At 45.7% G+C, this 144179-nt stretch overlaps 1 protein-coding gene across 2 annotated transcripts; it reads left to right on the top strand.

Annotated features, from left to right (window-relative positions):
* The first annotated feature begins 34600 nt into the window (after nt 1–34600).
* Nucleotides 34601–140313, top strand: SLC25A42 (solute carrier family 25 member 42). 2 transcript variants are annotated; one of them, XM_077475466.1, is made up of 9 exons: nt 34601–34743; nt 68896–69023; nt 86492–86603; nt 88868–88893; nt 97055–97221; nt 105298–105414; nt 116832–116983; nt 135480–135801; nt 137346–140313. In XM_077475466.1, exons 2-9 carry the CDS (start codon nt 68937–68939, stop codon nt 137401–137403), a joined length of 1041 nt encoding a protein of 346 aa, XP_077331592.1. In that variant the 5' UTR covers nt 34601–34743; nt 68896–68936; the 3' UTR covers nt 137404–140313. The 2 variants fall into 2 exon arrangements, with proteins under 2 accessions (XP_077331592.1, XP_077331593.1); XM_077475467.1 differs by having other exon boundaries at nt 135480–140313.
* The last annotated feature ends 3866 nt before the right edge of the window (nt 140314–144179 follow it).

The raw sequence follows: 144179 nt of genomic DNA, 5'->3' as shown, positions 1-144179 counted from the left end.
CAGCCAGTCAATTAGCCCAGGGTTTTTACTCGCACGTATTTGTGGTTCCAAAACCCTCAGGCAGATTTTGTTTAATAATAAATCTGAGAGCACTAAACCGTTACTTACTTCAGAAGAGGTTCAGGGTGGAAAGTATTTACTCAGTAAGAAAACATCTTCAGGCAGGAGTTTTTATGGTCACTCTGGACCTGAATGACGCATATTTACATGTACCCTTTGCTCCCGAGTATCAGAGATACCTACGTTTCGCAGTCCACATACAGCAGAGAGTAGAACACTGGCAGTTCAGAGTTCTTCCCTTTGGGCTGGCGGCAAGCCCAAGGTTATTCACAAAGGTGATGGCCAAGGTCGTAGCATATCTACACCTACAGGGCATAAGGTTAATACCCTACCTAGACGACTTGCTGATCTACAGTGTGGATCAGAAGCAAGCAGTGTTAGACAGAGACATCGTGTTAGAGGTTCTGGAAACCTTGGGCTGGTTGGTCAGCCGGGAGAAGTCCTTACTGACACCTTCTCAGTCCAAACTATACCTAGGCTACCTGTTAGATTCACAGGCACAGAGGGTGTTCTTACCAGCGGAAAAGGTAGTGAAGGTCCAGAATGCGGTTGTCACCCTTCTCGAAAGAAGAGAAGCCTCTCTGAGATATATAATGAGACTGCTGGGCCTCATGACGGCCTGCATACCGGCAGTAACCTGATTTGGTGAAAGGTCGCCCCTGGGCCCAGGTAAACCCATTAGTCTTGACCACGGACTCCAGCGCTTGGGGCTGGGGGGTTCATCTGGTAGACCAGTATGCCCAAGGGTCTTGGAACCACAGCCAAGCCAGGGAATCCTCCAATTTCAGGGAGCTCCTGGCAGTAGGCAAGGCCCTAGACTATTTCCAACAGTAGCTGCAGGACAGAGAGGTTCAGGTCCTCTCGGACAACCAGGTCACGGTGGCATACTTAAATCACCAAGGAGGAACAAGGTCTGGCAAACTGAGGGGGTTAGCGCAGCAAATCCTTGGGGAAGCAGAAAGGAAGGTCCTTTCACTGTCACCTTTCATATAAAAGGCTCACTCAATCTACAGGCAGATTTCTTAAGCAGACAGCCCATCCTTCAGGGGAATGGGGATTGAGCAAAGAAATCTTCTTCCTGGTTTGCAGACATTTCGGCAAGCCAGAAATAGATTTATTCGCTTCCCGGAGGAATGCGAAGGTCAGCAGATTTTTCTCCCTTTACAAGGATCAAGAAGCAAAAGGGATAGACGCTCTTGTACAGGTGTGGAATTTCAGGCTGGCTTATGCCTTTCCCCCACTGGTACTCCTTCCCAGAGTCCTACAGAAGTTAACCTAATCAAGGACAGACCTGGTGCTAATAGCACCCTGGTGGCTCAAGAGGGTTTGGTTTCCCACCATTCAGAGTCTCTCGGTAGCTCCCCCGTTGCATCTGCCGGTGCAACGAGACCTGCTCAGTCAGGGTCCAGTCTTTCACCCTGACCTGGGACGTCTCTCTCTGACAGCATGGCTATTGAGAGGGAAATACTCCATGACAGGGGCTGTTCGGAGAGAGTGATAGACACTCTTCTCCTCAGTAGGAAAGGCGTCACCAGAAAAATTTATGCAAAAGTCTGGAAAGTTTTCTCCCATTGGCTGCAGTCTAAGGAGGGGGTTCTCCAGATGATACCTACCATCCTAGACTTTCTTCAAGAGGGGGTGGACCAGGGTTTTTCAGTCAGCACCCTCAAAGTCCAGGTGGCAGCCCTGTCCGTGTTTTTTGATAGGAAGCTAGGACAGGAGCCGCTGATAAAAAGATTTTTGTTGGCCAGGGAAAGGGTAGTTCCAGTTAGGTTGGTCAGTTGCCCTCCATGGGACCTGTCCTTGGTATTAGATGCCCTAACAAAGGGGGCCTTTTGAGCCAGTGGCTCAAATTTCTGTTAAACTTTTATCATTTAAGTTGGCCTTCCTTCTGGCTATCACTACAGCCAGAAGGGTGGGTGATATACAGGCTCTTTCGATTAAAGAGCCGTTTTTTGCGCATCCTAGAGGATAGGGTAATCCTCACTCAGGATCCTCTTTATTGGCCAAAGGTGGCTTCGTTATTTCACAGAACACTGGAGATTATTCTCCCGTCTTTTTGCCAGAATCCCAAGAATAAGGAAGAGGAAAGGTTCCATTTCTTAGATGTCAGGCGTTGTCTCCTAGTCTATTTGGAAAGAGTGAAAGACTTTAGGAGATCCAGTCACTTATTGATCACCTTCTCAGGGAAGAGAAAGGGTCTACAAGCTTCTAAGACAACGATACCTAGATGGGTTAGACAAACCATATCTATTGCTTATAGGCAGGCAGGTAAACCAGTACCAACCCGCCTTAAGGCGCATTCAACCAGATCCCTGGCGACCTCCTGGATAGAAAGGGCAGGCGCCTCAATCGACCAGATCTGCAGAGCAGTAACATGGACGAGCCATAGAACTTTTCTGAGGCACTACAGAGTGGAGCTGTTGTCCCCTCAGGATTTGGCAGGAAGGTCCTACAAGCGGTTGTCCCGCCCTAAAAGTAGGCCTGAACTTCTTGCTTATCCTCTCAGGTGTGCCGTCTTGGAAGATGACTGGAAAAAATGACCAGTTACACTTACCGGTAACGTCTTTTCTAGGAAATCTTCCAGGACGGCAGGCCTACTTCCCTACCCTTGTTTTATTGGTGTGGTATATTGATTCCTCACAGAATGTTCCCTCTGACACCGGTGTGGGCTTTTCTTTACCATAACTGAGGGTCTGAGGGAGGGGTGTGGACTTTTAAACTTGTTGTTGATTGTGTTTCCTGTCAGGTGGACCAGTCATCTCTCAGGTGTGCCGTCCTGGAAGATTTCCTAGAAAAGACGTTACCGGTAAGTGTAACTGGTCATTTTTCAATCTTCTGTGCAACCAAAAAACACCAAGGATTGTGACCACCACCACACCAAAAGCCAAGCGATTTCATGCCCATAGTCAATCTCCACAGCACCTCCTCAGATCATGATCACAGTAGGCTCCCTTATTGAATCAAACAGGATGGGACCATCAACAGCAGCACATGAAGCAAAAAGGCAGTACTCGGGATCCCAAGGAAATGGAAAGAAGACTCACCATATCATAATTCCGTATAAGAAATTTAATAAAAGTAAAGAAATACACTTACATAGAAAGCAGTAATAACACCCATAAAAAATGCCGGCCGGCTTGCAATCGGCCGTCCAACCTACGCTGTATCGCGATGACGTCAGCACGTCTGCCACCCGACGTACGTTTCGGCGTAAAAAGACTTATTTGTGTTTCAGATTTCTGTCAGTGGGCTTCTGATACAGGTTGGAATGATGCATTCCGTCTTAGCCTGTCGAAGACGAACTTGCTCGAGTGGGTAATCCCCAGTTCCCACAATAGCCTAATTTGTCTTGCTATTCAGCTTGATCGTAGATTTAGGGAAAGTAGAACAGAAAGAGCTGGCAGGACCAGAACTACTTGGACATTACTACAAGCACCATTAGTCCCTGCACCTTGTCCATCTATCTCTACGCCTGACGAAGGAGTACGCATTCTCCAAACCCAAAGCACTTAATGAACACAGTTTGAAGCAGGGACAGTCTGCAAATCACTAGCTACTAGGTGCACAAAGGTCCTTTTAAGGACTGGTATAGGTGTACAGTATATAGGGTTGTTCACGTATAATATACTTTCTTTCAAATATCAAAAGCATATTATAGTGCACTGCACTGCTGTGCTGCTGACCGATTCTGCAGCTGTCGTTTCTCAGTGTAGGGAGGGACAGTTTGGTGTTTGGATCAGGGACAGTCTGCAATTCACTAGCTACTAACTAGCTACTATTAGGTCCACAAAGGTCCTTTTAAGGACTGGTATAGGTGTACTATTTGGTGTGCAGTATATAGGGGTGTAATACACGTATAAAATACTTGCAAATATAGAAAGCATAGTATAGTGCATTTCCACTGTGCAGCATTGTGACTGCTGAGCGGTTCTGCAGCGATACTACAAAGAGTAGCAAACGCAATTTAAAAAAAAAGTATTATAACTGATGTGATAGACCAGTGGCCCCCCAAAACGACCGATTTGAAGCAGGGTGTTAAATACCTTCTTCCACATACATACTGCACTTCTGTAGAGACTTTTGTCACAGGGTCATTTAAAAAATGACAGGCAGAGGAAGAGGCAGGCCCTTCCACAGGGGTGGTAGGGGTAGGGCAGGAGCAACAGGCTTGAGCCAAAGTGGGAAATTGCAGAAGGTGCGTTCGATTACGTCAAAGGACGCACCAAACTTGGTTGAGTGGCTCACGTAGCCTTAATCTTCTGTACCCTCCTCATCCACTCGATCTGCACCCTCTTCTTCACTCTCTGCTGCGTGCACCCCCAAAGACACTACCTCCAACACCACCACCACCACCATATACCCTCCGCTTGAGTCACAGGAATTATTTTCCGATCCATCACAAGACATTGCCGATGCGCAGCCACTCTTGGCATTGGATCAGGAAGAGGAGGTAGCAACAACCGCCACTCAGCAGTCTGACGACAGTACCCAGATCAGCCCAAGAAGGAGGTTGGTCCCCGGTGTTGCTGCCTACTCCGAGATCTCTAATTATAGCAGTGGGGAAGGTAAAGTCGATGATGACGTGTCTAGTGATGCCACGTGGGTGCCCACAAGAGAGGAAGAGGAGGGGAGTTCAGAGGGACATGTGAACCAGCAGATAGGGAGGAGAAGCAGGCGGAACTTAGATTGCACAGGAGGGACAAAGCAGACTGCTAATGTATCAGGAGCGAGGCATCAACCATACGGTCACATCTGACGCTCCCAGGATGCCGGCACGTGGCTCCGCAGTGTGGGCTTTTTTTAACGTGTCCGCTGCTGACAATAGTGTTGCCATCTGCAATCTTTGCAGTCAACTCATAATTCGCGGTAAGCCCAACACTCACCTAGGGATGACCGCCTTAAGAAGGCACATGAGCTGCCATCACCGAGCCCAGTGGGAGCAACGGAACCCACAAAGCCACACTCCAGGCTCTCACTGTCTAGCCTCGTCTTCTACTGCTCCTTCTCCTCTCTCCTCACAATTGTCCTCCACTCCACCTTCCATCATGCCATCCTCATGTTTTTCTGGAAAAAGGCAGGCTTCCGTGGGCCAAATGTTCGAGCGTAAAAAAAAATGATAACCCTCTTGCCCAGCAGTTGACGGCTGGCTTGTCAGAACTGATAGCCCGCCAACTACTGCCATATAAACTGGTGGACTTGGAGGCCTTTTGAAAATTTGTGGCCATTGGAACACCACAATGGAAGGTCCCAGGAAGGAAGTATTTCTCACAGAAGGGCATCCCAGAGCTATATGGCCATGTTCAGCGGCTAGTTAATGCACCTCTGGCACACAGTGTCGGTGCCAAGATATAGACACGTGGTCTAGCAAGCACGGGCAGGGAAGGTATATAACTTTTACTGCCCACTGGGTGAACCTTCTGACGGCTGCCAAGCATGTAACCCGTGGCACCCGTGTAGATCTGGTTTTACCACAATGGATTACATGCAGGCCTGGCTCTTCTTCTCCTCCTCCTACTCCATCCTCCTCCCTCTCCTCCTCGGCTGACTCCTCCTTTTCCGCTGCTGGCGCCTCTTCCGCTGCCCAAGCTCCCCAGAACTTATTCGATATGCCAGGTGAGACGTTGCCATGCTGTGTTGCATCTGTTGTGCCTGGAAGCCAAAAGCCCCACTGGCCCTCCACTCCTTTCAGCTTTGCGTTCACAGGCAGATCAGTGGCTAACACCGCTCAATTTGACAGTTGGTAAAGTGGTGTGTGACAACGGTGCCAATCTGCTTAGCCCATTGAAACAGGGCAAAATTACACATGTGCCATGCATGGCACACGTCTTAAACGTGGTCGTGCAGCGATTCGTTGTCAAATACCCTGGGGTCCAGGACATCTTGCGGCAGGCAAGGAAAATCTTGGCCCATTTCAGAAGATCTTACACGGCCATGGCTCGCCTTGCTGACATTCAGCGGTGACACAATCTGCCGGTCAGACGTCTTATTTGCAATTGACGGACGCAATGGAACTCAACCATCTATATGCTTGATAGGCTGCTCCAGCAGAAACGTGCAGTTAACGACTACCTGTACAAACTCTGTGGCAGAACAGGTTCTGGGAGCTTGTTTTTTTTTCACCGTGCCAGTGGCTGCTCATGCGCAATGCATGCTGACTTCTGCGGCCATTTGATGAGATCACCAAACTGGTCAGTCGCAGCCATGGCACCATCAGTGACATTGTACCTTATGCCTTCTTTATGGAGCGTGCATTGCGTCGTGTCATTGATCAAGCCGTGGAAGAGCAGGAGCAGGAAGATGAGGAAGTCGCAATGCTGGTTGAATTCCCAGGGGGTCTACTCTATCTGAGACAAGTCAACAACAGGAGTCTGAAGAGGAGTCAGAGGAGGATGGTGCCGGGGCGGATAAGGAGGAGCAAGAGGAGCATGCTTTAAACCTTTCTGGGATGCCTGTTGTTGTCCATGTATGGGGAGAGGAGAAATAGGAGGATGACATTATCCTGGATGATGAGCAGGAGCCAGGCCACCACACTGTTTCCAGTTTAGTGCAAATGGGCGGCCTTCATGCTCCAGTGGTTTACCAGGGACCCCCGTATAAAAAGCATAAAGGTCAAGGACCAGTACTGGGTGGCAACGTACATAGACCCCTGGTACAAACACAAAATGGCGGAAATGTTACCACCGTCACAGAGGGCTGTCAGAATGTAGCACTTACAGGCCTTGCTTCGAGAAATTCTGCATTCTGGTGCACCATGCTGCAATTGCTGATGCCGATAGAGACTGGCTCAGTCTCTATCGTGGTGCTGGTTTCAGACAGTGAGGGAGATAGCAGTGGAGAAGCCAATCAGCAGGCAGTGCCAGCACCATGGCTGAGGATCAGCACTGAACTGGCATCTCCCGACAACCGCAGTGGAGCCCTGCATAGGTGGGGGTCGGGCAGAGGGAGGGGCTCAAGCACAGGTTGGCACATTGGGACACTGGCACAGGACTGCGCTGCCCTGACTGTGGCACTGATCATCTCCTGCACCCCCTTCATAGCCTGCCCTGACCTTGCCTCTACTCCATGTCCTTCATGCGCTCCTGAATTGTCAAAATTTCACAGATAAAAAAAGAATGCTTGTCGTTGTCGATCCCAGATTCACTTAATACTTTTGTTATGTCAGTGTCCATGTTGTGGGACTATGTGTGCACAGCTAGTAAGTATTTTGTGGCTGAAAATATGACCTGGAGGTTTTAAGGTTCGCCTGCCATTAAAGTCAATGGGGTCCGTGTTCGCGAAACGTCCCGTCGGAAGTTCGTCCATCACTACTTACCATGAATTCATGGAGGTTTTTGATAAACAGAAAGCGGATATCCTGCCACTCCATTGCCCATATGACTGACCAATTGAACTTTTGCCAGGCACTGTAATACCTTTCGGCGCATCTTTCCTCTTTCTGAACTGGAACTTGAAGCATTATGCCATTATATTGATGAAAATCTGGAGAAAGACTTCATCCCGCCTTCCACCTGCTCCATGGGCGCTGTAATTTTTTTTGTAAAAAAAAAAAAAGATCACACTCTGCGTCCCTGTGTTGATTACCAAAATTAAATGAAATCACCATCAAGAACAGATATCCTTTACCCCTGGTTCCTGTTTCAACGCTTTAGGGCAGCCACTGTATTTACAAAGCTGGACTTAGGAGGCGCATACAATGTAGTGCGGATCCACGAAGGTGACGAATAGAAGAAAGCCCTTCACACTAGATTTGGACACTACGAATACCTAACTATGCTCTTTGGGTTGTGCAATGCTCCAGCAACATTCCAGCATTTTGCAATAACATTTTCAGAGACTTTCTTGACCTGTTTATGATTGTATATGTTGATGACATCCTTTTTTTTTTTTCCAACTTCCTTCAAAGTACATCGTGAACGTGTTGAAAAAAAAAAAAACGACTAAGAGACCATGGATTGTATGCAAAGGCCGAGAAGTGCAAATTCGAAAAAGAAACAATCCAAGTTTTGGGACTTATTTTCACTTCAGGGATCTCCATGGATCCCCAGAAGGTCAAATATATCCTCAAATGGCCCACTCCAACAGACAGGAAGAGCATGCAAAGGTTCATAGGATTTGCCAACTTTTACCGCAAGTTCATTAAAAATTTCCCTGCTATCATCTCTCCTGTTAACGAGCTGACAAAGCAGAATAACCGTTTTCAGTGGACACCTGCAGCACAAGCGACATTCGACCAGTTAAAAACTCTGTTTACCACAGCACACTTGTAACATCCAGATCCTGCATCACCATATGTCCTTGAGGTGGATGCTTCAGAGAATGCTGTGTGTGCCATCCTGTCACAGCATCGGGGGGTGAAGTCTGTTACATCCCAACACCTTCTTTTCTAGGAAGCTCAGTCAATTATGACGTGGAAGACTGGGAGCTACTGGCCATAAAGACAGCCCTAGTAGAATGGCGTTGCTTGTTGGAAGGGGCAGCTCACCCTATTTTGACCTTTTTTGAGAATTCAGAATATCGAGTACCTCAGACAGCCAAACGATTAAGACCTCATCAAGCCAGGTGGGCACTATTTTTTTTCCCCCCATTTTTCCTTCCATATCACTTACAGATCGGATTCCAGGAATGGAAAGCCTGATGTGCTATCTCGTATGTACACAGAGGAGGAAGAACATCACAGAGCAGACACAATCCTGCCGGCCCAAATTTTTCTGCTACTACAGGTAGACCTGATTATCCAGCTTAAACAGGCATCCAAGAGGGATCTTCTACCACCGGGTGTTTTGTTTTCAGGAACAAGAGGGGTTATTCCTGCACATCAAAAGGTGTTTGTACCCCCTTGTCTGTGTCCCAAGATCCTCAGCCTGTGCCATGATCATCCCTTGGCAGGGCATTTTGAAGTAACTTATAACATTCCTTTTGGTGGCCAGGTTTAAGGTCTGACTGCAAAGATTATGTTGGTACTTGTGGAGTCTGCATCTGAAATAAGAATGACAAAATCAAATCTTGGGGTCTGTTAAGGCCTTTACCTATCCCCAAGAGACCCTGTGAGATGATAAATATGGAATTCATTGTTAAGCTCCCGCCATCTGAAAGATTCACTACCATCTTTGTGATTGTTGACAGCTTAACAAAGATGGCCCATTTCATCCCTATGTTGGAGACCCCCTCAGCAATGGAGACCACTTGTACCTTCATCAGAGAAGTGGTTAGGCTCCACAGGGTACCCAGCAGCATCACTTCAGAATGAGGAGTACAATTTACTTCCAGATTCTGGAAAGATCTTTGCAGGTCACTAAAAATCTAAACTTGTTTTTCTTCAGCCTATCACCCACAGACAAATGGCCAAACAAAACGAAAAAAACAGACTCTGGATCAATATCTCTGATGATTCTCATCCTTTGCTCAAGATGACTGGGCATCACTCCTACCCCTGGCAGAATTTGCATATAATGATGCAGTTCACTCTGCTACAGGACAAGCCCCATTTTTTGCAAATTATAGGTACTTTCCAGTCTTTTTACCCAACATCTTGCCTGATTCCTCAGTTCCCGCAGTCCAGGAGAGAATAACATTTCTGCAGTCAAACAACAAGGTGTTGCAAGAAGCCATTTCCAAACCACAACAGGACAATAAAAAATAAAATTGACAGCAAAAGAAGGAGATTTGAGACTTGAAATGGGAGACAAGGTTTGGTTATCTACTGCCAATCTAAAATTGTCATGTCCGTACAAGAAGCTGTGACCTAGATATATCAGTCCATTTTCTGTTTAAAGACAAATCAATCCAGCAGCCTATGAATTTTCACTCCCAGAGACATACAAGATTCACCCTGTCTTTCACGTGTCCTTTCTAAAGGCCGCAAGTCTAGACCCATTCCCTGGTCATGAGTCAGGTCCACCAGCACCTGCGATAGTTGACAGCAAAGAGGAATACGGAGTTCAAGACAATTGTGGATTGTAGGAAAAGAAGGGACAGTATTCAATTAAATGGAAATGCTATGGACCAGAAGACACAACTCTTAGGAACCAGTAACCAATCTTCATGCCAAAAGACTGAAACGGGCATTCTTCCAGGCTCACCCTGAAAGGATGTTACAAATAGGCATCCGGTGGTTGCCCATTGAGGGGGGCAATTTAAGAGAAGTCCAGTAAACATATGCGCATTGGTGCGCATGCGCAAGCACTCTAGCTTGTGCATAAGAAGAAATATGTATTGGTGCATGCAAGAATGCACACCTATGTGCACGTACTGGCGCCAGGCGGCCTATTTAAACTCAGCAATGACATGAACACATTGCTGTGTGGTGTTTCAGCTTTTTCCTGGTTACCTGTGTCCTGATCTGTTTCCTGCCTACCTGTGCTTGACTTGGCTTTACCTGAACCCTTCTCTGGACTTCTGCCTACCTACCTGTGACCCCAGCCTGTGTTTGACTCTGCTCGTGTCTCATGCTCCTGTACCTTGCCTGCCCAATTGTGTACCGAACCTGGCTTGTATCCTGTTCTTGCTTCAGTCTCCCGTTCCTGTACTTGCACTGCCCAGCTGTTGATGACTCCCTGGCTTATGTTCTGGTTATGCTTCTGCCTACTGATCAAGCATCACGGAGTTCCCATGTCCAGTGCCTGTCTGGCAATCTACAGTCACCCGAGTACCCGCGTTCCTGTCCCAGTCCATCAGAGTACCCGAGTTCCTGTCCCAGTCCATCAGAGTACCCGAGTTCCTATCCCAGTCCATCAGAGTACCCGTAATCCTGTCCCAGTCCATCAGAGTACCCAAGTTCATGTCCCAGTCCATCAGAGTACCCGAATTCCTGTCCCAGTCCATCAGAGTACCCGAGTACCTGTCCCAGTCCATCAGAGTACCCGAGTACCTGTCCCAGTCCATCAGAGTACCCGAGTTCCTGTCCCAGTCCATCAGAGTACCCGAGTACCTGTCCCAGTCCATCAGAGTACCCGAGTTCCTGTCCCAGTCCATCAGAGTACCCGAGTTCCTGTCCCAGTCCATCAGAGTACCCGAGTTCCTGTCCCAGTCCATCAGAGTACCCGAATTCCTGTCCCATTCCATCAGAGTACCCAAGTACCTGTCCCAGTCCATCAGAGTACCCAAGTACCTATCCCAGTCCATCTGAGTACCTGTCGTAGTCCATCTGAGTACCTGTCGCAGTACCCGAATACCAGTCACCAGTAGTGATGGACGAACTTCCGACGGGACGTTTCGCGAACGCGGACCGCGAACGCGGCCGATAGTTCACGAACTGGAACGTTCGCGGCGGGCCCCATTGACTTCAATGGGAGGCGAACTTCGCAAACCTACAGGTCAAATTTGCAGCCACAAAATAATTAATAGCTGTGCAAACATAGTCCCACCACATGGCCAATGACATAACACATGTATGAGGTGAATCTGGGATCGACAACTACAAGCATTCTTTTTTTATATGGGAAATTGTTGTGACAATTCAGGACTGTGGAGCGCATGAAGGCAATGGAGGAGAGGGAAGGTCAGGGACCAGGGTAGGCAAAGAAGAGGGTGCAGGAGATGATCACCAGCAGCGTGACATACAGCAATGACACCTGCACCGTGATATACAGCACTGACAGCAGCACCGTGATAGAGAGCACTGACATCAGCAGCGTGACATAAAGCACTAACACCAGCACCGTGATATACATCACTGACAGCAGCACCGTGATAGAGAGCACTGACATCAGCAGCGTGACATAAAACACTAACACCAGCACCGTGAAATGCAGCACTGACAGCAGCACTGTGATAGAGAGCACTGACATCAGCAGCGTGACATACAGCAATGACACCTGCACCGTGATAGAGTCATCTGACAACAGCACCGTGATAGAGAGCACTGACATCAGCAGCGTGACATAAAGCACTAACACCAGCACCGTGATATACAGCACTGACAGCAGCACCGTGATAGAGAGTACTGACATCAGCACCATGATATACAGCACTGACACCTGCACCGTAAGCAGCCCCAGGAGGAAGTCAGCATAGCACAGGGATGGTGGGAGCCCCTCATAATGAGCATAGCACAGGGATGGTGGGAGCCCCTCATAATGAGCATAGCACAGGGATGGTGGGAGCTCCTCATAATAAGCAGCCCCAGGAGGATGTCAGCATAGCACAGGGATGGTGGGAGCCCCTCATAATAAGCAGCCCCAGGAGGATGTCAGCATAGCACAGGGATGGTGGGAGCCCCTCATAATAAGCAGCCCCAGGAGGAAGTCATTACAGCACAGGGATGGTGGGAGCCTCTCATAATAAGCAGCCCCAGGAGGAAGTCAGCACAGCACAGGGATGGTGGGAGCCCCTCATAATGAGCATAGCACAGGGATGGTGGGAGCACCTCAAAATATGCACAGCAGAGGTACAGCCCCAGGAGGAAGTCAGCACAGCACAGGGATGGTGGGAGCCCCTCATAATATGCACAGCAGAGGTACAGCCCCAGGAGGATGTCAGAGGTCAGCAGTAGTGCACCTCAACCCTATGTATTGTGGACCTATACCAGTCCTTATAGAATAGCAGACTGTACCTCACTCAACCCTATGTACTGTAGTACCCTATACCTTACCAGTCCTTATAAGGACCTTTGTGGAACAAGTATGTTGTGTGTGAGTGATTAGCAGGCTGTACGTCAGTCCCTATACCGATGAAGGACTGCTGCAGTATAGGGCAGCGGTCAGCAGTAGTGCACCTCAACCCTATGTATTGTGGACCTATACCAGTCCTTATAGAATGGCAGACTGTACCTCACTCAACCCTATGTACTGTAGCACCCTAGACAGTTACCAGTCCTTATAAGGACCTTTGTGGAACAAGTAGGTTGTGTGTGAGTGATTAGCAGACTGTACGTCAGTCCCTATACCGATGAAGGACTGCTGCAGTATAGGGCAGCGGTCAGCAGTAGTGCACCTCAACCCTATGTATTGTGGACCTATACCAGTCCTTATAGAATGGCAGACTGTATCTCACTCAACCCTATGTACTATAGCACCCTACACCAGGTTATTACCAGTTCTTATAAGGAGCTTTGTGGAACAAGTAGGTTGTGAATGATTAGCAGACTGCAGCAGAAAGGGCAGCAGTCAAGTATAATATTCTTTCTATATTTGGAAGAAAGAATATTATACGTGTACAAGCCTATTACCATACCACTGATACCAGTCCTGAAAAGAACCTTTGTGGACCTAATATAGTAACAGCTACTGATTAAACTGACCCTCACTGCCTCACACACTGCTTCCTGCCTGTCCCTATATAAACTGACAAAACAGAGGCTACTGGAGCAATAACTGGAATAGCACTTTTGTGGACCTGATAGTAACAGCTAATGACTAAACTGACTGTCCCTACAGCAGACACACCGTCCTGTCCCTTTCTCTAAACTGACAAAAGACACTCAGGCTGCTGCAATAATCAGTAGCACAGCAAACCTATATCCTGAACTGTGAACTACATCTAACACCTATGGAATAGTTTTGATGGTTCAGCGTCACACAACACCTAACAAATATGGCACCACATCCCTGAAAGTTTGAAACATGAATCAAAAGACAGAAAGGGAAGTTAGGGATTTTAGCGGTGCAAACACCTATACCAGTCCTGAAAAGAACTTTTGTGTACCAAATAACTAGCGATTTGGGTCACTGCAATCTCTCCCTGCTCCACACAGCAACCTCTCCCTATAGTGACAGAAGAAAGAATGTAAAATAGCCGCCGGATCGGGTCTATTTATAAGTTAGGGGGAATGTCCAAGTGTCCATGTGCTGTAATGTCTCAATTGGCTGTCCTGTACCCCATGATGGATGTGTCATCATAGGTCAAAGTTCTTTTACACAGTAAACACGGAAGTCCGCCGGGCGAACGGCGCCAATAGTCCGCCGAACCGCGAACAGCCGAAATTCCCCGCAAAACGACCGCTGGGCGAACCGTTCGGCCATCACTAGTCACCAGGCCATCAGAGTACCTGAGTACCTGTCAACAGGCCATCAGAGTACCCAAGTACCTATCTGCAGCCCATCAGAGTACCCAAGTACCTATTTGCAGCCCATGCCTCATAGAATATATGTTGGGGTGTTTGCTTTCCAAAATGGGGTCATTTTGTGGGTAATTCCACTGTCCTGGTGCCCCAGGACCTTCAAAAGTGTGATAGGTAGGAATGAAATGAGGTGTAATTTATGCTTGTAGAACGCCTGAAGGTACTACTTCAATGTTGGGCCTCTCTATGTGGCCAGGCTGTGTAAAAGTCTCACACATGTGGTATCGCCATACTTGGGAAGAGTAGCAGAATGTGTTTTGGGGTGTAAATTTTGCTATATACATGCTATGTGTTAAAAATATCTTATAGATGGACAACTTTTTTGTAAAAAAAAAAAAAAATGCGTTTTCATTTATTTTCCAAATTTTCCAAAAACTTCTGGAAAAAAAATGAACCGTTCAAAAGACTCATGCCCCATAGATTATACGTTGGGGTGTTTGCTTTACAAAATGGGGTAATTTTGTGGTCAATTCCATTGTCCTGGTGCTCCAGGGCCTTCAAAAGTGTAATAGGTGGTTGTGAAATTAGATGTGTAGTTTTTGCTCGTAGAACGCCTGAAGGTACTACTTCAATGTTGGTGCTCTGTATGTGGCCAGGCTGTGTAAAAGTCTCACACATGTGGTATCTCCATACTCGGGAAGAGTAGCAGAATGTATTTTGGGGTGTAATGTGTTGTATGCATATGCTGTGTGTGACAAATAACCTGATAATATGACAATTTTGTAAAAAAAATAAAAAAATCGTAATTTTGCAAAGAATTGTGGGAAAAAATTACAACTTAAAAAACTCACCATGCTACTTACTTAATTCTTTGGAATCCCTACTTTCTAAAAAAGGGGTAATTTGGGGGGTATTTGTACTTTCCTGACTTGTGGTGACTTACAACACGACTTTAAGTCGCCCCAGGCCAGGCGACTTTTGCCCTGGCCAATCAGAGAATGAGCTCTCAAGGGGGAACTCCACGCCAAATTAAAAAAAAAACGGCATGGGTTCCCCCTCCGAGAGCATACCAGGCCCTTAGGTCTGGTATGGATTTTAAGGGGAACCCCCTACGCCAAAAAAATAGCGTGGGGTCCCCCCAGATCCATTCCAGACCCTTATCCGAGCATGCTACCCTGCCGGCCAGGAAAGGGGGTGGGGACGAGCGAGCGCCCCCCCCCCCTGAGCTGTACCAGGCCGTGTGCCCTCAACATGGGGGGTGCCTTGGGGAAGGGGGGCTACGCGGCCCCCCCACCCCAAAGCACCTTGTCCCCATGTTGATGAGGACAAGGGCCTCTTCCCGACAACCCTGGCCGTTGGTTGTCGGGGTCTACAGGCGGTGGGCTTATTGGAATCCGAGAGCCCCCTTTAATAAGGGGGCCCCCGGATCCCGGCCCCCCACCCTATGTGAATGAGTATGGGGTACAATGTACCCCTACCCATTCACCTGTGGAAAAAAAATGTAAAAAAACACAACACACAACACACAAGGGTTAAAATAGTTTATTGCACAGCTCCGGGGGTCTTCTCACCGGACTCCTCCGCTATCTTCTGCTAGCTCTTTTACTAGCGGAGGAGCCCAGCTTTCTTCTTCGCCGCCACCCTCTTCTTCCGACTTCGGGGGTCTTGTCCCCCCTCTTCGGTTCTTCTTGCCGGGCCACCGCGCCTTCTTCTAGCTCTTTTACTGGCGGTGGCCCGGTCTTCTGTCGCCACTGCCGCTGTCTTCTGTTCTCTTATTCTCTTCAGGAGCTGTTGCCTCGTCGCTATCTCTGCTCACAATGACAGGGATGGCGGCGTGCGGCGACTTATATAGGGACATCCCGGATGATGTCCCCACCCATTATGATATCACAGTCCCAGATGATGCTGGGACTGTGACATCATAATGGGCGGGGACATCATCCGGTGATGTCCCTATATAAGTCGCCGCACGCCGCGTGTCCTGTCATTGGGACCGGTGACAGCGACAAGGCAACATCTCCAGAAGAGAAGAGAAGAACAGAAGACAGTGGGGTGACAGAAGACCGCGGTGGCCCAGCAAGAAGAACCGAAGAGGGGGACAAGACCCCCGAAGTCGGAAGAAGAGGGCGGCGGCGACGAAGAAGAAAACTGAGCTCCTCCGCTAGTAAAAGAGCTATCAAAAGAGCAGAAGATAGCAGAGGAGTCCGGCGAGAAGACCCCCAGAGCTGTGCAATAAACTATTTTAACCCTTGTGTGTTGTGTTTTTTTTGTACATTTTTTCACAGGTGAATGGGTAGGGGTACATTGGGTGGCGGGCCAGTATCAGGGGGCCCCCTTATTAAAGGGGGCTCACAGATTCTGATAAGCCCCCCACCCGGAGACCCTGACAACCAACTGCCAGGGTTGTTGGGAAGAGGCCCTTGTCCTCATCAACATGGGGACAAGGTGCTTTGGGGTGGGGGGGCAGCGTGCCCCCCCTTCCCCAAGGCACCCCCCATGTTGAGGGCACATGGCCTGGTATGGCTCAGGAGGGGGGGCGCTCGCTCGTCCCCACCCCCTTTCCTGGGCCGGCCGGGTAGGGTGCTCGGATAAGTGTCTGGTATGGATCTTTGGGGGACCCCCACGCCATTTTTTCGGCGTGGGGGGTTCTCCTTCAAATCCATACCAGACCTAAGGGCCTGGTATGCTCTCGGAGGGGGAACCCACGCCAAATTTTTTAAATAAATTTGGCGTGGAGTTCCCTTTTAAGCTGATAATTTTGTGAGAATTGCCTCCATATAGACGGAGATCCGACTTGGAAATCAAATGGGTACCAGTCGCCTACAAGTCAGATTGAAGTAGTACAGGAACCTTTTCTGAAGTCTGAGCGACTTCAGTAGTGTGCATTAAGACAGCTCTCATTCACATTGATTTCTACATGTTGTGTGACCTGAGGCGACTTGGGGCGACTTGAAGTTGGATCTGAGTTGCCCCTGTGTGAATGGACCCTTAGTGTCTCAAAAAATGAGATACACCTGATGTACGGAAGGCCTGATCAGATGTGATCAATTTTCAGTGATTGGCACCATAGTTTGTAGACTCTATAACTTTCACAAAGACCAAATAATATACACTAATGTGGGTTATTTTTACCAAAGATATGTAGCAGTATAATTTTTGGCCAAAATGTAATTAGCAAAATTTTATGACATAAACAAAGAAAAAAGCATTTTTTCACAACATTTATGTTTTTTTTTTAAATTTATAGCACAAAAAATAATAAAAACACTAGTTATTAAATACCACCAAAAGAAAGCTCTATTTGTGTGGAAAAAAGGACGCAAGTTTCATATGGGTACAGTGTTCCATTACTGAGTAATTGTAATTGAAACTGTGAGAGCGCTGAAAGCTGAAAATTGGTCTGGACAGGAAGAGGGTGTAAGTGCACTGTATTGAGGTGGTTAATGAAAGCAACACAGAGAGATTAGTGATTATTAGTGATGGCCGAACGGTTCGCCCGGCGGTCGTTTCGCGGCGAATTTCCGACATTCGCGGTCCGCACGTTCGAACGCCTTTTTCCGTCGTTCGCCGCGGCGGACTTACGTGTTTAATGTATACAAGAACTTTAACCTTTGGTGACACGTTTATCATGTGATACAGGACAGCCAATTGAGACATGACAGCACATGGACACTTGTACATTCCCCCTAACCTATAAATACACCCGATCCGGTGGCCATTTTACATTCTTTCTTCTGTTACGATAGGGACAGGTTCCTGTGTGGAGTAGGGAGAGATAAACCACTAGCTATTTGGTACACAAAAGTTCTTTTCAGGACTGGTATAGGTGTTAGGTGTTGATAGGTTTGCTGTGCTGCTGATTCTTGCAGCAGCCTGAGTGTCTTTTGTTAGTTTAGAGAAAGGGAAAGGACGGTGTATGCTACAGGGACAGCCAGATTAGTCTTTCATCATCATCATCATCATCATCATCATTAGCTGTTACTATCAAGGTCCACAAAAGAGCTGTTCCAGTAACCACTAATCGTTCTCTTTTTTTGCCAATTTGTATAGGGACAGGAAGGAAGCAGTGTTGTCAGGCAGTGAGGGTAATTTTAAAGACTTGCTGTTATTATTAGTTCCACAAAGGTTCTTTTCAGGACTGGTATCAGTGGTACAGTAATAGGCTTGTACATGTATAATATTCTTTCTTCCAAATATAGAAAGGATATTATACTTGACTGCTGCCCTTCTGCTGCAGTCTGCTAAACATTCACAACTCACTTGTTCCACAAAAGTTCTTATAAGGACTGGTAACTTGGTATAGGGTGCTACGGTACATAGGCTTGAGTGCGGTACAGTCTGCTGTTCTGTAAGGACCGCTATCGGTCCACAATAGATAGGGTTGACGTGCACCACTGCTGACCGCTGCCCTATACTGCAGCAGTCCTTCAGCGGTATAGGGACTGACGTACAGTCTGCTAATCACTAACACACAACCTGCTTGTTCCACAAAAGTTCTTATAAGGACTGGTAACTTGGTATAGGGTGCTACGGTACATAGGCTTGAGTGCGGTACAGTCTGCTGTTCTGTAAGGACCGCTATCGGTCCACAATAGATAGGGTTGACGTGCACCACTGCTGACCGCTGCCCTATACTGCAGCAGTCCTTCAGCGGTATAGGGACTGACGTACAGTCTGCTAAACACTAATACACAACCTGCTTGGTCCACAAAAGTTCTTATAAGGACTGGTAACTTGGTATAGGGTGCTACGGTACATAGGCTTGAGTGCGGTACAGTCTGCTGTTCTGTAAGGACCGCTATCGGTCCACAATAGATAGGGTTGACGTGCACCACTGCTGACCGCTGCCCTATACTGCAGCAGTCCTTCAGCGGTATAGGGACTGACGTACAGTCTGCTAAACACTAATACACAACCTGCTTGGTCCACAAAAGTTCTTATAAGGACTGGTAACTTGGTATAGGGTGCTACGGTACATAGGCTTGAGTGCGGTACAGTCTGCTGTTCTGTAAGGACCGCTATCGGTCCACAATAGATAGGGTTGACGTGCACCACTGCTGACCGCTCACCTATACTGCAGCAGTCCTTCAGCGGTATAGGGACTGACGTACAGTCTGCTAATCACTAACACACAACCTGCTTGTTCCACAAAAGTTCTTATAAGGACTGGTAACTTGGTATAGGGTGCTACGGTACATAGGCTTGAGTGCGGTACAGTCTGCTGTTCTGTAAGGACCGCTATCGGTCCACAATAGATAGGGTTGACGTGCACCACTGCTGACCGCTGCCCTATACTGCAGCAGTCCTTCAGCGGTATAGGGACTGACGTACAGTCTGCTAAACACTAATACACAACCTGCTTGGTCCACAAAAGTTCTTATAAGGACTGGTAACTTGGTATAGGGTGCTACGGTACATAGGCTTGAGTGCGGTACAGTCTGCTGTTCTGTAAGGACCGCTATAGGTCCACAATAGATAGGGTTGACGTGCACCACTGCTGACCGCTCACCTATACTGCAGCAGTCCTTCAGCGGTATAGGGACTGACGTACAGTCTGCTAATCACTAACACACAACCTGCTTGTTCCACAAAAGTTCTTATAAGGACTGGTAACTTGGTATAGGGTGCTACGGTACATAGGCTTGAGTGCGGTACAGTCTGCTGTTCTGTAAGGACCGCTATCGGTCCACAATAGATAGGGTTGACGTGCACCACTGCTGACCGCTGCCCTATACTGCAGCAGTCCTTCAGCGGTATAGGGACTGACGTACAGTCTGCTAATCACTAACACACAACCTGCTTGTTCCACAAAAGTTCTTATAAGGACTGGTAACTTGGTATAGGGTGCTACGGTACATAGGCTTGAGTGCGGTACAGTCTGCTGTTCTGTAAGGACCGCTATCGGTCCACAATAGATAGGGTTGACGTGCACCACTGCTGACCGCTGCCCTATACTGCAGCAGTCCTTCAGCGGTATAGGGACTGACGTACAGTCTGCTAAACACTAATACACAACCTGCTTGGTCCACAAAAGTTCTTATAAGGACTGGTAACTTGGTATAGGGTGCTACGGTACATAGGCTTGAGTGCGGTACAGTCTGCTGTTCTGTAAGGACCGCTATCGGTCCACAATAGATAGGGTTGACGTGCACCACTGCTGACCGCTGCCCTATACTGCAGCAGTCCTTCAGCGGTATAGGGACTGACGTACAGTCTGCTAATCACTAACACACAACCTGCTTGTTCCACAAAAGTTCTTATAAGGACTGGTAACTTGGTATAGGGTGCTACGGTACATAGGCTTGAGTGCGGTACAGTCTGCTGTTCTGTAAGGACCGCTATCGGTCCACAATAGATAGGGTTGACGTGCACCACTGCTGACCGCTGCCCTATACTGCAGCAGTCCTTCAGCGGTATAGGGACTGACGTACAGTCTGCTAAACACTAATACACAACCTGCTTGGTCCACAAAAGTTCTTATAAGGACTGGTAACTTGGTATAGGGTGCTACGGTACATAGGCTTGAGTGCGGTACAGTCTGCTGTTCTGTAAGGACCGCTATAGGTCCACAATAGATAGGGTTGACGTGCACCACTGCTGACCGCTCACCTATACTGCAGCAGTCCTTCAGCGGTATAGGGACTGACGTACAGTCTGCTAATCACTAACACACAACCTGCTTGTTCCACAAAAGTTCTTATAAGGACTGGTAACTTGGTATAGGGTGCTACGGTACATAGGCTTGAGTGCGGTACAGTCTGCTGTTCTGTAAGGACCGCTATCGGTCCACAATAGATAGGGTTGACGTGCACCACTGCTGACCGCTCACCTATACTGCAGCAGTCCTTCAGCGGTATAGGGACTGACGTACAGTCTGCTAATCACTAACACACAACCTGCTTGTTCCACAAAAGTTCTTATAAGGACTGGTAACTTGGTATAGGGTGCTACGGTACATAGGCTTGAGTGCGGTACAGTCTGCTGTTCTGTAAGGACCGCTATCGGTCCACAATAGATAGGGTTGACGTGCACCACTGCTGACCGCTGCCCTATACTGCAGCAGTCCTTCAGCGGTATAGGGACTGACGTACAGTCTGCTAAACACTAATACACAACCTGCTTGGTCCACAAAAGTTCTTACAAGGACTGGTAACTTGGTATAGGGTGCTACGGTACATAGGCTTGAGTGCGGTACAGTCTGCTGTTCTGTAAGGACCGCTATCGGTCCACAATAGATAGGGTGGACGTGCACCACTGCTGACCGCTCACCTATACTGCAGCAGTCCTTCAGCGGTATAGGGACTGACGTACAGTCTGCTAATCACTAACACACAACCTGCTTGTTCCACAAAAGTTCTTATAAGGACTGGTAACTTGGTATAGGGTGCTACGGTACATAGGCTTGAGTGCGGTACAGTCTGCTGTTCTGTAAGGACCGCTATCGGTCCACAATAGATAGGGTTGACGTGCACCACTGCTGACCGCTGCCCTATACTGCAGCAGTCCTTCAGCGGTATAGGGACTGACGTACAGTCTGCTAATCACTAACACACAACCTGCTTGTTCCACAAAAGTTCTTATAAGGACTGGTAACTTGGTATAGGGTGCTACGGTACATAGGCTTGAGTGCGGTACAGTCTGCTGTTCTGTAAGGACCGCTATAGGTCCACAATAGATAGGGTTGACGTGCACCACTGCTGACCGCTCACCTATACTGCAGCAGTCCTTCAGCGGTATAGGGACTAAGAGTTTTGTCACAGGGTCATTTAAAAAATGACATGCAGAGGAAGAGGCAGGCCCTTCCGCAGGGGTGGTAGGGGTAGGGCAGGAGCAACAGGCTTGAGCCAAAGTGGGAAGTTGCAGAAGGTGCGTTCAATTACTTTAAAGGATGCACCAGACTTGGTTGAGTGGCTCGCTCAGCCTTACTCTTCTGCACCCTCCTCATCCTCTCGATCTGCACCCTCTTCTTCACTCTCTGCTATGTGCACCCCCAAAGACACTACCACCAACAACACGACCACCACCACCACCACCACATACCTTCCGCTTGAGTCACTGGAATTATTTTCCGATCCATATCAAGAGGACATTTCTGATGCGCAGCCACTCTTGGTATTGGATCAGGAAGAGGAGGTAGCAACAAGCGCTACTCAGCAGTCTGACGCCAGTACCCAGATCAGCCCAAGGAGGAGGTTGGTCCCCGGTGTTGCTGCCTACTCCGAGATCTCTACTTATAGCGGTGGGGAAGGTGACGTTGATGATGACGTGTCTAGTGATGTCACGTGGGTGCCCACAAGAGAGGAAGAGGAGGGGAGTTCAGAGGGAGATATGGACCAGCAGATAGGGAGGAGAAGCAGCAATGACTTACATTGCACAGCAGGGACAAAGCAGACTGCAAATGTATCAGGAGCGAGTCATCGACCATGTACGGTCACATCTGGCGCTCCCAGGACACCGGCACATGGCTCCGCAGTGTGGGCTTTTTTTAACGTGTCCGCTGCTGACAATAGCGTTGCCATCTGCAATCTTTGCAGTCAACGCGTTAGTCGCGGTAAGCCCAATACTCACCTAGGGACGACCGCCTTAAGAAGGCACATGAGCAGCCATCACCGAGCCCAGTGGGAGCAACGGAACACACAAAGCCACACTGCAGGCTCTCACCGTCCAGCCTCGTCTTCTACTTCTCCTTCTCCTCTCTCCTCACAATTGTCCTCCACTCCACCTTCCATCACGCCAAGCTCACATTTTTCTGCAAAAAGGCAGGCTTCCGTGGGCCTAATGTTTGAGCGTAAAAAAATGATGATGCCGGATAACCCTCTTGCCCAACGGTTGGCGGCTGGCTTGTCAGAACTCATAGCCCGCCAACTACTGCCATATAAACTGGTGGACTCGGAGGCCTTTCGCAAATTTGTGGCCATTGGAACACCACAATGGAAGGTCCCAGGAAGGAAGTATTTCTCAGAGAAGGGCATCCCAGAGCTATATGGCCATGTTCAGCGGCAAGTGAATGTATCTCTGGCACACAGTGTCGGTGCCAAGATACATCTGACCACAGACACGTGGTCTAGCAAACACGGGCAGGGAAGGTATATCAGTTTTACTGCCCACTGGGTGAACCTTCTGACGGCCGTCAAGCATGTAACCCGTGGCACCCGTGTAGATTTGGTTTTACCGCCACGGATTGCATGCAGGCCTGACTCTTCTTCTCCTCCTCCTACTCCATCCTCCTCCCTCTCCTCCTCAGCTGCCTCCTCCTTTTCCGCTGCTAGCGTCTCTTCCACTGCACCGCCCAAGCTCCCCAGAACCTATTCCACATGCCAGGTGAGACGTTGCCATGCCGTGCTGCGTCTGTTGTGCCTGGAAGCAAAGAGCCACACTGGCCCGGCACTCCTTTCAGCTTTGCGTTCACAGGCAGATGAGTGGCTAACACCGCTCAATTTGACAGTTGGTAAAGTGGTGTGTGACAACGGTGCCAATCTGCTTAGCGCATTGAAACAGGGCAAAATCACGCACGTGCCGTGCATGGCACACGTCTTAAACTTGGTCGTGCAGCGATTCCTTGTCAAATACCCTGGGGTCCAGGACATCTTGCGGCAGGCAAGGAAAATCTCGGCCCATTTCAGAAGATCTTACACGGCCATGGCTCGCCTTGCTGACATTCAGCGGCGACACCATCTGCCGGTCAGACGTCTTATTTGCGATTGCCCGACGCGATGGAACTCAACCTTCTATATGCTTGATAGGCTGCTCCAGCAGAAACGTGCAGTTAACGTCTACCTGTATGAACTCTGCGAAAGAAACGGTTCTGGGGAGCTGGGTTTTTTTTCACCGCGCCAGTGGCTGCTCATGCGCGACACATGCAGACTTCTGCGGCCATTTGAGGAGATCACCAAACTGGTCAGTCGCAGCCATGGCGCCATCAGTGACATGGTACCTTATGCCTTCTTTCTGGAGCGTGCATTGCGTCGTGTCATTGATCAGGCTGTGGAGGAGCAGGAGCGGGAAGATGAGGAAGTCGCAATGCTGGATGAATTCCCAGGGGGGGCTACTCTATCTGAGACAAGTCAACAACAGGAGTCTGATGAGGAGTCAGAGGAGGATGGTGCCGGGGCGGATGAGCAGGAGCAAGAAGAGCATGCTTTAAACCTTTCTGGGATCCCTGTTGTGCGTGGATGGGGAGAGGAGAATGAAGAGGACGACATTATCCTGGATGATGAGCAGGAGCCAGGCCACCACACCGCTTCCACTTTAGTGCAAATGGGGGCCTTCATGCTCCAGTGTTTTAATAGGGACCCCCGTATAAAAAGCATGAGGGTCAAGGACCAGTACTGGGTGGCAACGTACTTAGACCCCCGGTACAAACACAAAATGGCGGAAATGTTACCGCCGTCGCAGAGGGCTGTCAGAATGCAGCACTTCCAGGCCTTGCTTCGAGAAATGCTGCATTCTGCTTTTGCGTGCGCTGGCAGAGGAGCAATTCCCACTCCCAGAGAAGGATTTGCGGGTACCAATCCAACAGCGCCTGCAAGAAGAGGCCGGTTTGAAGATGTGTTGGTGACTTCGGATATGAGGTCATTCTTTCAGCCGACCCATCGACAGGTGTCATCCGGATCCAGCATCAGGGAACGCCTAGACCGTCAGGTGTCCGACTACATTGGGTTAACGGCCGATGTGGACGCTCTGAGGAGTGATGAACCCCTAGACTACTGGGTGGGCAGGCTTGACCTCTGGCCAGAGCTTGCCCAATTTGCAATCGAACTGTTGGCTTGCCCCTCATCCAGTGTCCTGTCCGAAAGGACGTTCAGCGCAGCAGGGGGGATTGTGACCGATAAGCGTACTCGCCTAGCTCACCACAGTGTTAACTACCTCACATTTCTAAAAATGAATGAGGCATGGATCTCGGAGGAATTCAACACATGTGACCAGTAGACCATGTATATGTCTATAAACTATTTTTTTAATCAAGCACACAGACCTTCTTAATTCATTTGGCTCACTTCCTTGACCCAAAAAAGCACACCGTACTATATGCCCCTACCCTCCTCTTTGAAGAGGTTGAGCGGTGTCATATTTCTACTGGGGCTGCTTATGATATCCCTGTGCTGTGCTGACTTCCTCCTGGGGGTTCTTATTATGAAGGGATCACACTATCCCTGTGCTGTGCTGACTTCCTCCTGGGGGTTCTTATTATGAGGGGATCACACCATCCCTGTGCTGTGCTGACTTCCTCCTGGGGCTGCTTACGGTGCTGCTGTCAGTGCTGTATGTCACGGTGCTGCTGTCAGCGCTGTATGTCACGGTGCTGCTGTCAGCGCTGTATGTCACGGTGCTGCTGTCAGCGCTGTATGTCACGGTGCTGCTGTCAGCGCTGTATGTCACGGTGCTGCTGTCAGCGCTGTATGTCACGGTGCTGCTGTCAGCGCTGTATGTCACGGTGCTGCTGTCAGCGCTGTATGTCACGGTGCTGCTGTCAGTGCTCTGTATTACGGTGCTGCTGTCAGATGCCTCTATCACGGTGCATGTGTCATTCCGGTATGTCACGCTGCTGGTGATCATCTCCTGCACCCTCTTCTTTGCCTACCCTGGTCCCTGACCTTCCCTCTCCTCCATTGCCTTCATTAGCTCCATAGTCCTGAATTGTTAGAACAATTTCCCAAATAAAATAAAAATGCTTGTAGTTATCGATCCCAAATTCACCTCATACATGTATTATGTCATTGTCCAGATGGTGGGACTACGTTTTACCCCCTAATAATTACCACGTGGCCGCAAATTCGACATGAAGGTTTGCAAAGTTCGCCTCCCATTGAAGTCAATGGGGCCCGCGGCGAACGTTCTGTTTCGCGAACGTTTGGGTCCGTTCGCATTTCGCGTTCGCGAAACGTCCCGTCGGAAGTTCGTCCATCACTAGTGATTATAAATTCCCCCGCTGCCTCACCAATCATCCCTGAGTGTCCGGGTATGGAACTAGGCATAGGAAGCATTTGCAGAAGTACAAGAGAATGCATTAAGGTGAAAAACGGCGAGGGTTTACAACCCCTTTAGGCTATTTTTCAACGAAGAATAGGCAAAAATGTCACTCTCTAGATCATAGTTGCCAACATTGTAAAAAAAAAAATTTGGGACACTTTTTTGGCAGTAGGCAGAGTTGTATTATAATTAGGGGGTGGGGCATGCGGTTATAGGTGTGGCATATAAAAAGGTGAAAATGTGGTGCGCGAAGCGGAAAAATATGGGTGGGGTTTATGTAAAATAGTGGGCGTGGCTTACATGGGGGCATGGCTCAAAGGGGTGTGGTTAGAGTCTGAGGTGAATGCGGGGGGAGAGGGAAAGGAGGGGGGGAGGGAAAGGAGAGACAGCAGCCCCCCGATCCTACACCACAATAGCAATATGTGTTTGCCAGAGTTTGACAATCAGCAGATAAAGATGCTCCAAATACCTGGTGTTAGCGCTTCCATCATCCCGGCGCCATGATTGTTATGGTGTCAGTTTGATTGAAGCGCATTATTTCTATTATTACATTGTAATATGAAATGAAATCATTCAACTCACCATAATGCTGAATCAGTGGGAGCCATGAGCGCCTCACTAGCCACGTTGCCTGCCACCAGATGCTATCAGGTGTCCCAAGTGGAGTCTGTCCTTACATCAGGTGCCCCATCAGAGGTACCTTCCTCACATCTGTGTCCATCAGCGGAGCCCCTCCTTACATCTGGTGCCCCTCTGACATCCAGACTGGCCCCCCCACATCTCCAGACTGGCCCCCACATCTCCAGACCGGCCTCCACAGACCGGCCCCCACATCCACAGACCGGCCCCCACATCCACAGACCGGCCCCCACATCCACAGACCGGCCCCCACATCCCCAGACTGGCCCAGACATCCACAGACTGGCCCTGACATCCACAAACTGGCACCCACATACACAGACTGGCCCGAGATACTCACTGCACGGACTCCCCCGACAGGACATATAATCTCCTGGCCTCCAAGCGGCAGCCGTCGTTGTCGCACTGACTTTGAACTGTGGGGCTGCCCACTGCTCTTCACACACACTGGCAGCAGGGGTGGGCGGCACCACAGGTTCTCTATTGAAGACCAGCTTCTGGTCTTCTTAAAAATGGCGGCTGGCGGAGACATTGTCTCCACCGGCCGCGGCCCTCTAGCGTCCGGCGGCAAAAAACGGGAAATTCAAATTCCCAGGACAAACCGAATTTCCCGAGACATTTCCCGGGACAAAATTAATTTGGGACAAATGTCCTAATCCCGGGAATGTCCCGGGAAATTCGGGACAATTGGCAACTATGCTAGATGTGCTAAGCTGGTAGAGACATACCCAGCTGTAATTGCAGTGAAAGGTGGTTCTACAAAGTATTGACTCAGGGGGGCTGAATACAAATGCATGCCACACTTTTCACTTTATTTATTTGTGAAAAATTTTGAAAACCATTTATCATTTTCCTTCTACTTCACAATTATGTGCAACTTTGTGTTGGTCTATCAAATAAAATTCCAATAAAATACATTTAGGGTCCTTTCACACGGGGCGGATCAGTTCTGATCCGCCCCGTGGATGTCCGTTTGCTCAGCGGGGATCACTCCGCCGATCCCCGCTGAGCAGGGAGATGACAGCTCCGTCTCTGCACACTGCGCAGGGACGGACCTGTCACAGCGCCGCTCTCCCCTATGGGAGATCGGATGACGACGGACCGCAGTGCCCGTCGTCACCCGATCCGATCCGCAGACGGATGGAAAAATAGCTTTTTCCTCCGTTACACTTTTTCGGATCGGAGCGGGTCGGATGTCAGCGGACATGTCACCGCTGACATCCGACGCTCCATAGACCTCTATGGAGCACCCGTTCAGGTCCGCCTGAAAAACTGACAGGCGGGCCTGAACGGGACGTCAGTGTGAAAGAGGCCTTAGGTTTTTGGTTATAACATGACAAAATGTGGAAAATTTCAAAGAGTATGATTACTTTTTCAAGGCACTGTAAAATGCAAGCAAAGGGCTGCATCCCACCCGTGAGCTGCAGTTTAAGGACCTCTGTTTTAAAATATTAGGTTCTCCTAATGCCTACATGGCAACATTCTAGTGATAACGTTCTGTCCCTATCCTCACCTATAGGACCAGTTAAATTTTAAATATGTCATAATAAACCCCCACAGCATTCTCTTTTTTGTCCTTAACACCTTCTGCCTGCAGACAGGTGTATGCATGTTCCTTACTTACCAACTGGTTTGATGTCCACACGGATTCAGCCTCTCCAAGCACAGTCCTACAGTTTAGGTTGCCAAAAACACCAATAAGGTGGAAAGCCCCCTTCCGAGGGTCCTGTGAGGTTGTTACTAACTAGAAAAAAATTCTATGTGGAGGTATGTTTCTTACGCACCGACCCCCCCCCCCCTTTTTTTTTTTTTTCCTGTATGGCAGCTTTGTCTCTATCCTTTTTTTTCTCAAGACTTTTATTTTTCACTTTTTGCCCCCATTGCTGCCCTTTTTTTTGGCAGCCCGAGACTCTATTTATTAACTTTTTGGTTGAGGACCGTTTCCTGCCTAGAGCAACTGGCTTACGATGAGGAACACTTGACTTCCTCAGAGGAGATGCCTGAACTGTAGGACTGGGTTCACACTGACAACTAATGCAGCTGACAGCAGGGGGGGCCGGTGTGTCCCTGTTCTCCATTTCAGGGATGAATCGGGCCCGAATTTCTTCCTGAATTCGGACCTGAAACGGAGCCAAAGATGCAGAGGACTTCTGTGCAATTCGCACCGCAGCCGCATTGGAGATAGGTGAACTTTCATCCGATCTCCCCATAGAGGACAGCGGGGCTCTGACAGGTCCATCTCTGCATGGTGAGTGGAGATGGACCTGTCATCTGCCTGCTCAGCGGGGATCAACGGATTGATCCCTGCTGAGCTAGCAGAGTCCGCTGGGCGGACCACCCATGCGAAAGTACCCTTAGGCTGCATTCACACTGATGAATAGGGTCGGTGCAAATAGTAGCGACATGGGTCAGAGGTTCCTGCATGCAGCTCTCAAGGGCTAGATGTGGCTGTCGGCCCCGTTTTATTATAATGACATGTAGCTGCATCTGTTTGTGGCAATTGCCTGCGGTGATCGGTGCTGGATGCACATGCTTTTCCAACGTTTTTTCTTTTTTTAATAGACCTCAAAGAATTGTCAAACTGAAAATATTCGGGGGTGGTAAAACAGATGGCTGAGCAGAGGTTTTACATCCCTCTGGCCACATAAAATCTAAACAGCAGCCAGAGTGGGCCTGATCACATGCAGCAGCCGAGATGCTTTATGTCATGACTGGGACAAATTTAACCTGATGTGGAGTTAACAGACCACACTGCCATTTAACCTTGCTATTCAAGTCAATAGGGCCATGCTGCAATAACAAGCTAAAAGCTTGGCTTGTGGTTGAGGTGCATTATATCCATTATATAAGGATTGCCCTCTTAGGCTTGATTCATACAAATGTGTTTTTTGATGCAATTAGCAGAAATACAGGGACATTTTTTAGCATGGGTTCCTATGGAACATGTTCACATTAACCACTTGCTGACCGGCGCACGCCGATGTACGTCGGCAGCATGTCACGGACAGTCAAATGGGTGTATATGTAGACCCTTTAAATTTGCCGCTGGCGGCGCACGCCCGGCTCGGGGCCTCCGTGAGTCAGATTGCGGGTCCCGCAGACTCGATCGCCGTGGGGATACCAGCGATCGTCTCACAGGGAGGAAGAACGGGGAGATGCTAATGTTAACAAGCATATCCCCATTTTGCCTAGTGACCGTGTCGCTGATCTCTGCTCCCTGTGACGTGTCACACACAGCTACGCCCCCCCCCCCCCCACAGTTAGAAACACACGCCAGGACACACTTAACCCCTACACTGACACCTAGTGGTTAACCCCTTCACTTCCAGTGTCATTTACACAGGAATTAGTGCATTTGTATAGCACTGATTGCTGTTTAAATGACAATGGTCCCAAAAATGTGTCAAAAATGTCCGATGTGTCCGCCTATAATCTCACAGTCATAAAAATCGCTGATCGCCGCCATTACTAGTAAAAAAAAAAATTATTATAAAAATGCCATAAAACTATCCTCTTTTTTGTAAACACTATAACCAATCAATACACGCTTATTGCGATTTTTTTTTTTTTTTACCAAAAATATGTAGAAGAATACTTATCAGCCTAAACTGAGGAAAAAAATTTTTTTTTCATATATTTTTGGGGGATATTTATTATAGCAAAATGTGAGAAATAATGCGTTTTTTTCAAAATTGTCGCTCATTCTTTGTTTATAGCGCAAAAAATAAAAACTGCAGGGGTGATCAAATACCACCAAAAGAAAGTTCTATTTGTGGGGAAAAAAGGGCATCAATTTTGTTTGGGAGCCACGTCTCACGACCGCGCAATTGTCAGTTAAAGCGACGCAGTGCCAAATCGCAAAAAGTGGTCTGGTCTTTGACCAGCAAAATGGCATTTTGCTTTTTCAACACACGCTTTTGTTCTATTAAAGTCTATGGAACCAAAAAACAGAAAAAAGTCCCTGGCCCTTTCCATAAAATGCACAGATGTGAACTATATCCATAGGAAACCATAAACCATGTTAAATGGGCTGTAGTGTGTTTCTGCAAAACTGAAAATTCACAAAAAAATGCATAGGTGTAAACCAGGCCTCAGTGTCATTTTTTTCTGTTGCTCCCTTCCTCGGCTATCAGAATGAATCACTTCTGGCAAGTTTTCCTGACACAGATAGAAAAATGGAGACTAGGGAAGGACCCTCCAGTTGATTGACAACCTCAGCTCTGTTCCTTTGTGAAGGGTGTGTGTCCCTTCCCATTAATGAGCTCTCAGAGCTCTCCTCGCTGAGCTCTGCAGAGTGTAACTTCAGCTCTCTGCCCCTCTTTTTCTGAACCCCAAAACAAGGTTATAAACTCTGGAGATATACACCACCGCTCAAAGTCAGGTCCTGGGAACTCAGCAAATGACATCACAGCGAAAGAACTTGAAGCGTTTCGCACTAAGGCTAGTGCTTACTCATAGCTGGTACACAGCTATGAGTAAGCACTAGTCTTAGTGCAAAACGCGTCAGCTGTTAGCATCTTTTGCTGTGATGTCATTTGCTGTGTCCTAAATATTATTTGAATAAAGCATCGTTTTAGCTTTGGAGTGCGGTCGTCCAGAGTTCTGTCATTATCCACATTATAAACTCTGGATTTTGAATGGATATAGAGAAGAGAATTCTGCAGATACACAGATACAACTTATGCAGGGTTTGTTTCATCTCTGTGTATCACCTGAGGCTTCGCACTTCACTGGAAGGCAGGGACGGCCTGTCCATTAGACCCCCCCATCAATGCGTCCGGCCAGCATGCAGGACGCCGGATGCGTGGATTCCAATGGGGGAGGGGGGGCATATTTTTGAAACACGTGATTAGAGCCAGAGGCTCTAATAGGCTTCAAAAAAGGGTGTGAACCAAGCCAACCGTTGTGTGACAATAGCAAATGAATATTTGCTACAGTGGGGATCGAAAGTTTGGGCACCCCAGGTAAAAATGTGTATTAACCACTTCAATACAGGGCACTTAAACACCTTCCTGCCCAGAACAATTTTGAGCTTTCAGCGCTGTCGCACTTTGAATGACAATTGCGCGGTTATGCTACACTGTACCCAAATGAAATTTTTATCATTTTTTTCTCACAAATAGAGCTTTCTTTTGGTGGTATTTGATCACCTCTACGGTTTTTATTGTTTGCGCTACAAATAAAAAAATACTGAAAATTTTGAAAAAAAAATGTTTTTTTTTTGTTTCAGTTTCAAAACTTTGTAAATAAGTACGTTTTCTCCTTCACTGATGGGCACTGATGGGGCTACACTGATGGGCACTGATAAGGCGGCACTGATGGGCACCAATGATGTGGCATCAATGAAGTGGCACTGATGAGGTGGCATTGATGGACACTGATATGTGGCACTGATAGGCGGCACTGATGGGCGACACGGATGGACACTGATAGGTGGCACAAATTGGCACTGATAGCTGGCACGGATTGGCATGGATGGGCGGCACAGATGGGCATGGATAGGCGGCACAGATGGGCATGGATAGGCGGCACAGATGGGCATAGATAGGCGGCACAGATGGGCATGGGTGGGCACTGATAGGCGGCACAGGTGGGCACTGATAGGCGGCACAGGTGGGCACTGATAGGCGGCACAGGTGGGCACTCATAGACGGCATTGGTGTTATACTGTACTAATGGATGCCAATCAGTGCCAAACAATAATGCATGCCAATCAGTGATGCCCATTGTGGGCACTGATTGGCATCCATTATGGGCACTGATTGGCATCCATTGTGCTGACTGGCATCCCTGGTGGTCTAGGGAGGATTACCTTTTCCCTGGTGGTCTGGTGGCGTCCCTGGTGGTCCAGTGTGGGCATCCTCGGGGGGGGGGGGCTCTGCTGATAATCAATCGATCAGCACAGACCCCCCCTGTCAGAGGAGCAGCCGATCGGCTCTCCTCTACTCGCGTCTGACAGACGCGAGTGAGGAAAAGCCGATCACCGGCTCTTCCCATTTACACTGTGATCAGCCGTGATTGGACACGGCTGATCATGTGGTAAAGAGTCTCCGTATGAGACTCTTTACCGAGATCGTAGTTGCCGGGTGTCAGACTGACACCCCGCAACAACGATCGCCGCGATGCGCGCCCCCGGGGGACGCGCAGCGGCTCATAATCCTGATCACGTCATATGACGTCCGATCAGGATTATGAAACCACTTTGCCACCGTCAATTGCCTATAGGGCGGGCGGCAAGTGGTTAATGTGCATAACGAAGCCAAGGAAAGATGGAAAAATATCCAAATGGCATCAAACTATTTTCAGTTTTCTAGACAACTGCTTAGAAGAACCCATGGTGCTGATTGTTGGGGCAAGGTCAGATGAGTCTGGCCATTTAAAACCTTTGAGATTGACATCATCTGGTCTTCCCAGACGATGATTGAGAACAATCCATGACACTGGCAGGTCTCAGCTTTGCAAAGGGGGCAGTGCATGCTATAAATTCTGCAGGGTGCCAAAACTTTTGCAGACGCCATTTTTTTGTTTTCTGTAATTTTGAAAGTGTAAACGATGGAAATAAAATCTAACTTTTTTGGACATATTATAAGAATGTCTAATCTGTAATTTGATGCCATTTGGATATTTTTCCATCTTTCCTTGGCTTTGTTATGCACATTAAGGCTGGGTTCACACTGCTGCGGGGGGAGATCCGGATGTGATTCGCACCGCAAATCACATCCGATCTCCGTAGCGATGCGAGTACAGCCATACAGATAGTATGGCTGAATTCGCAGCGCTCCCGCAGCAAACTCGCACGGGACCCTTTTTTTGGTCCGCAACAGAATCGGATCGCATGGTGGTTCACACCATGCGATCCAATTCCTGTGCGAGTCGGCAGATCGCACTGCGATATGCGGACGGACCTGGGGGTGTCATTAACATAACATTGACACTCCCAGCCGTCCGCATAGGGCAGTGTGAACTGCCGGCGGGAGGTGTGCGATGCGGGAAAACGCCGCGGATTCGCGGCGTTCCCGCATCGCAGCGGTGTGAACCCGGCCTAATACACATTTTTACCTGGGGTGCCCAAACTTTCGATCCCCACTGTATATTTACACTGATTCTCCCCCTGGGCCAATCAGGAAGCGTGTCTGAGACCCGTTTCCTGATTGGCCAAAAGGAGAAGCGTCCTGATTGGCTCCTGAGGAGGAGGGAGGAGATGGAAGCCACCGTAATGCCCATGGAGAAGAGCAGGGGAAGGGAGAGCTGGCTGTGATGCCCTCCGTCCGGGTGAAGTGCTGCCCAGCATAGATGGGGTAAATGCTCCGGACCCGACCGGGTGGGGTCTGGCTGTGGGTGCACTGTTTGCCACCCCCCAAAAAAAAAATTGCCACCAACCGCCACTGATAGAAGGGTTTACAAAAACTTTAAGTGCAAAGTAGAAGGTTGGATAGACAGAGATGAGTTTGGAGGATACCAGAGCTTTCAGGGCAACCAGAAGGAACACACTATAAGAAAAAGACAGGGTTACATTTCACATTGACGTGAGCTTTAATGAAATGGGGGAAAGGTCAGCACTACTTGCACAGTAAAGTATCAAGTGTCATGCTAAGGAAAGCTCTGTACAAAGTTACAGCTCTTCCATTCCTATGGCCCTATTATCGGAATGTACAGGCCTCACGTGCTCTCCACGCACATGTCTACGCTTGTACACACACACAGCTAAAACCCCGCCCACTCTTGTCACCTTTCACCCTGTTTCCAACACCCTCCGTCCACCCTTCCCCCCCACATCCCCCAAAACACCAGCCGCATGGGACTCATTGCTCCGCCTTCTCTCCACACAATTGGTCTATCTCCTTATCAATCGCTTTCCTCGGTCCTGCCTCTCAAAGTCCCCGCCCAGCTTTACGCTTCGTTGCTTCTGATTGGCTTGCAGCCTGTCCTCTCTTTCTCTGCCTGGTTGTTCGCCGAGTTTCGTCGCTGGGCAACACCTGGAAGGGCGTGGCTTGGGCGGTAACGCAGTCAATGGTACGGTGGCCTGGAGTAGGAGCATTTTTTTGGGGGAACGGGTAACTGGAGTCCTGTCAGAGGTGAGTGTGCCACTCGTTGTGGTAAACGGCTGTGCAGTCCGCATGTCCTGTGTGGGGGGAATTGTCATGTGTCCCTCTGCTGGCTTTATTTATGTCAGCTGTGAGGAGAATCCTTAGGAATATAATCCTACTACTTGCCTTACAACCCACATGGCGGCCACTGCACTCTACAGGTGTCACCTGCTATGTATGTAGAGGAATGGGTCACACTGGGCTGGGTGGGATCACATGCTGCATGCTTGGGGCAGTGACAGGATCATAGAACAAACACTCATGAGTCATGCAGAAAAGTCTATAACACGTTTTCTTTTTCTTAGTTGGGAGAGCGTTAGAACCCCTGGCAGGCTTTTATTGCTGCAGAGAATCACCTCTATTTTTGTCCTGGCGACCATTGCTGTCACTGGAACAAGATCAAGGTTTCCTGTTCACTGGACTTCTAAAATCATTCTAAGGCCCCTTTCACACTTGTCACAGGCAGCCACTTTTAAGTCGTGAAAGGGGCCTAAATGTTTGCTGCAGTTTTTCTTTTAACCGCAAAACATGTTCTACTTACCTGCACTGTGTAATGATTTTGCATAGAGCAGCCCTGATCTTCTTCTTCTTCTCTCTTTTTTTTGGGGTCCCCTGATGGTGCTCTTTATTTCCCTCCCCTTGCTGAGTGCCCCCAATAGCAAGCCTCTTCCTATGGGGGCACTCAACACTGGACATTGCCCATTCGCACACCTTGGCCCCTCCCTTAGATTCCATTCACACTAAAAATAGCACCTGAAAAGCGCCTTTCAAGCTACCCCAGTGTGAAATCCGGAGTGCTTTCACACTGAGGCGGGGCGCTTGCAGGAAAAAAAGTCCCGCAAGCAGAATCTTTGGTGCGGTAGCGGTGTATACATTGCTTCTACACTGCCCCCTGCCCATTGGAATGAATAAGCAGCGCTGCTGAAGTGCCTGCAAAGCGCTTCGGCAGCACACAACACGGGTGCTTTTAAACCTTTATTCGGCCACTAGTGGGGGGTGAAAAGCGCCACTAACACCCGCACCGCCCCAGTGTGAAAGGGCTTTTTCGCTCTCCTTATTGGCTCACTGGCTGTGATTGACAGCAGCAGGAGCTAATGAGAAAGATGGATGCTGTCACTGAATCGAGATGGGGATCAGTAAGTGGGGGGGAGCTGCACCAAGAAGGGTGTTTTATTTTTATACCATAATCCATAGACTACATTAGGCCTGGTTTACACCTATGCGATTTCCAGGGCATTTTTAGTTTTGCAGAAAAACCCTACAGTCCACTTAACCTCCCTGGCGGTATGATTCATTCTGGTTTTAGGTGCTGAAAGCGGTACAATTATTTTGCATGGAAATTTGGCGTTTTATATTGTAGTCCTGTAATTCTTAGGAATAACGCTCTTAAATCTGTTCAAACCAGAGTCTAGCAGACATCCCGGGTATGATAAAGTTTATAATATAATAAAGAATAATAAAAATTATTCAATAATGTAATCAAATCCTAAAACACTGAAATTTGCTCATTTGCAGAATTGTCGCTGTCATTAGATTTAGTGTTTGATGACAAATTTCCCCACAAATCGCTATCGCTCAATTCTGCAAGTGATTAAAATTTATTATCGCTGTTTTCTAGTTGGTCTAAAATTACTTTTGACATAAAGGGACACTTATTGGTTGCTATGGGCAATCTCCAAATTCCAGGCAGAAAAAACAGTATTTATAATATAAAAGTGCATGCAGGGCACTGCACAGACCACTAGGGACAAAGGGGGTGTGTAATTTTTTGTGTTTTTGTTTTGTGTGTTTTAACTTTTTTGAATTTGGCGCTGATCTCCGCTACCGTGCATCATAACGTCGCAGGGAATGGAGCTCGGCGATCCCGAGTCAGGCCCCCCCCCCCCCCAGGCCGATACGTCCCTCATATTGTGTCCCAGCGCCGCCATCCTCACTAAGAGAAACAGGCAGTGGAGCCTTCTGGCTTTACTGTTCGTTTCCTACTGCGCATGTCACACGTCGCTTTGTGAATGGCCCCGTACATGTCCCAGAAGGCAACGGGGCAGCTCACCGAAGAGGAGGAAGGGCCGCGGAATAGGAAGGGGCAGATTAGGAAGACTGCCTAGCAACAGGGGTTTCTGTTAAAGCCTCATACACATGATCGGACTTTGTACAAACTTTCCCATGGATTTTGTACTAAGGGCGTCGGCCCTGAACTTGTTAAGCATACACACTGCAGGACTTTTTCAGCCAACTTTCACCAAATCACGTGGTTTTTCTGCTCTTTACCGCCACCTTTGGTCAACTTCTGTATTGTTGTCTGATCTTTTGCATTGGTTCTGAGCATGTGTGTTTGTACTTTGTACAAAAGTCCTATGGTTTTCTGTACACACGATCAGACTTTGCTCAATCGGACTTTTGTTGCCAGAAAGTTTGTCCGTTCGCATAGCCAACAAAAGTCCTATGAAAACCGAAAAAGTTTGTCCGATGGATCGTACACACGGTCGGATGTTGCTCCAAAACAGCTAATTGGCATGTTTGTTGTCAAAAAGTCTGATCGTGTGTACGGGCCTTTAGTTAATTTTTTTTTAAGAATATTAATGCTATATTTTATTTTTAAGGCGGCCCTCCGCTTTAACATTATTTCCTGTTCACATCTGTGCATTTTATGGAAAGGGTCAGGGACTTTTTTTTTTTTTTTTTGCGTTTCTGGTTCCGTAGACTTCAATGGAACCACAGTAGAAATGCATCAAAAACGCAATGATTGCATTTATGTTTTTGCTGTTTTCTCCCACAAGGCAACAGACACCTCCCAAAAACACGAAACACATAAAAAACGCATTTAAAAAGGTGCTCAGATTGCAGCGGGAAAATGCATCAACTGCATAGCTGTGAACCAGGCCTATGTTTAAAAACTTTTTGCCTTTTAGAACCATTTTACTAGCACATTATGAAATCCTCACCTTGGAACAAAGCAATCCAGTGCTCTAAAGTCACCACTGAGAGGGCTGACATGTTCCCCTGTCATTCTTCCGGGTTTGCGAGCTCTGGCGATGTGATTGGCCAGAGCTGCGATGATGTCACTCCCTCATATGCATGCAGGAGCCCTCAGTTTTGTCACAAAGCTTAGGTTCCACCAAGGTATGACAGACCTTCAGAGCGTATGCGCCAGTGATGTCACTGGCTGCATGCAGGGTGAATATCTCCTAAACGGTCTACGCTTAGGAGATATTCATTTTACCTACAGGTAAGCTTTACTATAGGCTTACCTGTAGATAAAAATGACCAAGCGGGGTTTACTGCTACTTTAAACCTCAATGCATGAGGCTCTGGGGGGGTTATTTATTAAAGGCACATTTATTGTACACTGTAAGTTCACTTGGATGTGCAGTTGCTGTAGATCCAAGGGCTAGAGCTGAAATGAGGGGAATCTCTGCTGATTTCTATCATCCAATCATGTACGAGAAAAAATGCTCTTTTCTATTCTCCTTGCATGTCCCCCTCGAATCTACAGTGACTTTACTTCCAAGTGCACAGTGGATTTTCTTTTAGTAAATAACCCCCTCTGGCACTTAGGTGCAGGTGGAGGACACAGTTGTTCCTTTCAGCCTACTGACAACAGTGTTTAAAGCTAAGGTGACCATGCAGAGAAAAAAATGCATTTATTATTTTTTCCACAGCAGTCTGCAGAGCATTACACCCACGATCAGTGGATGGCAGGTGCAATGTCAGGCTCTTGCAGACACTTTCTTCAACTCTCTTCCTATATCTCCATTTTCTGTTAGCTGGAGGAAGTCTCAGTGGACTGCGAGTGTGCTGATTGGTGCTGTTGCAGTGGCAGATGGGACTTTATAGTTTATTCATTGACAGATGCCTGTGAATAAATGATGTGGGTGTGCAGGCAGAACCCTGCACAGCGCCACTGATTTTTAAATGTGACAGCAGCTGTGGGGGAGAGGAACCCCCACCCACTGTCATGAGGGGGAGGTAACTCTCTGAAGCATGTTACCTTCTACATACAGGCGTGTAACATGTTCCTAAAAGTAAACTTGGTCTTTAAAGTCTGTGAGAGACTGAAATCTTCTACAGCTAAGCGGCACAAACGTTTGAATGCCAGGAACACAGATTGTGCATTCTGGCAGTTGTCCCTGGGCACATACTGCCCTAAACATTAGTCCAACACGGTGCATCCAGCACCTGAATGCCCAGATCTCATTTATTGGGGCTAAATGCCCAATGTGCACAGGGCCTTAAATGTCAATCTTCTTCTAATGGGCATAACTCTACTGTTGACAGTTGTCCAAGGCTCATCATACACATTAGTCTGGTTGTACAATATTATAGAAACTGAGCATAGGCACACAATAGGAGGCCAAACCTGATCAATTGATTCCCTTTGTATCCAGTCAGGTAGGCCCTATACTACATAGTTGTTGATAGATCTAAAGGAGATTGTACAATCAGATTTGTTTTATTTTATGGTGGGCTATAGCAGGGGTTGACAAATTTGCTTGGAATCTAGGAGCCAGCTAAAAAAGTTAGGAGCCGGGTCCGTGACGGCGATCTGGACCTGTCCCTGGCCTGACATGGAGACGAGTGAGGGGAAGATAGCCCCAAGCCCCTCACCTGTCTCCAAGTCATTGCCCATAGCTCTTAGAGGGACATTTTATTTATTTTTTTCAAATGACAAATTTTTTTTAAATTGCATTTTAGTGTAAATATGAGATGTGAGGTCTCTCTGACCCCAGATCTCATATACAAGAGGACCTGTCATGCTTTTTTCTATTACAAGGGATTTTTACATTCCTTGTAATAGGAATAAAAATGACACACATTTTTTTTTTTTTTTTTTAAAGAACAGTGAAAAAAAGAAAAATTAATAGTTAAAAAAAAAAATAAAAATATTTTAAACGCGCCCTGTCCTGCCAAGCTTGCGTGCAGAAGCGAACGCATATATGAAAGCGGTGTTCAAATCACACATGTGAGGTATCGCTGCGATCGGTAGAGTGAGAGCAATAATTCTAGCCCCAGACCTCCTCTGTAACTTAAAAAGTGCAACCTGTAGAATTTTTTAAACGTCGCCTATGGAGATTTTAAAGGGTAAAAGTTTGTCGCCATTCCATGAGCGGGCGCAATTTTGAAGCCTGACATGTTTGGTATCGATTTACTCGACGCAACATTATCTTTCACAATATTAAAAAAAAATTGGGCTAACTTTACTGTTGTCTTATTTTTTTTTTTTTTATTAAATACATTTTTCCCAAAAAAGTGCGCTTGTAAGTCCGCTGTGCAAATACGGTGTGACAGACAGTATTGCAACGACCACCATTTTATTCTTTAGGGTGTTAGAATAAAATATATATATAATTTTTAGGGGTTCTGAGTAAAGGGAAGGAAGATAGGCTGGCAGGCAGGGAAAATTAGCATTGCATCCATTAGCATTGCTGGTTGTAATTCCAACGGCCACCACAAGAGGGCGCCAGATTCCAGAAGGAACCATAGGATCGTAGAAGGCCTCAAAGCCGGGGGCTAAATTACCGGCCGCCGGCGGCGCGGCCCGACGCGATCACGCCGGGGGGGTCCGCGGAGACAGCATACCCCCAGCTGTGCTGCCCCAGGCGCCAGTTCGCTAATTCTAGTCGCAAATGCGACTTGGCGCCCGGGTTTTGTCGAGCCCTGGGCTATAGGGTGGTGACCCTACACTATATATAATCTGTACAATTTTCTTTAGATCTGCCACCAACTATGTAGTCTAAAGGCCTACCCGATTCATATCAATGAAATGCATTGTTTAGATTTGTCATCCAATTACAAAGTTTTGGTAAGTCTGAAGGAGATTGTACAGTCTACAATCTGATTGCGGTACAAGCTTATATTACAAGCTGACAGTACAATTTCTGTGCAATTAACTTTAGATTTACCAAAACTATGTAATATGCGCACCTACCTAAACTAGAACTGGACGTGTTAAGTCAGTAATGTGGAAATGATCAGCTGCAGGGAGACACCGGGCAATACTAATGATTAGTTCTTTTCCCTCTGCCTGCCTTTTTTTAGACACAATTTTCAGAGATTAAAAAGCTTTAAAACTCCTTCAGATCAATTGAAGTTGTCCTTAAGGGTATTATCTGATTCCTAAATAAGATTTTAGGATTAGGTGAATCGGTGCAAGTTGTCAGGGTTAGGCAATACTGGAATACAATTGTTTAATACTAATTGCAGAATCAAGTTTTCTAATCCCAGTGATGTGATTGTGGTGTGTTCTAGAGCGACTACATTTTTTCCTACTCGCAGTGTTAATTCCGTGTGATAGTTTTTTTTTTTTTTTCTGTTTTTATTGGCATTCTTTTCAGACAAGTATGTGGCAAAATATCCTGGAGCCCCACCTGCAGCGAGTATTCTATATCTCACAATCATTTGGTTAAACTAGATTTCATTACGTTGTACTGGCCTTTCCTTTCCTTAATTGATACTTCGCTTAGATATCTGTTGTACTTTGACACTTAAATATCTTTTCATTGAATTTAAAGAATGTTACCCGAACATGTGAAAGGGGATTTTTTCAGGTGCAAAAAGTCCATATACATAGACCACAATGATCTTACATTAAAAAAAAAAAAACGTTATAAAAACAAATTTAAAACCAACAACATAATTTTCTTGTAGTCATGATGCCAGTACAGTGGTTTCCACTCAACATGTTTCACCAGAAATATGGCTTCTTCAGGAGGTTCATGAAGCACTGTACAAAGTGTTGCTCTAACTAAATAGAAAAAATTACATTGTAAATGCAATTACATACATTCAAATATTTAACCAAATACATAGACATTCTTTTTAAGACAGACCTATAATATTTACAAAAAAAAAACAACACATATTTTAATAGATATTTACAAAAAAAAAAGTGTTCCTGGGAACACTGCTCGTCACCGACGCTGGTAAACGGCCATTGGCTGGCTGTGATCCTTTCACAGCCGATCACTAAATGTAAACAAACCGCGGTAACGAGATGTTACCGGGTTCTCCTCCTCACACACCGATCGTGTGTGAGGAGGAGATTGCAGTAACATCTCATTACCGCTTACAGTACGTACCTGTCGCAGCCCATCAGAGTACCTGTCACCAGGCCAACAGAGTTCCCGAGTACCTATTTGCAGCCCATGCCTCATAGAATATATACGTTGGGGTGTTTGCTTTCCAAAATGTGTGACCTTCAAAAGTGTGATAGGTAGGAATGAAATGAGGTGTCATTTTTGCTCATAGAACGCCGGAAGGTACTACTTCAATGTTCGGCCTCTGTATGTGGCCAGGCTGTGTAAAAGTTCTACACATGTGGTATTGCCATACTCGGGAGGAGTAGCAGAATGTGTTTTGGGGTGTCATTTTTGCTGTATACGTGCTATGTGTTAATAATATCTTAAAAATAAATTGACAACTTTGTGTAAAAAAAATAAAAAAAATTAATAAATAAAAAAGCGTTTTCATTTTTTTCCCAAAAACTTCTGGGAAAAAATGAACCGTTCAAAAGACTCATTATACCTCACAGATTATACGTTGGGGTGTTGGCTTTCCAAAATGGGGTCATTTTATGGGCAATTCCAAGCTGAAAATTTGGTCTGGTCAGGAAGGGGGTGTAAGTGCACTGTATTGAGGTGGTTAAAGTGGTTGTATACTCATTTTTTTTTTTTTATTTTACTTTTACCTACAGGAAAGCCTATAGTAAGGCTTACCTGTAGGTAAAAAAAATATCTCCTAAACCTGTACGGTTTAGGAGATATTCCCCTCGGTATGCGCCGCTGACTGCAGCGGCGCATGCACACAAGGGGATTCTCGACTGAATGTCCGGCAGTGGCCGTACCCGGCCGGGATGAAATCTCCTGCGCTGTGAGTGGCCGGAGCCGCGATACCCGGAAGAAACGCAGAGGGAGCATGTCAGCTCCTTCGGCGTGGATCGGGCCAGATGTCGGGGCCTCGTTCTAAGGTAAGTATTTCATAATGAGCTAGTATGCAGTGCATACTAGCTCATTATGCCTTTTGCTTTGCAGGTGGTAAAAAAATAAATAAAAATTTAGCGGGTTTACTACCGCTTTAATGCATTGGAGTTTCTCACCATGCATGCACAGAATACTATAAGATCAAAAAGACAACATTTGGAGGAGCCGTTCCACTAAGGATTATCAGTCACAGAGGGAGCACGCAGATTCTGTGTGTGTGTGTGTGTGTGTGTGTGTGTGTGTGTGTGTGTGTATATATATATATATATATATATATATATATCTATATCTATGAGTTGGGGTTCAGGGGACATTTTATACTACATGCGCTATAATGTACAGACACCCATGGGTGTGCCCCTATACCCAGAGGGACAATGCCACATTAAGTACCCCTGTATGATGTATGGTGGGTATTTAAAGTGGTTGTAAACCCATGAACAAAACAAACAGAAAAACCTGCAAGACAAAGGCATGATGGGCTAGTATGCATTGAAGCCCCCGCAGTGGTCCTCGTTCACCACTCCAGCTGGTGCATTGCTCCCGGAGTTACTTCCGGGCATCGCGGGCTCCGACGCTGTGATTGGCTGGAGCCGCGATGACGTCACTCCCGCAAATGTGCATGGGAGCCGCCGGTAACAGCACAGTCTCACTGTAGCAACGGCACTTAGGTTGACACCGGCACATGCAGATACAGGGGATGATATCTCCTGAACCATGCAGGTTTAGGAGATATCCAAGGTAGCTACAGGTAAGCCTTATTATAGGCTTTCCTGTAGTAAAAAATGGTTGTAAAGGGTTTATAACCACTTTAATGTGGCATTGTCCCTCTGGTTATAGGGGCATACCCATGGGTGTCTGAACATTTATAGTGTATGACCCCATTAGGGATAAAGTGTCCCCTGAACCCCAACTCATGATGTATAGATTTGTGACATTTACTATACAGTTGATATAAATATAAGTCTACACACCCCAGTTTCTGTGATGTAAAAAATTAGACAAAGATAAATAATTTCAGAACGTTTCCCACCTTTTTAATGTGACCTGTAAACTGTGCAACTCAATTGAAAAACTGAAATCTTTTTTGGGGGGGCGGCGGCTGTAAAACTAAAATATTGTAGTTGCATAATGCGAATTTCTGGCGTTCAGAAAAAAGCCCATTGACTTCACTGCTCATTAAAGCTAAAAAACTTCCATGTGTGCATGGACACATATGCTAACATAGAGTGGAGTTTATGGGCTTTAAAAAAAAAAAAAAAACGCCCAAACTCCAATAAACTGCAGTTCATGAGTTCCAGTGTGCATGGAGCCTTAGTCAAGGTAAAGGGAATTATGAACAGTTCCAAATACCAGTCAATATTGGCACAAAACCTTCAGACTTCTGCTAGAAAGCTGAAAATGAAGAGGAACGTCATCTTTCGGCATGAAAACGACCCAACGCATACATCCAAATCAACAAAGGAATGTATTCACCAGAAGAACATTAAAGCGGGGTTCCACCCTAAAGTGGAACTTCCGCTGATCAGAACCCCCCCCCCCCCCCCTCCGGTGTCACAATTGGCACCTTTTCAGGGGGGTGGAGATACCTGTCAAAGACAGGTATTTACACCCACTTCCGGGCATAGACTCCCGTGGGAGTCTATGCCTCTTCCTGTCCTGCCGCGCTGTCTGCTGGGACACACACGGGTCCCAGAGACGGCGCGGACAATTCCTATTGCGCTGCGTGACATGCGCAGTAGGGAACCGGGAAGTGAAGCCGATTCGCTTCACTTCCTGATTCCCTCACCTAGAATGGTGGCGGCAGCAGACGAGAGCCAAGCGATCGATCGGTCTCGGCTGCCGGCATCACTTGATCCCCGGGACAGGTGAGTGTCCATTTATTAAAAGTCAGCAGCTGTAGTATTTATAGCTGCTGGCTTTTAATATTTTTTTTTGTAGGTGGAATCCCTCTTTAAACTTTTGGAATGGCCCAGCCAGAGCTCAGACCTGAATCCATTTGGAAATCTGTGTAGTGATCTGAAGAGGGCTGTGCACAGGAGATGTCCTCACAATCTGACAGATTTGGAGTGTTTTTGCAAAGAAGAGTGGGACAATATTGCCAAGTCAAGATGTGCCATGCTGATAGACTCATACCCAAAAAGACTTTAGTGTTGTAATAAACTCAAAAGGTGCTTCAACAAAGTATTAGTTTACATTTCAATGTTTTTTTTTTTTTAATTAAAGTATATGAAGATACAAATAACATCATAAGGCATCAGCAATTAGGTAGGTATATACAGAACAAGTCAGATATGCCCTAAATAATACATCTAACATTTTATGTGTAAGATTGTAAAGAAAACAAGATGACAAAATAGCAGTGTGTCTCTATCTCTCTATCCGTATTTATCGGCGTATAACACGCACACCAAGTTTAGGAGGGAAATTTAAGGTAAGAAAACTTGCATTTAAATGCCCATCAATGCAGCCTTGTCAGTGTCATTTGCAGCCTGTCCGTCACTGCAGCCTCGTGCATCGTTGTCCCCTCAGTGATGTCGGCTTTTATTTTTAAAAATGGCGCCACCGAGATGTCCTGTGTATCTCGGCGGCGCCCGGTAGTTCTCGGCGGCTTTCGGCCGCTCTCTGCCCTTCTCGGCTGTTTTCGGCAGCCGAAAGCCCCAAGAAGGGCTGAAGGCAGCTGAAAGCCGCCCAGAGCCCAAATATTGATCAGAAATCGTGGAGGATCGGCGTATAACACGCACCCGCGATTTTTCCCCTGATTTTAAGGGGAAAAAGTGTGTGTTATACACCGATTTTAAATATGGTATGTGTGTGTGTATACAGTGCCTTGCGAAAGTATTCGGCCCCCTTGAACTTTTCAACCTTTTGCCACATTTCAGGCTTCAAACATAAAGATATAAAATCTTAATTTTTTGTGAAGAATCACCAACAAGTGGGACACAATTGTGAAGTAGAACGAAATCTATTGGATAATTTAAACTTTTTTAGCAAATAAAAAACTGAAAAGTGGTGCGTGCAAAATTATTCGGCCCCTTTACTTTCAGTGCAGCAAACTCACTCCAGAAGTTCAGCGAGGATCTCTGAATGATCAAATGTTGTCCTAAATGACTGATGGTGATAAATAGAATCCACCTGTGTGTAATCAAGTCTCTGTATAAATGCACCTGCTCTGTGATAGTCTCAGGGTTCTGTTGAAAGTGCAGAGAGCATCATGAAGACCAAGGAACACACCAGGCAGGTCCGTAATACTGTTGTGGAGAAGTTTAAAGCCGGATTTGGATACAAAAGGATTTCCCAAGCTTTAAACATCCCAAGGAGCACTGTGCAAGCCATCATTTCCCTAATCGTCTTTCAGGACAGCCACTATGAGAGATAGACTTCTCCTCTTCCTCTGGAAACACTGCGCCAGCCCATAAATTCTTACTTCCCCTGCCGGACCTCAGTTATTAGTGTTTCCTCCGGCGGGGAGACACTGTGCAAGGAACCAGGCCGATCAGTTGGGGAGGCTGTGGCCGTTTTGTCGTTAAAGAACCCGGTTGAAAGAAGCATGGGCTTCGTTTGGAGAAAGCTGGGTTCAAACCGTTCGAAACCAACGTCCGCGTGTCGGGCGGGTCGAACGGTTTACTTACCTCACCAGGTACTGCCACCCCTTCTGAGTCGAGCGCGTCTACAGGGACGCAGCTGGCAAGCCGTTCGGAAGATTTCCCTGAACAAGGGTACAGTCCGCCCCTTTTTTTCTTTGAACCGAGCGGGCCGAATGACGGGCAACGTCGTATCCGGCGGAAACGAAGGCTTGACCTCAAACGATCAACTTCCGGTTCCGGGTCGTGGAGCTGATAGGAGGGCCGGGCACAAGCTGGAGATGAGTTCGGAACGCGCACAGGCAGCGTGGAACTCTGTAGTAAGCAGCCACCTGCAGTCATGTCGGAAGCTGAGGCTCAAACAACAGACTCTATCTCCAGCATTCCTAAGGTAAGAGCACCCTGGGAGGGGTACTCTCTATCTAGGATCCCCCCACCCCAATGTATGGTTCTATCATGGGGGGGGGGCAGACCCCCTGGGTGGCCAGGGGGGAGGGGAGGCTCAGATTCCTTCTTTTAAAAAAGGGTCTAGTGCACTCCCAGGGTTGTATCCCGAGCTTTGGATTGACTTTGTCTTTTTCTGTTTTTTCTTTTTTCCTTTTTTTTTTAGAAAGCTACGGAAAAAAATAGGTCTACGCATAGCTCTAAAAAGAAGTGTGCCTCCTGTAGGGGATTTTAGGGGAATCTTGGACCAAAGTGTTGTGCAAAGGCTGTATTGACTCCCTCGTTAGGGAAAGGGAATCTGAACAGGAGTCAGGACTAGCAGCTTCAGTCAAAGAGCTCTCATCCACCTTCTCTTCTTTTAGGTCCCTTTTTGAAAAATTTCAGCTTCCCACGGGTCCATCTCCCCAGGATACAACCCCACCTCTAGCACAGAGTTCTGCTCCGGTCCAACCTGCTAGTACAGGGGGGACAGAGGTTGCAGGCCCTTCAGGGACAGGTAGGGAACTTCCAGACAGTTCCTCTTCCGATTCCCAGGAGGGCTCCGAGGGGGAGGACCAGGACGGGTTCAGGAAAGCCTCCAGATATAAATTATCCCTTGATGAGGTAGAGGACCTCTTAAAGGCAATTTATGCAACCCTCGGTATCCAGACGGATAAAAAGCCCCTAACCCTGCATGACCAAATGTATTCAGGTTTGGGGGAGCCAAAAAGAAGGGTGTTTCCAGTGCACGAAGTTCTAATGGAAACAGTTAAAAAGGAGTGGCAGGATCCGGAGAGAAAACCCTTTTTATCCAGATCCCTCAAAAGAAGGTTCCCATTTTCAGAGGACCCGGCATGCCTTTGGAATAAAAATCCCAAATTGGATGCCGCTTTCTCCCAGGTCTCCAGACACACAGATTTGGCGTTTGAAGACATGGGGGCCTTGGCAGATGTCATGGACAAAAGGATTGACTCTCTGCTTAAAAAAACGTGGGACTCGGCTATGGGCAATCTAAATCCTGAAATGGCAGTTACAGTTGTGGCTCGCAATTTAGAGCACTGGCTCTCACAGATCCAACAACATATTGAGGCAGGCACAGATAAGGAAACCATTCTGTCATCCTTCCCTACTATGCTGCGAGGGATCACTTACATAGCAGATGCCTCTGCTGAGTCTGTCCGCATGTCAGGTAGAACGGCGGCTCTAGCCAATTCGGCCAGAAGGGCCCTCTGGTTAAAAACATGGCCAGGGGATAATGCCTCCAAGATAAAGCTATGTGGGATACCCCTGACGGGGGACCTCCTTTTTGGCCCAGGGCTAGAGACTGTTCTAGACCGGACAGCGGACAGGAAAAAATCTTTTCCTCTTAAACGGAAAACCCCCGTACAAACTAAAGGGGTTTCGTCCGCAAGGGCGTAGGGAAACCTCTAAACCAGAGGGGAAAAAGAAAACCTGGCCCCAAAAAGGCAGGGGCAGAGGAGGGGTGATTTTTCGCCCTCCTGTCCAGCCCCGTAAAACCCAGTGACATTCCAGCTACAGTGGGAGGAAGACTGGGGGCCTTTCTACCACAGTGGGAGACAATATCCCCCAATCAATTTATTTTAGGGGTAATAAGAAGGGGGTACCTCTTGGAATTCTTAAGACCACCCCCTCAAAGGCTCCTTGTCACGCATCTACCCAGGTGCATGGTAAAGGCCGAGGCCTTGCTAGAAGCTCTGAGGGAATTGGAGAATCAGGATGTTATTCTCAGGGTCCCAAAAGCAGAAGAGGGAAGGGGGTTTTATTCTCATATCTTCGTAGTGAAAAAACCCTCAGGGAAGTTCAGGTTGATTCTGAACTTAAAGCCCCTGAATGCTTCAGTGACATACAAAAGATTCCGCATGGAATCGATCTTTTCAGTAAAGGCTCTTCTGCCCCGCAACTGTTTCATGGTATCTCTGGACCTAAGGGACGCGTATTTACACATCCCTATAGCGGAAGCCTCGCAGAGTTTTCTACGCCTTGCCATAGATTTAGGGGGAGAAACAGTACACTTTCAGTTTCAGGCCCTGCCATTCGGGCTATCCTCTGCACCCCGCATTTTTACCAAGGTCCTGGCAGAAGCCATGGCCTTTCTTCGGCTCCAGGGGATATGTATAATAGCCTACCTGGACGACCTGCTTTTATTTGCAGCATCCCCAACACAGTTGGTCAAGGATCTCGATCTAACCAAAGGGGTCCTTACAGACCTGGGGTGGCTTCTGAACTTGGAAAAGTCCAGCCTGATCCCCTCACAACAGATCTCCTATCTAGGTTTCCTGTTGGACTCAACACTGTTGAGAGTTTTTCTACCAAAAGAAAAGGTACAAAAGCTGGACAGAGCGGTGGCCTCTCTTCAGAGCAACCAGCTGGTTTCCATAAGGGTTCTGATGTCAGTATTGGGTCTCCTTACATCTACCTTCCCAGCAGTGCAGTGGGCAGGGCTACATTTTCGTCCCCTACAGACCTTCATCCTAGGGGTGTGGGACCACAGTCAGGAGGCTCTAGACACCCTAGTACATATTCCTCACCAGGTAAAGAGATCCCTCTGGTGGTGGAGGAAAATGACGAATCTGTCGCAGGGGCATCTGTGGCTCATCCCGGTTTCTCGGGTAGTGACCACAGATGCAAGTGGAAAAGGTTGGGGGGCACATTTGGGTTCCCTTCTAGCCCAGGGCACTTGGGAGGACGGCGAGTTGACTCGATCGTCCAACTGGAAAGAATTAAGGGCAGTGGGACTAGCCCTCAGATTCTTCAAAAAAGAGCTCCGGGGTCACCACATTCAGGTGCGGTCGGACAACTCTTCCGTAGTGGCCTATTTAAACAAGCAGGGTGGCACGAGAAGCGGAACCCTGTTGTCTTTAGCGACAGAGATCCTGTCCTGGGCCGAAACCTACACCCTTTCGCTCTCAGCAGTTTTCCTGAGGGGAGAGAAAAACGTGGTAGCAGACTTTCTCAGCCGAAAGAGGCTGAGGGAGGGCGATTGGGTTCTCAACCAGGAGGTCTTCTTCAATCTCATAATAAAGAGATGGGGGTCTCCAGAGGTGGACCTGTTCGTGTCCAAAAACAATGCAAAAACCCCCTGTTTTTTCTCCCTAAAAAGGGGAGAAGGAGCCTTAGGTGTGGACGCCTTGAACCAGAATTGGTACTTCAGAACTTGCTATGCCTTCCCACCTCCAGCGTTGTTGCCAGCAGTTCTGAGAAAGTTTCAGATGGAAAGCACATCTCTGATTCTGGTGGCTCCACATTGGCCCAAGAGAGCATGGTTCTCAATGCTAAAGCAGTTGGCGGTAGAACCTCCCCTACTCTTGCCCCCTTGGGACGATCTCCTCTCTCAGGGGCCAGTCCTCTGCCCACAGGTACGCCAGTGGAAGTTAGCGGCCTGGCTACTGAGGAGGGTTTATTAAAATCTAAAGGATTTTCAGAGAGACTAGTTTCTACCCTCCTGGACAGTAGGAAGAAGGAAACTCGCCAGATCTATGAAAAGGTCTGGTTGCGTTTCAACAAGTGGTGCGCAGAGAGCTCTTTCCCAGTACGGAGCTCCTCCGCAGTTTTGGAATTTTTACAATGTGGGGCAGATAAAGGCTTATCCATTAGTACCCTTAGGGGTCAAGTATCAGCCCTCAGTGTTTATTTAGAAGATCATTTGGCTGCCAACCCATGGGTAGTCAGGTTCTTTAGGGCCCTGTCCAGACAGAGACCGGTCCAGGGTCTGTCCTTTCCCAGATGGGATTTATCTTTAGTTTTACAGAGCTTAACTGGACCCCCCTTTGAGCCTTTAAAGGAGTGTTTTCTGAGAGAGCTTACTCTGAAGACAGTGTTTCTGGTAGCAGTAACAACTGCCAGGAGGGTCAGTGAGATGGAGGCCTTATCAGTCAGGGCTCCCTTTTGCGTTATTTTTCCGGATCGGATAGTTTTAAAGACCGATCCAGCCTTTTTGCCGAAAGTGGCATCCAGCTTTCATAGAAGCCAGGAAATTGTTTTGCCCTCTTTTTGTCCCAATCCCTCCGGTGAGAAGGAACTAAGATTTCATTATTTGGATGTTAGGAGATGTATCCTACACTATCTGGAACTGACCAAGACATTCAGAAGGTCAGATTCCTTATTTGTTTTGTTTTCCGGGGCCAGAAAAGGTTGTAAAGCGTCCCGGCGCACTATTGCTAGGTGGCTCAGAGTAGCCATCGAGCAGGCTTATTCAGTTGCAGGGAAAGAAATCCCAGTGGCTATTAAAGCACACTCCACTAGAGCTATGGCAGCCTCCCAGGCAGAAAGAGCGGGAGCAACGCCAGAGCAGATTTGCAGAGCTGCAACATGGTCCAGCTATTCCACTTTCGTAAAACACTACAGAGTGGATCTGGTGTCGGCAGGTGAGCAGACCTTTGGGCGAAAGGTTTTGCAAGCTGTAGTCCCACCCTAACTGGTAAGTGCTCGCTTATCCTCTCATAGTGGCTGTCCTGAAAGACGATTAGGGAAAATTAGAGTTACGCTTACCGGTAACGTCTTTTCCAGTAGTCTTTCAGGACAGCCCTAGTTCCCACCCGAAAATTGGGGGGAGTCTTACAAAAGACCAGAGCGCAGCAAGATAATGGTATTTGATAAATATGTTATTAATGTGTTCTTGTGTCTCCCCAGCTGGCCGGAGGTATTCTCGATATAAACTGAGGTCCGGCAGGGGAAGTAAGAATTTATGGGCTGGCGCAGTGTTTCCAGAGGAAGAGGAGGAGTCTATCTCTCATAGTGGCTGTCCTGAAAGACTACTGGAAAAGACGTTACCGGTAAGCGTAACTCTAATTTTTGAAATGGAAGGAGTATTAGACCACTGCAAATCTACCAAGACCTGGCCGTCCCTCTAAACTTACAGTTCAGACAAGGAGAAGACTGATCAGAGATGCAGCCAAGAGGTCCATGATCACTCTGGATGAACTGCAGAGAACTACAGCTGAGGTGGGAGAGTCTGTCCATAGGACAACAATCAGTCGTACACTGCACAAATCTGGCCTTTATGGAAGAGTGGCAAGAAGAAAGCCATTTCTCAAAGATATCCATAAAGTCTAGTCTAAAGTTTGCCACAAGCCACCTGGGAGACACACCAAACATGTGGAAGAAGGTGCTCTGGTCAGATGAAACCAAAATCGAACTTTTTGCCCACAATGCAAAATGATATGTTTGGTGTAAAAGCAACACAGCTCATCACCCTCAACACACCATCCCCACTGTCAAACATGGTGGTGGCAGCATCATGGTTTGGGCCTGCTTTTCTTCAGCAGGGACAGGGAAGATGGTTAAAATTGAGGGGAAGATGGATGCAGCCAAATACAGGACCATTCTGGATGAAAACCTGTTGGAGTCTGCAAAAGACCTGAAACTGGGACGGAGATTTATCTTCCAACAAGACAATGATCCCAAACATACAAAGGAATGGTTCACAAATAAACGTATCCAGGTGTTAGAATGGCCAAGTCAAAGTCCAGACCTGAATCCAATCGAGAATCTGTGGAAAGAGCTGAAAACTGCTGTTCACAAATGCTCTCCATCCAACCTCACTGAGCTTGAGCTGTTTTGCAAGGAAGAATGGGCAAGAATTTCAGTCTCTCGATGTGCAAAACTGATAGAGACATACCCCAAGCGACTTGCAGCTGTAATCGCAGCAAAAGGTGGCTCTACAAAGTAATAACGCAAGGGGACCGAATAATTTTGCACGCCCCACTTTTAATTTTTTTATTAGTTAAAAAAGTTTCAAAAATCCAATAGATTTCGTTCCACTTCACAATTGTGTCCCACTTGTTGGTGATTCTTCACAAAAAAATAAAAATTTTATATCTTTATGTTTGAAGCCTGAAATGTGGCAAAAGGTTGAAAAGTTCAAGGGGGCCGAATACTTTCGCAAGGCACTGTGTACACACACACACACACACACACACACACACACACGTGTATGTATATATATATCACACACACTAGATTTTCTCTCAGGCTCCTGAATGGGCGTGCTCCCTTTGTGAAGCTCTTTAGCGGAACGGCTCCTCCAGATGTTGTCTTTTCCATCTTATGATTCTGTACACACATGCATGGTGAGAAGCTCCAACACATGATCTATTTAAATGTGTGACGCAGAAGCGTCAGATTTTGGGAAAAATAAATATTTGTAATTCTCAAATCTTTTGGCCACTGCTGTATTGCTGGATTTCGATGGTGCTGGTCTACAGTTATTTCAACTATATTGTTATGGCAAATATAAACCAATTAAAAAAAAAAAAAAAAACTTGTATGCCCAGCACAGTTTTCAACCCTCTGAGCTCCCCAAAGTATTGTTTACTCTGTGTGATGTAGGTGTACTGACAAGGTTTTACTATTTTACAATCGGCATATTTTTTATAGCAGAATAAAATACGGTTTGTTAGATACCAAAAATGAGATGGATATTATTAGTACGTCTGTCTTAGGAGGTCTTATTAGCTTTCTGTAGCTTGTAAGCTAGGTGTGTTTTGGTGACTGTTATGTTATACATTTGTGTAGCTACTATTTATGAAGATGACTTAATCACAGCAGAATTTTGATACTTTGTACAAGATTTAAGCGTCAACTCCCCGCCGGCCAGTTTTGGTGTTTCCTCTGGTGGGAGACACTGCAAAGGGGCTGGGGCTGTACATCCGGGAGGCTGAGCCTAATTGTTTCCTGGGGGGAGTGATGAGGATGTCTCTCTCGCTCTTCTTCGCAGTCAGGTAGGCTAGGCAGCATAGAAAGTACATGGATAACTGCATCTTGTGTGCCCCAGCTTCGCTTGGGGGAGGTGTGCTTTCTTCTGCCCAGGTGGGGCGCTGCGCTGAGGCCTCCCTGCTCTTTGCAGCCAGCAATGGAGGATGACAGGCATCGTCGGTTCCAGCGTGGCGGTTCGCACGTTATCCTCAATCTGAAGCCTCTGAATTTCTCAGTAACCTACAGGAGGTTCCGAATGGACTCCATTTTCTAGGTGAAGGCTCTTCTTCCCCCAAACTGCTTCATGGCATTGATGGATTTAAAAGACGCCTATCTGCACATCCCCATCGTACATGGCTACCAGAGGTTCCTCAGGTTGGTGGTAAAAACTGAAGAAGGGATGTTCCATCTACAGTTCTAGGCCCCTACATCTTCAGCAAAGTTATGGGAGAGGTCCCGGCCTTTCTCTGACTCAGGGACATCTCGGTAGTCGAATACTTGGATGATCTACTCCTGTTTGTTTGCTTCCTCCTTTAGAGCAGTTGTCCCAGGATATACAGGTGGCAAGAAGCATCCTAGAAAACTTGGGGTGGTGCTTGAACCTGGAAAAAGCCAATTTGGTTCCATCCCAAAAGGTCACCTTCTTAGGCTTTGTGTTTTGGATTTAACAGAACAGAAGGTCTTTCTCCCCCTAGAGTAGGTTCAGAAGGTGGACAGGGCAATGTTATTACTCCAGGGAAGTTGCCAGGTCTCAGTAAGACAAGCCATGTCAACTCTGGGCTTACCAACATCCATGCTCCTGGCAGTGCAGTAGGCAGGGCTGCACTTCTGTCCTTTGCAACTGTTCATCCTGGCGGTTTGGGACCACAGTCGGGGGTCCCGGGACTCCCTGATATTTAAGTCAAGAGGTCCCTTTAGTGGTGGCGGAAGGAGGAAAATCTGTCACCAGGCCTGGAGTGGAACCTGTCTCTAGGACCATCACGACCGATGAGAGCAGCATCGGCGGTTGGGGGGGGCAAACCTAGATTCCTGGTTGGTGCAGGGTACCTGGGGGAGAGAGGGAGGACGCAAAGGTCCTTGAACTGGGGGGAGCTGAGAGCAATTGCCTTGGCACTCAGCCTTTCAGAGAGAACTCCAGGGACAGCACGTGCGGGTCCGGTTGGACAACTCCTCAGCGGTGGCTTATATCAACAGGCAGGGGGTTAACACGAGCAGATCCCTGTAGGTCCTGGCGGAAACCATCCTCAAGTGGGCTGAAGACAATGTTCTATCCCTCTCTGTGGTACGTTTTTGAAAGGGGAACCGAACCAGGTAGACTTTCTCAGCAGGAAAAGGCTGTGAGAGAGTGACTGGGTTTTGAACCAGGACATCTTCAGAATGGTCACCCGAAGGTGGGGGGCTGCCATGTGTGGACCTCCTTTGCTTCATGGGAGATCACAAAGGCTCTCCTCTTTTTCTTTTACCTAAGCAGATGGGGCGGTTGGAGTGGACGCACTTGCTCAGAGCTGGTGGTTCTCCAGGTGTTATATGTGTTATGCCTTCCCCCTCCTGTACTGATACCTGCAGTATTGAGAAAAGTCCAGTCAAAAAACACAACTCTCATTCTAATCGTGCCACACTGGCCCAAGAGGTCGTGGTTCTCCATCTTGAAGGGTCTGGCTGTGGAACCTCCCTAGACTCTACCTCTCCGGGAGGATCTGTTGTAGAGGTCGACCGATATATTGGCCGATATTTGCCGTTTTTGAATTGGCATCGGCCGATTGTACTGATAAAAAGTCCGGACTTGCAAATGACTTCTGTAATAGAAGTCAGTGCAAGTTGCCTGAGTCTTCATAGAAGCCACTTGTTTCCTCTCTGGGCAGTCTGCCAAGAAAAGAGCAAAGAGATACAATGTTTACACTTATGAATGAACTTCACTCTGTGTGTAGGATTTCTCAGTTTAACCATTTAAAGCCTAAATCTTTTCTGATACTTTTTGCTTCCAAGTAAAAAAATCCTATATTTTCTGCCAGAAAATCACTTAGAAGTAGAACCTCCAAAAATCATATAGTTTCATAGTTAGTTGGGTTGCATAAAGACACCAGTCCATCCAGTTCAACCTGAGTGAGTGTCTACAATTGTCCCTATCCCTGTACATTGCACACTCATGTCAGTCCCTACCCTCAATAAGCCCATGATATGCCCACAGAAGAGAGAAGTACTGTACCTTACAGCAAGTCAGGCTGCCGGCGCTGGCTTCGGAAGATGCTACGGGCAAGAGGCTGGAGTGTGCATACCCCTCCCTGCCCCCTGCTTCTCTTCCTCCTCCTCTGTTGTAGATGCAGGGAGAGAAGGGAGGGTTGTGTGTGCCGCTGGGAGAGAAGCTGCTGCAAGCTAGAAAGTACACTGGGAGCCGGAGTTAGGGGGCGGAGTTGGAGCGTCTCTTTTCCTCCCCATATGCATGCTTGCATAACTACGAAAGCGTGTCCTAGCAACAAATGACTTCAAAGGCAATCATTGTGGCGGTGGGGGAGAAGGCAAAGAGAACAGACGATCGCTGTACAGCTGACAGAGGCCCTCCCTTAATTGACATTGGCTCCACCCTCTGAACATAGTTCAGTGACAGTTGAGACTGGAGGTATGCTGTCTGGGTTGCAGGTGGAGACAGTGTCAAAACCTGGACTGTCCGGGTCAATCCCGTACAGGTGGCAGCCCTAGGTGTGGAGATAACTTCTGTGAGGTGGATGTGCTTGGTGCTGTGGTGTATTTAAGTGTCAGGCAGTGGCTGAGGCATTTTTTTTCTGTTATGTGTTTGTCTTGGGCCAAGAGCAGTGAAAAAGAATCTAGTAGCAAGAGGAGGTGTCCTTCATGCAAGAATAAATTCTAAGATGCATGGAAAAGGCCACTATGTAAAGAATGTGTTTCTGCATTGAAGGCTGATTGGTGCCACTTTGCAGTCGTTTAGACATGATGTTGTTTTCCTCTCAGAGTGCTTTGAAACTTACAGCCACACCACAATAATCCGCTTCTTTGGATGCAGGGATACCCTCGGCACAGGTTGCTTCCTCTCCACCATGTGCTGAATGAAATTCAGAAGGAGATGGCGAAAAGACTGAGGATTTTTCAGCATCTAAATATAAATTGTCGCTGGAGGGAGTGGATGGCCTTCTCAAAGTGATTCATGCCACCTTGGGCTTAAAGGAGGAAGAAAAAGATCACTCTCTACATGATCTGATGTACCTGGGACTTGGGGTGCCAAAGGGTAGATGCTTTCCTGTTCAGCTAGCTCAGATATATTAACCACTTGCTTACTGGGCACTTAAACCCCCCTCAGTCCCAGACCAATTTTCAGCTTTCAGCGCTGATGCACTTTGAATGACAATTGCGCGGTCATACAACACTGTACCCAAATGAAATTTTTATCATTTTTTTCCCACAAATAGAGCTTTCTTTTGGTGGTATTTAGTTACAGCTCGGAGTTTTATTTTTTGCTAAACAAACAAAAAAAGATGCAAAAAAATAAAAATAAAAAATCATGTTTTAATAGTTTGTTATACAATTTTGCAAACGGGTCATTTTTCTCCTTCATTGAAGTGCGCTGATTAGGCGGCACTGATGGGCTGCATTGGTGGGCACTGATGGGCTGCATTGGTGGGCACTGATGGGCTGCATTGGTGGGCACTGATGGCTGCATTGGTGGGCACTGATGGCTGCATTGGTGGGCACTGATGGGCTGCATTGGTGGGCACTGATGGGCTGCATTGGTGGGCACTGATGGGCTGCATTGGTGGGCACTGATGGGCTGCATTGGTGGGCACTGATGGGCTGCATTGGTGGGCACTGATGGCTGCATTGGTGGGCACTGATGGGCTGCATTGGTGGGCACTGATGGGCTGCATTGGTGGGCACTGATGGGCTGCATTGGTGGGCACTGATGGGCTGCATTGGTGGGCACTGATGGGCTGCATTGGTGGGCACTGATGGGCTGCATTGGTGGGCACTGATGGGCTGCATTGGTGGGCACTGATGGGCTGCATTGGTGGGCACTGATGGGCTGCATTGGTGGGCACTGATGGGCTGCATTGGTGGGCACTGATGGGCTGCATTGGTGGGCACTGATGGGCTGCATTGGTGGGCACTGATAGGCTGCACTGGTGGGCACTGATAGGCATAGTTAAGGCGGCACCGATCGGCACAGATAAGGCGGCACTGATGGGCAAAGATGGGCACAGATAAGATGGCATGGATGGGTGGCACGGATAAGTGGCACGGATGGGCACTGATAGGTACCACTGATAGATGGGACTGATGGGCACTGATAGGTGGCACTGATAGGCGGCACTGCTGGGCACTGATGGGCGGCACTGCTGGGCACTGATGGGCGGCACTGCTGGGCACTGATGGGCGGCACTGGGGTGCAGCACCTTTGCGGCAGATTGTGGGCACTGTTGGTGGCACTGCTGGATGGCACTGTGGGTGGCATTGTGGGTGGCGCTGGGGGCACTATGGGCACTGCTGGGTGGCACTGATGGGGGGCACTTACTTTCATTCAGGATGGCACTGCGGTGGGCAGGTGGGCACTGGCAGGGGGCAGGTGGTCAGCTGTATTGCTGGCCGTGATCGGGACTGATGTCCCGATCACGGCCGCCGGTGATCGGCTTTTTTTTTTCTCTCCTCGCGCTGTCAGCGCGAGGAGGAATAATAGCCGATTACCGGCTCCGTTCTGTCACATGATCAGCTGTCATTGGCTGACAGCTGATCACGTGATAAGGGGTCGGGATCGACCCCTTACACGGATCGGTGATCAGGCGAGTCTCATGGACTCGCCGATCACAGAGCGCGCCGCGCGCGCCCCTCAGGGGGCGCGCAGGCCGCTCGTAACCAGGACGACGTCAATAGACGTAGTCCTGGAAATGTAGGTCCGCGCTAATGCCGTCATTTGGCAATAGCGCGGATCTCAAGTGGTTAATGAAGGAATGGCAGGATCCGAAAATTCTTCTTCCTTTTTTTTATTTTTTTGGGGATCCCCACAAGAGAAGGTTCCTGTTTCGAGAAAGATATCTCATTCGTTTTGAACAAAGTTCCCAAGTTGGATGCTGCAGTCATGCAAGTCTCAAAGCACAGATTTAGCTTTTTAAGACATGGAAGTTTAAAGGCAGCAATGGATACAATGGTATATTTACTGTTGAAGAGAGCATGGAAGCCTGCTTATGGCAGTCACCTGCATAGTGAGGAATCTTGAACACTGGTTGAACCAGCTTAAGGCGCACATTAGCACAGGGACCCCAAAGGAGGAAATTCTAGATTCTTTCCCAACTATTTCTAAAGCTGTGGGTTACCGTATATAGCAGATCCGTCCGCAGAGTCCATATTCTTAACACCTCGCTCAGCTGCCTTATCTAACTCTGCAAGATGGGCCTTATGGCCAAAAACCTGGCAGGGGACTCCAAAATAAGGCTATGAGCAATATTTTCAGCAGATCTTTGTGACAGACTTGGAATCAACCTTGGAACACAATGGACGAAAAGGTTTTTTTCCTGTGAAGAAGAGCAAACAAGTGCCAAAATGTATTTGGTTCGCAGAGGAATCTGCAGCAAGACGACAAGTCACAGGGCAAGAAAAGTATGGAGGTCGCAGAAAGCAATAGAAAAAGGAGGGGTCCCTTTTCATAGTCCTGCACAGCCTGAAAAATTGCAGTGACTTGCTGTTTCCGGTGGGAGGAAGGCTACAGGTGTTCTTGCCACAGTGTGATAAAATAATTACAAGCCTGTATATCCGGAGGCTTGTCAGCAAAAGGGGCATCAGATAGAATTTGCAGAGGTTCCTCCAAGAAGGTACTTTGTCACAGATGTTCCGAAAAATCTGCTAACGGCTTTTGCAATGGAGAACCTGGTTCAGGATCTGATACTTCAGAGAGTGATTATACCATCCCTTCAGGAGAAACCCAAATGGGTTTTTATTCCCACATATTTCCCACACAGTAGGAAAACCATCAGGAAATTTTTTGCTCAAAAATCCTGATTTTATTTTTTGGTCAGAAACTTGCTGCCTTCAGATTGCTACATGGCATTGATCCTAGGGATGCTTGTCTCCACATTCCAACTTTGAGAGAGCTTGCAAAGATTTTTTTTAGACTGTCCCTGAGAACAAGACGCCTTGTTTAGGGCACTACCATTCGGCCTGTCATCATCGCCCCACATCTTCACGAACATGATGGCGGAGGCCTTGGATTTGCTAAGGTTCAGAGTCATTAATGTAATCCCGTACCTTGATCTTTTGTTTCTGGCAAACTCATAAGACCAGTTCAGGAAGGACTTGCAAGTGGCCTAAAATCCTCCTGGAGAGCTTAGGCTGGATTGTAAATGTGCAAGTCCAACCTGATCCCATCCAAGAATGTTCTGTCGTTGGGGTTTTGGATCTGTTAAGCGGAACAGATTTTCTTGCCAGAAGAGAATGCAAAAAATTAATTTGGCATTGCAATCATCAGGCAAGTATGTGTTTTTGTTATTTTTAAATGACAAAAAACCAAGACTTTTAATATCACTTTAACCCATCAGGGGAGAAAGAACAAGACTTTTTTTTTTTGGGAAGAATTGTTTTGCATTATATGCAGTTGACTAAAACATTTTGGAGTTCTGAATCTTTTTAGTTTTCTGGCACCAAAAAGGGGCAGAAAGCCACTAAAGGATCTATTGCCAGATGGCTACAAATGGCAATTGAGTTACAGTGCCTTGCAAAAGTATTCCCCCTCACCCCTTGGCATTTCTCGCGTTTTGTTGCCTCACAACCTGGAATCAACATGTATTTGAGGATTTGCATCATATAATTTACAGAACATGCCCACAACTTTTGATTTTTTTTTTTTTTTTTTTTTTGTGTGAAGCAAACCACAAATAGGACAAAATAACAGAAAAAGTCAATATGCATAACTATTCGCCCCCCTAAAGTCAATACTTTGTAGAGCCACCTTTTGCAGCTATCACATCTCCAAGTTGCTTTGGATAAGTCTCTATGAGCTTGCCACGTCTTACCACTGGGATTTTTGCCCATTTATTCTTGCAAAACTGCTCCAGCTCCTTCAAGTTGGATGGTTTGCTCTTGTGAACAGCAATCTCTAAGTCTGACCACGTATTTTCTATTGGATTGAGGTCTGGACTTTTGACTAGGCCATTTCAACACATTTACATGTTTCCCCTTAAACCACTCAAGTGTTGCTTTAGCAGTGTGTTTGGGGTCATTGTCCCGCTGGAAGGTGAACTTCCGTCCTAGTCTCAAATCACACACAGAGTGGCACAGGGTTTTGTTCAAGAATATTCCTGTATTTAGCACCATTCAACTTTCCCTCAACTTTGACCAGTTTCCCATTTCCGACTACTGATAAACATCCCCACAGCATGACACTGGCCACCACCATGTTTCACTGTAGGGATGGTGTTCCTTGGGTGATGTGTTGGGTTTGCGCCAGACATAGCGCTTTCCTTGGCAATCAAGCCAAAGCACCTGCCTCCATACATTTTGGAAGTCTCCCACATGCCTTTTCGCAAACTTGAAACGTGCCATTTTTGTTTTTTTGCTGAAAGTAATGGCTTTCATCTGGCCACTCTTCCATAAAGCCCAACTCTATGGAGCATACGGCTTATTGTTGCTTTACAGATACTCCAGTCTCTACTGTGAAACTCTGCAGCTCCTCCAGGGTTATCTTAGGTCTCTGTGCTGCCTCTCTGATTAATGCCCTCCTTGCCAGGCCCATGAGTTGTGGACGTCTCTTGGCTGGTTCGCTGTTGTGCCATGTTCTTTCCATTTAGTTATGATAGATTTGATGGTGCTCCTAGGGATCATCAAAGATTTGGATGTTTTTTTTTTTTTTTTTTTTTTATAACCTAGTCCATTCACACAGGTGCAACTTTGGATCTGACTTCAAGTCTCCCCTAGTCGCCTCAAGTCGCGCTACTTGAAATAAATCAATGTAAATGGATCCATCTTAATGCACACTACTGCAGTCGCTCCGACTTCAGAAAAGGTTCCTGTACTACTTCAATCCGACTTGTACCCATAGAATTCAATGGAAGTCGCCTCCAAGTCGGATCTCCATCTATATTGAAGCGACTTTACAGGAAAAGTCACCTCTCTAATAATAAAAACCGGCCTGGGTTCCCCTCCAGGGCCAAACCAGGCCCTTGGGTTAGTACCTCATACTCATTCACATAGGGTGGGGGGCCAGGATCTGGGGGCTCCCTGATTCCGATACAAGGTGCCTTGGGGTGGGGGGGCGGGCACTCGCTCGTCCCCCACCCCATTTCCTGACCGGCCGGGCTGTGTGCTCGGATAAGAGTCTGGTATGGATTTTGAGAGGACCTCCATGCTGTTTTTTTTTCCCTTAAAATCCATACCAGACCTAAGGGCCTAGTATGCTCTTGGAGGGGAACCCATGCCGGGTTTTTTATTAAAAATTTGGTGTGGAGTTCCCCCTCGAGAGCGGATTATTCTGTGATTGGCCACAGCCAAAGTCGCCTGGCCTGGGGGCGACTTGAAGTCGTGTTGTAAGTCGCACTCAAGTCGTGTCCAAGTTACCTCCCGAAGTCGAGCTGCAAGTCATGTTGCCCCTGTGTGAATGGACTCTAACTTGCACTTCTCAACATCGTCGTCCCTTACTTGTTTGGAGAGTTTCTTGGTCTTCATGTCAGTGTTTAGTTACTGGTGCCTATTGCTTAGGTGTTGTAGCTAAGGATGGACTCCAGCGTGTTCACACAGCCCACGTGCAGAGCCCACCAGGAAGTCGGCACTGCTCTGCGCTAATCACAGGCAGTGAGACTTTTCCCGATCTCTGCATCCGCGCATTGGGGCAATGTCTCGCTGCCTGTGATTAGCGTGGCGCAGTGCCGACTTCCTGGCGGGCTCTGCGCGTGGGCTGTGCGAACACGCCGGAGCCCATCCATTGTTGTAGCCTCTGGGGCCTTTCAAAAAGGTGTGTATGTGTAATTGCACACAAATGGACATCATTTCACTAATTATGTGACTTCTGAAGGTAATTGGTTATACCAGAGCTTTTTATGGGCTTCATAACACAGGGAGTGAATACATACGCACATGCTAATTTTTCTGTTTTTTATTTCTAAAAAATAGTTTTATGTATATATTTTTCTAATTTTACTTCAAATTAGCTATTGTGTTCTGATCCATCACATACAATTAAGATTTAAAAAAAAAAAAAAAAACATTAAACTAATGGCTGTAATGTAACAATATAGGTAAAAAGCCAAGGAGGTGAATACTTTTGCAAGGCACTGTATATGAAATATCGTCCAAACAAATTGTGCAGCGTTATGGGTAAGACTGCCCAAATCTTTTCCCTTTTCAATCAGTAAGTGGAAGAAATGGCACACTCACACACACTCCATCAGAAATTTTTGGGCCCCTTACACAGCTTTAGGCCTGGCCGCCATCATTCCCCCCAGCTTGCCTGTGGGCCATCCTACCAGCTACCCCACCTGTACACACTCAGCCCCCCTCAATCCTGTATATATGTCAGCCTTCCTCACACACACCTGTTTATATACCAGCCCCCCTCATACCTGTATATATATCGCCCCCCCCACACTCCTGTATATATGTTAGTTGCCCCCTCACCCCTGTATATATGTCAGCCCCCCCCCCACACACACACACACACACACACACACACACACACACACACACACACCTGTGTATATATACCAGCCACCCTCACACCTGTGTATATATCTTCCCCCACCACACACACACACCTATATATGTGTGTGTGTGTGTGTGTATATATATATATATATATATAATCAGCTCCCCCTGTATATATGTCGCACCCACACACACTCCTTTTTATATGTCAGCTCACCACTGTATATATGTCAGCGCGCGCACGTACATGTATACAGTGGCAGCTGGTGCTCAAATATTTTCGGGGGGTGCAAACAAACTAAAATATTCAGGGAAAAAAAAACATCAAAGGCAGCCTCACTGTGCCCCATCAATTTCCACCACTGTGCCCATTTAAATGTTAACACTGTGACCCCCCCCCACCTGCTCACTGTCTGCCCGGCACTTACCCTATCTCAGTGGGGCAGTGGGTGATGGCGGCGAGCTGTGTTCTCCATGCATCTCCTCTCCTCTTCCTGATAGGCGTTCAGTCACAGCGCCTGTAATTTTAGCCAATCGGGTGACGGGTAACACACGCGCTTCCTGATTGGTGGAGAGCCGATTTAGTGTTAAAACGGCGAATATTCATTCTAGGGCATCAACAACTAATCGATTATGAAATTAATCTATTACTATTTTCATAATCGATTAATCGGCCACTAACATAATGGGTTTTTTTTTTTTTTAAATAGCTCTTTATAGTACAAAAAAGAGCAAATAATTGCTACTGTATTAGTTTCACAGTAAAAAAAAAATTAACCCCTCATAGTAGCGATTTATCTTTTTTTTTTTTTTTTTTTTTTTTTTTTGTGCTAATAAAAGGCAAATTTTAGCTTTTTTAACTCCCATTATGTTACTAAACATCTTAGGCCTGGTTCACACCTGTTTTTTTTTTTGGTGCTTTTTGCAGAAACGCACTACAGTTCATTTACATGGTTTCCTATGGAACACGTTCATATCTATGCTTTTTTGCAGCTACTGCGTATTTGGAAAGGGTCTGGGACTTTTTAACGCAAAACAGTGCTTTATTTTTTGGTTCAATATACTTCTTCAATGGAGAAGCTGCAGAAAAGCATGAAGTGCGTTTTTGCAGCAATTTGTGTTTTTTAATCTGCCCAACAAATTGGCCAAAAAAAATTGCAAAATCGCATAAATCACGTGCGCAAACTGCATAGGTGTGTACCGAGCCTTATGCTGGCCACACAGATCCTTTTTCAGACGAATATTCATATGAAAAATCTTTGTACATTCACTGAATGAAAGAATGTTGTTTGAAAATTTTACTTGCTTTTAACATTTCTTTTTTTGAAAATTAATGTAATTCCTGAACGAAAACCACATACGTTTGGTGAAAGGAATTTTCAGACAGAAGTTTTCTATTTCAAAATTTTCCCGTCTCTGTAGTTTGAAAACAAACGTCCGTTTTGATCACAGTAACAAGTAACACGGTTAGAAAATCGAACGAACATTCTTAAAATTACTTTACATTTTAACTAAATTATACACCACACTCCCCTGCCCGACACATCGCCACTGCCCGTATATATTCCAGCCCAGCCTCCCAAACACCTGTATATAGGGCAGCCCCACACATACACAAATCTGTAAAGACACAAGGCTCTGGCCCCTCCCTTTCATTCACAGCCACTACTTGTAAATAATTTTTTCCTACCTGGCCCTAGCTCGTTTTCACAAAGCTCACATGTTGTTGGCACAGAGAAGAACAGTACACAAAGGGTGCACATGCACATAGTAGCCAGAGGTGGCAGTAAAGAGCTTGATGTCTGAGCTCAATGCCACAGAGAGCACACGCTGGGAGAATGTTTCTGTAATGCAAAACACAGCTCCCCTTGCAGTTGTAACTAGAGGTCGACCGATATGGGTTTTTCTCTGGCCGATGCCGATATTTGGAAATCGTGGCGGCCGATGGCCGATGTATGATGCCGATTTTTTTTTTTTTTTTTTTTTTTTTGGGCCGATATGTTAGGCCGATAATTTTTTATTTTATTATTTTTTTTTTTTTTAATCTTCCCCCTCCCCCCCATCTCATAAAATCTAAGTTGGACACCTTTCACACTGGGGCGTTTTTCAGGCAATTTTGGGATAAAAATAGCGCCTGTAAATTTCCTTCAAAACGGCTCCCCTGCAGTCTGTGTGAAAGCCCGAGTGCGTTCACAATGAGGAGATGCGCTGGCAGGACGTTTAAAAAAGAAGAAAAAATCCTGCAAGCAGCATCTTTGCAGCGGTGTAAACCGCTCCTCCACCACTCCTGCCCATTGAAATGAATGGTCACCACTGCTGAAGCACATACAATGCGATTTTTGCAGCAGTGCTTCACTGCCCCGCTAGCAGCCGAATAGCGGGGCTAAAATGACAGTAAATCGCTGCTAAAACTTGCAGCGTTTTACCGTCAACGCCTGCCAGATCCAGTGTGAAAGCAGCCTTAATAAGTGATGCAGAAAATTTCTTACACATTTATTAAACAAAACAAACCTCCAATCAGTTCACTTGTATGTATAATTTAGATTACAAAAAAAAAAAACTATTCATTAAATACACAAAAACAGGTACTCCCCAAAACTTTTGGACGAAAAAAAAAAGGCTAACTTGTGTTTGAAAGACCTCTGCGCAAATACCGCATCACATAAAATATTGCAACAACCGCTATTTTATTCCCTAGGGTCTCTGCTAAAAAAATATATATAATTATTGGGGCTTCTGAGTGATTTTCTAGCAGAAAATACTGGATTTTTACTTGTAAGCAACAAGTGTCAGAAAAGATTTAGTCTTTAAATGGTTTAACTGAGAACTTCTATACAGGGAGTTCAGCCCATTGAAGAAGAAACATTGTATCACTTTGATCTTTTCTTGGCAGCCCAGAGAGGAGGAAAGTCCTTCACTGATGTCTTCAGGCAACTTACATTGACTTCTATTACAGAAGTCTTTTGCAAGTTGCGCTGAACATGTAATGAGTTTTTTTTTATCAGCACATATCATATCGGTCGACCTCTAGTTGTATAGGCTGTACGCCTCTGATGGTGGCCCTGCGCACACACGCAACATATAAGTAAACAATTTCCCAATAATCCTCCAAAAGCGATTAGTGAAAAAAAAAAGAAAATTAAAATCCAGTGTTTGGGAACGCTGATATATCAGGCACTTCTCAGTCCTCTTATAATGCGGAGGGGTGAGCACATATCCTTGTGGTGTGTTGAAGAGGGAGTTTTTTTCTGGTTATATCAGCATTCTCAAACACTGGATTTTCTTTTTTTTTTTCGTTAATCACTTTTGGAGGATTATTGGGAAATGGTTTACTGTATATGGTGTGTGTGTTTGGTTTTTTTTTTTGTTTTGTTTTTCCCCCCCCCACATGCTAAATGAAAAGTTGAAAAGGGAATCATTTTGGGTAGTCTCAACCATAACGCTGCGCAATTTGTTTAGATGATGTTTCACATATGTATACACTTAGGCCGCGTACACACGGGCGGACTGTCTGCCCAACTTTGTCCGCCGAAACACATTTGAGCGGACAGTCCGCTCGTGTGTGGGCTTCAGCGGACTTTTTCAGCGGACAGTCTGACGAACAAAGTCTTACGGAATTTCCGTAAGATTGTCCGTCCAAGCTTGGTTTGAGCAGACAGTCCGCCCGTGTGTGTGCCAGTCCGCTGTACTTTCGAAATGAGCGGACTTTTCCCGCCCGGAGAAAAGTCTGCTCATTTCGAGCGGGTATCCAGGTAGGCGGAGCACGCGACGGAGACGTCGCGGGCCCCGCCGCCTGGTATGGACTTAAAGGGGAACCCCAACGCCGAAAAAAATCGGCGTGGGGGTGCCCCCTAAGTCCACAACAGACCCTTGTCCGAGCACACTACCCGGCCGGCCAGGAAAGGGGGGCGAGCGAGCGAGCGCCCCCCCCTCCTGAGCCGTACCAGGCCGCGTGCCCTCAACATGGGGGGTGCCTTGGGGAAGGGGGGGCCGCGCGGCCCCCCCACCCCAAAGCACCTTGTCCCCATGTTGATGAGGACAAGGGCCTCTTCCCGACAACCCTGGCCGTTGGTTGTCGGGGTCTGCGGGCGGGGGGCTTATCGGAATAAGGGGGCCCCCGGATACCGGCCCCCCACCCTATGTGAATGAGTATGGGGTACAATGTACCCCTACCCATTCACCTGTAAAATAAAAGTACCAAAAAAAAACACCACACACGAGATAAAATATTTTATTGCACAGCTCCGGGGGTCTTCCGTCTTCGGGGGTCTTCTCGCCGGACTCCTCCGCTATCTTCTTGTAGCTCTTTTGCTAGCGGAGGAGTCCGGCTTTCTTCCTCCCCGTTGTACTAGTATCGGTGCTGATACCGAGTATTTGCACAAGTATTGGTACTCGTGCAAATGCACTGATACATGAAACCGATACTTTCAGGCTCGGCTCTTTGAGCTGTCAGTGGTTCTCCCCACTGTTAAAGAAGTTTGGGAATTGGAGCTGTCAAAAAAAAATAAAAAAAGTTTATTACCAACATTGCTCAGACCTGAAACAAATAAATAAAAAAAAAGAAACATTGTTTCTTTTTGTATATTTCTGTTTCTTCATCTGCAGATCAGGGATGAACAAAAGTTCCTCTGTGTAACCCCTTAAAGTGGGGTACCCCTTAAAAAAAAAAAAAATTAAAAGTCAGCAGCTACAAATACTGCAGCTGCTGGCTTTTAATAATCGGACACTTACCTGCCCCAGGGTCCAGCGATGCGGGGGAAAGAAGCCCCCCCTCGTTCCCCGCTCGCGGCGCCGTCGTGCATACTGTGGGCACCCGGCTGTGGCTTCACAGCCGGGCACCCACTGCGCATGCGCAAGCGGCGCAGGGCGCCGTGATACGCCGTACAGTCACCTGGGACACGTGACAGGTCCCAGGTGAATGTGCGGCGCAAGAGGAAGTGATGTCACCAGCCCGGGCAATGAAGAAGGCAGACTACGAGGGACCCCCTAGCAACCGGTATTTAGAGGTGAGTAAAAAATTATTTTTTTTGCCAATTATTATTATTTATTTTTTTTTTTATGAATTTTAAGCAGCTTTTTCATTTTTTGGTGGCAACACCACTTTAATAACCCTTAATTTACTCTAATCAGCCTTAACTCCCTATTCTCCTCCATTTAATTATTACTTTTTTCCTTTGTTCACGTCTATTTTATAAACAATATTAAAACTTTTTTTTGTTTGCTTTGTTAGTAAATATTTTTACACTTTTATATATTGGCATGTATTTACACATTTCACATTGAAAAAGTGCCAAATGGGAAAAAAAAAAATCTATTTCATTTATAAATAACTTTTAAATGCTTTGTACCATTTGTTGACCGCTGAAGTTAAAACAAAACAGTTGCGGTAGGTATCAGTATAATAATAATTGGTATCCGTGAGTACTAAAAAAAAGTATCGGTACTTGTAGTCATTGTAAAAAAAAAAAATGACATTGGTGCATCCCTAACTCTTTTACATATTATAAACACAGATTTTTGATATATTGTAACTTGTTACCTTGGAGTCAGGATCTTGCAGCAATGCTTGGGATGTTTGATATAGTAGTTCTGAAAATAAGTTGTTGACTAGTGCCAATGCTCAGGAACATTACTGGTTGCATGTTGCTCGCCCCCTCCTTTTTTTCACCTTAACACGGCACTGAAAGTCATTAGAAGAAATGTTCTGCTGTTTACATGACTTGCTTTATACTGCAAGGTAAAAAAAGAGTACTGCTTGGAGATATCCTTCATCGGAAGTTTTTTTTTTTTTTTTTTTTTTTCATTGTCAGGAGTCGCTTTGTTTTCTAACACAGCTGGGAAGAATCGTGGTATGGAGAATGGTATTAAGGAAAGCCAAGCGAGTCTGAATAGAAATGGAGCACATACTGTCCTTTCCACTGCTGCAGTGTCATCAGAGGTAAGAGATACTGAACAAGCAGTGTTGGTAGGTTTTGTCGCTGTTTCATGAACTGCACTGAAAGAGAGCTCCACCTAACTTAGCCTTGGCACAGTTGTATGGGATATTATAGCGGTAGTTTGTCACAGGCACAACTTGCTTCCTTTATGATGTGCTAAATTGCCTAGCATCTGGAAGTGAAAACATTAGCTGCAATTTTAACACAAACCTAAATTCATAAAGTGAAACCATTTTATTTATTTGTGTTTAAGGCGAAGCAAGAAAAAACACAACAGATATAGGGGAAGCAAAACCCCTGGCTACAAAAACCAACTGTGGAGAACCGATGCATAAAAAGAGCATTGGGTGCTTCTTCTAATGTAAATAAATGACTGGAAATTTTACAAAAATACCAAACCGCTATTAGACAACGACATTGAAAAACTTTATTAAGCCAACTTACCCCTAGGAAAGTACCCTTTTTCGGAATTTAGCAAAAGGTACTTTGCTAAGGGTTGGTCGGCTTAATAAAGTAATGCACCTGAAGCTCATATTTTATATCCGTTTTGCATAATTTTATTCCAAAAAGTAAATAACTGTAAATAGCCATAAAAAAAAAAGGTCCGCAAAACCTTAACCACTTCAGCCCCGGAAGATTTGGCTGCTCAATGACCAGTCCATTTTTGCGATACGGCACTGTGCCGCTTTAACTGACAGTTGCACAGTCGTTTACCCAAACAAAGTTGTCATCCTTTTTTTCCCCATAAATAGCTTTCTTTTGGTGATATTTGATCACCTCTGCGGTTTTTATTTTTTGCGCTATAAACAAAAGAGTGACAATTTTGAAAAAAAAACACTATCTTTTACTTTTTGCTATAATATCCCACATTTTCTAGCAAAAAATACAGGATTTTTAGGCCCCTTTCACACATGCGGACGATATGTCCGTATTTCATCCATCCGTTTGCGGATGAAATACAGGCATACATTCATCCCTATGGGATAGCGGGTGTCTGCGGATGAACATCCACAGACACCCGATTTCGTCCGCCTCCGCTACTGTCCGATTCTGCAGACGGAGGAAAATCCTATTTTTCTATCCGTCTGCAGAGGGGATCGGATGAACACGGACAGACGGTCCGTGCACATCCGATCCCCATAGAGGAGAGCGGAGAGCTGACAGGGCGGTCCCCCCACAGTGTGCGGAGACCGCCCTGTCCACAGCCAGCTCAGCGGGGACAACGGAGCGATCCCCGCTGAGCGAGCGGATCATCACGGGGCGGATCATTACTGATCCGTCCCGTGTGAAAGGGGCCTTACTTGTAAGCAATAAGTGTCAGAAAAGATTTAGTCTTTAAATGGTTAAACTGAGATCTCCTACACACAGAGTTTAATTCATTCATAGGTGTAAACATTGTATCTCTTTGGTCTTTTCTTGGCAGACTGCCCAGAGAGGAAACAAGTCACTCCACTGAAGACTCTGGCAACTTGCATTGACTTTTATTACAGAAGTCATTTGCAAGTGGCGCTGAAGTTATAACAGACTTTTTATCAGCACAATCTGCCGATGCTGATTAATTAAAAAATACCAAATATCGGTTGACCTCTTCTAGTCAGGTGGGCTCCATGTGGGAGCCAGTGCAGCAAGAGGTTCTTAGCTGTGTGCACCAAGGTGGTCGGTGAAACAGTCTGTATGCAGGGCTAGATTAAGAACATCATGGGCCTGGTGCTGAGGATTTTGGTGGGGCCTTTTATAAACAATAAATAAATAAAAATGCTAACTATTTTTCGTTATAACAAATTAAATTAAAGAGAGAGAGGGAGCATGAGAGAGAGAGAGAGAGAGAGAGAGAGAGAGAGAGAGAGAGAGAAAGGGGGTGAAAGAGGTGTAAGGGGTAAGGGAGGGAGGATGAGAGAGAAAGGAGGGGGGAATGAGAGAGAATGCACATGAGCATGTGTGGGAATTACATCAATGCAGCCTGGCCAAGGCAAGTGACTGAAGACACAGAACCCAGAAGGAAGACCGGGTGAAGATGGAAGTGCCTGGGCCCCGCTGGATTGATCACAGCACAGCCCTGGAGCGCTCAGTCTGACAATTTAAGTGTACCCTAATGTGCTAATATGCTGGGCATAGTTGTACATTATGGCATAACCTACCCCAGGGCCTCTAAAAAGTAGTAATGTTAGAAAAGTTTACTACCGCTTTAATATTACAGGAGCCTCTCATGGGGCCCCCTACTGACCCTGTGCCTAAGTGCATAGTTGTCAACATTTCAAAAATATTTCCAGGGACTCTTTTTTTTACAAGTGCTATATTTAGAGTAGCTGACATCCCCCGTGTTCCTCTATACATCACAATAATAATTACAAAATTAAATAAGTACTAATAATGGGGCAGAACAAATATGAGGGCTGTGAGATTTCCTTTAGTTGAACTAACAAAAGTGTGCCCATTCTAGAGCTGGTAACATTGAGGATATTCAGTATAATTTTAAAGAACAGTTTTTGTGGGTAAGAGGCATAGGGGAGGAGTATGGATGGCATAGAAGTGGGAAGTATGTGCAGGTGAGGGAGAGGAATGTGGAGGGTCTAACAGTGGGCACTATGTACATGAGAGGAGTGCAGAGGGTATGGCAGAAGGCACTATGTACAGGAGAGGAGTGTGAAGGGTATGACAGTGAGCAGTATGCACAGCAGAGGAGTGTAGAGGGTATGACATTGGGCACAATGTACAGGAGAGTAGGACAGTAAGCAGTAATTACAGGACAGGAGTGTGGAGGGAGGGTATGACAGTGGGCACTATGTACAGGAGAGGAGTGTGGAGGGTACAACAGTGGGCACTATGTACAAGAGAGAAGTATATGACAGCAGGCACTATGTACAGGAGAGGAGTGTGTAGGATATGACAGCGGGCATTATGTATAGGAGAGTAGTGTGGAGGGTATGACAGTGGGCACTATGTATAGGAGAGGAGGATGAAGTAATCTGGGAAGGAAAAATGTAAAGGTTTGTGGAAGGATGTTTAGGGACTGCGTAGTGGTTAAGCGGGCCAGACATGGATTGAAATTACACCAATTAAGCAGAGACCAGCCATAGTCGATCTATGTATGGGCTAGCTGGTTTTACACAAGTCAACCTATTAACAGACTTGAGTAAAACCAGCCTGTCAGGTTTTCCCCCAAAAAATCAGTGCTGCCAGCTATAGTTAGCAACACTAATCATTGTATTGACTGGCAGAACACAATAACACAATAACACTGCGGGAGTGATTGATTCACAGGTCAGCAGGTGAGAGGGTGTGTGGGGACAGGCTGGGGAGAGATACTAGTCAGTCCCTGGGTAGGCACTGGTTAGTATCAGAGCCAGATACACACAGGTTACATACGCCACGATCGTTAGAGCGAGAGCAATAATTCTAGCACTAGACCTCCTCTGTAACTCTAAACATGTTATCTGTAAAAAATGTAAAGCATCGCTTAGTACACAACAAAATTTGTGCTAACTTTAGTGTTTTTTTTTTTATGAATGAAACCGTTTCTTTCCCAAAAAATTTTTTGAAAAATTGCTGCGCAAATATCGTGTAACATAAAAAGTTGCAAAGACCACCATTTTATTCCATAGGGTGTCTGCTAAAATAATATATAATGCTTGAGGGTTCTGAGTAATTTTCTAGCATAAAAAAAATGATGATTTTTACATGTAGGAGAGAAGTCTCAGAATGGGCCTGGGTGGCAAGGGGTTAATTATCATAAGTAAGATACAAATAATTATTATAAGCCCTGTGAGTTCATCCTCTCCGTCTGCTGCAGTGTTCCAGCTTGTATTTATACTGTCGCTCTGTATGTAGATTCTGACAGTCTGCGCTGTATCTCCAGAACCATAGATGATAGCAGCCCCATATTTTAACCAGTGCTGGAGTGGGTCTCCCTACCCCCCAAATGTGGGGTCTCTGTGACTCCTGATCGCCGAGCTACAATCCCCGAACTCAATCCTTTTTTTTTTTTTTTTTTGATTATATTTTTTTTTTTTTTTTTGGGCAAATGGGCCTATCTTGAGAAAGGGGCCTGGAGCTGCAGCTCCAATAGCCCCTATGTTAATCCGGCCCTGTCTGTATGAGACGGACAAGGGCCTAGGGCAGGGATCCTCAAACTACGGCCCTCCAGCTGTTGTGAAACTACACATCCCATGAGGCATTGTAAAACTCTGACATTCACAAACATGACTAGGCATGATGGGAATTGTAGTTCCTGAACAACTGGAGGGCCATAGTTTGAAGACCCATGGCCTAGGGTAAGGCCAGAGCTGCAGTGCTTCAAGTGAGAGCCAACTAGGCTGAATGTAGTTTTGTTGATGAAAAGGAATGCTGAAACCCCTGCGAGGGAAACCTATCTTTGTTTGTTGGACTTTCTTTTAATAAAAATGGGCAAACAAAGCCCTTAAAAAGAAGAACCAGTGAGTGGTGGAGTCCTTTAAGCTCTACATTTGATGCTAATCCTTTACAACACACAGATCCCGGTTCTTGCTCTGTTACGAGGGATCGCAGGTGCCCAGTGGTCATCGCGCCGACTGGGCACTCGCATCAGCTGTGGGCATGCTTGTGCCCCTAGTGGCCAAAAAGTTAAGCGACATAGGGTAACGTTTCGCCCAGTTGTGCCATTCTGCTGCAGTAATACTGCAGCGGCTGGTCGGCAAGCAGTTACATTTGGAATGCCCTATAAGCCTGTCATTTGATCAATGCTAGTCGGGTGATCTGTGTTGAAAGCATTTGGGTAACTGATCTTCAGTCATTGGCTTGTCGAATCTGCCTAAACAGTGATGTGACCGTTTATAGACTAACTGGGCATAGTAAAATTACAGTTGTTTTTTATTTTTTTTTATTAAAGCTCTTTTTCTGGTCTTTTTGAAACTGTGTACATTATAGAGAATGTATTTAAAATAGAACTATAGGCAAAATGTTTTTTTTCATTTTGGATAAAGTAAGGGAGGGCTATAACCCCTGTCAGTTTTTGTTGCCATCTGTGTCCCAGTGAGGAGATTTACCTTCCCTTCCTGTCTCATAGCCAAAACAGGTACTGAGAGGATATCCCTGGAAATTGAGGGAATCCCTTAGGACCCCCAGAGTATTAGAACTAGAGGTCGACCGATATATTAGACGGCCGATATTTGCAGTTTTTTAATTAATCGTCATCGGCCGATTGTGCTGATAAAAAGGCCGATTTAAAACTACTGAGTGATTTGCAAATGACTTCTGTAATAGAAGTCAGTGCAAGTTTCCTGAGTCTTCATAGATCAGACTTTCCTCCTCTCTGGGCAGTCTGCCAAGAAAAGAGTAGAGATACAATGTTTACACTTGAATGAATGAACTCAACTCAGTGTGTAAAGTTCTCAGTTTAAAGTGGTTGTAAACCCTTACAAACCACTTTGACCTACAGGTAAGCCTAGATTAAGGCTTACCTGTAGGTCCAAGAAATATCTCCTAAACCTATATGGTTTAGGAAATATTTGCCCGAAAACAGGCACCGCTGTCTACGGCGCATGCGCTGTAGACAGTGGCGCGCAGGCGCACTGAGCGCGGCATTCTCAACGACGGAGCTGCAGCGCGTGTCGGCTCCCTTGAGCATGCGCGGGAGGGACGTCATCGCGGCTTCGCCGAATGACAGCGGCGGAGCTACGAGACCCCACCAAGAAGATGGATGCGGCGGACTACAGGGGACAGCAGCGACCTCGCTGGCTCCTGTGTCAGGTAAGTGACACATAATGGACTACTATGCGATGCATAGTAGTCCATTATGCTTTGCCTTTGCAGGGAATGAAAGAGGAAGTAAACTCATCAGGGTTTACTTCCTATTTAACCATTTAAAGACTAAATCTTTTCTGACACTTGTTGCTTACAAGTAAAAATCCTGTATTTTCTGACAGAAAATCACTTGGACCCCCCAAAAAGTATGTGTGTGTGTAAGTGTATATATATATATATATATAAATTTTTTTTTTTTTTTTTTTTTTTTCAGCAGAGACCATAGGGAATAAAATAGCGGTTGTTGCAATATTTTATGTCACACGGCATTTGCGCAGAGGTCTTTCAAATGCAATTTTTTGGGGAAAAAAAATACACTAATGATTTAAAAAAAACGAAAACAGTAAAGTTAGCCCATTATTTTTTTTTTTTTTTTATGAAGGCTGCTTTCACACTGGAGCGGGCAGGCGTTGATGGTAAAATGCTTCTAGTTTTAGCGGCGCTCGACCATTATTTTAGCGGTTACTAGTGGGGCACATATAACCCAGTTAGCAGCCGAGGAAAAGGTTAAATGCGCCCGTGAAGCACCGCTGCCAAATCGCATTGCATGCGATTCGGCAGTGGTTCCCATTAATATCAATGGGCAGGAGTAGTGGGGGAGGGGTATACCCCACTCCGAACGTGCTGCTTGCAGGACTTATTTTAACATCCTGCCAGCGCATCGCCTCAGGTTGAAAGCACTCTGTCTTTCACACAGACTGCAGGGGAGCCATTTTGCAGGCACTTTACAGGCGCTATTTTTTAGCCCAAAAGTGCCTGAAAAAACGCCCCAGTGGGAAAGGTGTGTTAAATTTTATGAGATGAAGGGGGATAAAAAAAAAATCTAAAAAAAAATCAGCCTAACATATCGGCCCAACATATCGGCCAAAAAGAAATTGGCCTCATATATCTGCCATCGGCCGCCATGATTTCTAAATATCGGCATCGGCCAGAGAAAAACCCATATCGGTCGACCTCTAATTAGAACTAGTGTGCCCATTAGAAGATTTCCCCTCTTACTTTTCTGGTAATGCCCGAAATTTAGGATTTTTCTTTCACTGATAATTGTAAGCAGGACAAATAGAGATTGTGAACACAGACAGCCATACAAACCTAATAGGACCCTCCCCACTCTAGCCAAAACTAAAAAATGTTTTTTGTTTGTTTTTTTACCTTTTTATACCTGTGATTGTAAATGATTAACTTGTAAATACAACTCATTCAGTTTAAAACTGAAATGAAAGGCAAAACATTTGTGTAAAGATAGATATAGATATAGATTAGAGGTCGACCGATATGGGTTTTTCTCTGGCCGATGCCGATGCCGATATTTAGAAATCATGGCGGCCGATAGCCGATATATGATGCCGATTTTTTTGGGCCGATATGTTAGGCCGATTTTATTTATTTATTTTTAATCCCCCTTGATCTAACACACCTTTCCCACTGGGGCGTTTTTTAAGGCGCTTTTGGGCTAAAAATAGCGCCTGTAAAGTGCCTGCAAAATGGCTCCCCTGCAGTCTGTGTGAAAGACAGAGTACTTTCACACTGAGGCGATGCACTGGCAGGATCTTAAAAAAAATAAAAAAAGTCCTGCAAGCAGCACGTTTGGAGTGGTGTATACCGCTCCTCCACCACTCCTGCCCATTGATATGAATGGGCACCACTGCCGAAGCGCATGCAATGCGATTTGGCAGCGGTGCTTCATGGGCGCATTTAACCTCTTCCTTGGCCGCTAGCTGGGTTATATGTGCCCCACTAGCAGCCAAATAGCACCACTAAAATGATGGTAAAGACCTGCTAAAACTTGCGTTTTACCATCAACGTCTGCCCGCTCCAGTGTGAAAGCAGCCTTCATAAGTGATAGAGAAAATTTCTTACACTTAAAGCGGAGGTCCACCCTAAAATGGACCTTCCGCTCATCGGATTCCTCCCCCCCTCCGGCGCCACAATTGGCACCTTTCAGGGGGGAGGGGGGTGCAGTTACCTGGATAATCCAGGTAACTGCACCCACTTCCGGGCTAGCTCTCTGCGGAAAGGGGCGTACATTACACCCCTTTCTGCAAGTGTCCGCCCCCTTCCGCAAGTGCCCCGCTGCCTGCTGGGAAACACACAGATCCCAGAGGCAGCGGGGACCGTCCTTATTGCGCAGCGCGGCTCGCGCATGCGCAGTGGGGAACTGGGAAATTAAGCCGAAAGGCTCCATTTCCTGATTCCCATACCCAAGATGGCGGCGGCAGCACTCGAGTGTCGATCTAGAGATCGGCTTCGGGTGCCGACATCGCGGGCGCGCTGGACAGGTAAGTGTCACTATTTTAAAAGTCAGCAGCTGCAGTATTTATAGCTGCTGGCTTTAAAAAAAAAAAAAAAAACGCGGAGTCCCGGCGGACTCCCACTTTAAACATTTATTAAACAAAACAAACCTCCAATGAATGAATGAATGAAATACTTATATAGCGCACAATGCGAACTGAATCGCCTCAGTTTACTTGTATGTATGATCTAGATTAAAAAAAAAAAAAAAAACTATATATTAAATAAAAAACGGGTAGTCAAAACTTTTGGACAAAAAAAATAAAAAAAAATGGGCTAACTTTACTGTTTTTATTTTATTTTACTTTTTTAAATGGTGTATTTTTTTCCCAAAAAAATGCATTTGAATGCATTTGAAAGACCTCTGTGCAAATTGCAACAACCGCTATTTTATTCCCTAGGATCTCTGCTAAAAAAATATATATAATTTTTGGGGGGTCTAAGTGATTTTCTGGCAGAAAATACAGGATTTTTACTTGTAAGCAACAAGTGTCAGAAAAGATTTAGTCTTTAAATGGTTAAACTGAGAACTTCTACACAGTGATGACTTCATTCATTCAGAAGTGTAAACATTGTATCATTTAGTTCTTTTCTTGGCAGTCTGCCCAGAGAGGAGGAAAGGGTTGCTATGACGACTCAGGCAACTCACACTGACTTCTTACAGAAGTCATTTCAAAGTCCCGCTGTAGAATCGGCTTTTTAGCAACACAATTGGCCGATGCCGATTATTTAAAAAACTGCAAATATCGGCCGATATATCGGTCGACCTCTAATATAGATATATATATATATATATATCTCATAAATACTTCTCTCCCCCTGCTTCTTTTTTTTTTTATAAGTGATCACATTCCCTCTGTTCTCAGCTGCATAACAGCTGGGGGGAGGAGAAGCGTCAGCACCCTGATATTTCCAGTGAATGGCTGTGCAGAGGGGGCGTGTAAGGACAATTCTGATCATTGGTGGAGCACACTGAGTTCCCAGCATAGCTAGGGAACTGACCATGCTGCTTAGTGTGGTCAGTTTTTAATAGGAAAGCAGAGGGACTGGCAGGAACACCAGGGATTTTACACAAAGGAAGCAATACAAGGAGACGGTTACTTTTTTTTTTTTTTTTTTTTACAAGTACATAGTACAGCATGATTGAATGAATGAATGAATGACTTGTATAGCGCTACCTATACGAACTGAATCGCCTCAGGGCGCTTTTCTTGCCACCGGTGTCCATCTGCAGCTATTTATGCGGCCCTTTAACCTGTAGAGTCCCGACACACTTACAACATTGAAATACTCATATTATGGCCAATTTTTTTTGGACACGGTCTAATTAACCTACCAGCATGTCTTTGGAGTGTGGGAGGAAACCGGAGTACCCGGAAGAAACCCACGCAAGCACAGGGAGAACATGCAAACTCCAGGCAGATGGTGTCGTGGTTGGGATTTTTCAGCAGGCAAATATCAGGAATATGTAACAAACACTTTTAGCATTTACTGGTTCTGTGTAATATTTTGATACCTCCTGATTATTACAAGTTAATTCTTTTTGCTTTCTATGACATTATACCCATTCCTCTTCCTAATTGTGACTTTTCAGTAAATATGCCCCTACAGGTGGTGTAGATCACTTTAGGCCTTCATCGTTAACATCTGCTGTTTGGACCCCTGTGGCAATTTCACCAAAACTCCACTTGGGTGTGTGTGTGTATAAATATATATAATTTATATTAAGAAGTGGGTCAATGGAACTTATCTGGATCTGCTGTCTCTGTCAAAATTTGTCAACACCTATGGAAAAAAGTTGTTTGTAAAGTAAGCTGTGCACTGCAGAAAAGAAGAAGCCCCAGATTTCCTATCTGCTGTTCTGTGAATGAAAAGGTTTTATTTAATATGTGCAAAGATCTATTCACACACAGAAACCATCAGGGTATGATATATGATTTATTTGACAACACTAAGGCTGCTTTCACACTGAGTAGATTTTTTTTTCAAGCAGGTTTGTGGTAAATAAAGTGCAATAGTTTTTTGCTTCAGATCAGTGTGAAAGTAGCCTTAAATTTGTCCTGTTCTATCATATAAAATACCTGGTTAATCCTGCCTGGTGCTGCCCTCCCTTCTGTAAACTGACCACGTTTATTATCCATGCTGATCCATGATACCGTGGTCAGTTTATATCCCTCCGTCAGCCCACTGTTTGTCCTCTCACCCCCTCCATCCCTGCCCGTCATCTAGTCTCGTTGCCGATCTGCTCCTCGCCCCTCCCCTCCTGCTGCTATAATAACTATTTTCTTCCTAGAATTCCCTGTGTTTGATGAAGTTATGTTTGACAGTGTATGTGCTTTTAAAAAAAATATGCATCTTCATATCATGTTTCAGAGCACTGCTCGGCGCTCATGTGACTGCCCGCTGCTCCCCTCCCAGCTGATGTTGAGGGGGGATTCTCAGCCCCTCCTGTTGTAATTCTCGGATGGGAGGAGAGTGGCGGGCGGTCAAATGGCACTCTATAAAAAATATGCAGCTCCATACCTTATTCCAAAGCACATATACTGGAGCACATAACTTGATTAAAAACGGGATTCTATGAAGAAATCTAAGTGACTTTACAACCACTTTAACTTCCTAAGGTCTTGCATGGATGGCATCGGTTTGACACTGAGAATTCATTGACGAGTACATTTTACCTGCAGTAGACTTCTTTTGTGCAACAGCTTTAAGTGACTGTTAAATTAGTTCCACACGCCATGCAGCACTGTGTAAATATCCAAACAAATAACCGTACAGTAGTAAAAAAAAATGTCTTTCAGGACAGCACTTGAGAGATCGTAGCTCCTATCACCAGGTGGCAGGATACACCACTACTCCAAACTCTTCAGTTTTTGTGTTTCCCCCTCCTGGCAGGAACACCTTGTGGGTTCCTCTTGTCTTGATTGCTACTCCCCCTTTTTTTTTTTCCTTATGCGGGTCCTCCCAAAGTTCTCCGGGCATGGGTGGGGATATTTGGCTCCCCTTCTGTGTTTGGAGAGAGCCATAATGCCAGGATGCACTGCTCTTATTTATTTATTTTGTGCAGAGGGATGGTCCCGAGCAGAAAGGTAAGGGGCCATCTTTCTGGGGGCTGAGTAGCATCCTCGGCCATGTCCAGAGGCAAGGTCCTCATTTCTGGAAGGGGCTGGGCTTCTGGTCAGGTATGTTTACATACATAGTTTGATTGAAAAAAAAAACACAAGTTCATCTAGTTTTACCAATAAAAGGAAAAAAATTAAAAAGAAGGCCAAAAACCCAGCAAAGCATGAAACCATTTGCTCCAGCAGGGGAAAAAGATCTTTCTTGATTCCCGGAGAGGCAATTGGATATTCTCTGGATCAACCTTGCTTATAAATGTTAGTATCTAGTTCAATTCAGTTTCTCAAATCTTTCCTCATAGCTGAGCTCCTCCATGCCTTATCAGTTTGATTGCCCTTCACTGCACTTTCTCCAGTTCCCTGATATCCTTTTTGTGAACTGGTGCCCAAAACTGAACTGCATATTCCAGATGAGGTCTTACTAATGATTTTTACAGGGGCAAGCTCTCGCTCTCGCTCTCGCTCTCCTATATCGCTCTCAATGCAAGATAAGAAATCGATCACTTTGGAAACCGCAGTTTGCCACTGCGTGCTATTATTAAGCTTATGATCTACCGAAACACCTAGATCTTTCACCATTGATTCCCCCAGTTGTACTCCTAGTATGCATGATGCATACATATTATTAGCCCCCCAAGTGCATAACTTGACATTTATCAACATTAAACCTCATCTGCCACATAGTTGCCCAATTAAACAGTGCATTGAGGTCGGCTTGTACGTTAAAGACATTCTGTAAGGACGTTATTCCACTGCACAGCTTGGTGTTATCTGTAAAGACTGAAATGCTACTTTTAATCCTATATCATTTATAAATATATTAAAAAGTAAGGGCCCCAACACTGAACCTTGGGGGACACCACTGATGACTTTCATACCATTCATTGTAAGGATTGTTAACCACTACTGTCGCTTACGTAGCGGATACCTCAGCTGAATCTATTAGGATGGCAGCCAGATCAGCTGTACTAGCAAGAGCATTATGGCTGAAGAATTGGCAAGGAGATGCAGCATCTAATGATTAAACTGTGGCATTCCATTTGCAGGGGATCTTCTTTTTTATTCCGGAGCAGGAATCTATTCTGGATCATACAAAGGATAAAAAAATATTTTCCGCTTAAGAAAAAGAAGACTCGGCCAGCCAAGTGTTTTTCTTTTTCACCTCCAGATGGCTCAGAACCAAGAGAACAAGTCTCATGGAAAAAAGAAAACTTGGTCCTTGCAGAAATAAAAAAGTAGAGGGGGGAGTCCTTTTTTTATTTGCCCTGCACAAGGTGCAAAATCACAATGATCTGTGAGATGGCATCACTTCAAACCAATACATTTTGAACATTCTCTCCTAAGGGTATGTAATTGAATTTGCAGAATCCCCTAAAAAAGTTTTTTGGTGACAAACATCCTGAAGGACCCTGTCAAAGCTCTGGCGACGAAGTCCCTGATCCAGAAACTGATAGTACAGAGAGTTGTTATGCAAGTGCCACCAGAGGGACTACAACAGGGATTCTACTCCCAAGTATTTCTGGTGGGGAAGTGTTCAGGAAAGTTTCTCCTTAATTATAAAGCCTCTAAACGGATCAGTCCATTCCAAAAAATTTCAGATGGACTTTGTCATTTCAGTCAGAAATCTCTTGATCCAGGATTGTTACATGGCATCAATGGACCTGAGAGATCCATATCTGCATATTCCTTCTCTTCAGTCTTAGAAATTTCTCAGGTTAGCTTTGAGGATGGAGGGGTCAGATTCTTCATTTGCAGTTCAGGGCCCTACCCTTTGGCCTTTCATCCTTTCCACATATGTTTACAAAGGTGTTTGAAGAGGCCCTAACTCCTCTTCATCTTTGGGATTGCAGGGATCCTTTATGTCAACAATCTCCTCTTCTTTGCAACTTTGAAAGAGTATTTGAGTCAGAATTTAGTCTCGCTAGGAACTTTAACTTTATTCATGCCAGGCTTCTGCATTTCAGATCGCTTCAACTTTTTCTTATAAAAGTTTGGGATCACCAAGTGGAGTGTTTGGCTACCTTGGTAAAGATTCCCACCAAAGTAAAAAGAATCCTTTGGTGGAGGAATCAAACCATTTTGTTTCCAATTGAGTTGAGGATAGCTATGGATGCCATTTCCTGGAGCTTTGTAACTCATTTGAAGGAAAAGCTCAGGGAAGCTGATCCAAGACAGAAGCTTCAAAGTCCTCTAATTAGAGAGAATTAAAGGCTATTGCGATGGCCTTATCGGTGTTCTTTCAAGACCTTTTAGGATTGTCATGCAAATTCTCGTGAACTATGCCACGGCAGTGGCATGTTTAAACAAATAGGGGAGCTGATTTTCTGAGCTGAGCAGTCACTCGATTTAGGAAGTGGAATGGTCTCTGCATCCAGGAATTTTCTCTTCGATTGCGAGAGAGTGGGGTCAGCTGCAAGCACATTTTTTTTTGCAACTTGGGAGAATGCGCACACTCCTCTGTTCTAATCTCTAAACAGAGAAGAGGTTTCCCTGGGGACGGATGCTCTGGTGCGTACCTGGAAGTTTCATCTGTGTTATGCCTTTCCTCCATTCCAGTTAATTCCAAAGGGTATTAAAAGGAGGCTATGTCAATCATCCTCGTAGCTCCTTTTTGGCCAAAAGTGGTAAGGTTTTCCACCCTTTCACAGTTGGAGGTCAAACAATATTGACTTCCCCTGGAAGTAGCCAGGTTAACTCTCACAACCTGGTTTTATGAAGAACCGTTCCTGAAGAAAAGGGGGTTTTCAGAGCGTGTGTCAAGTCAAAAGAATCTAAAGCAATCTATAATAATAAAGTTTGTAAAGTATACAATACTTGGTGCAATTATTACAACCGTATCCAGCGGGATTCCTCCTCTATGCTAGAATTTTTACAAGAGGATGTGGACAAGAGTGTGGCAGTCAGTACCCTTAAAAAGGAAGCTTCCCTCCAACCACTTTGCATATTATTTTTTAGATATACTGTTATTCTGTACTTGCCAAATATGCTGCAAAAATCTCCCTGGCTGCATCCATTTTAACTGTGGGCAGCTGAAGCTGCAGCCTCTTCCACTTCCTGGATTTACACACACCGAGGTACACCTCCAGCTCTGCAGCTCTGATTGGCCCTCTTATGACTCCTCCCCCTCCCTTCCTGGCAAACTCTTACAAGAGAGAGAGAGCTTTACATGATGTCATAAGGGGGATCGGGCGTTACCTTTCCCCTGCCTATAAAAGTGATCTTGCTGTGATTTCAACTCTGGGATAACTTTACCAGAGAGCCGGCCTCCTAAGGAGAAAAAATTCATACGTGTATACTAAAGGATACTTCTAAGAATATACTAAGGATATATTACAGCTTTGAGGATTTCTCGCCTTACACGCTGATCTGTAAAAGAGGAGGCATGTGTCTGTGTACAACCACAGATGAACTTTCGCCCCAGTCTGAGGTCCAGAGCGCTCTGGAGCAGGTTTTCATCAAGGATGTCTCTGTCTCTGTACATTGCTGTATTCTTCTTCTTTCCCTCGATCCTGACTAGTCTCAGGACGCATACCACAGTGATGGCTAGGCATGGATTTTCCATTTTCTAAACACAACCATGCACTTTGTCTCTGCTATACCCAGATAACAATTGGTTTATACCCGTCTTGCCTTGGATATGATCCGATGCCCACCAGGCCAGTTCGGTGACTGACATCACCGCTCAATTACCGGATGAAGGTCAGTTCATTCTTTTCTGATGCTAGAGTTGGTCAATTTGATAGAATATGATGCACGTTGAGCTGTTCAGAAGAAGCAGATAAGGAGTCTGTAAAACACGTCAGATTACTGCACACACAAGCATATTTCAAGCTTTTTTATAGATTATCATTTTTGGTCCATTCTTTATATAGTTTTATGCTTTGTATATTTCGGATTTTTTTAAATTTTATTTTTATTGCCCATTGTGTAAGTGCTTACCTCAGAGACGGTGACATATCTGTGAAAGCCCCATCGCCTTATGGGAGAGTGGTGCTCTCTCTAATTTTGCTCTAATAGATGTTGCAATATGTTGTCAACTTGTTCATTCCATGCCTAGAAGACTTGGTGCTGCCCTTACAAATCATGGCGGTCATGCAAAATACTATATGTCAGGGGTTGACAAATTTGCTTGGAATCTAGGAGCCAGCTAAAAAAGTTAGGAGCCAGGTCTGTGACGACGATCTGGACCTGTCCCTGGCCTGACATGGAGACGAGTGAGGGGAAGATAGCCCCCAGCCCCCCACATATGAGATCACCTCCCATTGGACACACCGCTCGAGTGCTAAATGGCTGCTGTGATTGGCCATTTAGCATGATCTGTGATTGGCTGTATCCAAGGGACATGGCCAACACAGGACTTCCCCGATGTGCGCCCATGGCGGCGTGCAGAGGGGACGTGAACAGGAGGATGTCCAGGGACGCCCTCCCGGCAATTGGTGTGCACGCTTTACACATCTTTCGTCTATAGCGTGGGCACGAAGTGGTTATCAAAAGAATGTGACTTCTTTTATTTCCGCCATATTCCCGCTTATTTACTGCCATATCCCCGCTAAGGGTTCGATCAGGTCCGCCTGAAAAACTGACAGGTGAACCTGATCAGAGAGCCCTTGTGAAAGGGGCCAAGCAGGTAGGATTACAAATAATATTTTTTTTTCCCTTAATTAAAATAAATTTTTTTTTACTTTTAAAAAATAAAAGCTATTATTATGAAAAATAAAAATAAAATTATATATATATATTTGTCACCACACTCATCGTTGGTCAAAAGGCGCCAGATGACGCCCGCAACCACTTCCTTCTCTTCACTTTGGGAAGGAAATGGGCGGGCAGTGAAAAACAGGCAGGGCTTTGAAGCTCCATTAGGATTAGTATTATTGGATGGGTTGTAATTTCAACATCCACCACAAGATGGCGCCAGACTACGGAAAGACTTTTGAAGGCCGCAAAGCCGCGGCCTCAATTACTGGCCGGCGCGGCCCGATGCAATCGCGCGGCCGAGTTCGGGGTCCACACGGAGACAGGATACCCCAGCTGTGTTGTGCCAGGACGCGAATTCTAGTCGCAAATGCGACCTGGCGCCTGGGGTTTGTCAAGCCCTGCTATATGTAGTAGTTTTTGTTATGGGGTGTATTCATTTTTGCATCAACTAATTTGAGTAAAACTGAAGATTTTGTAATCCTAAGTCATATTATTAACCTACCTTTCATGTAATGCAGTGGCGGCTGGTGAAGTTTTAGTATGGGGGGGGGGGGGGGTGCAAGACCACGCCCCCATATTTGGCCCCTCCCACTTCTAATAAGCCACACCCCTTATAGAATCCACCCACTCCGTCCCCTGTATTCCACTTGCTTCCACACAGTGTCAGGCTTATGCAGCCCCAGCATCACGGGGCAGAGTATGCAGCCCCAGCATCACGGGGCAGAGTATGCAGCCCCAGCATCACGGGGCAGAGTATGCAGCCCCAGCATCACGGGGCAGAGTATGCAGCCCCAGCATCACGGGGCAGAGTATGCAGCCCCAGCATCACGGGGCAGAGTATATCTGCTATCTGCAACCTGTAAATTGCCCATATCTGCATTTGGGGGGGGGGGGGGGGGGTTGTGCTGATTGGTATGCTGGCGACCACCGATAATGACCCTTTTTTTTTATTTATTTTTTTTATCTTGTTTGGCAGGGGGGGGGGGGGAATTATGCTGCCGAACATTTATTATCTGTGGTCGGCAGCATATCCGGCCCTACCCCCCACAAAATGTAAAAAAAAAAAGGGGGGGTAAAATCGGTGGTCAGCAGCGTTAAACATTTTTTATTATTTTTAAAAAAAATTTTTATTATCGGTGGTCGGCAGCATATCATCCACCAGCCCCCACCCCCCCCCCCCGCTAAACAAGATTTACAAAAAAAGATTGGGTGAAAAAGCTATTCTAGCACTCTCGTTTTGTAAAGCTACAGTAGGTGTACACAGGTGTGAGTCACAGGAGAGCACTTCGTTCTGCACTCCTGCGACCCATGTTCAGCAGACAGTGGGCTAAAATTGCTGTCAGCTGACGCTCGGATGGTCCAGACTGTGGAGAAATCCCAACTTTAATGTTGGGGATCCACCCAGATGCTGCAAAGGCTGAAATGTGCTGCTGAAAACCTGAGCCAGCCACTCTCGCCTCCTCCACAGCCCAGCGTTCTAGTTAACTTTGCTGATCTGAAGTATGAAACATTGTATAATGCCCATTAGGCATAACAATACTTTTTGTAGATTGCTGTTATAACATTCTATTCTGTTTCACTAGGGAAACAAAAATGGCAAGGGAGTCGTCAACTCCTTAATGTCTGGCGCTTTGGCTGGCGCTGTGGCCAAGACAGCAGTTGCTCCACTGGACAGAACCAAAATCATATTCCAAGGTAGGTTCACTTTTGGCAAGCAAAAGCAGAGTACATGGGAATGAACATATACTACATTTTAAAGTTTTGCAAACAAGACATTTTAATACACCCTTTCCTTCTGCCAGCTCCATCTTTGCTGGCTGAGGAAACTGCAGAATCCAACACTCCAGGAGTGTTGATTTCATGGTCCCCTCCTGCATGCTTTAGTGGAACCGACAGCACTAGTGTGAACTATGCCATTGGAAACCATACAACCTACCTTCCATGTGTTTTTGATGCACAACAAAAACGCACTGGACTGCATGTGTTGTGAACTGGCCCTAAATGTGTTCTTTTGTAGCGGGCAAATTTGTTTACACATTGAGTCACTTTGTTTCTTACACCTTGACTTTTTTCCCTAGATTATCACTAAGCTCTACCAACTACACATCCTCTTCCTTCTAAGCCCTTATTTACACCTGAGCGTTCTGTAGTTTGAAACACAAAGCTTCAAAATGCTCTATAAACAAAATTCCATGCCTTTAATTTAATCAAGTGTCTGCAGCTCAGAAGGGTCCACATGCTACTTATTAAGTGGAATTGGGGACGGTTGTGGTCTTGAGCCTGCAGAAACTAGGGTTGTCCAGATGCCGATAGTACTTGTACTCGCGCAAATGCTCCCGGTGCCTAATCCGATACCTGGGAATGAGGTGGCGTTGCTTGCAACCAGAAGTCAGCGAGCGGAGAGCGAGTCCTCAACAGGCTGGCAGCAGTGGAACTATGTAAGCTGGCCCGGGGCAGGGGTGCAGGGCATAGCTGCATGTTCCATCAAAATCGGTGACCGGATCGATCGCATTTGGTACCAGAAGTGACGTTCCGTGTCTCCGTTAGTGGCAAAAGAGATCCTTGGTCTGTATTGTGCCTTGAAAACTGTCACATCGGTAATCTATTTGCGAGTACTTGGGGGGGGGGGGGGTAGAGAAGTATCGGTACTTGTACTCGGTCTTAAAAAAGTGGTATTGGGACACCCCTAGAAAAAACACGTTATGTGCGTTTTTCAGGCACTCCCATAATAAAAGTTTAAGGGGTCAAAAAAAATAAAATATGGTCCTGCCCCAAAGAAGCATACTGGTCCCGTATAGTACTTCACACAAAAATTTCCTCTAAATTGCCTATTCATGCTACGCTCTGGTGTGAATGGGGCTAAGAGAGGCAATCTCATTGGAAGGCATTTGGAAGAGGGTTAGCCATGATGTCTGGTAAAGTTAAGGCACACACAAAGTGAGACTTTCAGCAAATTTTTGACTTCTGCTTCAAACCAGGGGTTGATTTACTAAAACTGGAGAGTGCAAAGTCTGGTGCAGTTGTGCATGGTAACCAATCTGCTTCTAACTCCAGCTTGTTCAGTTATATTTTTACAAAACAGCCTGGAAGCTGATTGGTTTCTATGCACTGTTGCACCAGATTTTGCACTCTCGTTTTAGTAAATCAACCTCGCTGTTCTCTAGGTTATCATGACAACCTCTCAGAAGGCTAAATTCTCTACTCAGATAATATTTATCCGTGTGGCCTTTTACTGTGTAAGTTCAGAGCAGCAGGTAGTGCAGGAATGATGAGGGTTTTTATGGTTTCTGTTAGGCCTCATTCACACTGGCACTGTCGAACTTACATTTGTATGCATTTAGATGGCATTTCTAAAGGCATTAAAATGTATGTAATGATTTTGATGCCACTCACACGGAGTGTTTCCCGGCATTTAGGTGCAGTTAGTTTAGCTGCATTAGGCCTTGTTTACATGGGGTGAATGAATCCATGCCCCAGATGAGGGCTATTTTTACCAGCACAGGGATGCACAGGTGTTCCATGCAGGCAGTTCCATTGCTGTCAATTGAGACGCAATGGCTGCAAGGACACTATCGTGACTCTTGATGTGACATCCGTGCAGATGCATCACCCCAGACACAAAGGAAAACAGAAATGTTTGTGTTCAGGATCTGGAAACTCTACACACAGCTAAGTGAGGCTAAACATGTATAAACATGACTAAAAAGAGCTAAGTGCAGCAACATCAGGCAGGTGATCTGGGAGGAATAAAAGTTGTATATACTTCCCAGATGACTATGCCTTCATTTAGAAAGGCTAAATGCCAGAGTGCTAGTGTCAATGAGGCCTTTAGTATTTTTGCAGAACATTCACGTAGCTAGGACTATTCTGTGTATACAATATAACATTTTAAATTAAGTAATATGATATGCAAAAATCAAAAAATGCTTTTCTTTTAATAATCTTTCTCCTTTTCCCAGTATCTTCAAACAGATTTTCAGCAAAGGTAAGTGCAGATGTTGATGTGGGGTTTTCTTGTTTTATCTATAGCTTTCCTTTATCCTCTCTGGAACCTCTTGATAATTGATACATAATGATAATGCAGAATGAGGCTTGTTATGCTTATTTGTGACTACAGCATATCTGCTTATCTTGAAAGTTTTTGTGGACAGCAATACATGTCTTCTATTGTTATTACAAGAGGGTAAAATACCTAACCATCAACATAAGCTCTCTCATGTAAGCAATACATTGTTATTGCTGGCCCCTATGATTTCCTTTTTTTTTTTTTTTTTTTTTTTTTTCCTGTGATTTGACTTTTATAGCTTTAGCATTGACTTATTTTGGGGGACAAAACTAGATAGTAAATTCTTGTCATCTATACACTGTCCCCTACTGTTTTATCATCCTTAACAAAGTTAAGTTAACAAACCAAATCTTTTACTGATTTGGGGTGCAGTGATTAATGTTTTGGCTCATATACTATTTTATTTGAAAACTTGGCATACCATGGAATTTCCCTTTTTATAAAGGGAACCCGTCCTGAAACAAAATGCTTGGTAGTTGGGCTTTAGAAGCAGTCAGTCATTTCTGCAGAATTTGTTTGCAGCACATGAGCTGATTCACGTTTTCACATGTTTTGCTTCATAGTAAAGGCTAATAGAGGGCATTTCTCTTTTGTTCATTGACTGACACAGCATATTAATCTTGACCTTAGGGTTATATCGCTACCTTTAGGAGAGGACTAGGCAGAACACATAAAAAAACACTGCACCGCCTAGGGGGCGGTCCTACTGGCTATAACCCCTCCCAGCAGCTGTTTTTTTTTTTCTGCCTAGTCTAGAAGGACCTGTCTCCCTGTGGGGACCAGTGGTCCTTGGAATTTTTTCTTTTTTGCTGTTTTTGGTTCCTGCGATCTACAATCAACAGCAGGGCTGGGTGACAGGCTGGGCAATATAGATCCTGGTAGTCTCCCCAGCCTAGCGATTGAGTGCGTGCAGACCTAAGCTACGCGCTGGTTTGGCCGCAACAGGCCCCGTTCTAGTCCAGGGGTGGCTGGTGAGCTATATGCTCTGGGGCACACATATGACCGGGCTACTGCTGTCCGAGTCACAGTGTGCCGTGGCCGACAGCCACCCCGTACTGCTCAGATTATGGGTCTGTCTGTGGAGTGCGTCCAGCAGTCCCTGCAGGAGAGTTAAGTATGGTTCCACCTGTTTAGGCAGGATGGAGCAGCTGGGAATTCCCTGGGAGGTCGATTGGGGGGTCTCTCTCTCCCTTTATTCTCTCTCTGCCTCTTTCCCTCCTCCCCATTCTAAGGGACTGCTGTGTGACTGGGCATAGGGGGTGCGGAGCACCTACCTGGCCGGGGGTCCTCTGGGTGGTCTCTGGGTCCTGGCAGAGGGCTGCGCTGGGAGGTTGGTGGTACGTCCATTTTTTTGGTGTCTTTTTTTGGGTGTCTGTGTGCTGCCATGTGGGGGAATGCTTGCTGCGGGAACCGTGGCCATTTTCTTATGGCTGCAGCCATTTTCTTGGAGTCCGGTGGTCGTTTTCCCAGCGTTTTCAGATGCTTTTTGCTGAGGTGGCCATTTTCTGGTAGCCTCAGGTCTGTTGTGCTCTAGCACTGGGTGGCTGGTTTAGACTGGTACAGCGCAAAAACAGACACGACACACCTTGTGGCAGGCAGAGGAGAGAGCGGACAGCGGCAGCACGGCGCAACGCCTGGGTCAGGGTGGTGAGTCCTGCGGGGGGGCCCCCCAGTCTGTGGCAACTAGGAGGGTGGACATTTGTTGTTGCATGCCTTAGATCCCTAAGGGTGACAGGCGAGCATGGGTCAGCATGGTTTCAGAGGCCGGCTCTTCTTCTCCAGACACCCCTGTTATAGCAACCGGTTCCCCTGCACCTGCGGTGCCTATGGATGCTCTGTCGGCAGTCCTGGAATCATTTGTTGACAGGGTAGAAGCGGCGTGTGGGCGCAAGGGGGGCAAAAATGTCCCCCCCCCCCCGTCTTCTGTGTGGGGAACTCTGATTCAGACTCGGGTGCCGCTGTGGCAGGCGGCCCCTGTTCTAATGTTTCAGAGAATGCGGACTAGGACCATTTGGACAGTGTCAGCGCAGGAAAGAGCTCTAGTAGGAGCACTTATCGCAGCGGTGCCAGATACCTTAAAGATGGAGGATACGGCGGGGGCATCTGCAGAGGCGTTGGTCCCTTTTGGGTCCCACAAGCCAGCCCGCAAGGTGTTTCCTTATTTAACTTATTTTGATAAGTTTATTTACAAGGAATAGGGAAGCCCGCAGCGGGCCTTTTTAGTCCCGAGACGAATGGCGATGCATTACCCCTTTTGAGGAGAGTTTCCTGAAAAAATTGACATCTCTGGTTGTTGACCCCCTGGTATCCAGGTTATAGCGTCCACTTCTTTCAAGGACCCTGCCGACAGAAGGGCCGAGGCGGTTGCCCGGTCCATGTTTACGGTGGTGAGGTCAGCATTGTGGCCGGTTAGCCACGGCCCTGGTGTCACAAACACTTACTGAATAGGCTAACTTGTTGCACCGTGAGTTGGGGCATGGAACTGGTGGGAACTAGTTTTGTCAGGCTACAAGATTAAGTTTCTTTCTTGTCCGCCAGACAGATTTTTTTCCCTCCAATCTTCATCTTCTTCCGACTCGTCGGGAGGCCTTGTTTGGGGCAGTACAGGACTTACTACTGCGGGGGGTGATGGTGTCTGTACCGACGCCTGAAAGCTTATAGGGATTCTACTCCAATCTGTTTGTAGTCCCAAAGAAGAAAGGGGTCTGTCCGGTCCTGGATCTCAAGGCCCTCAATTGCTTCGTGAAGGTGTGAAGGTTCAGGATGGAATCGGTTCGTTCCATGGTCGTTGCACTTCATCAAGGGGATTTCTTGGCGTCTTTGGACTTCAAGGATGCATACTTGCATGTCCCCATATATGTTGGACACCAGAGATTTCTGTGATTTGTGGTTGGGGACGAGCACTACCAATTTGTAGCTGTTCCCTTTGGCCTAGCGACGGTGCCAAGGGTCTTCACCAAGGTGCTGGCCCCAATTCTGGCCTTGCTGAGACAATGAGGGATCGCAATCGTGGGTTACCTGGACGATCTCCTGAAAGCAGCTTCTGCCTCAGAATTAAGGGAGGATGTGGTGATCACCATACAGACTCTGCGGGAGTTTGGTTGGGTGTTGAACCAGAAGCCTGTGTTGGTGCCGACTCAACGCCTGGAGTTCTTGGGGTTGATTCTGGACTCCTCAGAGGTGAGAGTTTTTCTCCCTTCGAACAAGCTGCAGACTCTTAAATCCGCGGTGCAGTTATTAATGTCCCGCAGGTGGCGTTTTTGCATGCGAGTTCTGAGCCTCATGGTAGCTACTTTCGAGGGGGTACCGTATGCTCCATTCCACACTCGAGTCTTGCAGAAAGAGATCCTGTCCAAATGGGACAAATCTTCAACATCCCTCGATTGTCAAATTCGGATGATCCAGCTAGTCAGGGCTTCGCTTCTTTGGTGGCTGAGGTCTCCGGCCCTTCAGACCGGGAAGTCATTCCTTCTTCTTCATCGGACGGTGATCACGACGGATGCTAGTCTAACCGGCTGGGGGTTATTTGGGGCATCCAGTCGGCCCAGGGTTGATGATAAATCTTTCGGGAAGAAGACTTCTGCTCCCTCAGCATAGTGAAAATTACTGAAGCTGGCAGTCCTTGGTCTCTCAGCACCTGGCTTTCAACAACCATGCCATTAAAACCAGCCACGGTAAAGCAGGATGAAGTATCGGACCTCTTCTTTCATCCTGGACGCAGGAAGAATGCCATCTGCCGATCAACGTACTGGCGCTTCAGACGATCAGGCGGGGCCTCTCCAAATGGTCGCAGAGGGCGAAGGGGCGTCCGGTCAGGATCGACGGCGGTGGCGTATGTCAATCATCAAGGAGGGACAAGGAGTTCAGCTGCAGCGCTGGAGGTCTCTCACATCCTACAGTAGGCAGAGCGGCACATGCTGGCTCTATCAGCCGTATACATTCCTGGAGTAGAAAACTGTCAGGCGGACTACCTCAGTCAGCAGTTGCTGGACCAGGAGGAATGGTCACTGCATCCAGAAGTTTTTCAGCTCATTTGCCTAAGGTGAGGCGTGCCGGATGTGGCTCTCCTATCGTCTCGGCTCAATCGGAAGGTACAGAGGTTTGTGGCCAGGTCAAAAGATCCCTGGGCGGACACATCAGACGCGTTGGTGGCCCCATGGGGGCATTATCGGCTGGTTTATGCTTATCCCCCTCTCAGACTCCTCCGTCGTCTGCTACGCAGCGTGGAGGCCAAGGGGATTTCGGTGATTCTGATTGCCCCAGATTGGCCTCAACATCCTTGGTACGCCAACATAGTATAAATGGTGGCAGATGTTCCGGGGGGACCTGCTGTCGCAAGGTCTGATACTTCATCCTGCTTTACCGTGGCTGGTTTTAACGGCATGGCTGTTGAAAGCCAGGTGCTGAGAGACCGAGGACTGTCAGCTTCAGTAATTTTCACTATGCTGAGGGAGCGCAAGTCTTCTTCCCGGAAGATTCATCATCGCACGTGGAAGGCCTACATCTCCATGTGTGGGGAGATGGGGTGGCGGCCACGTATATATTCAGTTTCCAGGATCCTGCTGTTTTTGCAGCGAGGAGTGGATCAGAAACTTGCATTAAGCACCATTAAGGGGCTATCTCTTTTCAGCGACCGTTGGTGACTCACTCATTGGTGTGTATGTTTGTTCAGGGGGTTCCGCATGTGGCCCCTCCGGTATGACCGCCACTGCCTCCATGGGATTTGAATCTGGTGCTCTTGGTGCTTCAGAGGCTGCTGTTTGAAAACATTAGGGAGATCCCTTTATTAACACTATCTCAGAAAGTATTCTTTCTAGTGGCTATTATGTCTGCAAGGTGGTTTTCTGAGTTGCCAGCCTTGTCATGCAAGTCTCCCTACTTGATCCTCTAAAAGGATAAGGCATTGCTGTGTCCGCAGCCTTCTTTTCTTCCAAAGGTTGTTTCGGCCTTTCATCTAAATGAGGATATTTGTGCTCCCGTCCTTATATCCTCAGCCATCGCATCCCATGGAAGTCTCTTTACATTCTTTGAATGTGGTCTGGGCTCTGCGAGTGTATCTGTCTGCTACGGCTCCTTTCCAGAGGTCAGACTCTCTGTTTGTATCGGGGGCTGGTCCGAAGAAGAGCCTGGCGGTCTCGTCAGCCACCGTTTCTCGGTAGATCAGACAGACTGTGGTTCAGGCTTATGCCATAAGGGGGCGGGCGCCTCCCTTCCCTGTTAAGGCACTTTCTACCAGGCCAATTGGTGCCTCCTGGGCTTACCGACATCAAGCATCCGTTTCCCAGGTGTGTAAGGTGGCAACTTGGTCTTCCATTCACACTTTCACTAAATTTTCTAAGGTTGATGTGGGCGCATCTTCGGATGTGTGCTTCGGCCGCAAGGTTTTGCAGGTGGCCGTTTTGAGGTTGGGACCCCTCTGAGGAGGAGTTTTTTGTTATGGGTGGAGTTTTTCTTTCTGTTCCCACCCCTGCTTGGGGACGTCCCTAAGGTCAAGATTAAGGTGCTGTGTCCGTCAATGAACGAAAGAGAAAATAGGATTTTTGTACTCGCCGTAAAATCCTTTTGTCTGATGTTCATTGATAGACACAGAACCCACCCCCTCCGATTTGTTTGTACTGCTTTTTGACAAACTGAGCTGCTGGGAGCGAGTGAGGGGTTATAGCCAGTAGGACCACCCCCTGGGCGGTGCTGTGTTCTTTTTATGTGTTCTGCCTAGTACTCTCCTAAAGGTGGCGATATAACCCTAAGGTCAAGATTAAGGTGCTGTGTCCGTCAATGAACATCAGAGAAAAGGATTTTACGGCGAGTACAAAAATCCTATTTTTACTGTGATTTGCTGTTTAGAACATAATATATTTAAACTGTCTAACTGCAATTTGTTAAAAATACATAATATAGACATGGACTGAATAGTCATTACTGCTTAGAACATTTTAGTTGTTGTTTTTGCTCTCAGGGAGAAAGGAAAAAATGAGTGAAAAACAAGGACAGTGGGAAAAGACTAGAGAGACCAATTTAGTGTAGTTTTATAGGCCCTGCTCACATGGGGCAATCAGCTCTGCGCTCCATGCAGGGCCGTCTGTTGTGTGCCTCCCTTTGCTGGAATCCCATTGTTGTAATGCAGGTGGGTGCGGGTCCCCCAACTCGCCCTGTTTACATTTGGAGACCCGCATGTCATATCTACTGACATGTCCTTGCAGCTACATGTCCCAGTAGACATCAATGGGACAATAGCACGAGGATGCATGCAACACCTGTGCATCCATGCCAGGAAAAGACAGCCCTGCACTGGGCACGGAGCAAGTCGACCTTTGTGAATGGGCCTTAACTCGTGTATGGAGATAGTCAAGCTTAGTAATATGTTGGTGAAAAAAAGGGCAGATTGCTTACATCTGGGTAGGTTGCACTTGTTGAATATGTGTCTCCTGGTAGACCTTTAACCTTGATAGTGATCTCATACAGTGTATTGGGGGAACCAAACCTTTGTCCTTGTGGGACTTTGTGTGGGATGGGTGATTAAATTGTCAGGGAAGTTTTTTTAAAAATCCATCAGCTCTGTGTTGCAGAGGCCGCTAGCATTAATGTTTCGAAGAGATTTCACATCTTCAGAAAAAGTCCCTTAATAAAAAAATATTAATGACGAGGAACAAAAATAGTGGTGTCTTGTGCAGATGATCAAGTGTACTGTATATGTATACATATAGAGAAACGGAAAAACATACCATACAGTAAACTCCAGTAGATGCAGAGTTCAAATTCATAATTGCTGCCTCTAAGTTAAAGCAGAAAGGGAGCAGAACTTTATCTCTGCTTCAATAGTCCAATGTCCCTCGCCAACAAGTTCAACCCGGCTTATTTTTGGTGCCGGGCTATGGGTGCCTTCAGTGGCTGTTGCAGGATGATGTCAATCTTGTGCATGCACAGGAGTGCAGTCATCCCAACACAGCTTGTGTAACTCCAGTGTACATTCCAGAGAGGATTGCAATGCTTCATTGCATGTCTCTCGTGCAATAAAGCACCTGCCTGCTTGCAGTTTTTGAAAACTGGGCATTGATTCTGCATTTAAGGCCTCATTTACATTGATTTACTACAGCATTCTCCCATCTGAGGGCTGTGTTACCCTACATGGGGATACACAGGTGTTCCATGCATCTCCATATAGGCAGTCCCATTGATGTCATGGGATGCAGGGGCTGCATGGACACAGCCACTACTCCCAGTTTGACATTCGTGCGAGTGCATAGCTGAATGCAGACAGTGTGTGTTGAGGACCGTGCACCAGCACCCACACAGATGTCAAATTGGGAGTAGTGGCTGTGTCATGCAGCCACTCCATCCCATGACATCAGTGGGACTGCTGACACAGATGCACAGAACACCTGTGCATCCCTGTGAAAGTAAACACAGCCCTTGCATGGGCATACACTGTAGTGAATGTGGTCCTAAGCCCTGTATACACGGGCTAAATATTTGCAGATTTAACAAAAAACTGCTGTAATTTGGACCGTGTGTACGCCAGCCTGTTCAACAGAAGCCAGCCAAACACCAGCTTCTGTCGAAAAGCCATTGGCAGAGAGCACTGACTGGTGTGTTCTGGCAGGGGGCAATTGTCCTGTTAGAACACAATAGCGTAGCGAGGAATTCGCTGTACTAAAATCGGGTAGTTTTAAAATTGGCTCCTCCTCTTCTTCCCTTTTTTTTTTTTTTTTTTTGTTTTTTTTTTTGTTCAGTCCACTTGGTTGAATAAAAAAAAACTGCCTGTGTGTACCTAGCATAAGAGTGGATTCTGATCAAGTAAAGGTAGGTTGCTTGCATCTTGCATATGCTAATGATCATTGTGGTTTAGATACTAATGTGATAGGAGGCTTTTGTGTGGGTACAGTATACAATTGAGACTTTGCATATAGAAGTGTAGCAGCAAGTTGCAGGGACATTGTGGTATTTTAATGTATCTACTCTACATGGCTGTACTGATATTTGCTCTATGTGACTGACTGTTTATCCCTTTCTCATTTCTGTTTAAAGAATAAAAAATAAAAAAACTCAGGGTGGTTGTTAAAGTTTAACTTCTTCCCTCCAGGAAGCTTACAAGTTAATCTACCGCACCTACCTCAATGAGGGTTTCCTGAGCCTATGGAGGGGCAATTCTGCAACCATGGTGCGTGTTATCCCATATGCAGCCATACAGTTTTGTGCACACGAACAGTACAAAAAATTACTTGGAAGCTACTATGGCTTTCGAGGAGCGTAAGTATTTTTCTGTTTTGTCAAAATACTGAATATGTTCTGTAAATTTGGTGTTTCTCTATGCACTTCATTCTGAGGACATGATCACAGTTTGCTGCTGTGTTGTACGGTTAAGTTATGGTTTGGACTTGTCAAGCTAAAATGCAAGCATCTGCTTTGTGGTTCTGTAGTTGGTTTCTTGTTATCACCTCTGTCACTGTTGGTAGATTGTTAGCAAGATAATGTAAGGCATGTTATCTCCTTGCCTGCATGCTAAACATAACCATGACCAACCAGAACTGCATAGTATTTTTATACATGGTCTTAAAGAAAGCTGACATGGCTTTTACTGGATCACTTTCAGGTTCTGTGGAAGCCCTTGCCTGGAAGTATTGCACTGTTTTTCTGGTCCCAGCAATGTACCTTGACATTTATTAAAGGGAAAGTAAATAAGTTTAGAAATATTTTATTTCTTTATTACTTTTTTTTATTAGTAGTAATAGTAGCACTATGTTTTTAATCAGGAATATATGAAATATGCAGGGAACGCACAGGACTTGCTGCGTAGCACACCTTATAGCAATCGCGCTGTGTTCATCTTCTGCGTGTGTCAATTAAAAGTTAACAACACCCCAAAAGCAGGTTGCAGAACACAGTACATTTGCTATAATCGCTAAAATTCCAGTGCGACAAGAAAAAAAAAAAGTGCCTGCGTTTTTTTTTTCATGTAGATACGGTACAATTTGAGCCTTACAAAATGATGGGGTCAAATTGCACCACACAGAATTGCATGTAATTTGCCAAGGAATGTGCTGCGTTTCCTGTGCAAATCACATGCTATGTGACCCCTCGCATAAATGGGAGCCCAGCCTAATTCTTTTTAGAGAACTCTTATTGCTGGGAGAATCCTTTATCCAATTTTGCCTCGTTTATAAAAAAAAAAAAAGGTCTGTATACAAATAGTAAAAAAAAATAAAAAATTAACACCAATTTAAAAACTTAACACACAAACATCCTTCCCCCACCCACTCTAATCACTAGTATAGTGTGTGTGTGTATGTGTGTGTGTATATATATATATATATATATATATATATATATATATATATATATATATATATATATATATATATATATATATATATATATATATATTTATTTATATAAAATTTCCCCCATCCCCACATTCGAGGTGTTGGAGCTATTGTGTTCTCGCAAAGTGGTGGCTATAGCCGGCAGCACTGGTGGTTCGGAAAAAAACGAACAGGGTGGTTGCACAGACTTTTGATCAATAGAGTACCCATACATAGATCAAATCCATGTATGGCCTGCTTAGAGGAAGTAAACACTGATGGGTTTACTTCCTCTTTCATTCCCTGCAAAGGCAAAGCATAATGGACTACTATGCATCACATAGTAGTCCATTATGTGTCACTTACCTGACACAGGAGCCAGCGAAGTCACCGCTGTCCCCTGTAGTCCGGCGCATCCATCTTCTCGGTGGGGTCTCGCAACTCCGCCGCTGTCATTTGGCGAAGCCGCGATGACGTCATTCCCGCGCATGCGCACGGGAGCCAACACGCGCGGCCTCTTCGTCGACGATGCGCGCGCTCAGTGCGCCTGCGCGCCTCTGTCTACGGCGCATGCGCCGTAGGCAGCGGTGCCTGTCTTCGGGCAAATATCTCCTAAACCGTATAGGTTTAGGAGATATTTCTTGGACCTACAGGTAAGCCTTAATCTAGGCTTACCTGGTAGGTCAAAAGTGTGTTGTAAGGGTTTACAACCACTTTAAGTTTTTTAAGGAATACAGATGTGACTCATACTAACAAATGCACACTGTGCCATGTAAACAGAAACATTTCAGTTAGATCACACAGTGATTATCACTGGACTTTATTCAACAACTTTGTCACATGCCTCATTTAATTTACAGGCTGATCTACAAAAACACATGATGCCTTGCTTGAATGCTCTGAAGTGAAGGGTTATCTGAAAGTTATTATGTAGGCAAGAAAAGCGCACAGGCTGTAGCAAGCCTGCTCTTCTCTTTTTAAATGTATAACCACGCATAAACGGAAGGAGGCACCAATCAGCATTTGTAATATTATGAATTATATATAAATGATTTTCTTTTTCATACATCATGGGACACAGAGTCAGGCTAATATTCATTACCTGCTGGGTTATACTTCATTAGGTGAATGGACACTGGTAGACCAAAAGTCTTCAGACAGGAAGTGATCCTCTATATAACCTCTCCCATACAGGAAGCACTTCAGTTTTTTACCAGTGTCTGCAAGGTGGATGGCACGGTTTGTTTGAGCTCTCTGAGCAATAGGTCTCTGGTCCCACAAACGGTTCCAAAAATGACCGATCATATCCATTTGGCACAGGCTTTAATGCCTAGATAAATGGTACCTGAGCCTCGCAAAGAAGACTCAAGATCCTGCAAGGTTTTGCCTGTAATGTGGCCTCTGGCCCCTACGGAATGGAAATCCTGGACACTACAGCGCTAAGGCATTTCCTGCAGGGTGCTGTATAGGTCCAAGGGAGAGGACATTAAACAGGAAAGGGCACCCAGTCCTTGAAGGTCCAAGTGACGGAAACCCACCGCGGAGGGTGAAGATTGGGCCCTTAGTTTCTAAGTGGCCCTGCGCCTGGACAGGTAAGTGAAACCCCTTTTATTTTATTATTGTGGGGCATCCCAGTGATTGTAACAATCAGTCAAGCTAGCTAAAGGCTGGACACCTGTGTGCAGTTACCATACACGGGGGGAGTTCTGGGCTAGCTGTGGGTGTTTGCAAGGTGTACCCTTTTTGTTTTTTGCTTGTGTCTGGCTGTTGTTTACCTGTATGATGGCGCACCACGGTGCACTATTTTGCCTTGGTTCACCATGGTGCACATGCGTTCGCTAGAACGCTGCTGGGCTCAGCAGTTTGGCGGCCATGGCGCACGCGCCTTCGCCCGCACATGCGATGTAGCGTTTATCTGGGCGCATGAAAATTTGCGATGTACGCGAATGCAATCACAGCCATTTGCCGGGACTGCGCACATGTGTACACACACATGCATGGAACGTTTCGGCGCATACCCAGCTTATTTAAGCTGTGCAGGCTAAGCATGTGGTGCTTCGAGAAGGCAGCTGTGGGACACAGAGCAGACGCTGAACAAACACTTGCACTGGTTCATTTCTCCTTACCTGGGTCACGTGAGTCACCAGGTGTTGCTTAGCAGGATTGTTGCTTAGGGACTTGGTGAGCCCTATTAAAGGGTCTCCCTTCTGGGGTGTTTTAATTACACTTAAGTACTCTACTGCAGGCATTGAATGTCTTCCAAAAAGAGGAGCGGGACTAACACCACAGGGAAGGGCACACCTATGTCATCAGTAGTTCCTGATGAACCTAGTCGTATCCCTAGTGCTATATCCCCTGAAAGACCAGAGGCTCCTGGGCAATTTGAGCTACTGCACCTATCTGGTATTGTGCCTACAGTCAACGCCTCTGCTTCACCCTTTATCACGAAGGATGAACTATCCTCAGCCCTAGCCGGGTTAGAGCACAGGATTGACGGCATGATTGCCTCCATCCCGCAGGGTGGCAGGAAGCGTGACAGATCCCCCTCCCTAGAGTCTCCTCGTCTAGAGCAGGAATGGGTTGAGGATGGGGAAGAGCTTAAAGCCCAGGATTCGGTGGAGTGCCCGGCAGATGAGTCTGTTTCCTTGCAATCTGGACAAGAAGATATCCACTCGATGTCTGCCTCTCAGTCACAGGGGTTTTTGATCCTGACTCTGACCGAAATGATTTGTTCTGCCTTTAAGTTGCCTCTTGCAGAGGTGACTGAGCACCCCTGGTCCTCTTTGGGATCTCTGAGACCCTTTCAGGTCGCACAAACTTTCCCGCTACACCCCCTGTTTGAACAGGCGGTGTATGCTGATTGGGAACATCCTGACAGGACTTTTTTTGCCTTCTAAAAGGTTTTCCCTTTTATATCGCATGGATGAAAAGTTTGTCAAAAAATGGAGCGTGCCAGCTGTAGATGCACGGTGCAGCAGTGCAATGGGGAACATTTATTCAGTGATCATTTGGACAAATATATCCAATGGTTTTCCGGAGGGAAGAGTTCTCTACTTCCTGTAAAGAAAAGCACCAAACGTCCCTCATTTAAAAACCCGGTGTCAGGGTAGTTCCGCCGTCAGCAGGGCACTAGGGCCAGGGGCAAGCCACAGGGCCAGAAAAAGTCCTGGGTCCAAAATTCCTCTAAACCCAGCACCAAACCCTCCTTTTAAGGGGATGCCCCCACTCCATCGGTTGGGGGGGGGGCTGTTGCACTTTACAGACATTTTGAAAACAACAATTCAGGACGAGTGGGTCACCTCAATTATATCTCGTGGTTACAAGCTGGTGTTATGAGGGGGTTCTCCCTCAGAGGTTTCTAAGATCCAGCATTCCCTCGGATCCTCCAAAAGCAAACTTATTGCATCAGGCACTACCTCATCTAGTGCATCAAGGCGTAATTGTACAGGTTCCGCTATCCGAAAGGGGCACAGGGTTTTACTCAAACCTATTTACGGTTCAGAAACCAAACGGGGACACACTGCCCATTTTGGACCTAAGATCCCTGAACAAGTATCTTTTGATAAAGTCCTTTAGGGGAGACTTTTTAGCCTCCATTGATATAAAGGAAGCGTACCTATCTTTCAGCATCATCAGATGTTCCTACGTTTTGCAGTGGAGAAACGTCATTTTCAGTTTGTGGCTTTGCCCTTCGGGCTTGCTACAGCTCCCCGGGTCTTCACAAAGGTCCTAGCACCAGTACTGGGTCGCTTAGGGGCCCAAGGGATCCTGATGCTCATGTATCTGGGCAACCTCCTGCTCAGAGATCACTCAGTACAGGCTCTAGAACAGAGTATAATATACACAGTGAGGTATTTGAAAAGCTTAGGCTGGATCATAAAAATACTAAAATGTCAGCCTTGAGACCAGCTCAAAGTCTAAGATATTTAGGTCTGATTCTAAACACGGTTAATGCAAGAGTATTCTGGCCACCCGTAAGGATCTGTGCCCTGAAAGATCAAGTGCATCAGATAAGGGGCACCAGACAACCCTCCATTCGGCTCTTTATGTGTCTTCTAGGGAGGATGGTATGAGCCTTATCTAGGGAGGATGGTATCCTCCTTTTGGGCAGTGCCTTATGCCCAGTTCAATTCCAGGCCTTTACAACAAGACATCTTGTTGGCTTGGAACAGGGTAAGAAAAGCCCTGCTTATCTCCTGGGGCATGCTTAAGCCTAAACCTGGTTTTTGCAGGATCAGAACCTGCGAAAGGCTAAATTCTTGGAGAGTACTGACTACAGATGCCAGTCTCTCAGGCTGGGGAGTGACCCGAGACGGGCTCGCAGCTCAGTCAAAATGGTCAGGGACAGAGGAGACCCTGCCCATCAACATCCTAGAATTACGAGCAGTACGTCTGGCCCTACGTTTCTGGACGGTGGAGCTTCAGGACTGCCCCATCATTGTTCAGTCCGATAATGCCACAGCAGTGGCCTATATAAACCACCAAGACGGTACCAGGAGTCGTTCAGCTCTGAAGGAGGGGAACTACATACTAGCCTGAGCAGAGGAACATGTGGCAATTATATCGGCAGCCAATATCCCGGGAATAGAGAACTGAAAGGCAGATTATCTCGGCCGCCAGCAGATCTGCCCGGGGGAATGGTCTCTACACCTAGAGGTGTTTCAGGAAATTTGCCAATGATGGGGATGGCCAGCGGTCGACCTACTGGCATCCAGGTTCAACAACAAGCTACAGCAGTTTGTGTCTAGAACAAGAGATCCTCTGGCAATTTGGAGCAGATGCTCTGATAGTTTCATGGAGCCAGTACTCCCTGGTTTATGCTTTCCCTCGATCCCTCTCCTTCCACATTTATTGCGCAGGATTTGGTGGCACCAGCCTGGCTTAGAAGGCCCTGATTCCCGGAGATTATGAGACTGAGAATAGACGGGCCATGACTGCTTCCACCTCGCCCCGATCTACTGTCTCAAGGTCCTATAGTCCACCCCAATTTACAGTCTCTAAATTTGACAGCATGGCTATGGAAGCCTGGGTGTTAAAGGACCGTGGTATATTGGGACCAGTGGTGTCTACTCTAGTGAATGGTAGAAAAGCTGTCACTATGAACATTTATCATAAGGTCTGGAAGACTTATACTGCTTGGTGTGAAACCAGAAAATGGCGTCTTCGGAAAAATGTGATTTGGAGAATTTTCTGGATTTTTTGGGAGTTGGGAGAATTTTCTTTAATACAGTCAGCTGTGGAAATCAAATTGGCTTTGAGTACAATCAGAAGTCAAGTTTCGGCCCTATCTGTATTTTTCCAAAGACCTTTAGCCTCCCTTTCAGTGATCCAAACCTTTATGCAAGGGGCAACTCACTTGCTTCCTCCCATTAGGTCACCTATGTATCCTTGGGACTTGAACTTGGTGCTGTCTGTGTTACAGAAACAGCCATTTGAACCTATTAAGGAAATTCCATTAGACTTGCTGTCACCCAAGTTAGCCTTCATGATGGCTATCACCTCGGCTAGTCATGATGGCTATCACCTCGGCTAGAAGGGTGTCGGAACTTGCATGGAACTTTATTTGATGCTTCACCATGACAGAGTCGTGTTACAACCTGTTACATCCTTTTTGCCAAAAGTGGTGTCGGCCTTTCATTTAAATCAGGATATTTATTTTGCCTTCTTTTTTTTTTTCTCTCAGTCTCGTTGGGCGGAAGAGCGACGACTGCATTCTTTGGACGTTGTCCGGGAAGTCAAGGTTTATTTGTCTAGATCTGCAGAGATCCGAGGATCTGCCACCTGGTCTTCAGTGCATATGTTTACAAAATTTTATCAAGTGAATGTTCGAGCAGCCAAAGATTTGACTTTCGGCTGCAGTGTACTGCAGGCTGCCGTGTAAGTTCTGGCTATTGTTTGGCAGGGTGTCTCGCTCCCCTCAAGGCTATTGCTCTGGGACGTCCCAGCAGGTAATGAATATTAGCCTGACTCTGTGTCTCATGATGTATGAAAAATAAAATTGTATTTTTGTCATACCTGTAAAATCCTTTTCTTTGAATACATTATGGGACACAGCCCTCCCCCTTCTTTTTTTTTTTTTTTTTTTTGAGGATTCAGTGCTTGCTACAAAACTGAAGTGCTTCCTATATGGGAGGGGTTATATAGGGGATCACTTCCTGTCTGAAGACCTTTGGTCTACCAGTGTCCATTCCCCCTAATGATGAAGTATAACACAGCAGGTAATGAATATTAGCCTGACTCTGTGTCCCATTATGTGCTCAAATAAAAGCATTTTACAGGTAAGTATAACGTAAAAATCTTATTATTTTGCTTGATGTTTTATTTACTTGTATTCTCTCCCTTTCAAAGCAGAAGTGTCAGGCTGTTGAAAACCAATTGAAAAAAAAAAAAAACTTCCTTTTGAATTGCTAATAGTACAAACTGATATGGCATCACATACAGCATGGCCCTCTAGCTGTTGCGGAACTACAAGTACCATCATTCCTCTGCCTTTTGGAATCATGTTTGTAACTTTCTATCCCACAGAACTTGTAGTTCTGCAACAGCTGGAGGGCCCATGACATACATTATGTTTATATTTTAATAATATATAAAAAAAAAAAAACACACATGTTCTCCCGATGTGCAAATGCTGCCATGGCCAAATCATACGGCCACCCCAGATGGGTAATGTTTGGTTCCCCCTAAACTTGCTGATCTAGTAATATAGCTGCTAATGCTAGTTTGCTAAAAGATTGTATGGGCAAAAATAAAACACATAGAGTGTATCTCTGCAAGGCATGCACATTTTCCCACATTTGTTAATCCTGCCAGAAATCCAATAGTCGCCTAACTTTCTTGTGTGGGTTGACAGCACTTCCTGCTCTGCACTAAAATTTGAAGCAGCATTGTCAGCGTGACCTTAGTTCTACTCTGCTGGACAACAGAACTATGTGCTAACCTTCACATCTCTTTTCCTCATTTCTATAAGTCCTCTGTTATATTCTCAGCAATTTCTTTCTGCTTTTTTTTTTCTCCCCCACAGTACTTTGACCCCAATCCCTCGCCTCCTTGCAGGATCTCTTGCGGGTACGACAGCTGCCATGTTAACCTACCCGCTGGATCTTGTTCGTGCACGCATGGCTGTGACACCAAAGGAAATGTAAGTTAAAACGTTTACTTACATAAAGGATTGTTAAAGGATATGTTCAACTTTGGGAGCATGTTGCATGTTACACCCGTAGTTTGGGTGTAACATGTTCCAGCAGTCCCACCCACACAGCTGCTTTGTTCATTTACAGAGTTTTACAACTACTGTCCATCATTTCGTCGGATGCCATGTAGTTCTCAATGAACTGTGAGGGCACTGGTGAGCACTCTTAAAGTTCATTGATCTTCCCACTTTCAGTAACTGCCTGCCCATACAGGAGGTATGGGCAGACAACTATGCTGAGAGTCTTCATGAGCCAGGCATTGCACCTGTGATCTACTGATAACAGCTGCAATGCTTTCCAGGCTCCTGTGGGAAAAATTATGAATACACATTTATTTTAATTTTTTTTCTGCAGACTTATTTTTTTCCCAAAAAGTGAACTTCACCTTTTAAAAATGGCATAGCATACAGTGAGGGGAAAAAAGTATTTGATCCCCTGATGATTTTGTATGTTTGCCCACTGACAAAGAAATAATAAGTCTGTAATTTTAATGGTTGGTTTATTTTAATAGTGTGACAGAATAACAAAAATATCCAGAAAAACACATTTCAAAAAAGTTACAAATTGATGTCTATTTTAATGAGTGAAATAAGTATTTGATCCCCTATTAATCAGAAAGATTTCTGTCTCCCAGGTGTCTTCTATATAGGCAAAGAACTGAGATTAGGGGCACTACCTCAAAGGGAGTGCTCCTAATCTCAGCTTGTTACCTGTATAAAAGACACCTGTCCACAGAAGCAATCAATCAGATTCCAATCCCTCTGCCATTGCTAAGACCAAAGAGCTGTCCAAGGATGTCGGGTTACAAGATTGTGGACCTGCACAAGGCTAGAATGGTCTACAAGACCATCACCAAGCAGCTTGGTGAGAGGGTGACAACGGGTGCGATTATTTGCAAATGGAAGAAACACAAAACAACTGTATGGATCTTGCAAATGGAAGAAACACAAAACTGTATGGATCTTGCATGAAGCCCCTCGGTCTGGGGCTCCATGCAAGATCCCACCTCGTGGAGTATCAATGATCATGAGAACGGCCAGGAATCAGCCCAGAACTACAGGGGAGAATCTTATCAATGATCTCAAGGCAGCTGGGACCTTAGTCCCCAAGAAAACAATTGGTAACCCACTAAGTTGTGCAGGACTGAAATCCTGCAACGCCCGCAAGGTCCCCCCTGCTCAAGAAAGCACATGTGCAGGCCCGTCTGAAGTTTGTTAATGAACATCTGAATGATTCAGTGGCCTAGCCAGTCTCCAGACCTTAATCCCATATAAAATGCGTGGAGGGAGTTGAAGGTCTGAGTTGCCAAACGTCAGCCTCGAAACCTTAATGACTTGGAGAGGACTGCAAAGAGGAGTGGGACAAAATCCCTCCTGAGATGTGTGCAAATCTGGCGGCCAACTACAAGAAACATCTGACTTCTGTGATTGCTAACAAGGGTTTTGCCACCAAGTACTAAGTCATGTTTTGCAAAGGGGTCCAATACAATATATATATTTTTTTTTAAATGCTTTTTTCTGGATATTTTTGTTGTTATTCTGTCTCACTGTTGAAACAAACCTACCATTAAAATTATAGACTGATCATTTGTCAGTGGGCAAACGTATAAAATCAGCAGGGGAGCAAATACTTTTTTTCCCTCACTGGTAGTGTATAAAAATACACATGTCCTAAAAACTGCTGTATTGTGACATTCAATAGATGAGTAACAAATCTTCCAGGAGGACTCTACTAAACAGGTTCCGAGGTATACAGACCCGACCAGAGTTTGCAAATTTACTCTGGAACTCTTGCATGAAATGTCTGATTGGAGATCTATCTGTATTTGCAGCCATTTCGATTTTCCTTTTACTTTAATTGTGCAGAAGATTAACCGCTTGCCGACCAGCCACTGCAGTTAAACTGCGGCAGGTTGGTTCGGCTGCGCGAATCGCTCTACCGGTACGTCGGCTCTTACACGGCTATCTGTGGGCACATACGCCCTTTTGCCAACAGGGGAGCCAATCATCGAGTCCAGCGGACTCTATGTACGCCGGACGCCTGCAATTGTTCCCCGCAGTGACAGAACGGGGATCTGCCATAGTAAATAAGGCAGATCTCCGTTCTGACAGGGGATCTCACACACATCTTGCCTGTCTGCTATGCAGAAAGACAGATCTGTGCGTTGTCCCAGGCAGCCCATCCCTCCACACAGTTAGAAACACACTGCGGGAACACAGTTAACCCCCTTCCCTGCAAGTGTCATTAGTACAATTGCAGTGCATATTTTTAGCACTGATCACTGTAATAATGTCATTGGTTCTCAAAGTGTCAATACCAGTTGGGTGTCTGATCTGTTCTCTGCAATGTCGCAGTCCCACTAAAAATAATTCCATAAATAATTCCATAAATCTATCCCCTATTTTGTTATAACTTTTGCGCAAACCAATCAATAAACGCTTTTTTGGGATTTTATTTTAACAAAAATATGTATCGGACTACAAATTGGCCTAAATTTCAGCGCTGGAAGGATTTACCCTCTTCCTGACAGAGCATTTTTTACGATTCGACACTGTGTCACTTTAGCTGACAATTGCGTGGTCGTGCAATGTTGTAACCAAACAAAATTTACATCCTCTCCCCCCCCCCCCCCCCCCGCAAATAGCTTTATTTTGGTGGTATTTGATCACCTGCGGTTTTTATTTTTTGCGCTATAAACAAAAAAAGACCGACAATTTTGAAAAACAAGCATTATTTTTTACTTTTTAAAATAAAATGTACTAAAGTGCTGAGATGAATACTCCAATACAGATAATGGCTAAAAGATAAATAAATAATTAAGCTGCAACCAGTCTAGTGATGATCAGACACAGTGGAAAAAAAATAAAGTAATAATGATGCGTTCTAATTAACCTCTTAATCAGGGCACAAGTGATAAGTGAATAAGTGCTAAACACAAAATATTCATTATGTGCTGAAAAATATGCACATGTGATGCTCCATATTCCAAACTAAACAAATCCGTGTTCAATTCGATAGAATTGCTGATAATATACCACAAGTGCAAATATAATAGTCCACGGTATACTCCACAGATCAATAGATGGTTATCCACCAGTGCTAGTACTGATGAACAAAAAAATACCAATGGTGACAATGACTAGATCACTGAATGCAATCACTGATTCAAAGAATATAGCAACATAAATCAAAAAAACTCTAGAAGTTCCTCATTAATATCACAAGTCCATCCAGAAATTGTGCAATAATAATTGTTCAGTAACCAAATCTTGCTAATGCTGTCAGCTGCCACTATCCACCCAACTACACAGCACAAGTCCGTCACAAGTCCGTCCAAATGTTTTGTAATGCTGTTTGATGGTAAAATCATGTTGCTGCTGTCAGATACTGCTACCAATTAGAAGGGTTGGATTTATTATGAGTAATCTGCACTTAATTGCAAAATGATCAGCCGCTCACAGCGTGGTTGCTCCTCACACTGCTGCAATTGTGCTGATAGACAAACGCAATAGTACTCGTCACTGGCTCCTCTCCTCCCTTGGGAGGAGAGTGCATAATTTTTTATTTCTTTTTTACTTTTTGCTATAATATCCCCAAAAAATATATAAAAAAAACTAATTTCTTCCACAATTTAGGCTGATATGTATTCTACATATTTTTGGTTATTATTAATTTTTCTTTTTTACTAGTAACGGCAGCGATCTGTGATTTTGAATTTTTAAATTTTTTTTTTATCGGAACTGTGACATTATGGCAGACAGATCGGACACTTTTGACACTATTTTGGGAACATTGACATTTATACAGCGATCAGAGCTACAAATGCTGTATAAATGACACTGGCAGGGAAGGGGTTAAACACTAGGAGGCGATCGAGGGATTAAGTGTGTTCCCTGCATGTGTTCTAACTGTAGAGGGGGTGGGCTCACTACAACATGACAGAGATCACTGCTCCCGATCACAGGGAGCAGTTAATCCCTGTCATGTTACTAGGCAGAACAGGGAAATGCCTTGTTTACATAGGCATCTCCCCGTTCTGCCTCTCCTCGGCGCAATCGCGGGCCGACGGCAAACATCAAGTTTGCAGGACCCGCGGGCACGCCCACTAGACGGAAAATTCGAAGGGACATACAGGTACGCCCCTTTTGCACCTCCTCGTGCCATTCTACCAACGTAAATCTGTGTGCTGCGGTCGGCAAGTGATTACACAGCTATCTACAGTGGCAAAAAAAAATCCCTTGAAATTAACTGGTTTTCTGCAGTAATTTGGCATAAAATGTGATCTGATCCTTATCTAAGTCGCAACAATAGACAAACACTTTATTTTGCTTTATCTGATGACACACAAATCATTCTAATTTCTCGTGTCCTTATTGAACACACCCGTTATACATTCACAGAGCTGGGGGAAAAGTAAGTGAACCCTTAGCATTAATAGCTGGTCAAACTTTTTTTTTTTTTTTTTTTTTATTTAATTTTTTTTCAGCAATGATTTCAAGCAAGCTCATTCAGTAGCTCTAGATCAGACCTGCACAAGGTTTGGTGGAATTTTTGACCATTCCGCTTTACACAACTGCTTCAGCTCAGACATATTTGTAGGATGTCTGGTGTGAACGGCTCTCTTGAGTTCATTCCACTGCATACCTGTTGGGTTAAAGTCTAGGCTCTGACTGAGCCACTCCAAAAGGTGCATTTCTTTTCATACATCAGGGGACACAGAGCCATAGTAGTTACTATGTGGGTTATAGGGCCACTAATAGGTGATGGACACTGGCACGCCCTAAGACAAGAAGTGCACTCCCTATATAACCCCTCCCATTACCCGGAGTACCTCCGTTTTTTTCTCCAGTGTCTAAGGTGTTGGTCACGAGTATGAGTGCTGACCTCCACTGGAAGCAATCCTTGCTGGGGCTAGCCATGCTGAGTGTCCTTTAATGGGCCTTAGGAATGGTACCCAGGCCTCGTGTCCGAAGAAACCAGGTTTTGCTTGCGACTGCTTCTCTTTTTAGAGAGTTAGACCCTGGGATCCAGTACTTTTTGGTAGTAAGGCCATAAAGTTTTTACTGGCAGGGTGCTGTTGCAGGTCCAGGATTGTGGGTAACCTCTAGGTTCTCCTGTTCCTGAAGGTTTGGAGCCCACGGGAAGGGTGAAGTTTGGATTTATCGCAGATAACCCTGCGGCAGGAAGGTAAGTGGAGATTTTCTTATGAATTTCTCCTTTTAAGTTTATAATGTTGTCATGCCTATGTGTCACCACTGGGGGCTGTATGGAGCACTCACCGCCTGATGCTGGAAACAGCGCTGTCAGAAGCCATCATTTCCTCCTTCTCCTCCGGCCAGAGCAGGCAGATCCTCTGGTAAGAAAGGGAGGACTGGTTTCTCCTCCTGCGCCCACAATGTTGACGTTAACCCCTTCGTGGGAACTGTATGCTGAAAGCATTCTTTTTTTTTTTATATATATATATATATATATATATATAAAAAAAAAACTGCCGGCTGCTCAGTGGTGGTTTTTACCCCTGCGCCGGGGGCAGGGCTAATGGCATCAGACACTGGCCGCACATGGAGGAAGTTTTTAAAGCACTGTGTGTGTAGCTGCTGCTGGCTGTGGAGGGACACATGAGCAGGAGGTGGCTTACTTCAGGTTTGATGACACAGGCATTTCCCTTTTGACAAATTATTACTTTACCAGGCTAGGTATTAATGGCAGCTTATAGCGCTGGACTATAACCTAGCAGTGTACATTCTTTTTGGTAGTGCTTCTGCTTTTGTGCTTCAGGCTATGAGTGGAAGAGGGACCAGGAACTCCTCTAAGGGTTCTAAAGGGTCAATGGTTTCACAAAAAACTAAATCCATTTCCAAAAGAATGTCATCCTCCTCTGAGAGTGATGCGGCTGGTCAGGGGAGACTGTTGCAGCTGCGCTGGACACTTCAGTCCCTGTATATATCACACAGGAGGTTTTCTCTTCTACCATTTGTAATTTGGAAAAGAAGACTGGTGCTATGATACCTCTCCATAGTGGGTCTAAATGTAGCAGAACCCCATCTAGTGCTCAGGACGATCTTCTTGAGGTGCAAGGGGCAGGGAATCTGGAAGATCGTCCAAGAGATTTGGAAGATACTAATATATCCTCTTCTGAAGAGCCTAATATAGAGGGAGTAGCATCACAAGACAGGTTGCATGTGCACTCTCTTACTAAATTGGTTTGTTCGACCTTTTTGCTGCCTGCAGCACAGGCTCTTGATGAACCCACCTCTAGTTTAGGATCATTAAAACCTCCCCCATCTGGGGAAGTTTTTCCTATTCATTCATGGCTAAAAAAAGATTGGTGTATCTCAGTCCATTAAGGAACAGTTTGTGGAGATACTTAAGATTCTGCCTGATCAGCAGGCCCAGCAATGGGCCGGCGTATCAGACGCACTGTTTCACAGTAGATGATATGAAAGATTCTATCATTCAAGCCTCACGGCTTATGCTTGGACTAGTGCATTCTCGCTGAGTTCTATTGCTGAAAAAATTGGTCAGTCGAAGCACTGTGTAAAAAAAAAAAAAAAAAACTCTTGGCCAGTTTCCCCTTTCATGGTGAACAGCTATTTGGAGATGATCTGGATAAATACATCCAAAGGATCTCTAATGGGAAAAGTTCTCTTTTACCAGTAAAGAAGAAGTTTAAACATTTCTCCTTTTTAAACCTGCTTCCTCACCTGTGCCAGGGGCATCAGCCTCAAGGCAGTCTCGACAGCCTCAACCGTCGGGTTCAAAGGGAAGACCCCAAGGGTAGCACCAGGGTCAAAAAAGATCTTGGGGCAGAAAGCCCACAAAGCAGAATGCTAAAGCCTCCTTATGAAGGGGCGCCCCTGCTCGCTTGGGTGGGGGGAAGGCTCCTGCAATTTTCACAGATCTAGCAGGAACAATATGAAAAACAGATGGGTGGCTTCTTCAGTTTCTCTAGGTTACAAACTAGAGTTCTGAGAATCTCCCTCTCCTCGTTTCCTAAGATCAAATGTTCCCAGGGATCCAGAGAAAAAGAAGTCTCTCTTTCTAGCTCTGGATCATCTATTATCCCAGCTGGTGATATCAGAGGTTCCCTAATGCCGCGTACACCCGATCAGACTATCCGGCAGACTTGGTCTGGTGGACAAACTGCCAGAAAGTCCGCCGGACTTTCCGAACGAGCGGACCTGCCCACACACAAGCAGACTTTTCCGACAGACTAGGTCCGCCGGACTATGGCAGGAGTCCGCCGTACTTTTGAAATGAACGGACTTGCCCACACGCTGAGGAAAGTCCATTCATTATGAACGCGGCTCCAGGTAGCCGGGACTAGCGCAGGAGGTCAATGTCGCTGCCTCCGGCGGCGAGATTGACACGTCGCTGGCCCCATCACCTGGTATGGACTTAAAAGCAAGCCCTACGCCGAAAAAATGGTGTGGGAGTTCCCCTCAAGGTCCATATAAGACTCTTATCTTAGACTCATATCGCCGCGAGTGTCGGCTCCCGTGCTCATGCACGGGAGTGACGTCATCGCGGCTCCGGCGAATCGCAGGAGCAGCGAGACCCGGAAGTCGCTCCGGGATACATGTCAGCGGCGAAGAGGAAGACTGAGGACCGCTTCGGGGGCTTCGTTCTCAGGTAAGTTATTCATAATAAGCTAGTATGCTATGCATACTAGCTCGTTATGCCTTTGCCTTGCAGGGTGTGTTTTTTTTTTTTTTTTTTTTTTTTTTTGCCTTTACTTCCTCTTTAAAACCATCAAGGAGATTACAGTACTTGGGGCTGGTCATAGATACCGTACAGAAGAAGGTATTCTTACCCCAGTCAAGAATCAGTTCCATTATAGGACTAATTCAACTTTTCAAAACAAAGAAAAATCCTTCCATTCGGCTGTGCATGAGATTGTTAGGGAAAATGGTGGCCTCCTTCGAGGCCGTCCCTTACGCGCAGTTTCACTCAAGACTGCTGCAAAACACCATCCTATTGGTCTGGAACAAAAAGATTCAGGCTTTGGATTTTCCAATACACTTGGCTCCCGAAGTACATCAGAGCCTAAATTGGTGGTTGATATCCAGCAACCTCCAAAAGGGGAAATCTTTTCTGCCAGTATTCTGGAAAGTGGTGACAACAGATGCCAGCCTTCTAGGCTGGGGAGCAGTCCTGGAAAAAGATTCTGTCCAGGGGAGATGGTGAAAGTCAGAAAGGACCTCTCCTAGCAACATTTTGGAGATTCGGGCAGTACGTCTGGCCCTAGAATCTTGGACGGTCAGGCTACGGAATTGTCCTATCAGGATTCAATCCGACAATGCCACGGCTGTGGCTTACATCCATCACCAGGGGGGCACGAGAAATTGTGCAGCTGAAAAAGAGGCGAGTCATGTTCTAGCTTGGGCAGAAAACAACATTCCTTACCTATCTGCAATTTTTCATTCCAGAAATAGAAAATTGGCAGGCAGACTACTTGAGTCGCCAACAATTTTTTTTCGGGGGAATGATCTCTTCATCCCAACATCTTCCTAGCGATATGTCAGAGATGGGCTATTCCAGACGTGGACCTGTTTACGTCCAGATTCAACAACGGAGTTGACAACTTTGTGTTGAGAACGAGGGATCCGCTAGCATGCAGAACAGACGCATAAGTCTTCTCATGGGATCAGTTCCCACTGATCTATGCGTTTCCTCCAGTTCTGCTACTTCTGCATCTTCTCCGCAGGATCCAGCAGGAACAAAAGGAGGCGATTCTGGTGGCCCCAGCGTGGCCCAGAAGATCTTGGTTTGCCAATGCTAAATTTTAACGGTTTGGCTATTGAAACCCAAATTCTAAAGGATCGTGGGTTATCTCCTTCAGTAGTTTCTACTTTGGTTAATGCTAGGAATCTGGCTTCCAGAATCATTTACTATAGATTCTGGAAGGCATATGTTTCTTGGTGTGGATCCAGGGGTTGGCACCCCAGGAAGTATGTCATAGGCAGGATCCCTGGTTCCTGCACATGGGATCTGAAATGAAGCTGGCCTTGACTTCTATCAAGGGCCAGATCCCGGCCTTGTCAGTGTTTTTTTTTCAATGGCCTCTTGCTTCCCAATCTTGGTGCGTAGCTTATTCAGGGGGTAACACAGTTTATGCCCCCTATCAAGGCACCTCTAAATCCTTGGGATTTAAATTTGATTTTATCGGCTTTGCTGAATCAGCTGTTTGAGCCTTTACAAGAAATTCCCTTGGTTTTTTTGACGAGAAAGATAATCTTTCTGGTTGCCATTTCTTCTGCTAGAAGAGTATCGGAACAAGTTGCTCTGTCTTGTAAAGAGTCATATTTGATCATGCATAAGGATAAGATGGTTTTGCGCCCTCATCCTGAATTCCTACCAAAAGTGGTGACAGTTTTTCATTTAAACCAGGATATTATTTTTCCTAATTTTTTCCCAGAGCCTCAATCTAGGGAAGAGAAAGCATTACATTCCCTTGATGTAGTAAGAGCGATCAGAGTCTATTTAAAGGCGACCCCCCTCAGGTTCGCAAAACAGATGTTTTGTTTGTACTGCCAGAAGGTCCAAAAAGGGGACAGGCAGCATCAAAATCTACAATTACCAAATGGATTTGTCAAGTGATTGCTCAAGCTTATAACTTAGAGAAGAAAACTCCTCCTTTTCATGTTAAAGCACACTCAACCAGGGCGATCAGTGCCTCTTGGGCGGTGCATCATCAAGCTTCTATGGCTCAGATCTGTAAGGTCGCAACTTGGTCTTCAGTTCATACATTTACCAGATTTTATCAAATCGATGTTAAAGGTCATGAGGATATTGCCTTTGGGCACAGTGTACTGCAGGCTGCAGTATGAGTCCTCTGGCCTTTTTTTTGCCATACTTTTTTGTTGTTTCTCCCTCCCTTCAGTTGCCATTGCTATGGGAGATCCCACATAAGTACTACGGCTCTGTGTCCCCTGATGTATGAAAACAAAACAGGATTTTTAAAACCGCTTACCTGTAAAATCCTTTTCTTTCATGTACATCAAGTTACGCAGAGGTCCCTCCCTTCTTGGTATACGCTTGTATTGCTTGGCTACAAAACTGAGGTACTCACAGTAATGGGAGGGGTTATATAGGGAGTGCACTTCTTGTCTTAGGGCGTGCCAGTGTCCATCACCTGTTGGTGGCCCTATAACACACATAGTAACTACCATGGCTCTGTGTCCCCTGATGTACATCAAAGAAAAGGATTTTACAGGTAAACTGTTTTAAAAATCCTGTTTTTCTTTTTCTGAAATCAGTCTTTGGTGGATTTACATTGTAGCTTGGGGTCATTAGCCTGCTGCATCACTCAACTTCTACTTCGCTTCAGTTGGCAGACAGCCACCGTGACATTATCCTGTAGGATATTTTGGTACACTTGGGAATTTATTTTCCTTTTAATGGTGACAAGTGGTCCCGGCCCTGAGCCAGCAAGACAATCCCAAAGCATGACTCAATCCCATCGTTGGGATGATGTTTTGATGTTGGTAAGCTGTGCCCATTTCGGGCCTACGTAGTTCTGAGTATTCTTCCCAAACAATTCAACTTTTGTTTCATCAGTCCACTAAACCTATTCCCAGTTGTGTTGCAATTTGCCAAGGCACTCTTTGGGAAAACAGCAAGCTTTAGCTGTTACTCTTGGGTTCTTCCTTGCCACATTAAGGATTCTGTGTTATGCTTTAGGAGTCGTCTTTACTGCGTGCCCACTTCTAGAAAGAGTAGCCACAGTAATAAATTCTGTCTATCTATAGCCAATTTGTTCAACTTTCGAGTGATGGATGCCTAAACACTTTTAGATTTCATTGTATCTTTCTTTCCAGTCTTATGCAGATCGTTTGATTGGATGTCTTCAGAGAGCTTCTTTTTGCGACTTATGGTTCACATCAGCTAATGTTTCTTATAGTCGTAAAATGTTTCAGTGTCTTATCAATCAAAGTAGCTCTAAACCGCACCTCCAAACTAATTTCATTAATTGGACATCGGTGTGCAAACTACAGACTTCAATTGGCTTTTGTTGAAGTAATTGTCTATGGGTTCACATATATTTTCCTCCCAGAACTGCGAATGTTTAATGGGCATTTCCAATAAGGACATGAGAAATTCAAATTGTTTTGTGTTTTATCAGCTTAAGCACCGTGTGTTTCTCTATTCTTCTGACTTGGATGAGGATCAGATCACATTTTATGGCAAATTACCGGTTAATATGAAGGGGCTTTTCTTGCCGCTGTATATCTGTGCTTACTAATACTGCACCTGATTTTAAATCGAGACAATAGCTTGAAATTGCAGATAGGCCCAGTTTGCTAGCTACATTAGAAAATATGGTCTTCGTCCATGTTCATGAAATCAACTGTGCTTATTACAGGTACAGTAGCATCATCCAAGTTTTTATACGTATGTCAAAAGAAGAAGGCTTGAAGACCCTGTACCGAGGGTTCACTCCCACAATTCTAGGAGTAATTCCTTATGCGGGAATCAGCTTCTTTACCTATGAAACACTAAAGCACCTGCATGCAGGTATGTAATAAAAAAGGTGGGATTTTTTGGCCTCATTTAAAGTATTATTCCAGCCTAAACCTAACTAATCGTAAAAATGTCACCTCCCCCTCCTAACACTTATGCTGACTAGCCTGCGTCAAAAAGATGTACTGTATATACTTGCCTATTTTCAGCCCACTCCAGGTCTGCTCACATGATCTTTTGTGTCGGCCAGTGAGAGAGAGCTTCAAAATGGCTGGGAATTCTGGGAGTGGTGACCTCACCGATAGGCACCCCATGTCCCATCCACTGTCGGAGCGCCCTTCTTTTCCCTGCAGCAGCCACTGGCTGACAAAGGGGAGCCAGATCATTTGACTGGACCAGAGCCGGCTGAGAGTAGCTAAGTATATACATCATTTTTACACAGGTTAGTCAGCATAGGTGGTAGAAAGGGGGGGAAAAGAAATTTTTTAAGACTAGTTAGGTTTAGGTGGGTATTCTGTTTGATCTCCGTACACTTTTTAGGATCTATTGCAAGTGTAACTATACCTGACCTCCCTTTTATTTATTTTTATTAAGTTGTCAAAGTGGGGAAGTATTCTAATTCCTGTCATGTTTTACTGCCCCTGGTGACTCTGCTTTTTTTTTTTTTTTTATGTATATAAAGTTAAGTAGAACGTTTTGTCACTTTTTTATTGTCTTTTCTTTTGCAAATTCTCTCATTTCTTCTTGGGGAAATCAGTGCTCTGGATAGCAGTAAAGCCTGATAGGACATTGATGCACTTTAAACTGATTGTAAACCCTTACATATCCCCAGTGAAGTGACTGGCCTCAGGTTATGAGAAAGAGATTAAACACATCCTACACCTAATTTTGTAGAACTTTTATACATTGTATACTATACCTCTCTTAAAACAGTGCCTTCTACATATTTGGAACATGCTGTGCCTCATGCCTTGCTATTGCTCTCAGTGCCTCGTTATATACAGTGCCTCAAACACATTACCTGCGGTACCCTATATTGCTCTCCTCCTTCTGCTTCTTCCTTTTTTCTTTTTTTTTTTTTTTTCTTTCTTTTTTTTTTTATTCAGATTTTATTTCCTTCTCTTACATCATGGAACACAGAGCATCATAGTAATTACTATGTGGGTATATAGGCACCTTCAGGTGATAGATGCTGGTCTAACCAATACAGGAAGTTCACTCCCTATATAACCCCTCCTCCTACCAGGAGTATCTCCGTTTTTTCGCCAGTGTCTAAGGTGTTAGTCACGAGTAAAGATGTGCTCTGAAGAGCTCCACTGGAGGGATCCTTGTGGATTTAAACAGCCTCCATAGACCAGATCCGTCCAAGGTGCCACTGCAGCCAAGGTGGATGGTACCCGGGCCTCTTATACAAAGCACAAGGTTTTTGCCTGTAACGCCTCTCTTTGCAGGACTGGACCCCGGGACCCAGGACTTTTTGGTTATGCCTACATTACCTAAAGTTTTTCCTGGAAGGGTGCTAATACAGGTCCAAGAGAGTGAATTTTTGCCCCACTGGTGCGTTTGGCTGCTACTGTCAGGGGGTTTTTCACCTTCCTCTGGAACAATCCGGAACAACCGTAGGTTAGCATACCCCTACCTCCGGCCTCCATTCCATTTTTCACGCTATCCTAGGACGACTATTCCAGATCACAGCCAGACTTCTTTTCTGAGCGGAGACCTTCACCTTAAGTAAAGGTAGCCGGAACAGCCAGCAACCCGAATACAACAACTCCTTCCGCATCCATATAGGCATCCCCTGATCAACTTGCGCGCTAATAGCCTCAAGCACGGCGGCAAGTCTGATACCTAGCCCCTCCTCAGGATCAATACCCTGATCAGGATCATCATCTTAGGCCCATAGTACCATCAACAGCATCCACAAACCATGTGCTACTTCAAATACTCAGCTGAAGTTCTGCACAGCCTAAGGAACATCAACACCACATTGCCATCTTCCATACAAAAAATACTTCAAAGAGAACAACTATTAAAAACCGGACAACAAGCAGCTCCCAACCACAGGAAGACTCTACTCAACCACTACAATTAGATTGCGCCTTGATCAACGCCAGGTCTGCAGTCAAACATAGACTGGAAGTACAATACTTCATCATCGAGAACAATGTAGACTGCCTCTTCATCACCGAAAGCTGGTTAACCTCTGACTGCAACACCATCCTCACCGAATTGGTGCCGGAAAACTACAGGATCCTAACCGAACACTGGATAGGGAAAAAAGGAGGAGGCCTAGCAGTGATCTTTAACGGTCACCTGGATCTCACTAAACCATCATCTCAGAACCCAGTGCCTTTTATGGAAACCCTGACGCTACATCTTCAACCAACACCCCATGACACCACTCATATTCTACTGTGCTACAGACCACCGGGACCAAAGTCCAATCTTCTTTCACCCCTCACAGAATCCTTTGCAATGCACACCCTAAAATTCAAAAATTTCCTGGCACTCTGAGAATTCAACCTTTGGGCAAACGAGCCTAAAGACCCCATCGCGACTGCCTGCATCAATCAACTAGAAGAACTGGGTCTCCAGCAACTGATAAAGACTCCCACGCATGGGTCAGGACACACCCTGGACCTCATTTTCAAACAGAACATTGACGTCAACATAATCGACAACATAACTCTGCCATGGACTGATCACCACGCCATCAAATTCAAAATAGCTACCAACATCACCAACGAAAAACGGAAACCTGTAACAACAACGCACTGGACCAGATCGCATAAAAAACTGTACTCCGAATCCTTCAAATCCACTCTGTCCAACAAGATAACTACAATAACCTTAAACCACTCTACGGAGGAAACGCTCAACTCCCTGAACAGGGCATTGCTGCAATCAGCAGACTCGGTAGCACCAAAACGCAGGGCTCTCATCAGGAAGAAAAACTCTGGATGGTTTAATAGCTCCCTCGCCGTACTAAAGCAAGAACGCAGAAGAGCGTAAAGATCATGGAGAAAAAATACCACAGAGGAAAACCACTTTAACTACAAAGGTCTCACAGAGAATTATCGGAAAGCAATCTTCAAAGCCAAAAAGGACCACTTCTCATATACAATCTCAATGCCCGCAAACCAACCACGGGGACTGTTTAAATTGGTTAATCAATCAATGAATCCGGTGTGCCTAGGACCCCCAGAAAGCGAATCCCAGGATTACTGTGACAAACTGTCGGATTTTTTCATCGATAAAGTCAAAACCATCAGGGAAACAATTTGTCAGAAGAAAACATCCAACCTCAGCCAGCAAATACATAAAGAGGATGTCTGCACCAACCTACCGCAACCGCCGAAATTTTCACTATCCTCAATTACTGTAGACACCGCAAAAATCATCATTAATAAACTGCGTGACAGTACCTCACCTATTGACATCATCCCCACAAAACTACTGAAAGAATGCTCCGACATCGTGGCTCCAACCATAATCCACCTCATAAACCGATCATTCCACGAAGGGATTGTTCCCAGCATCCTCAAACAAGGCATCATCAAACCTCTACTCAAGAAACCAAGCCTGGACCCTCAGGATCCAAACAACCGTAGGCCAATTACAAGCCTCAACACCATTTCTAAGATCATGGAGAAAGCTGTAGTACATCAGCTACAACTACACCTGGATACTCACAAACTCCTGGACCCGCTGCAATCAGGCTTCCGCCCAGATCATGGAACAGAAACAGCTCTCCTCAAGATTTGGGATGACGCCCTCGAAGCAGCGGATGACGGAGAGCCGTGTCTCGTACTGCTAGACCTAAGTGCAGAGTTTGATACAGTAGATCACAATACTCTACTCGTCCGACTCACAGTCCAAGACATAGATCTCCAATGGTTCGCGTCCTTCCTAGGAAATCGGTCACAGACAGTAAAACTAGGAAAATTCCTCTCCGAAACTCGGGCAGTCACCTGCAGAGTCCCTCAAGGCTCTCCTTTATCACCCTTTCTCTTCAACATTTACATTCGCCCACTCCTCCAAATCATCAGATGCTCAGATCTCTGCTTCCACTCTTACGCTGACGACACGCAACTTTATTACCGGATCAATGGAAAAAAAGATCACCAACAACAACTTAAACTGTCTCAAATCAATAGAGGACTGGATGACCACTAACTCCCTCCAGCTGAACGAATCAAAGACAGAGCTTCTTATCTTGCACCCAAATCATAAGCCCGCAACCAAAACCTCCTGGTCTCCACCCACTGTCTTTGGGCAGACTATCTCCCCAAAGACCAAAGCGAAGAGTCTCGGGGTTATTTTAGACGCACAAATGTCAATGGATGCGCAAATAGGATCTGTAGTCAGTGGATCTCACCATCTGCTTCACAGACTCATCCCTTTTATCCCAAAGAATGACAAAGCAGCGGTAGTTGGAACAATCAATTCACGACTGGACTACGCAAACTCGCTTTACATAGGATTACCACAATATCAACTTGCGCGATTACAACTGATCCAAAACACGGCGGCAAGGCTGATAACAGGAAAAAAACCCTGGGAATCCATCTCTCCTTCGCTGAGGAGCTTACATTGGCTAACCGTAAAAAATCGGATCACGTTCAAGACCCTTTGCCTCACCCACAAATGCGTGCATAGAGAAGCTCCGCAATACCTAATGGAGAAAATAAATCATTACACACCAAACCGCAGTCTTCGATCAGCCAACAAAAACCTCCTCCTCGTGCCCAAAGCCCGGTATAAATCCAAGGGGGATCGGAGATTCGCTGTCCAAAGGCCTCGGCTATGGAATGCTCTACCAATCAACATCCGCCTGGAAGAAAATCACCTGGCTTTTAGGAAAAAACTCAAGACCTTCCTCTTTTAGCAGATAATCAAAGCTCGCCACAGCGCCTAGAGGCGATTCAGTTCGCATTGTGCGCTATACAAGTATTTCATTCATTCAGTGGAACCCCTACAAAGGGACCCAGACCTTGAAGGTTTGCTGACGCAGCCCGCTGTGATGGGTGTAGTTTGGATCTGTCTGTCTTACAGCAGTATCCTGCAGCGTGGATAAGGTAAGGAAAGAAGCATGGGAACTGTAAAAAGTCGTTGTATGCCTTAAAATCTCCACTAGAGGGAGTAAATGACAAACCTTGGTATTTTCTTGCCAGAGGGCCTCCTCTTCAACAGGTCTGCATTTGCAGACTCGAATGCCGTCCGCACGCAGACTAGTGTTCGTTTGAAACAAGGGGGAGGTGGGCTAATGGAGAAAGGGGCTTGGCTTAAAGCAGGCAGCACCATGTGCGGGATGTAGCGTCCTTGTGGACATGCAGACACTGAGGGTGCCAAGCAGGCTCACACCTGATGCTTGTTAAAACAGACGCTTACTCTGTCAGAAGATCTCTATCGGAGCAACTGAAGAGATGGAAGCCTGAAACGCACATGACACAGGATTGCTGGGGCACGTAAGGGATGTATACAGGCATTTCCAGTACAGGAAATACATTGTTACTCAGCACCAAGCTGATCTTTATAGCGGTATTGTATTGCTAGACTATTGCTTAGCAAGTAGTGAATTTATTTAGTGCCTCTGCTTTTGTGCATAGCACTATCTCTTTCAAAAGAGATACCTCAAAGGTACCAAAAATTCCCCCCCCCAAGCGCTGGGAACTCCAGTCATGCTTCCACATTGTCATCCTCTCCTGAGATACCAGATATGGCAAACCAGGGCAAGTCATTGGAACCAATTGGTGGTGCAATTGCTTCTCACACTTCAGCCCCTGTATACGTGACTGAAGATGCATTTTACTTCGCCCTGCAGGGCCTAGAAGGAAGATTATTTATACCGAATGGGATCACCTGGATAAGCATTTTCTCCCTCCAAAGAGATTCTCCCTTCTCTCTCCTATGGAGCAGAAATTCACGAAAAAATTGAATGTACCAGCAGTTGATGCTGCAATTTCCTGTGTGAATAAAAGTTTCTTGTCCAGTAGACAATGCACAAATGCTTTCCTTTTCATGGGGATTGGCTATTTGGGGATGATTTGGACAAATACATCCAAATGATTTCTAGTGAGAAGAGTACTCTTTTGCCAGTCAAAAGAAATTTATAAACGTCCTTCATTTAAACTTTTAGACTTTTTCTCCTGCGCCAGGGGCATCCACCTCTAGGCAGTGGCAACAGCCTCCTCCATCAGGCTCTAGGGTCAGGCCCAGGCACAAAAGAAGGCCTGGGGCCAATTTGCAGAATTCTAAAGCCTCATTATGAAGAGGCACCCCCCCCCCCCCCTTCGCCAGAGTGGAGGGAAGACTTCTGCAATACTCGGAAGTCTGGCAAGAGGAAATTCATCTCCACAGTTTCTCTAGGATACAAACTAGGATTTCGAGTTTCCACCTTCTCGTTTTCTGAGATCAAACGTTCCCAAAGATCCAGGAAAAAAGCAATCTTTGTTTAAATCGATTACTGGCTCGGGGTGATCATACAGATCCCAACAGAAGAGCAAGGTTTGGGGTTTTATTCAAACCTCTTTACGATACCAAAACCGAATAGAGATGTCAGACCCATTCTAGATCTAAAGAATCGAAATCCGTTCCTGAAAATCCACTCCTGTCGCATGGAGTCGATCAGATCAGTAGTTTCTATCCTACAAGGAAGATAACTTCTGGCATCTATCGACATCAGGGATGCATATCTGCATGTCCCTATATTTCCTGCTCACCAAAGGTTTCTGCGGTTCGAAGTAGAACAGCAGCATTTTCAGTTTGTAGCCATGCCCTTCAGGCTAGCTACAGCACCCCGGGTGTTCACAAAAGTGCTGGCCCCACCTCTAGCCAGGTTAGGGGCACAGGGCATAACAGTCTTGGTGTTGCTAGATGATCTATTGCTAATTTACCAGTCGGTGGCTCATTTGGAGCAAAGTGTACGCATTACAATCAGTTACCTGGAAAGTCTGGGTTGGACTCTCAACCTAGAGAAGTCTTCCTTAAAACCGCAAAAAAAAGCTGGAGTTTTTGGGCCTCATCATAGACACAGCCCAGAAAAAGGTGTTCTTGCCTCCGGCAAAAATCAGCTCCATAAGAGAGCTGGTTCGGATGGTCAGGTTGAAAGGAGATCCCTCCATTCGCCTTTGCATGAGGTTGTTAGGAAAGATGGTGGCTTCATTCGAAGCAATTCTCTATGTCCAGTTCCATTCGAGACTGTTGCAAAACAGTATTCTGTCTGCTTAGAACAAAACGATCCAAGCTTTAAACTTGCCAATGCGGCTGTCCCCAAGGGTGTCCCAAAGCCTCAGTTGGTGGTTACTAGCCCAGAATCTGCTGAAGGGAAAAATCCTTTAGTTCAGTCATCTGGAAAGTGGTAACTACAGATGCCAGCCTTTTAGGCTGGGGAGCAGTACTAGCAAAGACAACTGTCCAGAGACAGTGGTCAAGAACCGAAAGAGCCTTGCCCATCAACATCCTAGATTTGGGCAGTGCGTCTGGCTCTGAAGGCTTGGACTTTCAGGTTAAGGGATTGTCCTGTCAGGATCCAATCCAACAATGCCACAGCTGTGGCTTATATCAATCGACAAGGGGGCACCAAGAGTCTTGCAGCGCAGACAGAGGTGAACCAGATTCTAACTTGGGCAGAACGGAATGTTCCATGCCTATCGGCAGTCTTCATTCCGGGAGTAGAGAATTAGCAGGCGGACTACCTGAGTCACCAGAAGTTATTCCCGGGGGAATGGTCTCTTCACCCCATAATTTTTCAGGCTGTTTGCCAAAGATGGGGTACTCCGGACATAGATCGACTAGCGTCCAGATTCAACATAAAGTTAGTCAACTTTGTGTCCAGGACAAGGGATCCCCTCGCATGATGCGTTGCTGATCTATGCATCCCCCCCTATTCAGTTTCTGCCATGACTTCTTTGCAGGATCAAGCTGGAAAGAAAGCCGGTAATTCTGGTAGCACCAGCGTGGCCCAGAAGGTCATGGTATGCAGAATTTGTAAAGATGGCAGTGGAGGATCCATGGTCCCTTCCATTACTGCCAGACCTGTTGTCACAGGGGCTGATATTCCATCCTACTTTACGAATGCTAAATTTAACAGCTTGGATATTGAAACCCACATTCTAAAGAAACGTTGGCTTTGCGGGTCAGTTATCTCTACCTTGATTAATGCAAGGAAGCCAGCATACAGAACTATATATTGGAGAGTCTAGAGGGCTTAGGTTTGTGAATCCAAGGGTTGACACCCTCAGAGATATATCATAGGCAGAATTCTTGCTTTTCTACAATTTGGGGTAGAGATGAAGTTGGCCTTAAGTACTATTAAGGGGCCAAGTCTCAGTTTTATCAGTCCTATTTCAAAGATGGCTTGCTACACATTCTTTAGTCTGGGTTTTTATACAAGGGGTGATGCGGGTTAATCCACCAGTTAAATCACCTTTCAGCCCTTGGGACTTGAACTTAGTTTTGTCATTGTTACAAAAACAGCCATTTGAACCGATACAGTATATTCTGACAATGAAGCTGGTGTTCTTGGTTGCTATATCCTCAGCAAGGAGGGTTTCTGAATTTGGCTGCTTTTTCTTATAAAGAGCCATACTTGATTATTCATGAGGACAGAGTGGTGTTGCGTCCTCGTCCAGATTTTTTGGCAAAAGTGGTCTCAGGTTTTCACCTGAACCAAGATATTGTTCTGCCATCTTTTTTTCCAAAACCATGTTCCAGGGAAGAGAAGTCACTACATTGTCTTGATGTGGTGAGAGCGGTCAAAGTCTATTTAAAAACGACTGCTCAGATTCAGAAGACTGATGTGTTCTTTGTTCTGCCCAAAGGTCCTAAGAAAGGACAGGCATACATCAAGGTGACCTGTGTCCCATGATGTATAATAAAGAAAATAGGATTTTTATAACAGCTTACCTGTAAAATCCTTTTCGTGTAGTACATCATGGGATACAGAGGTCTCTCCCCTCTTTTCTGGGGTTTAACTACAGTGCCTTGCGAAAGTATTCGGCCCCTTTGAACTTTTCAACCTTTTGCCACATTTCAGGCTTCAAACATAAAGATATAACATTTTAATTTTTTGTGAAGAATCACCAACAAGTGGGACACAATTGTGAAGTGGAACGAAATCCATTGGATTTTTGAAACTTTTTTAGCAAATAAAAAACTGAAAAGTGGTGCGTGCAAAATTATTCGGCCCCTTTACTTTCAGTGCAGCAAACCAGAACCAGAAGTTCAGCGAGGATCTCTGAATGATCCAATGTTGTCCTAAATGACTGATGGTGAAATAGAATCCACCTGTGTGTAATCAAGTCTCTGTATAAATGCACCTGCTCTGTGATAGTCTCAGGGTTCTGTTGAAAGCGCAGAGAGCATCATGAAGACCAAGGAACACATCAGGCAGGTCCTTAATACTGTTGTGGAGAAGTTTAAAGCCGGATTTGGATACAAAAAAGATTTCCCAAGCTTTAAACATCCCAAGGAGCACTGTGCAAGCGATCATTTTGAAATGGAAGGAGTATCAGACCACTGCAAATCTACCAAGACCTGGCCTTCCCTCTAAACTTTCAGCTCAGACAAGGAGAAGACTGATCAGAGATGCAGCCAAGAGGCCCATGATCACTCTGGATGAACTGCAGAGAACTACAGCTGAGGTGGGAGAGTCTGTCCATAGGACAACAATCAGTCGTACACTGCACAAATCTGGCCTTTATGGAAGAGTGGCAAGAAGAAAGCCATATCTCAAAGATATCCATAAAAAGTCTTGTCTAAAGTTTGCCACAAGCCACCTGGGAAACACACCAAACATGTGGAAGAAGGTGCTCTGGTCAGATGAAACCAAAATCGAACTTTTTGCCCACAATGCAAAACGATATGTTTGGCGTAAAAGCAACACAGCTCATCACCCTCAACACACCATCCCCACTGTCAAACATGGTGGTGGCAGCATCATGGTTTGGGCCTGCTTTTCTTCAGCAGGGACAGGGAAGATGGTTAAAATTGAGGGGAAGATGGATGCAGCCAAATACAGGACCATTCTGGATGAAAACCTGTTGGAGTCTGCAAAAGACCTGAAACTGGGACAGAGATTTATCTTCCAACAAGACAATGATCCCAAACATACAGAAAAATCTACAAAGGAATGGTTCACAAATAAACGTATCCAGGTGTTAGAATGGCCAAGTCAAAGTCCAGACCTGAATCCAATCGAGAATCTGTGGAAAGAGCTGAAAACTGCTGTTTACAAACGCTCTCCATCCAACCTCACTAAGCTCGAGCTGCAGGAAGAATGGGCAAGAATTTCAGTCTCTCGATGTGCAAAACTGATAGAGACATACCCCAAGCGACTTGCAGCTGTAATCGCAGTAAAAGGTGGCTCTACAAAGTATTAACGCAAAGGGGCCGAATAATTTTGCACGCCCCACTTTTCATTTTTTTTATTAAAAAAGTTTCAAAAATCCAATAGATTTCGTTCCACTTCACAATTGTGTCCCACTTGTTGGTGATTCTTCACAAAAAATTTAAATTTTATATCTTTATGTTTGAAGCCTGAAATGTGGAAAAAGGTTGAAAAGTTCAAGGGGGCCGAATACTTTCGCAAGGCACTGTATATTGCTTTGCTACAAAAACTGAGGTACTCCAAGTAGGTGGGGTTATATAGGGAGTGAACTTCCTGTATTGGGTATACCAGTGTCAATCACCTGAAGGTGCCTATATACCCACATAGTAATTACTATGGTGCGCTGTGTCCCATGATGTACTCCAAGAAAATTATTTTACAGGTAAGCTGTTATAAAAATCCTATTTCTCTTATATTCACCGACCGACACAGCTCCTCTCTGTAACTAAATGGGTTGTATAGCCTGCCATTAGGAGAAACTAGGCAAAATTGTTACACAATACACAGAACTTTAATCCCGTCCCAGGGCACGGGCCCCGTGCTATCAACCCTTCCCACTGCTCCCAGCAGCTTCAGTTTTTATTTTGCCTAGCAAAGAGGATGACCTAGGAAACCCTGTGGGCCTCTCGGTCCATACTTTTGCTGCAGGGTTGCTGCTTTTTGCGCAAGATGAAAGATCCTGAGATCTTCTATCAACTGCCGGCTGGGTGACAGGCTGGTTAATGATATCCTTGTAGTCTCCCCAGTCCGGCCATTGAGCGTGAGCAGGCCGCAGCTAAGGCTCGGCAGGCCACGACATGCCTCAGCTCCAGAGGTGGTCGTGAGCTTCAATGCTCCGGGGTATACATATGACCGGACTATTGATGTCTGGATCACAGTATACAGAGGCCAGCAGTCATCCTGTAACTGCGCAGGAGTGGGTCTGTGATGGAATGTCTCCCAGCTCTTCAGGACTGGTAAGTACGGCTCTCCCTGCTTCGGTGGGGTGAGCAGCTGGGCATTCCCTGGGGGGGTCGATTTGAGAGCCACCTCACCTCCCTATCTTCTCTCCCAAGTCCCCATCACCCCTCCTTCCCCCCTCTGAGGGGGGTGGCTGCATGTGCTGCGGGCGGTTTGTGTGTTTGGGTCGCTGTTTCTCACCTGTGGGGGTCTGTGCGGCTGGCATTGGTCCAGGTCTGGGGGTCCCAAAAACATGTTTCTGGAGGTTGTTCTGACCGTTAGCAGACAGCACGTTTTTTATTTTTTTGCTCTTTCACCGCATGGTGCCGTTCCGGCGGCCATCTTGGATTTGGGAAAGCTATAAATTGCCCTGGTGAGCTTCAGCAGCCATTTTCCTTAGGATTCCTATTGATTTACATTGGCGGCCATTTTCTTAAAGCCTGAGTGCTTTTTTCACCGCTGGCCTCTTGTGGCAGCATTACGTGTGCTATCTCTAGCTGCTTCCTGTATCCACTGTGTGTGTGCAGAACGCTGGATGGCTCTTGCTGAATGCTGAAGCTGCTCTGCAGATCGTTGCACCGCTGGTGGGAGCTGCTGCTGCTGACAGTTTTCTCCTCTCTGCAACTGGGAACCTCCTAGGGACTACAGGCACTGCTGTGGCTATCACAGAACGCCCCAGGGTGGTGAGTTTAGCACTTAGTAACCCCTCCCCCCCCCCCCCATGTGGCGCCAGCAGGAGGGTGGGACCTTAACTGTCCTAAGTCCCCTTGCAGGCAGCAGACAGGCTAGGGTCGGCATGGCTTCAGAAGCTGGTGTTTCTTCCCCTGAAATCCAGGCTATAGCAACCGGGTCACCTGCAGTTAGCGCTGTGCACATGGACACCCTGGCGGCGGTCCTTGACTCCTATGTTGCTAAGATAGAGGTGGCATATGGCAGAAAAGGTGCACGTAAGAGGCCCCCCCCCTCGTCCTCTGGGGAGAGCTCTGATGCAGACTCGGGCCATGCTGCGGCTGGAGACCCCTGCTCTGACCTATCAGACGTGGCTGACCAGGACCATTTGGACAGTGAGGATGATTCCGGGTCCGGCCGCGACAAGGCGCTTGTTGGAGCACTTGTCACAGCTGTGCGTGATACCCTGAAGATTCAGGAGCCAGCGGATTCCTCTGCTGATGTACCGGTCCCTTATGGGTCCCGCAGGCCAGCACGTTCACCTAAGGTGTTCCCGTATTTGACTTATTTTGACAAATTCATCTACAGGGAATGGGTTCGCCCGCAACTGACCTTTTCGGTCCCCAAAAATTTGGCGGTGCGTTACCCCTTTGAGGAAAGCCTTCTCAAAAAGTGGTGGGCTCCTCCGGTCGTGGACCCCCAGTATCTAGGTTAAATAAAGTAACCACGATCCCGGTTGAGGGGACTCCTGCATTCAAAGATCCCATGGACAGGGTGAAGCAGTGGCTCGTTCCTTGTTTACGGTTGTGGGGTCAGCCGTGCGACCTGTACTGGCATCCGCATTGGTGTCGCAGACACTGACTGAATGGGCAAAACTTTTGCACCACGAATTGGGAGAGCAGAATGCCTTCCCTGTCTGCGTGGAACTAGCAGACCAACTAGTGCATGTCCTTAAGTACATTTGTGACGTGGCCCTGCATACTCTCCCTCTGCTATCCAGGGCCTCAGTGTCAGCCGTGGTGCTGAGGCGTCTCATTTGGCTGAAATGCTGGTCTGCTGACCAGGCATCCAAGAAAGCCCTGACGGATCTTCCCTTCCTTGGCGAACGGCTCTTTAGAGCCCGGATGTCATTATTAAAAATGCCACGGGTGGTAAGAGTACACTACTCCCACAGGCCAGGAAGGCTAAGGAGCCACGCCGCAGGCAAGGGCCCTCCTTTTCCTCTCAGAAGTGGCTTTTTCGTCCTCCCGGTGCTTTGGCAAAACGACCCCAGCCCGACAGGACGCCCACGGACGGTCAGAAGCGTCCCTGGAACCGCAAGCCTGCAAACAAAAGTTTGCAGGCTTGCCCCCACCCATGTCTCAGGTCGTCTTCTGGAGTTTGCAGCCTGTTGGACCTCCTGGTTATCAGACCAATGGGTCTGCAATCTGATTTCCGCAGGTTACAAGATAGTTTCTCTCTTGGCCGCCAAACAGATTCTTTCCCTCCAGCATACCCGTGTCCCCGGTTCGCCGGGAGGCCCTGTTAGGGGTGGTGAGGGACTTGTTGAATCAGGGGGTGTTTGTACCGGTTCCGGAATCGGAACGCTTCCAGGGGTTCTACTCAAATCTGTTTGTGGTTCCCAAGAAGGAAGGGGCACGTCCAATATTGGACCTAAAAGCCCCAAAGCACTTTGTAAAAGTGCAGAGGTTCAGAATGGAATCAGTTCGCTCAGTAGTTGCTGCACTCCATCGGGACTTCCTGGCGTCCTTGGACATTCAGGATGCCTACCTGCACATACCCATATGCCTTCGGCATCAAGTGTTTCTGCGTTTGGCAGTCTTAGAAGCCCACTACCAATTTGTGGCTCTTCCTTTTGGCCTGGCATCAGCCCCCCGAGTCTTTACCAAAGTACTGGCTCCAGTATTGGCGTTGTTGAGACAATGCGGGATCGAAATCGTGGGTTACCTAGACGATCTCCTCCTGAGAGCTTCTTCCGCCTCAGAATTGGAGGAGGATGTGGCGATCACCTTGCTGTCCCTGCAAGCGTTTGGATGGCTGTTGAACCTAAAGAAGTCGGTGGTGGTACTGACTCGGCGTCTGGAGTACCTGGGGTTACTATTGGACTCCAAGGAAGCAAGGGTTTTTCTCCCCTCAGACAAATTGCTAACTCTCAGATCTGCAGTCAAACTACTGATGAACCGCAAGTGGTCATCACTCCGCATTTGAATGCGGGTGCTGGGGCTCATGGTAGCCTCCTTTTGAGGCAGTACCTTATGCCCAGTTCCACACCAGAGGCCATCTTGACAAAATGGGACATGGTGATTCGGGCCGGAAAATCGTTCCTTCCTCTGAAATGGACAGTGGTCACTACAGACGCGGCTGTCCGGCTGGGGTATAGTGATGGGGATTCAGTCGGCTCAGGGACTCTGGTCGACGGAAGAATCCAAGTTGCCGATCAGGCTGTTCGTCCACACGTGCTCGACGTGTCTTCAAGGGTGTCCGACCAGGATACAGTCAGACAACGCCACGGCTGTGGCATACATAAATCACCAAGGGGGAACAAGAAGCTCAGCCGCTGCTCGGGAGGTCGCTCACATACTTGGGTGGGCAGAGCGACGCGTTCCTGCCCTGTCGGCCATTTACATGGAAAATTGGCAGGCGGACTATCTGAGTCGACAGATGCTGGACCCGGGAGAATGGGCATTGCATCTGGAGATATTCAGGCTGCTGTGCCTGAAATGGGGCACACCAGAGGGGCATCTATTGGCCTCCCGGCTCAATCGGAAGGTGCCAAGATTCATGTCCAGGACAAGGGATCCGTGGGCAGACGCGTCAGACGCGCTGGTGGCTCTGTGGGATCAGTACCAGCCGATCTACGCCTTTCCTCCGCTGAAACTGTTGCCACGTCTGCTTCGCAGAGTGGAAGCCGAGGGGATTACAGTAATCCTGATTGCCCCAGATTGGCCTCAGCGGGCCTGGTACGCAGACCTGGTGCACCTGGTGGCAGACGCTCCCTGGCGACTGCCGTTGAGAGAGGACCTCCTATCTCAAGGTCCAATCCTTCACCCTGCTTTACCATCGCTGGCTTTAACGGCCTGGCTATTGAAAGCCAGGTATTGAGGAACCGGGGTCTGTCGGACTCGGTGATTCCAACTATGCTGAGGGTGCGGAAATCTTCTTCCAGGAAGCTATACCATCGTACTTGGAAGGCATACATCTCCATGTGTGAGGAGAAAGGGTGGCATCCGCGCTCCTTCTCTATATCTAGGATCCTGCTTTTCTTCAGCAAGGTGTAGGCCAGAGGTTGGCATTGAGCACCATCAAGGGGTAGATTTCAGCTCTGGCTGTCTTTTTTTTTCAAAGGCCCCTGGCATCTCACTCATTAGTGAGTACCTTTGTGCAGGGGGTGCGACATGTAGTCCCTCCGGTGCGTCCTCCAATACCTCCGTGGTATTTGAACCTGGTGGTGTCGGCGCTTCAGAAGCTGACGTTTTTGAGAATATCGGGGAGATTCCTCTGCTGACCCTTTCACAGAAGGTGGCCATCATATCGGCCAGGAGGGTTTTGGAACTGGCGGCCTTGTCCTGCAAGTCGCCTTATCTGGTCATCCACAGGGATAAGGTGGCGTTGCGTCCGCAACAGTCCTTTCTATAAAAGGTGATTTCGGCCTTTCATATCAATGAGGACATTGTATTGCCATCATTGTGTCCTAAGCCGAAGCACCCCAAAGAGGTGGCCCTTCATGCTCCAGATGTGGTTAGGGCTCTGAAGGTGTAATTGTCTGCCACAGCTTCCTTTCGGAAGTCAGACTCACTGTTTCGGTTGCTGGTCCTAAGAAGGGCATGGCGGTCTCGTCGGCCACCATTTCCAGGTGGATCAGACAGATTGTAGTCCAAGCCTACGCCTTGAAGGGGCAAGTGCCCCCCTTTCCAGTCACGGCCCACTCTACAAGAGCAATCGAAACGTCTTGGGCCTTCCGACACCAAGCGTCTGTCGCTCAGGTGTGTAAGGCGATGACCTGGTCGTCTGTCCATACGTTTACCAAGTTCTACAAGGTAGACGTCAGTGCATCGGCTGATGCCTATTTTGGCCACAACATTTTGCAGGCGGCCGTGTAGTTGCAATTGAATTTTTTTCCTGGTTTTTCAATAAAAACGCAGTAATGTTTTGGTTTAAGGCACTGTTGCATTACTTCCGCAATGTTGCGGTCTTGGGGATCACTCCTGTTGAGGATACCCGGTTATATAGTGGTGTTTTTCCACACACTGCTGTGTTTTTTTTTGTGGGTTTAGTTTCACTAGTTCCTACTTGCCATGGTGGATGAAGTTTTTTGACACTGCTTGGGGACGTCCCATTTAGTTACAGAGAGGAGCTGTGTCGGTCTGTGAATTACAGAGAAAATAGGATTTTTTTTGTACTCACCATAAAATCCTTTTCTCTGTAATTCACCGACCGACACAGCACCGACCCCTACTTTTTTCTACTTTATACTGCTTGTTGACGTACTGAAGCTGCTAGGAGCAGTGGTAAGGGTTGATAGCACGGGCCCCGCCCCCCTGGGGCGGGATTAAAGTTCTGTGTATTGTGTAACAATTTTGCCTAGTTTCTCCTAATCGCAGGCTATACAACCCATTTAGTTACAGAGAGGAGCTGTGTCGGTCGGTGAATTACAGAGAAAAGGATTTTACGGTGAGTAAAAAAATCCTATTTTTTTGATATTTGTTATAAAAACTTTAACCACTTAAGCCCCGAGCCATTTTGCTGGGCAAAGATCAGAGCACTTTTTGCGATTCGGCACTGCGTCACTTTAACTGACAATTGCGCAGTCGTGTGACGTGGCTCCCAAAATTGACGTGTTTTTTTTTTTTTTTTTTTCCCACATATAGAGCTTTCTTTTGGTGGCATTTGATCACCTCTGCGGTTTTTATGTTTTGCACTATAAACAAAAAAAAGCAACAATTTTGAATAAAAATGCATTATTTTTTACTATAAAAAATATCCCACAAAAATATATAAAAATATTTTTTTTTTTTCCTCAGTTTAGGTCGATATGTATTCTTCTACATATTTTTGGTAAAAAATATTGCAATAAGCGTTTGATTGGTTTGTTATAGCATCTACAAAATAGGGGATAGTTTTATGGCGTTTTTATTTATTTTATTTTTTTACTAGTAATGGTGGCGATCAGCCATTTTTTATTGTGACTGCAACATTATGGCGGACACGTCGGACAATTTTGACGTGATTTTGGGACCATTCACATTTATACAGCGATCAGCGCGATTAAAATTGCATTGATTACTGTATAAATGTGACTGGCAGTGAAGGGGTTAACACTAGGTGGCGCTGTAGGGGTTAAGTGTGTCCTAGGGATGTGTTCTAACTGTAGGGCTGAGGGACTAGCTGTGACACATCACAGATCATAGCTCCCAATCAAAGGGAGCAGAGATCAGTGACGGAACAGGGAGATGCTTGTGTACTTTCGCATCTCTCCGTGAGAAGATCGCAGGTATCCCCGTGACCCGACTCATGGAGGTCCCAACCAGCGCTTACGCAATGGCATGGCAGCAAATTTAAAGAGACTTACAGGTACGCCCATTTGCCCCAGCCGTGCCATTCTCCCGACGTACATCGGCGTGCGCCGGTCGAGAACTGGTTAAAAAAAAAAAGCACATACAAACCAAGGTCAAATTGCCACAACAAACTGTATCAGAGTCAATATATTTAATGCATTATCAACTTATTTTCCCCAAATATTCATAAATATTTCTCTATTAAAGCAGCAGCAGCTGTGACAGGCAAAAGATGGAATCCGACAAAGTTATTATTTACAGTTTATTATAGTGCTTGTAAATTAAAAGGCACAAAATGATTTCTAGAAAAAGCGGGCAATTCGACAAGTAGCATTTAAGCTAAAAAAAAGGTCTAGTGCCAGAGTCTCTTTAACAATTTATAAATGTCCTAGATATCTGAAAAACACACACACACACACACACACACACACACACACACACACACACACACACACACACACACACACACACACACACACACACACACACACACACACACACACACACACACACACACACACACACACACACACACACACACACACACACACGCTAGAGCACATTGCTAAGTGTAATCTGAGAGGCGATTGGAAGAAAGTGACACACACCCCTTTTCACAGGCTGACTGTAACCTAGAGCTGAGGGTATGAGTCATGAAAAATAGCAGAGGGGAGGAGATATCAGAGAGGAGCCAGACTCATACTTTGGATTCAGGTTAGTACACACCATAGAAGGTTGTGCTTTATTCATTGTTCTGAGGTTTACACCCACTTTAAAAAGAAAAAAAGCAAAGAGGCTGTCACTGCTGATTGCCCGACTGTCTTACTTTTTCTTCAGTGCTTTCTGTCACTGACCAGTATGGTAATGAGTTTCCTCAAACTAACATTTTCAAGAGTAGGCTATGACAGTGCATGCATTTCAGTCATTACAATGTGTACCTCTGTTTATAATGTTGACCAACTAGTAAGCATGCTTGTTTTATTCCTTTTTTATGTAGAGCATAGTGGCAGAACCCAGCCTTACCCTTTTGAACGTCTGCTGTTTGGAGCCTGTGCTGGACTCTTAGGCCAATCTGCTTCCTACCCTCTGGATGTGGTAAGACGGCGCATGCAGACTGCTGGTGTTACTGGACATACTTATGGCTCCATCCTTGGTACCATGAGAGAAGTGGTGGCTGAAGAAGGGCTCATCCGTGGTCTATATAAAGGGCTCAGCATGAACTGGGTGAAGGGTCCAGTTGCAGTTGGCATCAGCTTTACCACCTTTGACCTAACACAGATTCTTCTGAAAAAGCTCCAACAAATGTCCAATGTTCAGAGGTAGATAGGAGTGGGGTCCTTTAATCTCTCTTTCTGTTGCAAGAAATGTTATGTTCTTACAGCTAAGGGGTTAAAGTGATAAATTCCTTCTTCCCAATGTGAAGGAAAAAGATTGTTCTGTAAAGTAATGGATTGGTGCTAGTATAGTTAGCCAATATGTTATGGCTACAGAAAGGAAATCTTTAACCAGTTGCCAAACTAGATGGTAAAATTGTCAGTGGTTGAAATGGGGGTTAAAAATAAAGCCTAGGGGTGTGCCAATCAGTGGAGCTCCTTAAGAGCATCTCAGTACTTAATAGCACACTAACCGGAGCACAAAGACGCACAGTGATAAGCATTTCCCCATCCCCACCATTAACAAAGCTGCTATTGCTATCTCATTTTTGTAACAGAGTTATATGCTTTAGCTATGTCTGTAAAACCTCTATGGAATTTCAGTCACTTGGCCCTAGAGCCATGGAAGTATTAAACATGCTTACAGGACAACTCCTGTGAAATATGTAGAGTTCAGAAGCATCTCAAAATGTCAAAAACAAGCTGCATTTGTCTAGGCCCGAATCCTGTCAATATATGCACTAATGCTATTTGGCTCTCTTTTTAAATCCATGCTTGGAAGAGATCCTGTGTCATTTTTGCCTCTAGTCCTGTGCATATGGTTTCCCTTAGACTTTGACACATAGGGGGTTGATTTACTAAAACCGGAGAGTGCAAAATCTTTTGCAGCTGTGTTTGGTAGCCATAACTTGTTCAATTAAGCTTTGACAAAAAAAAAAAAAAAACACAGGAAGCTGATTGGTTTCTATGCAGAGCTGCACTGGATTTTGCACTCTCCAGTTTTAGTAAATAAACCCATAGTATAGATTGAAAGCACTTGATGTAATTTTCTGTCGGACTAGAAAGGGCACTAATGGACTCCTTTGCTTGGGCCTTCTACATTGGCAGAGCAATGGAAGGGTGATTTTCCAGTGTCAGAGTCTTCAGCAATGCTCTTACCTGCAGTTGGCTTGAGAAAGCATGATGGCGTAAAAGCCTACCCCCGATTTTATATTTTTTTAGTTTATGGTCATCACATTTTTATCATGTACAATATTCAGAGTGTATGTGGGGTGGCTCTTGAAGACTTAGGCAGAAAAGCTTGTATGTCTTAGTATAACCCCATTCCAGAAAAGTTGGGACATTGTGTAAAATCAACATAAAAACACAACGCAGTGATTTGCAAATCTCATAAAACCATATTTGATTCACAATAGAAAATATATAAGATGTTTAAACTGAAAAAATTGACCATTTTAAGGGGGGGGCAAAAGGTAATTTTGAAATTGATGACAGCAACAGTTCTCAAAAAAAGTTGGAACAGGTCCATGTTTATCAAGGTGTAGCACCTCCTCTTCATTTACAACAGTCTATATAAAAATCTGGAAACTGAGAAGACCAGTTAGTTGCTGGAGTTTTAGGAGAGGAATGTTGTCACATTCGTGCCTGATATAGGATTTTAGCTACCCAACAGTCCTGGGTCATCTTTGTCCTATTTTTCTCCTCTTTAGTCAGCAGGATGCCGCACACATGGTTGCCAGAAAGAATGCCAAATTTCGATTCATCTGACCACAGAACATTTTTTACTTTACAACGGTTTATTTTAAATGAGCTTTGGCCCAGAGAAGACGGCAGCATTTCCGGATCATGTTGAGATATGACTCCTTTGCATGATGGAGCTTTTCCTTGCATTTTTGGATGGCATGGCAAACTGTGTTCAGAAACTGTGATTTTTTGAAGTATTCCTGAGTCCATGCAGTGATGTCCATCACAGAATCATGCCTGTTATTAATGCTATGCCGTCTGAGGGCCTGAAGATCACGGCCATCCAATATTGCATTTGATGATATTTTGTGCTATATATGATGATATAGTTAAAATTGACCTTTTGTAAAAAATAAAATAAAAAAATGCACACCTGGTAACAAAATGGTAATTTATTTTGTTACTCTGCAGTCTGTAAAGCATTGCACCACTATCAGCAGATCGCAGGTGAAAAGCCAGGATTCTGCAGACTCTGTCAGCTGTCTGCCCATACCTCCCATATGAGCAGACAATGGCTGAAGTCCAGGAAGAATCATTGAACTGTAATTCATTCACCAGCGCCCTCGCAGTTCATTTAAAACTACAAGCTGTCTGCAGCAATGGAAAAAGGGGGTTTGTTGGGGTGCAGGCAGCTGCTCTTTGGTAACCAAAGGTGAAATTAACCTTTTAAAGGCTTTGCAATTTTACATTGAGAAACATTATTCTGAAATTGTTTGATAATTTTTAGATGCAGTTTTTCACTGATTAGTGAACCTCTGCCCATCTGTACTTCTAAGACACTCTGACTCTCTAAGAAGCCCTTTTTATACCCAATCACGTTACAGACCTGTTGCCAGTTATAATTTGTTGCAATATGTTTTTACAGCTCTTCCTTGTTAGTACCACTTACCTTGCCAGCTTTTTGTTGCCCTGTACCAACTTTTTTGAAATGTGTGGCTGCCATCAATTTCAAACCTACCTTATTTTTTTTTTCTTAAAATTGTAAATTTGCTCAGCTTAAACATTTGATATGTTTTACATTTTCTATTGAGCATTAAATATTTAAAAGATTTGGAAATCATTACTCTCCCACGGAAAACTTTCAGTATTTGGTGGTATTCTTCATAAATGCAAATGTCATTAAACCCTCTATTCAGATGTTTCAGTTAAGTTCTTTTTTTAAGGGCTGAAGCCTATATTCCTTAAAGTAGAACTGTCCAAATGGGAGGACAGGCAAGATTTTCAGTGCAGAAGAGACATGCTTTGTCTCTTTTACTAAACTTGCCTACCTGCCTGTTCTCCCCTGTACAGCGAGCTATGCCAAATCCGACTGAACTCCCATGCATGCGTGTGGGAGTGGTGTCATTTCAGCCTGGCCAATGAAAGTGGCCGGTGCTTGATACCAAAAGCCAGCCATTCAAAGACATCAGTGGCCAGGGGGAGCTCCTGGATGTATAGTCCCGCTTTAAGGCTCCATGCACACTGAAGCTCATAATCTGCAGTTTTTGGGAGTTTGGGCGTTTTTTTTTTAACAGGCTATAAACTTCTCTCTGTGTTATCCTATCTGTCCATGCACACATGGATGTTTATCAGCAGTGGAGTTTATGGGCCGTTGTCTGAAATATCCTAAAATCCCATTCAGGAGCTCTTTCTCTGACCACAAAAAATGTGTAAAACCTTAAATGAGCATAAACGCTAAAACGCTCACCAGCGTTTTTTTTTAAGGTTGTGTTAAATTGGGGGAAAAAAAAAAAAAAACGCTAACGCAGAAAGTTGCTAATAAGCACTATTGCAAAAAACTTCATAAACCATTGAAAAACTCACTGCAAAGCTACTGGCGTTTTTATAACATTATTTTAACGTCTAGTGTGCATGGAGCCTAATGCCCCATACACACAATTGGATTTTCCGACGGGAAATGTTGGATGTGAGCTTGTTGGTGGTAAGTCCGACCTTGTGTATGCTCCATCGGACATTTGTTGTCGGACTTTCTGACAACAAATGTTGGCTAGCAGGTTCTCAAATTTTCCGATCATGTGTACACAAGTCCGTCGCACAAAAGTCCATGCATACTCTGAATCAAGGACAAGCTGGAAGCGTTCGGTCTTGTAAAACTAGCGTTCGTAATAGAGATATCACGTACGTCATGTACTTCACTTCGTTCGTAATTGTTGGCCAACATTTGTGTGACCGTGTGTATGCAAGACAAGTTGGAGCCAACATTCTTCGAACAAAAATCCACGGTTTTGTTTTCGGAAAGTCCAGTCGTGTGTTTGGGGCATAAGGCTTAATAGTGTATTACTTGGGACAGCACAAGCCAAACATACAGTGGTTTAGCTCAGTTAATTTTATCTCGTGTTTTATGCCAATAAGTGTGAGTTTTGCAATCTTTGCTTACAGTTTGTAATATAAGATTGAAGTTTGCCTTTCAGAATAGTTATGTATACTTTCAGCAGAAAAAACTTGAAGTGCCATTACTTGTGTTTTTGGAAAAATGTATATGATTGCACATGTTCATGTGTTTCTTTGTTGATATGTTTGCTGCATATATGTACTAGTAGACAAGCAAAATGACATATGTGCCTATGCCTGCATGCAAGTAACCTTGTCCATGTAATCAGAGGTGTAGGGATCAGTATTTCATTCTTGCCACTGATTTCATAAAATAACTTTATAAAAGCTGATTTTGTACTGAAAACATACATAACTGTCCAACCCACACAACGTATTTTACAGAGATATTTTGTTGCTGCAGATCTAACTTACTACACAAAGGTAACTTTGCTGCTGAAAGGTGATTTTTGTTTTTGTTTTTTAATATCTAATGAAGAGTTGATGCTTTCCCATATGTTCTGCGGTGACAGCACTTTTGGAAAATGTTTATATATAAATATATATATATTTTAAATAACTGTTGTAAGAGATTGTATATTTAATAAAACAATGAAAACTTGATATTTATTTTGTGTTGTTTTTTTTTTTTTTTTTCTTCTACACACTTTCATTTTTGGAATCCAGAGGGAAGTATTGTGATTTGTAAAGGTGGCTGTTTAAAGCCCAGCTACAGCCATTTTTTTTCTTAATGCTGGAGGGGACTTTTTCTTACTGTTCTATATGAAGCCCACTAAATAAACAGGATGTGGGAAGAAATCTCCAAAACTGGATCTGGACTTTAGGGGCTTATATAGGTGGACAATAATATTTGGCAACACGTTTGTTCCTGCAGCCCTGTTTGTGTTTATTGCAGTAGGGAAACCTTTGTGGCCAATAGACCCAGTATACACAGTACAGTACAGTACTCATTCAAGTGACAGTACACTGGACACTAATATGTACTGAAAACATGAGCTAGTGCGGGTTGATGCGGGTTTCATCAGTACTACAGCTCTTAAAGGATAAGTTCACCCCCCCCCACTTGCGACAGCAAGCCGGGGATTTTCTCCCTGCACTCGCTGTCACAGTTCATATAGATCTTTGCTGGGCGAGGCTGATGAGCACTCTAGGTAGCTCATTGAGCTTCTTGTCATTCAGTAACTGCCTTGCCTGTATTGGAGGTAGCGGCAGACAGCTACACAGTCTGCAGCAGCGTGGCATTACACCACCGACCTGCTGATGGTGGGTGCCGTGTTTACAGGCTCCTACTAAAAAAATAAACAAGCACATTTTTTTTCCTCCTGTAAAAAATGTGCGTTTACTTATTTATTTTTGTAAAAGGTGAGTTTATCATTTAAGCTACTATTCCATTGAATATTGTTGTGTGCAAATGGCGGGCTTGTACACATTGTGAACATTTCTGTTCACAGAGGAAAAACAATTGAGCTGAAGGCATTTTCTGGCTTAGGCTGGCCATAAAATATATTTTCTTCTATAGTTTTCCTTTAAATTTACCAGGTCAAACCTAAATACTTTCAATTTGTATGCAATCACGCAGGCCCTTTTGCACTACATAGCTGAAGGTAAATCTAAAGGAAATTGAATAAGAAAATAGTATAATGTATGGGCAGCCTTACTTTAGAGGGCATAATTGCTAAGTTAAGCCCTGAAATGAGACCTAAATAATAAAGTGCTTATTTTATGATTATTACAAAATTCATTTTAGCTGTGGATGCTGAAACAGTTGCTGTAGTGGCTAACTACTGAACAAATATGTCCAATTTTACCATCATTCAGAGAATTGTCAATTATTGAACGTTTGTTTTATTCGACAGCCATCTCTTCCTGTATGAAGGCCGTGACAGCTACAGACACCTATATGTATTGTATGGAATGTGTTATTCGAGATGCTTTCCTGTGGGCTTTCTGATGAAGATCGTTACTTTCATCTGTGATATGCCTACATATTTTTTTTTTGCATTTTTATTTCAGCCACTTTGTAAAATACTAAGGGACGGTCCACACCAGAATGCAGTGCAGAAAAGGCGCATTCTGTGTGTGTTTCCTGCACCACGTTCAAAACTCGCTGCTTTTGTGATCTGCTGAGGGTGCCAATACATTTTGATCTGCAGTAGAAGTGACGTTGTTAAACGCAGTGTGTTTGCAGGAACCAGATCGCATGGTAGTGGTGCAGTACCATGCAAGTTGGTATAGTGGGTTTTTCAAAAGTAGTGCATGCCCTACTTTTTGTATGCTCCTGTGCGATTTGCCAAATTGCACTGCATGGAAATGCACAGGACTTCTGGTGTGAACTGGTTCTAAATACAGAACCTTTGTATCCTTTTGAATATTTTTAACTGTACATATGAAAGAGATCAGCTTTATTTTTTTATGACCAGGAGTTGATGCCTAGATGCCCAGGTCAAATTCAGCAGTGTCATGTTACGGTTATTTTTTTCATACCTAAAAAAAAAAAAATATATATATATATATATATATATAATGTATTTATTTTAAGTACATATATGGCTTTTATTTGGCACACCCTTTTTTCTTCTTTTGCTTTGGCTAACAAATGGTCAAAATAAAAAAATATATATTTTTATTACAGGTATTTGTATAGAGCCCCTTAACCTAGTGCATGGTGTGTGGGAGGAAACTCACACAGGCACAGGGAGAACTTGCAAACTATTTCTAGCTTCATATATACAACACATGAGATTCTATGCGTTCAATCTGGGCAATTAGATCAAAGTGATCCCTCTCTGGTCAGACAGACCCTACTTTATCTTGCATATTTGCTAACTTACAGTGGGGCAAAAAAGTATTTAGTCAGCCACCATTTGTACAAGTTCTCCCACTTAAAGAGGAAGTACACCCTGATGAGTTTACTTCCTCTTTCATTCCCTGTAAAGGCAAAGCATAATGGACTACTATGCATCGCATAGTAGTCCATTATGTGTCACTTACCTGACACAGGAGCCAGCGATGTCACCGCTGTCCCCTGTAGTTCCGAGCGTCCATCTTCTTGGTGGGTCTCGCTGCTCTGGCGCTGTGATTCGCCGGAGCAGCGATGACGTCACTCCCACGCATGCGCACGGGAGCCGAGACTCACGGCATTGCTGTCATCGACAATGCCCTGCTCAGTGCGCCTGCGCACCGCTGTCTACGGCGCATGCGCCGTAGATAGCGGTGCCCGTCTTCGGGCAAATATCTCCTAAACCGTATAGGGTTGGTAGATATTTCTTGGACCTACAGGTAAGCCTTAATCTAGGCTTACCTGTAGGTCAAAGTGGTTTGTAAGGGTTTGCAACCACTTTAAAAAGATTACATAGTGTTGCTTTTCCTAATCTGATTATAGTTAGTAAGGTTGAATAAAGACACCAGTCCATCCAGTTCAACCTGAGTGAGTGTCTACAATTGTCCCTATCTCTGTACACTCACATTGGTTCCTACCCTCAGGGAGCCCACAATCAAATTAATTTTTATACTACTACTTTATACCCCATTCATATACTAGAGCCAATTTTGGACAGAAGCCAATTAACCTACCTGCATATCTTTGGAGTGTGGGAGGAAACCCGAGTACCTGGAGGAAACCCACGCAGGCACAGGGAGAACATGCAAACTCCAGGCAGGTAGTGTCATGGTTGGGATTTGAACCAGTGACCCTTCTAACTGCTAGGTGAGAGTGCTAATCACTACACCACTGTGCCGCCCAAGATGAGAGAGGCCTGTAATTGTCATCATAGGTATACCTCAACTATGAGAGAGAAAATGTGGAAACAACTCCAGACAATCATTGTCTGATTTTTTTTTTTTTTTTTTTTTTTTTTTTTTAAGAATTTATTTGCAAATTATGGTGAAAAATGAGTATTTGGTCACCTACAAACAAGCAAGATTTCTGGCTCTTACAGACCTGTGTCTTCTTCTTTAAGAGGCTCCTCTGTCCTCCACTCATTACCTGTATTAATGGCACATGTTTGAACTTATCAGTATAAAAGACACCTGTCCACAACCTCACACAGTCACACTCCAAACTCCGCTATGGTGAAGGACACCAGAAACAAAATTGTAGACCTGCACCAGGCTGGGAAGACTGAATCTGCAATAGGCAAGCAGCTTGGTGTGAAGAAATCAACAGCGGGAGAAATAATTAGAAAATGGAAGACATACAAGACCACTGATAATCTCCCTCCATCTGGGGCTCCACACAAGATCTCACCCCGTGGGGTCAAAATGATCACAAGAACGGTGAGCAAAAATCCCAGAACCACACAGGGGGACCTAGTGAATGGCCTGCAGAGAGCCAACGTAACAAAGGCTACCATCAGTAACACACTATGCCACCAGGGACTCAGATCCTGCAGTGCCAGACGTGTCCTGCTTAAGCCAGTACATGTCCGGGCCTATCTGAGGTTTGCTAGAGCGCATTTGGATGATCCAGA

The sequence above is a fragment of the Lithobates pipiens genome, unplaced genomic scaffold (genome assembly GCF_037356315.1).
Source record: "Lithobates pipiens isolate NorthernLeopardFrog02 unplaced genomic scaffold, aLitPip1_a1.2 Scaffold_13, whole genome shotgun sequence".
NCBI classification, from domain to species: domain Eukaryota; kingdom Metazoa; phylum Chordata; class Amphibia; order Anura; family Ranidae; genus Lithobates; species Lithobates pipiens.
This window is presented reverse-complemented; position numbering and strand designations above follow the sequence as displayed.

What these genes read in the sequence shown, in the direction of transcription:
- SLC25A42 (XM_077475466.1), top strand. Translation starts at nt 68,937, where the DNA reads ATGGAGAATGGTATTAAGGAAAGCCAAGCGAGTCTGAATAGAAATGGA. An exon ending in CAAACAGATTTTCAGCAAAG is followed by an intron (nt 88,894 to 97,054) that starts GTAAGTGCAGAT and finishes TCTTCCCTCCAG; the next exon opens with GAAGCTTACAAGTTAATCTA. An exon ending in TACTATGGCTTTCGAGGAGC is followed by an intron (nt 97,222 to 105,297) that starts GTAAGTATTTTT and finishes TCTCCCCCACAG; the next exon opens with TACTTTGACCCCAATCCCTC.